At 43.0% G+C, this 104,850-nt stretch overlaps 3 protein-coding genes and 1 long non-coding RNA gene across 23 annotated transcripts; 2 read left to right on the top strand and 2 right to left on the bottom strand.

The window, feature by feature from the left end:
* Window positions 1-2,250: 2,250 nt before the first annotated feature.
* EIF4ENIF1 (eukaryotic translation initiation factor 4E nuclear import factor 1) lies at window positions 2,251-37,402 on the top strand. Of its 5 annotated transcripts, none has more exons than XM_073313538.2 (19): window positions 2,251-2,357; window positions 3,379-3,499; window positions 10,345-10,418; window positions 11,216-11,343; window positions 12,128-12,423; window positions 14,889-15,090; window positions 17,014-17,189; window positions 20,978-21,113; window positions 21,464-21,643; window positions 23,966-24,195; window positions 26,829-26,900; window positions 27,389-27,572; window positions 28,112-28,191; window positions 28,933-29,072; window positions 30,158-30,242; window positions 32,818-32,950; window positions 35,063-35,404; window positions 35,695-35,859; window positions 36,585-37,402. In XM_073313538.2, the coding sequence occupies exons 2-19, from the start codon at window positions 3,407-3,409 to the stop codon at window positions 36,824-36,826; spliced, it is 2,958 nt and encodes a 985-aa protein (XP_073169639.1). In that variant the 5' UTR covers window positions 2,251-2,357; window positions 3,379-3,406; the 3' UTR covers window positions 36,827-37,402. The 5 variants fall into 5 exon arrangements, with proteins under 5 accessions (XP_073169639.1, XP_073169638.1, XP_073169641.1 ...); XM_073313537.2 differs by having other exon boundaries at window positions 17,014-17,210; XM_073313540.2 differs by lacking the exon at window positions 26,829-26,900.
* Window positions 37,403-40,949: 3,547 nt separating this feature from the next.
* Window positions 40,950-50,161, bottom strand: DRG1 (developmentally regulated GTP binding protein 1). Of its 2 annotated transcripts, none has more exons than XM_073313556.2 (9): window positions 50,039-50,161; window positions 47,760-47,883; window positions 46,786-46,961; window positions 45,611-45,680; window positions 44,270-44,439; window positions 43,684-43,814; window positions 43,292-43,459; window positions 42,760-42,882; window positions 40,950-41,337 (listed from the first exon to the last, which is right to left on the bottom strand). In XM_073313556.2, the coding sequence occupies exons 2-9, from the start codon at window positions 47,881-47,883 to the stop codon at window positions 41,238-41,240; spliced, it is 1,062 nt and encodes a 353-aa protein (XP_073169657.1). In that variant the 5' UTR covers window positions 50,039-50,161; the 3' UTR covers window positions 40,950-41,237. The 2 variants fall into 2 exon arrangements, with proteins under 2 accessions (XP_073169657.1, XP_073169656.1); XM_073313555.2 differs by lacking the exon at window positions 50,039-50,161 and adding an exon at window positions 48,237-48,374.
* A 6,074-nt stretch (window positions 50,162-56,235) lies between these two features.
* Window positions 56,236-62,649, bottom strand: LOC140898939 (uncharacterized). The gene is made up of 3 exons (XR_012155146.1): window positions 62,481-62,649; window positions 58,655-58,745; window positions 56,236-56,505 (listed from the first exon to the last, which is right to left on the bottom strand). It is a non-coding gene; the product is annotated as an uncharacterized LOC140898939 (long non-coding RNA).
* Window positions 62,168-104,459, top strand: PATZ1 (POZ/BTB and AT hook containing zinc finger 1). 15 transcript variants are annotated; one of them, XR_013634728.1, is made up of 13 exons: window positions 62,169-63,691; window positions 66,109-66,172; window positions 69,521-69,556; window positions 70,128-70,199; window positions 72,641-72,812; window positions 82,696-82,833; window positions 85,083-86,246; window positions 89,645-89,767; window positions 91,699-91,801; window positions 92,719-92,814; window positions 100,664-100,744; window positions 101,470-101,507; window positions 103,972-104,459. XR_013634728.1 is itself a non-coding variant. In XM_073313549.2 (8 exons), exons 1-8 carry the CDS (start codon window positions 62,424-62,426, stop codon window positions 85,114-85,116), a joined length of 1,842 nt encoding a protein of 613 aa, XP_073169650.1. In that variant the 5' UTR covers window positions 62,168-62,423; the 3' UTR covers window positions 85,117-85,208. The 15 variants fall into 15 exon arrangements, 8 of the variants coding, with proteins under 8 accessions (XP_073169650.1, XP_073169648.1, XP_073169651.1 ...); XR_013634725.1 differs by lacking the exon at window positions 101,470-101,507; XR_013634727.1 differs by lacking the exon at window positions 101,470-101,507 and having other exon boundaries at window positions 103,837-104,459.
* The last annotated feature ends 391 nt before the right edge of the window (window positions 104,460-104,850 follow it).

The following is a 104,850-nucleotide window of genomic DNA, read 5'->3' as shown; positions in this document are numbered from 1 at the left end:
TTTCTCAAAAGAGCCTTACCTTATAGTGGGCCCTTCAAAACACTATACCCTGTAGGGCTCTTGCTTAACCCTCAAGTATGACAGTTGGAGCAGTGCTGAAGAGGTCTTCATCATGCAGTAAGCTAATTAAGGTGGACAAAGAGTGGATCAGCCTGGCAAACTTACTGTACATGGAAGGTATCAAATGGTGGCCATTTTTAAATGCATGTTTAAAGATATCACTGACTTGTAATGTAAGAAATCTTTATATAATATTATTTCATTCTACAATAAAGGTTGATGTCAATGTATTATTTAATATGGACCTTCTGTTTAATTGGAAAATAGTTGAAGATATTGACTTTTGCCCCAATCCTGCAAGTTGCTCCACAAAGGCAGATCCCTGTACTTATGTAGAGTTGACTCAACAGGGCTCCTATTCTGAACAATTTTCACAACTGGGACCCTAAATGGAGTTCTGTGGACCTAGAGGGTCCACTTACCTGGAACTCAATGCAAGATCAAGGTCTCAGATGCTGTTAATTGAATGTTGTCTAAAAAAGTTCTATAAACAGGTGTTGGAAATATATTCTCTATTTCTTGCTAATAGCATAGGTGTACCAGAAGACTGAGAATAAGAAAGATTAAGTAATACAATTCCCTGTTCTTATTTTCCTCCTGTTATGAAGACATACTAAGCTTCACTCATTTGACAAGGGAAATGCCTCATTTTGGATTGATTTAAAGGTTAATTTTTAAAACAGGTCTTTGATGAAAAATGATTTTGCAGTGTGTATATGGGTCCCTGACAGGTGAGTACAGTGCACATGACCCTCTCCCCCCCCCCCACTTACCCCCCAAAAAACACCCCACATACAAACAACAACAAAAATAACCCTGTGCTGGAACTAAGCACTGGCCCTGCCTAAAAACCCATCATTAACAGCACAGTTGGGCTTGTTTTAAAATCACTACCTGGTATAGTTGGTCTAGCAGGGAGTCAGGCTGCACGCTTGACTCCATAGCTATTTTTTTATTTTTTCAGCTCAAAGGGGAACACAGAGCTGAGAAACTTGAGGTGGGACTGGACTGTCCCCTCCAATTTTCAGTCCCTCTTAAAAGCTATGTTTCTGCTTCCTAAGAGAACAGTTGTCCTGCATAGAAAATCCTTGTTCCTCTTCCCTTACCTCTGTCTCTCTGTTCTTAGGCTCCAAGCGCCGCAGGGCAGGGGCCCATCCCTTCTCTTGCGTATGAAAATCACCTAGGACTACTCACACAACATGGGAAATTGTTTACAGGCTCAACAGCATCTTTATAAATACACAACACAAGGACTCAGAGTGGTAGCCGTGTTAGTCTGTATCAGCAAAAACAACAAGGAGTCCTTGTGGCACCTTAGAGACTAACAAATTTATTTGAGCATGAGCTTTCATGGGCTAAAACCCACTTCATCAGATGCATGGAGTAGAAAATACAGAAGCAGGTATATATACATAGTATATGAAAAGATGAGCATTGCCTTATCAAGTGGGGGGTCAGTGCTAACGAGACAATTCAATTAACAGTAGAATACCAAGGGAGGAAAAATCACTTTTGTAGTGGTAATGAGGGTGGCCTGTTTCAAACAGTTGACAGGAAGGTGTGAGTAACAGTAGGGGGAAATTAGTATAGAGAGCTTGAGTTCTTAGTACAAACTCACCCGTATAGGGAATCTGGAAATAAAACATCAGGAAATGATAAATGCAGGAGTCAAAAAAACCCAACCAAACAAAAAAGTCTGTCAGCTTCGGTGCACATGGTCCTTAAACCATGCTCCCGCCCCCGCAGCATGGGCTGGCTGGTGATAGTGCCTGAGGGGTCCTCGCAATTCGTCAAACCATCCGTCTTCTATGGATATGTCTACAAAAAAATCGGTACTAGGCCGTGATTCACTTTTGAAGTTCGCTATAAAGAGGCGAGGAGGCGCCATACGGCGGGAGGCTGTGCTTTTCAGTCAGGCGTTACAGCCGAGAGCTCCCGGGCCGGGGAGCGGGCCGCGCCTGCGCGGTGGCTATTAAAGGGGTGAGCGGTGGGCGCTAGAAAGCCCCGGTTACGGTGGCTGAGGAGAGACAAAGTGCGAGAGTCGGGCAAATCGGGAGAGGGCGCGTGAGCGAGCGAGCTGGAGAAGGGAACGGAGAACAGTGGGGGAGTAGCGGCGGCGCGAGCCGGGGGCGGGCAAGCGGCCGGGCGGGGAGGGAGCCGTGTGTGGCGAGCGCGGCGCGGGGCGCTGCTGGGGGGGAGGGGAGAGAAGCCGGTCACTAGGGCTGAGTAACGCCGCGGGCGGCGGCAAGGCCTTGTGTGGAGCTGAGCCCTCTGGAGGGGACCTCGTCTTCTGCACAGTGAGTATTCTCTTGGCCGGGGCTGGGGCCGCCTACCGCCAGGTGAGGCGTTACCTGCCGCTCGCCACCGGTTTGTTGGTGGCTGGGCCTAGTAAGACCGGGCGGCCCTGGGTCCTCTTTTCTCCGTCCCCATCCCAGACGAGGGCTTCCTATCGCGGTGAGAGTCAGGTCACCCATGGGGCAGGTGGAGAGGGCGGGGGGGCTGCTCTGTCTCGTCTTGCCAGCCATGAGCCTGGGGCCCTCTCTCTGCCTTGTCAGCTGTCTAGGCTTGCCCACAGCCCCTTAGTACGAGGGGCAGCCCCTAATTTTTCCTCTCTATACAATAAGAGCACTGCAAAAAGCAGCAAGAAGTATCTCTGGTGAATATAAGTGGTGTTCACAACAATATTGATGATGATAATATCGGGAAGAGAGGTGGGGTAGGGGTGCTAAGAAAACTGGTCTGTATTTTTGAAATACAGTGTTGGCAACCATACAGAAACAGTGGCACTGGCTCTCTGTGTAGGGCTCTGTTGGCTCTGCAAGCCATGGCTGGGAGGCCCAGGCCCCTCCATGGTATGCCTGTGTGTCTACTGTCCTGCATGCCACAAAATGGGGTGCAAGTGGCTGTCATGGCCAGGTGGCATAGGCATCTAGGACTTCCCTACCTGAGGGAGAGGGCTTCCTATCCAATCTGTCTTTTTCATTTCACGAACTTCCCTTCTGTACTCTGGTTCTGTCCCTGTAATAATCTCTGTGTTAAAGCTGCTTAAGAGCTGGGTCTCTGAATTACAAAGGAGTCTAGGCTCCTATGATTGATTAATATTTGTTCTAGAGCTGTTAGTTAAGATATTTTACAACCAGTTATAGTTTGGAGGCACAAAACAGCCAGCACATCAAACAGTAAAAATATCTTTTGTGGAATGTAATTTCTTATGTTAAATGTAAATTGATGACTGTTCCATGGGCAGTAAGGAAGGTGTACACCATAAAGCCTTCAGCTGTGTTGTCTATTTTATTAACCTAATTCTTTTTTAATCAGGTCCATAGTCAAAGGCTTTCAAGTAGCCATGGATAAGAGAGGGGCTATAGCAGAAATTGAAAATGGGGACACTTTCCTTGACTTGAACAGAATAACAGTAAAATCTCATCGTTACACAAAAGTAAGCTAACCTTTTTCTTTAAAAATTGTATGAATTCAGTGTTTATGAAACACTTAAATGGATTAAGTGATCAATTTCAGGAAAAAAAAAAAGTCCTACTTTCCTCCTCCTCCTGGTCCAGAGTAGGATTTGAAGGTGTGTTATAGCTATATATTAGTTTAAACAAGGAATGCTCTCTTAAATGGACACCATCACCTCACTGTAGTATCTGTGCCCCACAACATGTGCTAAACTGATCAAGTTGAAGCCTATGCTTGCCCTCCACTATGCTTCAAAATGTGTTGGCAAATGTGATGCATAACATGTCTTAAATTCTAGTCTGGTCATGGTCCAAATAGACATCATACCAAACATGGAGGAGAGTCCTTCTAGGAGGAAGGGTAGTATAGTCTCCTTGGAATGTTTAGTTCTCATATGGATAGCTGTATCAAACTTGGCTTGTAAATACATAGATGCCTTGTGCAGTGAATGCAGTTTCAGGTCTTATGAAGTGAGTTCAGTTGTGAAGCAGGGGAAAGCTGAGGCCCTACATAAGACAGGAACAGATATTTAATTTTGGAAGAAACTTTCAAGTATTGACACTGTCTAGATATGGCTTAAGCTTTATAGTTCTCACCATACTCTTATTGGTTCATGCACTTGCAAACTATATCCAATTCTTATATATTGGAGAAACTGGTAGCCCGCTTCTGCTAATGTTGGTATTCTGCATTGGCAGCATTGCTGAAAGTGTTTGCTTCACTGTGGGAAGACATGAGGAAACTCTTTTGTTTACTGTGGTGATTAGGATTTAACCATGTTGGGTGCTGTGCAAACAGATTAAAAAGATTGTAAACTTTCCAGGGCAGGAACAATCTGAATATAAGACAAAGCCCAACAAGTGGGCTTAATAAATAAAAGGATGCAGTTAGAGGAGAATGCAGTTACATAAGCTAGGTAGTATATGATGTGAGTTGATTCCATTACTCTCTTGAAAGTATGTCTCTATTTTAAGAAATAGGCTTTTATTAATCTCTAAGGTTTTTGCAAGTTTGCTCATCTCCGTTAAATGAAAGCCTGGCTTCTTTCAGCATGCCTTCTAACACTGACTCAAAACCTATTTTTATAGATAGATATATATATATATATATATTTAAAAAAAAATTAGGAACTAGCAAGATGTGTACAAAGATCCTTACTTTTTGTAAGACCTGGGCTCCTTTTACCCTCTATCTGTATTGGTTTTACTTGTCTGCAGATCACTGTGCTCTGTTATGTATAATATGTTGTCATTCTTTCCCATGATACAATTAACCTCAAGTGAGGGACTGAATTGTTGGGATGAGGCAGGGTTATTGGTGGCTTTACAGCGGTAATGACTTGTAAACTTCCAAAACAATTTTTTTGAACACGGAGGTGCAATTAAGCTGCTTAATCTTGTGCGTGTCTTCCCCTCAATCTTTAGTTCTGCCAGTGTGCCCAGTCCCCTTTGGTATTAGGTTTCTCAGTAGTTTGAGATGGCCGGTGGTGGTGGGGGTGGGGGGGAATGCAAAGTATAGCAGTTTTCCCTAAGACTGAGTACTGTATGAGGCTTCCTTCAGATTCTGGTAGATGCATATCATTTGTTTGGCCTGAGGTGGCTGATAGTCAACGAGGTACATCTTGCCCAAAAGCTAAATGGGTGCCTCTGTCTTGCTCCCAGTCCCTACTGGCATGGGAAACAAAGATCCAAGCTTTGGTCCTCAATCCTGATGTGTGAGACCTAGACTGCTAATGCCCTGGAGTTTCACTCCTCTGCTTCAGGAGTGTGCTACCACTGCTTCTGTGGTCCCTGAACCAACAATAGTAATGATATATGTCTGTGCCCCTAATTTTGATCAGGATGCAGTTGTTAAACTAATGGCAGGATACTTTTAGTCTCACTCAACTGATACTGCAGTTTTAGTGGCAATTGACATCTGTCCTGAGGTTAACATTTCTTGTAATTTCCTCACTTTGAGGTTTTTTTAAAAGGGTTATCTGTTCTCCTAAGTAAAAGGATTGGTTCTAGGGTTTAGCCAGAGCACCTTAAATGCATATAAAAAAAATGATTCAAGTCACCAGATTCCAAACTAGTCTGAAGCACTGATGGTCCAGAACACCTAGTGGTGGTTTGTGGAGAATGGCTATTTATTCTCCCTGTTTCCAGCTGCTAGGAGCATCGTTCAATGTGATTTTAATATCTACTGTGTAAACAATCACTGCAGGGCTATTACATAATTAGAAAGTGGGAAGGCAGTTGGTCCACACCATGAAAGCTTGCAAACCCTTTGATCTAATTTTTTTCAAAAGGTGACCAGTCTAAGTTTTAGAACTAAAATGTAGCTTTTTAGCAATATTTAACACTTACAATTTGTGTTCCAAGTGCTGTGCAGATACTAATCCTCACCATCACTAACAGAAGTGGAAGTGTTATTCCCACTTCATAAATAAAGTGCATCTCAAAGGCCGCATAGTCAGTCACTGAAAGAGCCTGGTCTAGAACACACATTCTCCTGACTAACAACCCAAGGCTCATTATTATAGCTTATGGTGTCTCATGCTTTGTCTAAACCAGTGAACTAAGTAGCTGCTTTTGAACTTTCCATTTGTAGAGAACTTGGCCAACTTACACTGTTCAGGCCTGGTCTACACTTAAAATTGAATTGTAGATTTTTTATTTTTATTTTTTTGCACTCCTGAGCAACATAACTACGTTGACCTAACCTCTAGTGTAGATGCAGCTAATGCTTCCATTGACCTAGCTACTGTCACTCGGAAGTGGTGTTCCTACACTGATGAAAAAACCCCTTGTGGAGATGCAGCCTGCACCAACAGTACAGGATTATGCAGCATAGTTGTGGTGCTATATAGTTGTACATTGCTATGGATGTTACCCAGTAGGCTAGACAATCTTTGGCTGACATCTGCTCTAGATATCAAGTCCTATATTTTGGATGGTCTTGCTGCACTCAAATCTTCGTTCCTTAGGTAAATAAGGTACAGCTTTTCAGCCCCAGGTGTGTTTTGGTATTTCTAATTTGCTTAAACTTAATAGTGGCTGTCAGATGGCTCAATGCTTTTTTTTTTTAAATCCACTCATCACAAGCCTCAAACTTAGTAAAAAAAAAAAAAAAAAAAAATGGCCATATTGGGTCAGACCAGTGGTCCGTCTAGTATCCAGTCTTCTGCCAGTGGCCCATGTTTCATAGGGAATGAACCGAATAGGGCAATTATCAAGTGATCCATCCCCTGTTGTCCAAGCCCAGCTTCTGGTAGTCAAAGGTTTAGGGACACCAGGGTGTGCAGTTGCATCCCTGACCATCTTGATTAATAGCTATTTATGGAGCTATGCTACATGATCTTATCAAATTATGTTTTTGAACCTAGTTACACTTCTGATCTTCACCACATCTCCTGCATTAAGTTCCCTGGGTTGACTGACTGGATTGTGTGAAGAAGCACTGAATCATTAAATGCTAGGGAGAAGTTTCCTTTTCAGGCTAGCTTGGTGCTGCACGTCCTGGCTATTGCTAGGATCCCTTTATTCTTCTGGCTCCTTCTTGCTCAGTATTATCAGTTTGTCTCCCTGATTCCTGAACGAAAACAACTCGGGAGGGAGTAGGGGTAATCAGAAACCAACACAGTCAGTGCCACAGTGATGTAAATTGCTGTCCAAAGAACTGATGCTGCTCCTTTGTGCTTTAAATGGAGCAAATCAGAAAGATGATGGCTGGTCTTCTAGTTTATCTTAAAGGTAACTTCAGAAAGTATGCTGTAGTAGACGTTTTTTATTTGAATCCTAATAGTAAAGGGGGAAAACTTAAATGTGTGGCATATTTATTCTACCCAATGCTGAATTATGAATAACTATTGTACAATATCCACTTATAGTATAAACACGGTATGCATCCGATGAAGTGAGCTGTAGCTCACGAAAGCTCATGCTCAAATAAATTGGTTAGTCTCTAAGGTGCCACAAGTACTCCTTTTCTTTTTGCGAATACAGACTAACACGGCTGTTACTCTGAAACCAGTATATCTAGAGGGAACTCCGTGCTATTTGGAGCAGGGGGAGGCAAACTTTTTGGCCCTAGGGCCACATTGGGTACAGAAATTGTATGGAGGGCTGGGTAGGGAAGGCTGGGGGAGGCTATGCCTCCCCAAATGGAGAGGCATGGCCTGGCTCCCACCCCCATTCCAGCCTCCCAGAACTCCCACCCAACACTCCCCACCCCTGACTGCCCTCCAGGACTCCTGCATGCTATCCAAACACCTCTGCTGTCTGCCCCCATCCAACCCTCCTTGCTCCCCCCACCCCATGTTACCTGTGGTATGGGGGAAAGGGGGGCTCAGTCCTTTCCCTGTGTTTCTCCTGCTCATTTGGCTGCTCTCCCTGGCAGTTGGGCAGAGCTCACTCCCTGTCTGGGCTTTTCTGCTGGGGACAGGGGCCAAGCATTTGGGGGGAGGGGAGGATTGCAGTTGCTCTACCTCTGTCCCTGGCAGCAGGGTCCAGGCCCCTTGACCACCCCCTTGCTCCTCGCCTTCTTCTCCTCTGCCCCCCCCCCCCCCGGGCCAACTCCTCCTGACTGCGCTGCCCTGGAGCACCAGGTCTGGCCGCGCTATAGCTGTGCTGGCCAGAGCTGCAGCCACACTGCCCAGGTGCTGGGGGGGACTGTGACTGGGAGGGAGGGATCGGGGCTAGCCTCTGCCCCGCTCACCGTGCTGCAGGGTGTTGGGCTGGCTCCTCTGCAAGCCTGTCCTGACCCCACTCCCTGGCAGGAGCTCAGGGCCCAGAGGGAAGGGTCCTGCAGGCTAGATGTGGCCCAAGGGCCAGTTTGCCCCCCTCTGGTTTAGAGGAATGACCAGGTTTAGGTTAAGGGCTTCTGAATTTTACTCACTGCTCTGCCTCCATTTAATCATAACATTGGGATAAAGCTTGTCTGCTTCACAAGAGTGACTAATTGTTTAGTAAATATTTTCACAGCACTTCGAACATCAAATTTTAACATAACTGTAAACCTAGCATGACAATTACTTTCCTGCCTTTTTACAATCACTGATGATACTAATATTTTCCCCAGCAGGTAAATGAGTAAAATTTTGCAAAGCTTTTATAAAAACACTTACTTATGTAGTACTGTACTTGCTGTAGTAACACAAGTTTCACAACATGCTGCAACTAAGAAAATATGGGAGAACCTGGAAACAAATTGTAGCTCCACGTGAAGGAAAGGCATCTCATGTCCACTGTAACCTTGTTTCTGGCTGAGTAAAACCATACCTCTAAGTTTAGATAGTAATCTACCCCTGTGTGACTGGAATAGCTGTTTTCACACATTTCACAACTAAACTTAAACATTGCAGTAATTAAACATTTGAAAAGTAATAGGCTAAAAACTTAACTTTATTTTTAGCTGGTATACAGCAGCATGACACGAAATTTTATGTGGAAGTAATGAATATGCTGGGGAATTGCCCAGTAACTGAATGAGTAAAAATTATTTGTAAATTGACTGGTGATGCACTCAGTCCATCCTTTAGGATTTTTTATCATTAGTTTTCTTTCAGACATTCAATGCTAAAAATCTGAAGGCAAGGATTCTTCATTCACTATTCTCAAATGTGGTTTAGAACAGCTTTGGGATTCCAGAATATGTAGTATTTTAATTCATTGTGACACTCTCTCCCTTTTTTCAGAGTAAACTATCTACTTGCCAATTAGCTTTCAAAAGTTTAACCAGTAAAAAGAGCTCCTCTTGACCTCTCAGGCCATGTCGATCCTATAGCACCCATGTCAGAATAGCCCCATAGTGTTGGATGCGGCTTACACAGTGTATCCTGTATCAGTTCAGGATTTGTGCCATTTTTTAGTGCTTCAGCAGAGGGATATAACTGGCCTCGAATTATTCAAGGATTTGTATCTCCTAAATAAATTTCTGGTCCACTTAAAAATTAAGTCTTAGAGTTTCCTGCAATTAATGAAGTTTCACTACCACTGCTTCTGTCTTCATTAACTTTGAATTTGTATGTTCCAAACTCTAATTTTTTGCATTACCATGGGATGTGACTTATTTGCTCCTAGCATCAATAGCGCATAATTGGTTTTAAAATAGCTCTGAATCCTCTGCTTCAACTCTTCACGTTAAACTCAGTTCTCTGAACAATTTGTTCAGTCAGCATCATAATGGTCAGAAAGGCATGTCCTCTCAAAGGATAAGCAATTTGAAAGAGTTCCCATTGGATTGGCTTGTGGCAACATTGTACAACCTAATTCTTAAATTTCTGACAATCCCTTTCAACAATCTCATTTCACTCAAGCCTGCCCCAGCATCGAGACAAAACAGCTTGTTGTTGCTCTTGATCAAACTGAATCTGTCACCAAACCTAATGTTATCCTTTGTTTGGGAATGCCATCTGTCTAATGTTGCTTTTCTGGAATACTAAGCTATCACTTGTGTCAATAGGCAGAGAACCCTTACTTTCCAGTGAAACTTCTAAGACAGATCTGTATTGATTCTTAATGTATATAATATAACTTAAAGGTTTATGTGAAGAAACAGCACAGCAATTGGTATTTCTACATTGTCTTGCTTCAAATTGACACTAATAGCAAATCCTACAAGTACCCAAAATAGACCTGTTGGTAGAATCTTTCAAGTATTGCAGTAATGGTAGTTGAATTGTACTTTGAACAAAAAACAGATCAATAGTTTGGAAAAACCATTCAGATTAGTTAACTTCATCTATGATATTTAAATAAACCTGTATGCTTTGGAACAAGTTTTTTGCTTTGTTTATATCCTATCCAAGTGAGTCAGAACTAACTTGCATCTTTTCCTTTCTAGGAAGAACTCTTGGATATTAAAGAGCGTCCCCACTCTAAACAGAGGCCTTCATGTCTTTCTGAAAAATATGACAGGTATGTTCTGGTCTTAAAATAAACTTGACTATCTTTAACTGGATAATCTTTTAAAAATTCCACAAGAAAAATCCTTAAAGTACTTTTAAAACTGTTTATCTTAAGTCCCCTACCAAGGCTTGTTTTAAGCTAATGCCTTTTAGAAAATAGATGTAGTGTGGGGTAGTCTGAGCAAAGTATCTTTAGCTCTATAGCTGGTATCTATACTACTCCTGTGTATGTTGACATGGTGCATAAACAATTTTTACCGATTTCTTGGCAACATATAGCATGAGTTGTTATGGCAACTTTGATTTCTCATTTCCTTCACTTTAAGATTGAAGGCACATGAATTTCTGGCTTGAGCAAATCATTCATGCTACAAGAAGAATCTGTATAGTGGTCAGATTAGTGTCTTAACCTGCCTCATAGGCAAATGACAATTGTAATTGGTGTGAAAGGAAGCCCTGTTAACACAACAAGATTGGAAGAGAACAAATCTTATTCTTGGAAGATAAATTGGGGATGGAACTGTCAAGTGTGAACTCGATGTTTCATACAACTTTGCATATCTTGTGTTATCTTTATACTGATATTTGATGAACTCTTCCACATTTTGCTACCTTCATAAAGATATCTAGAATACCATGTAAATGGACCAGTTTGAGGTAGGAAACGTCAGAAACGCAGATCACTAGTCTGAGTGCAACCCTTCTCGCTTAAGTATTACTGTAATGGATTAGTGGCTTAAAGTACATCTTGTCTTTGTTAAAGTGAGCACTTTCTTTAAAAAGGGTTTTGTAATTTTATTTTCCTAGTGACGGAGTGTGGGACCCTGAGAAATGGCATGCATCTCTGTACCCAAGTTCAGGGCGAACCTCACCAGTGGAAGGGTTCAAAAAAGACTTGGATTCAGACCGGACTTCTCTCATGCGCAGGATAGTTGGTGAGTGCACCATTTTTACAATATGGGGTGCTCAATAAGAACCTAGGATAGTAGCAAAATTATTCCCTCATGGTTTACAGTGGTGGTATAAAACTGAGTGAGGGAAGTGTTAGATATAATCCTGAAGGAAAGAGGTCTAAAACTACAACTTCAGCAAAATCTCAGTTGCTTTAGCAACAGTGGGAGTGCTAGTGTAGACTGGCCACTAGTATTCTTATCACTGTGTAATTACCTTGTTCTGTTCCCACCCCCACCCCCCACAAATAAAGCACCAGCTGCTGGTCTATTCTAGTGCTTTTACTAGTGGAAATACACTATTGGATTTCCCTGTAACTGTGTTTGAAGTTAAGGCCTCAAACTTGGCTAGGGCATTAAAGGCAGTAATTCCTCAATGTCTGTCTAAATTAATAAAACCCCTCCATATTCTAGTTTTGCGTTGATCTTTTTGGATATCATTCCATCAATGATAAATTATAATGCTTCACTTATCATGCTTTTTGTGGCAGTACTTTGAGGTTAGATTCAAGCAAGGAACCACTTGAAAATGATTTATGGCTTTATAGACATGAATTAGATATAAACCATTTTAACTTAAACACTTTGTTTCTCTAGGTATGGGGAAGAAACATCCATTTTCAAGTACTTGTAGCTAAAACTGGAGTATATTCCAGTGTTTTACAAATGGGCTCTGTAATGCCACTGGCTACTTGTCCAGCTTTCATGTTAATCTGTTCTCAAAATAACACAGATAACTTCTCTAGAATACTACTCTTGCAATCTGCAGATCCTAGGGAGCGGGTGAAAGAAGATGATTTGGATGTAGTCCTAAGTCCCCAAAGGCGGAGCTTTGGAGGAGGCTGCCATGTGACTGCAGCTGTCAGCTCACGTCGAGCAGGGAGCCCTTTGGAGAAGGAGAATGATGGTGTTCGTGTTGTTGGTGGACGTAGGATTGGAAGTGGAAGAATCATCTCTGCCCGCAATTTTGATAAAGACCACCGGGGTGGTGAAAAGGACATGCGTGATTCTAGAGACACAAGGGACAGAGATCGTGAAAGGGACTACAAAGACAAGCGTTTCAGGGTTTGTTCTCATGACTGTTTTCATAATTTAATGATGGGGTGGTCTCAATCCCTGGTCTTTCAAATGAGATGATCAACTGTGGTGGCTTCTGGTGTTGGATTATCCATCTACTAGATGAGCTTGATTTTAAGCTTCCTTTTTACAGCTGTTAGATGGTGGTAACTTTTATGGCAATAACCTGAGTGAGTGAAACAGACAACTCAGGAATTTTTGGTAGTTCTGGTACCCCAAAAGTTTGACAGTTCTTGCTCCATCAGAGTAGAACCCTGCCTAGTGTATATTGTTATCAGAAAGCTGAGTTAATGTGTCTTGAACAGAATTTTTTCTTGTCTGTAGAAGGTGACATGCTCTCTTGCCATAGTTCTCTTTAAGAAATCCATTTCATAATTTAATTGGAAGCTGTTTCTTACCCACCATTAGGAAGTGACTTGTGCCCTGAAATATGAACGTGTATATATCTTCCAAAACTTGGTTTTAATCCTTAGAGCAACTGTGGATATTAATATAGGTGTCCAGTCCTGTTAAGCTCTTTACCTCCATGGTATCTTAGCCTGTGGAACTCATGCTCATACAAGGAGCCACATATTAACTTCTGAAGAGCCGCATGCAGCTCCGAGCCACAGGTTGGCCATCCCTGAGCTAACTGTTCATTGTGTGGAAAAGCATTTTCTTTTGGCTGTTAAATTTGCTGCCTTTCAGCTTCACTAAATGTTCTTGTGCATTTGATTGAATGTATTCTCCTAAGTAGGATAAAAGATAACTATATGGAATTGTAAAGTATCACAGGAATCTAGATTAGGTCTAGTGCTCATTAGTTTGAGAGAATGTGTTTAATGATTCTGCAATACTAAATTGGGTGATGTTGCAAATACAGCTGACACAAGTAATACAAAGGCCCAGAGCCATGAAAAATGGGCAGAAAACATTCTCCTTGAAAGTGGGGAATACAAACTAACATATCTGGGGAACAAGTTTGCATTGTAATGTGGTAACAAACAGGGTGGATTTAAAAAAACTTTTTTAAATAAACCCAGTTAATTTGAAAAAGGCAACTTAACTTAAGGTTTAAACTTACCAATCATTTTAAGTTAAATAAAAAATAAGCATGGTTGCTGCCAAGCTTTAAAGGAAGTAGAAATGCTGGACTGGTGGAACTTGCTGGGTAAGCATCTGGAACCAGTTTGAAGTGCTAAATCAGCTTTTGATCATAGGAGCTTATGAAGATTCAGAGAACACTTCGAGTTTATTCAGGTAGTTCAGTTGAATGACTAGTTGGCTCCAAGTTATGGCGAGTTGAAAAAGCAGGAAAGCTTGTTGTTTTTTTTTTCCTCTCCCAATCTATGGATAAAATCTGGGTGTCAGAGGATACAATTTACTAATTAGAAAATGTTAAAGGAGATAGTAACCAAAAACAAGCTGTTCAATTTGTTAACTAAAGATCATATTTCCATTGTTTAATAAATCAGTTTTAAATGCAAAACATGTTTGGATAAACTTTTCTTGTGTATCAGCACACTTGAGCTTTGCTTTATAAATTCAATTAAGCATAAAACCAGCATTTTAATTTCCATCCAAATACAGCTTAATACAAATCACCAGGAAAATTCTTTATCTAATAAATAAATGATGTACTGTTTTCTAACACAATAAATGTGGTGTTTAGATACCAAATTTAGTGCAGAAGCTATATATAGTTGCAAATCAGCATATTAATGGTTACCAACCAATGAGAATCAACCTTTCTTTCATAAAGAAACTAATCCTGTTTTTCTGTTCTTTAAAATTGATTTAAATCCAGGTTTCCTGCTTGCTGATTTAAATGGTTGACTTGAATCACTCTGATTCAAATCTAGCAAAAAAGCCACACAATTTTAGGGAGTCGAAGTATGTTGCTGCAAAGTGAATAGCTAGATGAGCTATAGTCACACTACTAGGGCCAGACAAAGTACCTCATTACCAGAAGTATGTTGACAAGAGCAACAAATGATTAGGGGATGGAGAATAAGAACTAAATGTATAACTCATCAAAACATACTAGGGGAATGTTACTGTGTATACTCTTTTTTTTTTTTTTTTTTTGAACATCTGTATAAATACCATGGGGTACAGGTCAGGGAAGAGTTCTAAATAGTTAACCTAAGTAGGAGTATGAGAATTAAGAGTAGGTGATAGGACTTAAGTTCAATTGTATACAGTTTACAAACTAATAGATCTTTTAAGTAGCAGAAGCTCACTGATCTACTTAAAATTGGATAGAGTGCTAAAAAGCATACTGATTCCATTGGCAGGGAGATGCATTAAAAGATCTCATAGGTTCATTCTATCTACAGTTTCTCTAGTCTGCAAACATTTAAAATAGAACTGTTGCTTGTAAACCAACAGGAAGAAAACAAACTCTTGAGAAACATACAAATTACCTTTCTTTTTTCTGATTTCCTTCTCCATGCTATAACTACCAACTTCAGAGGGAATTTGGGGATAGTAAACGTGTCTTTGGGGAACGTAGAAGAAATGATTCCTACACTGAGGAAGAGCCAGAGTGGTTCTCTGCTGGACCTACAAGTCAGTCTGAAACCATTGAGCTCACTGGCTTTGATGATAAAATATTAGAGGAAGATCATAAAGGACGAAAACGAACAAGACGACGCACAACCTCTCTGAAGGAAGGTATGTAACAAGCAAATTGGAATGGCAAGAGGAGTTCTCTTGGACTTAAAGCTGGAAGGCAAACTTTGTCTGGTAATACTAAAAATAGTCATGACAAATTGTAGCCTTACCTATTAAATTATGGACAGGTCATGGGCAATAAACCAAAATTCAGACAGGCCATGACCTGTCCCTGACAAAATGAGGAGGGTCCAGCACCATACATCAGCTGGGGATGGGGGACCCTGGAGAGGGTCTCTGGAACCGTGACCTCCATGGCATCATTGTAGCCTTGCTAATGGGTATATAGATAGGAAAACTAAATCAAATGTAGCAGTCTTGGATTTTTAACTTAGCAGCATTGAGGGCTGCAACTGTATTCACACTTCCCAAAAACCTCAGTCCTTCATTGAGTAATGATAAACTATATGGGTTGGAAAATGTGCATCCTATGACTTGGCTTCTGATCATTCTGAAGGACAGAACTTAAGGCCAGTTCTAACTATCATTTTTGCTGTAAAAATAACATAACCTTCTGGCAAATCTGGGAGTGTCATAATGTGGTGGTGGTCATGAGGTAACTAATGTACAACCTCTCAAGGGGGAGAAGATTGTAAGATTCTTACAGTAATACTTTTGCCTGGTGATCCTTTGGGATAGTATGCATTCTACCACCTGGACTACATCTGGCTTTGCTCTCTAGTCCTTAGATATTGCATTGGTTGAAGAAGCAACCTTGGAAGCATCACACAAATCTGAGAAGGCTGCCATGGTAGTGAGGTTGGAACAGCAGTATTCATTATCCTTTCCTAGCAGGAGCACTGGGCATGCTGCTTTAATAAAGTGTACTTCATAGCAAAATGCCAGGCCCACAGTGGTGGCCTTGTAGAGACCTGAGGACTTCCTAAACATTCCTGAAGTAAATAATAAACTCCTTACGACTCTGTGCTAACTTCTCTAGCAAACCACATAGCCATAATTAACTCAGAGAACTAAACTGTAGACATGACTGAACGGTGGGAGGAAATCATGTCTTCTAACCTTCGATAGAATAGGATTATTGCAGCTCTGAAAGGGACACAGTCAACTTTAAAGATCCATAAGAGATTTTTCTAATTACTATAAACTATATGATACTTATGCATTTGACAGCACTACACACACTACTGCTTCTTCAGAGCACTCCTGTAAGGAATATAAGTCTCAGATGTTGTACAATAGTCTATAAACCAATAACTTTTTTTTGTTTGGTGGATTCTCAGAAAATATTTGAGAGGTTCTTGGTTGTTATCCCAATGATGGGACCATAAGTACCTAAATAGAATATTTATAATCATGGCAGATGCCAGTCCAGATGATGCTTGCCCTTACAGGAATGGCCCTCCCTGGAGGGAGAAAAGCAGCAGGAGCTTATCTTCCCCCACCTCAGACAAGGAGTGGCAGTTGCCAGCATAGTGCAGTGGGCTGAAGAGGCCACACAACTTGTGGACACTTTCAGTAACAAACATCTGGCTGTATTTTTGGCTTTTGTCTATTTCTGTGGAGTAGGCAGGGTAAAGAAGTAGATACACAAGTAGCAATGATGCAGCAGGCTCATGGGGACACCTAAGAGAGACAGCTTGTGGTAATTCAGTAAAGCTGTTTAAAAATAGGATTTGTACCTCATTTATATAGTGATTGAAGTAGGTGAAACCAACTCTAAGATCTTAATGTCAGGGATTCTTGTATCTGTACAAAGCTTACTTTGCACAATGAGTCCCAATTCCTATTTGTGCTCTTTGGGTACTGATTGCAACATAAATTGGGTTAAATTCATGTAGTTAGCAAGATCAAAGTCTGGAACAAAAGCCACATCTGAACCCCAATCCTATGGATTAACCAGTAGATGATAATTCTCTGGTCTCTTAATTGGGAGCAATTAACTACGTACTTTTATTCTCAAAGGAATAGAATGCAATGGTGGAGTGGCAGAAGAGGATGAAGTGCAGTCTGTCCTTGCCCATGAAACTGCAGCAGATCAGGAAGTTCCCAGGGAAGCTGTTCTACAAGAACCAGCTCCAGGAGAGTTTGACTTCAATGAGTTCTTTAACCTGGATAAGAGTGTTCCTGGTTTGGCTTCGGTGAGTGAGGTTTTAGGCCAGGTATGTACGTGTGGCAGAAGCACCATCTTTAGCTACTACTGTCTTTTTCTGAACTAAAATTACTTTTTTTTTGGTTATGGAAAAGTTTCTTGGTCCTTGTAAATACTGATGCTTTAAACAGTGAATATTCAAGATTTGGAGAAACTTTCTCATCCTGATTTTGTCAAATGAAGTATTATACAAGTATTACATATTATAGCCCATTTAGTAAAACATTAAGATGTTGCTTCTAAAATGGCTTTTCCTTCTTGGATTACTATTTCTATCTGAGCTTAAAAGAAGCACTTAATATGTGGCACAACTTAATTCCTTTTTTCTCACCCTTTTGGTAAAGGTTGCATGAGTTAATATTATGGATCTCTTTTCTAGGAGTTCCAGAACACTGTATTTGCAGGGAATGGTTATGGTGGAGCTAAAGATTTCCCATCAACTTTTTTGGTTGGATTTCCTTCAGACACTGTACTTGGGTTAAAAATATAACTCACTGTCTCATTTTTCTAGTCTATTAGAATATATCCATCTTAATCATGGATTCTCAAACACTTCAGAATAAGAGGCAGACAACCTCTGAAAATTTGTACAGTAAAGGAAGAGCCTGTTAAAATCAGCCTTTGAAGATTGATTCAAATTGAATCCAGTTAATGGATTATATAGCAGATGTTGGGTAGTATTATGGATAAACTGACATGGGAATATGTCTCATACTTAGTTGACAAGGCTTATGGGCCAACATGGCTTCATCTTATAAGGAATGTCCAGAGGCACTGTTCCATATAAAATGCAACTAACCAAGCCCCTATGGGAGGTAGAAGGATGGATACCAAAAGTAATAAGTGTCAGATTATAGGCTGAAGGAGTATGAAGCTGTGCCAATAGCATTAGCCTGCCCTGTGGTTCTAGAAAATCTTCACTTAACTAGAACTAGATTCCTTTCTATAAGAAAATCTGGAGTAGTTACTGCATTTTGATAATGGACTGACAAAACAAGTAGAGAGGTTTTGATAGATGCTATGTTGCTGAGGTCCATAAACTGTAATTGGTCACTAAATCAATTTTGAAAGACACAACTTGTGGTGCAAATGGAAGTCAACTGTTAACAGTTTCAATACTGAATCACTTAGAACATAAGAACAGCCATACTGGGTCAGACCAAAGGTCCATCTAGCACAATATCCTGTCTTCTGACAGTGGCCAATGCAAGAACAGAACGGGTAATCATTAAGTGATCCATTCCCTGTCACTCATTCCCAGCTTCTGGCAAACAGGCTAGGGACACCATCCCTTCCCATCCTGGCTAATAGGTCCATTGGTGTACCTATCCTCCATGAATTTATTTAGTTGTTGGGGGTTTATTTGTTTTTAATCCTGTTAGTCTTGGCCTTCACAACAGCCTCTGGCAAAGAGTTCCACAGGTTGACTGCATTGTCTGAATACTTTTGTTTGTTAAAACCTGCTGCCAATTTCATTTGGTAGCCCTCTAGTTCTTGTGTACTGATGGACTTTATTTTGGCTTTTGACAGAGACAGAGGCTGCAGTAACAAGTAGTCTTGGCCTGCGAATCATGGTCCAATATCTTGTCTATAGACTGGCAAAATCCTCTTCCATAACTGTCTCTAGAAAGTCATAAACTGCAACTGGCCCATTTCGTTACAAGTTGCCTTTCCCTCATGTCACTGTGAATGACTAGTTCTTGTGACTTAAGGACAAAATAAGTAATAGGCTGAAATGCTACTTCATAAGAGGCTAGTAGTAGTAGAAATTACACATCCATATTTATCTCTGACCCTCCCAGCATTGAGCCAACTAAACTCCTAGGGAGGAGGAACAATTATTTTTCAATCCCAATTCACTGGTTAGAATTAGATCAGGTAATCTTACAGAAGGATTTGAAAGGGATAGTGAGCAGGTGGTGGTTTTCACTGGGGGGGGAGTAGAAATTTGTTTCCTTGGAAGTGGAATTATTGAAACAAATTATCCTAAATAAGGAAGTGAGTGATTAGGCTGCAAAATGCAAACACTGGGGCTTGAAAATTGAGACCTGGCTTAATGTTTTGTGTGGTGGGAACCAACTTTATTGCTAGATTTCAATATACCTACAGAATATACTTGCCTACTTTACTCTGAAACCGTTACCTACTTTGTTATAAAGGTAACTTTCTAGTATAATGTACAGGAAGGCCTTCAAATGTTCTTAATGGTGCATCAAACTTAACAGAGGACAGGAATTTTAAGTCTATAGGGGTGGTGACAAACCAGATTGTCTGTCTGGTTTGTGAGCTTTCAGGATGATGCCTGTTTTTGTTTTTGTTCAAAGGCAGAAACTTCAGTGGCTGATTCAGTGACCACGTAGAAGGAAAACTAGTATTTCAGTTTTCCAACTACCTAAAAATTTAGTCTTATGCACAATGTTGTGCTCGAAAAGCTATTCCACCTATTAGCAGTTGTCCTGTCCATAGGCTTTCTTGTGACCATTATTTTCCCAGTTGTACCATATAGATGTATATGAAATGGATAAAGATTATACCTTTCTATAGAACTGTTAGACTGTTCAGGTTCTTCCAGCTCAACTTTTTTCAACTTTACATGTATGACCAAATGGAATCAAGATGCCAGCCACAAGTAAATGGTTTCATGCTTGGCTCATCTGACAAAGAATTGAGTTTCTTCTCATCTTGGACTGAATGAAACACCAAGGAAATTAAATCAACAAAGCATTGTCTACACCGTGAATGAGGTCCCACACTGTGAGACAGTAAAGGTTGCTTGGGATAAACTTGATGCTCTTGGGACTCTGGCAGAGTTTTTTGAAAAATTAATTTTATACCAGTCAAATATGCATTAACTTGCAAAATGGAAGTGCTTTAGCTTATATTTAAAAGGTCCCTTGCCACATATCGCTGCTTCTGAACTACTTCTAGCAACCAGTGTAGAACTGACAAAGTGGCTTATACTGACAATAGTGTTGGAATTGTACTTGGCTGTTTAGCTTCTAAAAAGCTTCAGTTGTTAAACTGACCGTCAGTAATCTCCAAGAATGAATGAACTCTCTACTGCTCTCTTCATTAGAGTAAGGTACTTCCTGTTTGCTACTTCTGCAAACAATATTTGACAGAACTGAAGGTGATTGGATAACCAACATGGCAGAACACAGGTGGTAGTATAAGCTTCCATACAGGGTCTTGTCAATATGCCTTTCCTTCTCCTGAAGAACAACTTCTAAGTGTTAGAGTATCTTTCTTCACTGAGGCTTACCTCCTGTTTCTGCAGAAGATACTGTATTTTTATGTGGGCCCCTCTTCACTTGAACTCGTATAACCTGAGTGCTCATCATAGGTCATTGAGCCATGGAGTCAAGTGTTAGCCCTTGGGAGAGTAGTTAATTTTTGGACCAATGACTGAAGATTCTGGCAATTGAATATTAATCTGTCAGCTGTTCTGGTAAAGTGGAATTTGCAATAATGGCTTAATCAGAGTTTCAGAATATAAAATATGGAACAGACTTCATTTTGTACAGATAGAAAATGCATGATTGATTATACCAGCACACTGGTTACACAGAAATATGGTACAACTTCTGGGACGGGGGGAAACAAATGATAGCTTAAAACCTACTTCAAATCCTAAATTCTGGGAGTGTAACATCAGGTCAGCAGCAGCAAAGGAATTTTACAAGTTACACAGTAAGTGTCCCTCATCTTTCAAACCCTCCCATTCTTTCTTCTGTTAAGACTTTTTGTCTAAAACTTTCTCTCTTCCCCATGATATAGATGATAGAAGATGTGCTGGGGGAAGGTTCGATGTCTTCTAGCAGGTTCAGTAGGTGGTTCTCTAATCCTAGTCGTTCTGGAAGTCACTCTAGCAGCCTGAGATCCACACCACATGAAGAACTGGAGAGGCTAGCAGGTAAAATTGTCTAACTTTTGTAGTGTCATTTAATCTCTGTACTCATGTCTCCACATTTTTCCCTATGCATTCTTTCAGTGAGAACGTGGTAGATAAGAATATATGGTAATTAACTTTTCCACAGTTTAATCATTCAAAAAATGTCCTTTTGGAAGCAGCTGGAGTGTACAGCTTTAGTCTCATCTGCAAAAGATCTCATCACTTCTCACTGTATTTTCCAGCTGATCTCAGGCAGGGGGTGAGAGTCATGATTTTCAGTGAAGTATTAAGCTTAGTAGCCAGTATGTAGTCATCTTGAGACATTTAGTTGGTAAATTGATGTGGCAGTGCTCCTGGTTTTGCTGTTTCAGGTCTAGAGCAAGCAATTCTCTCCCCTGGCCAGAACCCTGGAAACTACTTTGCTCCCATTCCATTGGAAGACCATTCTGAAAACAAAGTGGACATCCTTGAGATGCTACAGAAAGCCAAAGTGGACTTAAAACCTCTCCTCTCAAGTCTTTCAGCCAACAAGGAAAAGCTTAGAGAGAGCAGTAAGTGCCTCTTCAGATATTGTGGAGTTCCTGTGGTGGCATTCTGGAAAACCTTTTGCCTTGATCTGGCAAACCTTGATTACTGAGGTTCAGAAGTAGGAAGTACTACAAGTTTACTTACACTTCAGAAAACCCACTGGCCCACAAATCTCAGTTATGATGATTCCATCACTGACTTTTTCCATCCTAATCATAGGATGACATCAGCAGGATTTTCATCATGAACATGCTCATTAGCCTGTGCTACTTTAATACATCAAGATTGTGCAAATCTTGATGTATAAATGAGTTTCCAGCTTTACTGTTCCTGGCATCTAGACTAGTCTTCACATTAGACAGTGGTAAAATGTCAGCATTCCTAAACTTACTTGACACTTGAATTCCTATTATGCAGCTCTTCCTAAAACTTGCACCATGAGTTTTTTGCCAAGTACCTGTATGCTGGATCACAAAGTGATCCTGGGAGTCTCAGTATCTAAAATGGGACCAATGAATTTAAGGTGTATGCGGGCCCAGAGCAGCTTTTTCAGGTATATCTGGTAAAATTTCCCATAAACCATTTCAGGGAACTGTACCAACACTTCTGGCACAATAGTCTAAAAGTTCACTTAAGTCTTCAAAGAATTGTGGCTCATAAACACGTTTTCAGAAGCAGCTCTACTAGGGAAAACAACTCCAGTAGTGTAGGAATGCAACAAGGATTGGAACTGACTTTTATTATTGTATCAATGTTAAACCAATATCTAATTAAGAAGGGAATTGTTTCCTTCCATAGTGCTTCTATTCTACTGAAGTCAGATACAACCTTTTCAATATTAATTATAGTAGATTCAGTGCCAGTTTTAACTAGGCACAGGTTTAAGGGCATGCATACACATTGCCGATTTGCATGCTCATTGGGCCTGTTGCATGTGCATATGCAAACAGAACATAAGTGCACATACTGTTGTGAAACTTGAGGTTTAATTGCCAAATCTTTCAATTGCATTGGCAAGCAGCATGTATTGCCATGTAAACTTTAAATTGCTGTGCTAAGCAAAACTTGAAATGCTGCCTGATATGAGTGATGGAAATATGGAGGAACAGGAATTCATCCAACAAAAGTATTGCAAACACTGCTGACCAGCATCCAGTTTGGGGAGCAGGAAGTGCCTGGTGAACATTGGAGGAAAGCTCTCCCCAATTTGGCTTTCAAATATTGAACTAAATCTGAATGTAGAATTCTGCTCAGACTTCTACCTTTACCACAAAAGCCTTCTAATTGTTACATATTCATCACAGAACAAGGATAAAGACTTCTGTTCACTCTTATGTCAAAGTACCTGACATGGGGATCCCCAATGACAAAATACTAATCAAGCACTTGAGAAATTATTGGTGTTTTCTCTCTGTTGGTTAGTCTCTCCTCCAGCATTCAGCCTTTTTCCCTCATGCCCTGTAGTGCATGTCAGAAGTCCCTCTCCTGTCTCATGGCCATACTTCCAGTAAGTCTTCTACTTTCCAGATCAGCATCTCTTACAGAAACCCATTGGATATTCCTATCTTTTCCTCCCTTAATCTTCAAGGTACCCATATATGTTGCCATCTGTTCACATCCGTGCATAACCAAAGGATGTCAGGCACTGGTATATGGAGAAAATAATGAGCAGTACTTACTGATGCTTGTTCCTTATTTTGTTGGCACTTCTAGAAATCTTTCCCATGACCCACAATGGCTTTAGTTTTCTTTGGGAAACTTAAGCCTGGTTGAAAACGTATGCAGTTCAAATTCCAATCATGTGATTGTCTAAAGTGTGTATATTTCCAGGTATGTATTTTCTCTTCAAACAATAGCCATCACTTATATGGCTGTAAAAGTCTGGTTTCCTGAAGTATAAGATAAATTATAATCTATGCATACTTGTAACACAATAGCAAATGACTTTATTTAAATCTACAATAATCTGTATTAAAAAAAACTCACTAATACATTTGCTGACTGTACTTCCTGCTAAGAATTCACTGTCTGTGAAAACTGCAGAATGAAATGTCTTCCCTTCCTAAACTTCCAAGTCTCAAGATAAAGAAGAACTTAAAAAATTCAGCTAAAATTAAAGATGCTTGTAAAGACTTATGTGCCTAATTGTTCATGGCTCAGGTTATTTTTAATTTGAATGAGAATATTGTAATGTAGCTCAAACAGTGGCTTGAAACCAAAGGTACAGCCAGAACTAGCTTCACATATTCATGACACATCACCAGATCTCCACCCCTTCTATACACTGGTGCATATGCTTGTAAAGTGAGCACCTAGTTTAACTGTCTTCCCCTTCCACTTCTCAGCACATTCAGGAGTTGTACTTTCAGTGGAAGAAGTAGAAGCTGGGCTAAAAGGCCTGAAAATGGACCAGGAGGGGAAAAATGCTGCTCCATTCATGGCACAGCAGATGGAGGAAGCCCTGAATGTGGCTGGCTCCAGACAGCTCAAGAAAGATGGAGATATGTCTGCATTTAATAAATTAGTCAGCAGCATGAAGGCAAGTGGGACTCTACCATCACAGCCCAAGGTCAATGTAAGTAACAAATTCCTGACACTAAAATATAAACAGATCCATGACAAGGTACAGGAAATGAACCGGAAGTGCCTCAGCATGTCTCTGATTTCATATTAACCATTGGTTGGATATGATGGGGTGATGGTAAATATACTGGCCTTGAGAATGAAATTAGTAATATTAAGTGAGATTATTTCTGGGGAGATGTTGGCAACTGGACCCCTTCCATGTAGGGGATCACTGACCAGAAGAGCTATGTGCATGTTTTCCAGTTTAGTCTGTAGCTGAACACCTCCAAAGTTTCTAGTAGTTAAAATTTAATAGTGTTGTCTAATCAGACAGATGCTAGACTTCACAAGTGGACCTCGACTGAAGATTTAGGAAGTCTGCTCAGTCTGACCCCCAAGCTAACGGGCAAAGTTCTAGATCTTGCTTGACAAAAATCACATCTTATTTTACAAAAAATTGGCCATTTTGGTTAGGGGAGAAGGCTTATCTCTGCACTTAGTCTTGCCCAAAAAGTTATGCCTTGAAGGGTTAACTTGTATCTTTCTGTTGAAGGTTTATTTCTGTTGCACATCGCACAAAGCACATGTGTTAATGACCTTATAGAGAACACTACCTAATACTGCTTTTTCCTCTTTGTGTTAGTGGAACTGTTGGAGCAGTTTCCCCAGTAGAAACACTGAGATCAGTTGGGCCTCCTGCACTACTTCAGATGATAGCAGTAATACTTGTAATAGTCAGGTGCTCTGAAACCTCTTGGCTTTAATGAGTATTTGTACAATTGTGTTAATACAGATACAGTGTACAATACTAAGACTGTTAAATTTTAAAATAGCACGTCTTTTTACTTAATGGAGTAAATCATGACTATCTCTAACATGAGGTAGACTGAGAATTATACTAAACTTTAATCTTTCAGAAAACAAATGGGATCTCTGTATCCAGTAGGAAGTATTTGATGCATTATTGTGACTTCAGACTATAAATGCACTTTAAACCAATGGATCTTTAGTTATTGTAAAAATGGTGGCAAAACTTGAATATGGTGTCTTATGTATTTCTGTTTAACTTCAGATTTAGTCAGTTGATTTCTTTGTTTTTAATTTCCAAACTTGCAAACAACCTGGAATTTGAAAGTCAACTTCATGATTTTTCTTAATCACTTGTAAGACTTCTCAGGACAACTCATGCTCTTCACTATACCTATCCAACCTCTAACTTTCTATACAGAACCATATATGAAGGCAAAATTAAGAAAGTGGGGTTTCAGAAGTGTAACTTGAGGTATGAATTTGGCCTGTAGAATTATTGCTGTGAACTTATTTTATAGTCAGGTTTTATCTTGCTAAAATGGCGCAACACATGGCAGAAACTGAGCATAGTTAATCTGGAAGGCACAAAGACACACATACAACTCACTTACTGTCTTTAGACACAGGTCAAAAGAACCACACTGTTGTGATTTTAATAAAATTCAGCTTTTCTCATCTAGTCCAGTGCAATCTCTCTCCAATCTGCAAACACCAGTTTATGCATATCTGGAAGGTTTGGGGTTTATGACTTGTGGGTCTCTAAAGACTCTTGAAACAAACTTTCCATGTAAGTGCAATAGAGGTTTTCATACACTATAAATGCACTCATTTAGTACTGGTCTCTCTGCTGGAATTGGAAGTTTCTCTGGGATAATGGATTGCACAAATTAAGAACTGGAGTATGTGCATGATAGCTGTAGGAAAAAGGAGGGCTTTTCCATGTCCCAGTCTATAAACCCTTTGATTTTTTTTCCAAATGTTGACAATATCAAGGCATGTAGTCTTGTATAGTTACAAAGTTTGTAACTATACATCTATTAAATAGAAATTGCTTATCTGTTAAACTAATGTTGTACCAAAATTAAAAAATTTCAACATAATTGTCACTCACACATATTGGAAAGAGGGATGAGAGGACAAGGTTATTTTGCTATTTTGTATCTTTTGTTTTGCTGGACTACTCATTCAAGCTTCAACATTGTATTTGATCAGAAGCAAACTGGGTGAGTGGGAAGATTTTTTATAGCAAGGTATGTCGGGCATCTTAATTTATTTCATCACTTGGTTAATTTTTACATCCCCCATAGATTACCATGCAAGCATCAAGATAATCAATTTTATGCATCAGAAATGGACTCAAAGTATTCTAGATCAGATCTCACCTCTTTTCATATGGTGGACTGACTCCCCTGTCACCCACAATTTCCTATCATCCTTATGGCAACTATAGCATAACTTAAATTGCATAGGTAGCTAAATTTGTGAAATACTTTAACGGATAAAAGCTAGTGAAGCCTGCACTGACAGCACTTGACAATTTAGAAAATCTGTTGGACCTCAGTCAGACCTACAATCAGCAGTTTTAACTGGGACCCATCTGAGCTGTTTAGCTAGCAGTGCTCATCAGACTTAAATTATGAAATTGTAATTATCAGTGGGATAAGAAGGTGGTTTGACTCTTAATGAAGTATGTACAAGGATCTTTATCACGACATCTTGTGGTGGATGTCCCCTAAGTTATGGGAATGGTGTGGGTTCTGAACCTCCTTATTATAATCAAATCTTTACAAACTACATGCAGATGTGAGAAACTGTTTTTTTTTTTTAACTTAGCAAAGCCTTGAAAGCCACTTGATGTCTCCTTCTGAGATCCCAGGCCAACCTCTCCCAAAGAACATTTTGCAGGTATTTCTTTTTGAGATTGTCACCTTGAAATGCTCCTTTACTCTCTTGTGTGAGAAGCAAAAGATCATCCCAAAATGTGATTTTTTTACACACATTGTGGATTGCAATAGGGATATCAATAGTCAGATTCATTCCCACCAGACAGAAGCAGAAAAAGCATATAGGAGAGATGACATGCTAAGTCATTGACAAGATTGAGAACTAGCTATTCAAAACTTGCCACGACAACTGTCCGGAATATCGGAACAGAATTTTCCAGACAATAGAACTTTTATGAGGGAAAAACACTAAAATTACAGAGATTAGTTTCTTCTGTTAAAGAGAAGCTGGATGGGCCATTAAACTTAACTTGACAGACTTCATGTACACACTTACATTGTATGTGTATAGCTGTCAATGTGGCACAAGTACTACTGTCTGCAGATTGTATGAAAACTATATAAATATGTCAATATTTGACCGCTATTCATTACTTTTTTTTCTCCAAGGAACTTCTTGGTCCACCCATTGCCAGACCTGCTTCATCCAATGTTCTTAGTGGCTTGATAGGTGGCTTGGAACCTGCAGCATCTTTGCTGAGCCAACGAGCACTTTCCCCTCCAATTTCACAGGTGTTTCCAACTCGGGCTGCTTCTGCAGACTACCTCCGTCATAGGATCCCCTCACCAATTGGTAAGAGACTGCTTCTAGCATGCAGAACTTCTTATAGGGAAGAGGAGATGGATTTTCTTTTGAAGCTTCAGTTTTAAAGCTGAATTCAGAGAATCACTTTGGTCAGTAACATCTAACACTTAATGGGTGACTACCTTAAGGGCCATCTGTCTCCTCTGCCTCTTCAAAGAATCCCATCTGCTGCTGATGAAGTCTGAAAACTCCAACTGACTTGGTTGGACCTTGATAGTACTGCAAATTAAAGACTAATTATACTTTATACTGTAGACCACAGTGCTATGAACAAGAAAATACTTTTTCAGGCACTGGCTGGCACAGTCTAGTGCAAAGGGCATAGCTTGCTTCCCAGGGCAGCTGAGACAAATGCCTTGATGCTTTGCACAGATCTGCAAGTAAGCTAGAGTGGTATTGAGGAGCTTCAAAAGCAATCCATCTAACCACCTTTTGAATCAAGGAAGGTAACTGGGGAGAGGGCTGGAGTCAAGGGAGGATAAATGTCTGTTCTAAAACTTGTAGATAAAGTTGTCGTCATTCTATAGGTTTTGGACCAAGTTCTCAGCAATTGCTCAGTGATCCATTTCAGGGGATGCGGAAGTCAATGAGCCCAGTTGCTTCACAGGTTAGATTCAGTGATTTCTGAAACTTAAATATTTATTAATGAGCACCTTTTTTTTAACCATTTCTTGCAGGACCTATTGGGAATGTAGGGGGTTTGAATGATGGAATGCTAATTCTTTCATATTGGCAGTTACCATGAAGATGCTACTTGTAGTTGAATCAGGAGGGGAGGGATAGCTCATTGGTTTGAGCATTTGGCCTGCTAAACCCAGGGTTGTGAGTTCAATCCTTGAGGGGGCCATTTAGGGATCTGGGGCAAATATTGGGGACTGGTCCCACTTTGAGCAGGGGGTTGGACTAGATGACCTCCTGAGGTCCCTTCCAACTCTGATATTCTATGATTCAATCTTTAGTTCTGATGAAGCATGATATTCAGCACCTCACTCTTGCACTCCTGGGGGAGATGTGCTTCAGCCTTGGATCGTGAGAATGCACTTGCCATCATTTCCAGTCTGATAACACTGTTGCTGGGCCCAGTGGGCCTATTCTCAAATGTCTTTAGAACTGTGTGTACTTTTTTGCAACAGTATATTGAGATGAATTGGAGACAGTAACTCAGTGGTGCAAGTTTAACTTTCAGATGAACTTACTAAAATGTCTGCCACTCCTGTTGACTGTGTAGTTGTGAGTACTTTCAACTATTTCAAACCTTTGTATTTCCTTTTATGGAATAGTGCAAGATCTGGGATAAAAAATAAGTTTCACTAAGATTCTAATGCCGCCTCCTCCTCCTTGACTTCAGATGAGTCCACTGGAGATGCAGCAAGCTGCCTTAGAGGGACTAGTTCTACCACATGATTTAGCCATGCAGGCAGCAAATTTCTACCAACCAGGTTTTGGCAAACCACAAATGGACAAAAGCAGAGATGGCTTCAGGAACAGGTGAGATTCTAAACTTGCTTGACTGGAAAACACTTACTTATGATAGTGCATGCCTTTCACCTTTTCTATGCCCTGTTCCTTTTCAGTGGAGTCCATTGCTCATTACCCTTCCTCAATAATGATGTACTTTGGTTTCAAGGCACCTATTCTAGCCTTATTGCCAGGAAGTTATATTGGCTTATGGTGTGATGTAAAGCAGACTAATGTGCCTGACTAGAAAATAGGATTTCAGAACTTATGTCATGGAAGATAAAGAAACAGTCCTAGTAAACATCATCATATGGAAAAACCTGAGCTTTTAATTGCAGCTGACAAGTAAAACACCTTGTTCTCGTGGCTCAGTGGCTAGGCAAGTGTATGCATTGCCATAGGCCAAAGTAATAAAGCTGATCTTGGAATTTGCTTGCTAAGCAATAGAGCTCAAGCATAGCATGAAATATGTATCTTTGTGGGTAAACAGGCCATCCACTTTACATATAACCTCTTTGCTAGGACTTGATAATTCACCTGCTATGTCCACCTTGAAAGCTGGTTGTCTAGCATCTTGGCTGGCTTTCATGGACTGAGGTATATTAAACACCCTTTACAGCAAAGCACTCATCTTGAGTCTACTTCTAATGTAATTAGAACTTGTAGAATGAGAAGCCAAAAAAACTAGAACTACTGGAAGATACATGACATTTTAAGCTTATTCAGAAGCTAATGGCTATAAAGACCAGAACTATAAAATAAGATTGTGTGAAAAATCTTAACTAAACTCCAAAACTACTGGATAGAAAATTGAATCTAGTCCTCCTTTACCCACAAGTGAAAATGGCAATTAGGAAAAATCAGCTGTACAGGCTTTTCTTGAACAGCACAATGACTACTTCATTGTTTTTGAAGCAGGAAATTATTATTTGCACTTAAATGGCAATGTGATCTATAAAGGGTGAAATTTGGAGATACCACATTGATACCTGGGCAGTCACTAATTTTGGTATATCCTAAATTATACCTATTTTTTTAGCATCAAAAAGGTGAAAAGCAGGATTACCAAGACTATAATGCTGCCTTCACCTCTTAACATTCATGTCTGTTCATAGGCAGCAGCGAGTGACGAAGTCTCCAGCACCAGGCCACAGAGGGAATGCATCTTCTCCAGCTCCTAGTGCATCCATCACTAGCATGGTCAGTACTTGCATCAATGTTTCCTTAATATGGAGAGGAAGAGGGTTAACTTTAAAGCAGCATACTACCATTCTTGAAATACCTTGCCATTGATGCTATTCTTGAAATACCTCGTAAATAACTTATGATAGGATTAATGCAGTTTGAGAATAACTAACTACTTGTGGCTTGGATGAGTTCATCTCTATTGGCACACTGGATGACCATATACAATATGGTCATCCAAGTGTTAGTCATTCTACTTCCTTAACCTCATTTGGATTACCTCTTAGATTTGGAACAATGTCCTCAGCCTCTCATTGATTTAATATGAAAATTCAGGCCTTCATGTTAATCCTCGAAATTTAGGTTTTCATGACTCGTGATTTTTAGGTGTCTTAATGTTTGAGTTCCCAACGTGGGACACAGTGTGTGTTGTCCCATCCTGTTCTCTCCCTCTCTCCTTGCCCCCCCCCCCCAAAAAACCAAATACTAAGCACTTGCATTCTATCACATAGGTGGTGGGCAAACTACAGCCCACATCCAGTCCATGGGACCATCCTGCCTGGCCCTGGAGCTCCTGGCTGAGGAGGCTAGCTGCCAGCCCTTTGGGCGGTGTGGCTGCAAGCTGCCAGCCCTCTGGGCGACAGTTGGATAGAGGGTGAGGGGGCAGTTAGGGGCAGGAGGGCCCTGGTGGGGGGGTGAGGGGGCAGAGACCAGGCTGTCTGGGGAGGCACAGCCTCACCAACCTGGCCCTCCATACAGTTTTGGAACCCTAATGTGGCCCTCAGGCCAAAAAGTTTGCCCACTCCTGCTCTATCAGATCATGAGTTAAGAATCTAGAATCTTAACTACTCTTGAATTTGGGCCTTTACTAGAAACATTAAATGGCAATTAATTCAACTGAAATTATGTAGGACTTAAATCTATGAAAGTAGCTTTGTCATCCGTTAATCCACAATTGAACAAAAATAAAGGTTTTGACATTTGAGTTTAAGTAAAATATGCACTACAGTACAGAAAAGTCCCCTCTTGATATAAGGACAATAGTTCCCTAGCTGGTCTGCAGAGCACTTGCTGGTGGCCCATAGCAAGAAGTCTGGCCACCACATTCTGGTTCTTTCAAGCTGCTGCATCAAACAGCTAAAAATACACCTACCTAATAACTGGTTCCATGTAGGCAATTGTTATAGTTGCCACAAAGATGTGTAATTTTGGGAGGGGAAGTGCCTTTCATGAGAATCTAAGGGCCTGTCTACACTGGGAGTTATCCACTGAAAGTGGATTAGAGCTAAACCAGAATAAGTCCCTCTTGTCACCATATGGAGTTACTCAGGAATAGCTACTGTGCTTTAAATTCACACCCTTTCTTAATCTGAATTGCCTGTCAAGTGCAGACAAATCCTTAAGTATACACAATGAGAACCCTTGTTCTAAATCTCTGGGCTCTTCTAGTACAAAGTAAACTCATGCACTTCTGGTAAAATGAGATTCATAAAAAGTAAAAGCAGAAAATAAACCCAGAATAGTGAAGACAAGCAAAACAATCTTGGTTGGGGGCTCAACCACATTAGGCATGACAGGAAATGTTGCCTTTAAGTGCGGAATGTTTATTTGAAGGGAAAATACTGATTACTGGGATGCATGTGACCTTGTGCAGGGTTGCAAAAAAAGTCTCTATTTGCAGACTAACAGATATAATGCCTAATACAGTAACTCCTCACTTAACATTGTAGTTATGTTCCTGAAAAATGCAACTTTAAGCGAATCCAATTTCCCCATAAGAATTAATGTAAATGGGGGGTTAAGTTCCAGGGAAACTGTTTTCACCAGACAAACTCACTTATATATTCACTCAAACAACTTAATACTGTACACAGCGATGATTGTGAAGCTTGGTTGAGGTGGTGAAGTAAGAGGGTTGGATATTTCCCAGGGAATCCCTTGTTCTTAATGTGGCCTCTCACTCTACAAGGCAGCACAAATGAGGGGAGGGGAGACAGCACGGCACAGGCCCACACCCTGTGTGTGGGGGAGAGAGAGATGCACATTGCCCTTTAAGTATGCTGATGGCATTCTAAGTACATTGCCTTTAAAAAGATCAGGAAGTTGAGATAGCAGCTGCAGCCAGCAAGCTCTATCTGTCCTGTCCCCACCCTGCTCTATATGGAGAAGGGGTAAGCAACTGGGGGGGCAGGAGTAGGGGGAGGGGATAGCCCCCCTTCTATCCTCCCCTGCACAGCAAGCAGGAGGCTCCCAGGAGCAGCATATGGCAGTGCAGGGAGGGAGAGCTCAACTGCTGGCAATTGGGTGGCTGCAGCACAGGGAACTTACGGGAGCTGATAAGGGGGCTGCCAGTCTACCCTGGTTCCAAGCCCCCACCAGCTTGCTCCAACAGGCTGCTCTTCCTGCAAGCAGTGGACAAAGCTGCCAAATGACATAAGGGAGCATTGCGCAACTTTAAATGAGCATGTTCCTTAACTGATCAGCAACAAAACAACGTTAACTGGGATGACTTTAAGTGAGAAGTTACTGTACCTTATACTAACTGTTCTGGGTATCATTTGCTCACTGTCAGTTACTCTTTTTTTCACAGCTTTCTCCTTCCTTCACGCCTACCTCAGTGATTCGTAAGATGTATGAAAGCAAAGAAAAAAATAAGGAGGAGACAGTTTCTGGGAAAATAAAAGCCAGTGATAGTAAAGATGAAGGTCAAAGGACACACGAAGGTACTATAATGGCTTTGTTCTTGAAGGCAGATTCACAATTCACAACTTTTTTGATTCTAGCCTTGTGTATTCCTGCTCCTTAAATTAAAGTCTGGTCTCTAAAGTAGTGTTAAGACATTCCCAACTGCCAGGACAGTGTTTATGAAGATGTACTTCAAACTTCCTGTACCTCTTACTAGGAACCTAACTGACCTCTCCCTGAGCAAAATCCACCACTGTGGGCTTTGATAAACTCACTTTTCCTGAAGGTCAGGTCCTCTTGGATACAGTTGCACAGTGGTGTCTAAAAGGATGACCTGAAAAATCGAAATGCTGATGATGGCTTAGACTTGCAAACAGGGTTTTTTGGCTTCTAACCTATTAGAAAAGGGTAGGTTGGTAGGAATTGTGTATTTTCCCATGTTAGACACTTCCATCCTTTTCTTATTTGAGAAGAGTTCTTGGGGATCAGGTGCAATCTAGAACTCTTGAGACTGCCCTTAAATGACTTGCTCTGCCAGCTGAGACTTTATTCAGCAGATACTTGTCACCTTGCTTAAAGGATGTCCCAAGCAGAAGTTAAGAAGAAATGCTCAAAATAGTAACTGGTTGACCCAATAAAAATAGTATGGTAGAAGGGTAAACTGGAACTGAGAGAAATTTATATTGTGAAGATTCTGCAACTGCTTCTGACCAGTCACAAACGAAATAATGGCCCTTTTCTCTACTCCCTTTGACAGTCATTTCAGCTGACTAAATATAGCCTGGTAAAAGATTTCTAACTCCCACAGTGATCCAGAAGCAGTTTTGTTTTGTTTTTGATACCTCAGCTGCACCTTGTAGGATTTTTGTTTTGTAGAACCAGCTTCAAATGCAATGGAAGATTGTGGGGATGAAAGTGGTTATAATGGCATCAAGAGCCAGACAAGATTTCTTTAAGATGAATACCTGGGTAAAACATCTACCCCTCTCACATTGCATTTTAGAATTTAATGTGGCTAGATGTAAATAGCCTTACAGCACCTCTTATTCAGATGTTTCTGCCTCACATGGTTAGATTTCATCCACTGATTAACTTTGTAACTTGACAACAAAATTGAGCTGGGGTTTGGAGTAATTGTTAAGTCAGTAACCTTAAAAATGGCATGAGTATACACTGATGGAGGACTGGGCTTAGAGGTTGCTGCAATGGAGGAGCCTCTGGAGGAGAGGAGAGACCTCTTAAGATCTGAAAAGCTGCAGCTTCGTTCTCTTCACCTTCACTAAACGTTAGTGGACATGGCATCCTCAGTTGACTCTGCCCTTGGTTACCAGGATATTTCCTCCTGTATAACTACTTCTATTCCTCAACACACTTGTTGATCCTTCTTCATTTCTACTTCCTAGCAGTTAAATTTTTATGGATGTTGGCTTACTAGATGAGAAGCTTGTTTTGCCTGTAAATTTTTCATCTTTGGGAAAACTGATAATCCTGTGCATTCTTTTCCCCCTCTAACTCTAGAAATATTCTGTGTGGTTGTGGGTGCCTCAGTCTCCAAGGGGCTAAGGACTGAGTGCTAAAAGTAAGGACTACCTCCAATTTGCATGTGATTAATTCCAGTAGTTAAGACTGGATGTGTCTCCCCAAGAATACAAACTTACTGGCAAAACAATTATCACTTAATCAAACTTAGTTGTATTTCTAAATTATAACCTGTCCAACTGGATTCCAGGCATGCTCCTCTATCAGTAAAGACTGCATCCAATCCTGGAGCTACAAGGGCATTGTTGGTAGGCTCATGTAGCTAATCTGAAGAACCTAGGTTTGAAGGACATCACTGTACTGAGCTAGGTTTTCAGACCTAGCTTGTCAGTGTTTCAGTGTGAATTTAATAAAGCTGAGACACTAACAGTGGATTTTTTAACTCAAATACTGACTTCTCATTGCTTCAACTTTCCTTTGACTTCTGAAGGAATCCAGGACAGAGGAGGCAAGTGGTAGGAAGACACCTGACTAAATTCAGACTCTTGTATATCTTCCAGACTTGAAATTGATAGTCTAGCAAATACCATACCTAGCTTTAAGACATTTCTGCCTTTTGTACATTGCACAACTAGAAATCAGATTTAAGTCCTATTTTAATTTGACTACAGATAACTTACTATCAGCTAGCTTGGTGGAGAATGCAGATCAAGATCCTTCACCTGCTATAGGTACCAAACTAGCTGCATTGCAACGCTCTGCATGTTCTACACCGCTTTCTCAGCCAAACCGTTGCACCAAAGAACAAGACTACAGGCCTAAATCAACTGGCAGAAAGACTCCTACAACAGCCTCCCCTGTACCAGGGTCTCCCTTCCTTCGTCCTGTTCACCAGGTACCCCTTGTTCCCCATGTACCAATTGTACGACCTACTCATCAACTGCATCCAGGATTGGTCCAGAGGATGCTGGCACAGGGGATGCATCCACAACATCTTCCTCTGCTGCAAGCAGGTAATCCTTTTACTTGTACCACTTAACTGCAAGGGTGAAACTTCAAAATAAACTTGTTCTTAGCCTCAAAGAAGCACAGACACCCTTACATAATGCAAGACTAAGACATGTGGTGATTGCTACAAATAGGCTATTTTCCCTATACAACAAACACCTTTCATAAGGCTGACAGTACTCTCTCAAACCAATTACTAAACAAGTGTTCCTTGTAAATAAAGCTCCTTGTTTTATATTTCTGACATTTTAATAAAGCAAAGTAATGAGCTTCTCCAACCTTGTCTCATCAATAGGTATGATTCCTCCAGGGATGGACTTGTCTCACATACAGGGAATATCTACTCCCATCCTCGGCCAGCCTTTTTATCCATTACCAACAGCTGGCCATCACCTCTTAAACCCACGCTCTGGGACACCTCTGCAGCTGGCAATGATGCAACAGCAACTACAGCGATCAGGTAGGTTAAACAAGAGAATCAAAGATAATTATGGCGTTCTAGACCTGACTAGATCTGCACCCTAGGAACTCCTTTGTACTGTCCCATGTTCAATGAATGAACTTAGCTAACTGAAGGCACCTGGTATCTGTATGCTACAGTTAAAACTTTCAAAGTAGGAAACTGTCATCCACAAGAACTAGGCTTCAGGGGAGAATGTAAATTCCCTAGATAGCTTGGGAAGTCGGAACCTTCCTTTCCACTTAACTGTAGCATGATTACTCTCTCCCTGGATCATGGGGGTGACCTTTTTTTGGCCTTTCCTTCAGCTGCTGGAGTGGGTTTTTCACCTCCTAGTGCTTCTGCCATCTACTTGGCTGAGCAGCTGCCTCTCCTCTACCTTTTTCCCTTATTTGGGAGGCCTTGGATAACCCACAACTCTTATTACTCTAATCCTTTGAGATTGACACTCATGCTGATGGTCTTTCAGCTGAGATCTGGATGTGGTTTCCTCTAGTAGTAAATGTACTAATTTGAGTTGCTGCTGCTGCACAGTGGCATCAGTATGATCAACATGCAGTTATTAGGCTAGGGAAATACTGAACTCCATAGTAGTTCACATTTGCCCTGTCCAGTTTCCATATTAGCTGTTCATTCACAATTCCTCTTAGGAAAAAAGGGGTTTCCTGGCCTTAACTCTCTACTTTTTTTCTCTCCCTCCTCCCCCCTTCTCCTACCTCTAATAGTTCTCCACTCTCCAGCTTCTGGAGCACAGGGATCTGCTGTTGGTGTGCAAACCACGCCTCAGAATGTGCCATCTCGGACTGGACTGCCTCATGTACACTCACAGCTTGACCATCACACCAGCCAGAGAAGTGGTTCTCCTATTGGCCTTGCAAAATGGTTTGGTTCAGATGTTTTGCAGCAGCCCCTCCCTTCCATGCCATCCAAAGTCATCAGTGTAGATGAACTGGAATATCGGCAGTGAGCAGTGACCTCTAGGAGGCTGGGTAGCTGTTTCTTTAGACTGGAAAAAGAGTCCTGATAGTATACATTGTGCTTCACCTGTTTGTTTTGGGGCTTTTATTTTTAGCACTCTGTGCAGAACTTCTTTTCAAGAGACTAAAGCACATGGCACCTGTCCTGGTCTCCATGTCTGGGTCAAGACTGAAGGATCCATTATGGCTTGAACCATGAAGCCTGAAGACATTTAGATGCAATACAAAGCCAGTTTAATCCTGGAAATGTCTATTTTTTGTTTTTGTAAAATATGTGAATGAAGTGCTGATAACCTCTGGTGTAGAGGGAGCAGCTAAGGGTTCCTCCTGCAGAAAATTAAATGTATAGACCCTTGTGTACAAACTTGTGTATAAACAATCTTTTGTATATATACCTAGGATAGCTTTTTTGAACCTATACAGCTGTACATAAGAGTAGCTGATAAGTTGAGCTTTAGTTGTGCCTATGGTTTGGATCGCTCCATTGTACATGTGGGACTTTTGTTTAAGATTAAAGTTGCAAATGCCAAGTGTGTGAGTGAACAAGATAAAGCTGATTTCTCTTCTTGCTGTTTCTCTCATGTCTCCCTCTCAGCACATTTCTCCTTGTCTTATGTAATGTGCAGATTCAGTGTAGCTGAAGTTGAAGTAAAAGCCCACAACTTGATCCTTGTACAACAAATGTCTGATTCCTTGTGGTTTTTCCATCAAAGGCAGGAATAGTTTCTTGAAACTGCTTCAAAGAGGAGACGTGGTGCAGTGAGCCAAAAGGGTCAGTCCTTTAGTCTGCAGCCCAAGACTTTGCACACTGCTCCATATTCAGTCAAGGTAAATGCATACTGTATTGGTTGTCATAGTGCTCACAGCAGGGTTGGCTCTGGTCCTCTTGTTAGCTGCACTATTGTTTTAATTTGGATCTTCCAAAGTTAAAGGTCAAAAAATTGAGCCTTTAACTTTCTTCAGCGTCTTAGAACCCTTAATCCTTTACATAACCATAGCTACAGTAACTTGTTCTATGCTAATCTCCAGCTCTATTTGTAGAGGGGAGTCCCAGCACCATGTCCCATCTAGCATGCATCCATTGATGCAGTTACTGTGAAATCTGGATGGTTTTTTCTTCTGCTTTGAGGGGTGAGGGTATTCTGAGCCTATTGTGTATATTTGTTTTTTAAAAATGGGTTTTTTAAAGCCTGTGCTTCATCAGGTAGTGTATGTACTCCCATCTTTCTACTGCATGATTCCTGCATTCACTTTCTCACTTGGAGTCTAGTACTATTGCCTTACCTGCTTATCAGACCTTTCACCTTTTTTTTAAAAGGTGAAAGCAAACTCTAAGTTCTCACCAAGATTTGCTCTTCTCTGAATGCAAAACCAGCAGCAGAAAATCACTTGACTATTCTATAAACTGCCAGCAAGCTGCAGGAGGTTTCAGATAAGTAGACTTTTGTGCAGAAAGAGCAGGTGGGCACCTTTAATGTGGAATCTATTGGGATCACAACTATTTCGTATAAAGTCTCACTGGTTATTACTCATACTCAACAAGGTCAATGATGTAAAACACAATCACCACTCATCTTTGTAAAACTTTTCATAAATTTTTAACTTCCCAATAGCATTCTGTAAATAAAAGTCAATTCTACCAGCTTTCTGCCTCAACTGCTCTTAAACAGAACTGTCCCTTCAGATGACAGCTGCCCTTTTGCTGTGACTTGCTTCTTGCCATGTTATTCCATGGGAGTATTAAGCAAAAATACTCATTTTAAAAAATAACTCTGTAGATAATAGCTATAAACCAGAACCCTAACTTAAGATTTCCAAATGCAGTAACTAGTTCCTTTGTCATGTTTTTCTGACTGCCTTGTGGTTACACTGTAAATGTAAGTTCTGTGAAAATATCTTGTAACAAGATTATTCATTCTGGTCTGAATAATCCACTGGTTCAGGGACATATAAAAGTGGGCCTACTTCAAGCTATCACTAGCTTCAGGAAGTCAAGTGCCAAAGTTTTCCTTGGTCAACTAGCTCAAGCAAAAAACACACCTAGGTTGGTCTTTCCAGCTGCCAAGGCTGGGCTAGCAGATGCTTACTGCTAATATTTTTCCAAACCTCAACTGCTGCAAATTATCTATAGTATGAGAAAAGCTAGCTGGAGCTATTGGCTCTGGGGCATGGGGCCCCTGGCAGTTGCCCTGATTGCTACTGCCTAATGCTAGCCCTGGCTCTTACATGCAGAAACAATTGTGGCACAGGTGGGGTGTGGAGTTTTTATAGCGCAGGGGTGGGGGCTCAAAGGAAGAGGCTGAGAACCCCTGCTATAGAACACAGAAGGCTACTGAATCCTGCAAAGCACCTTAATCTTTGACTTATAAATGGCTGAACTAGTGCTATAGTACAGGGTTGTTTCACCAGGCCACCTCTACTTTTTTGGGGGGAAGAGAAAAGGAGAGAACTTTAAAAAAAACAAAACTTCACTACTGTACTGTGTTGCAAGCCTTAGCCTAGTGATAAAATAAGGAAAGGACTGTAGATTGCCAAAATCCAAAGAACCAATTTCTTCACTAGCAGCAGGTCCTTCACTTGCTCTGAGTCTCTGGCAGCACTGAGGGCTGTACTGCTGAAGACCTGGCCAGACAGGACCATCCTGCAGGCTGGAGGTTTGCCTAAACCTTTAACAACCAGTTCTAAACCAACTTCAAAATTTAACTGGTTCATGCACTCCAGCTCATGACTGACTGTAGGTACTACAACTTTTTTCCAGAGCAGTACAGTAAATTCAAGTAAATACAGCTCATTTGTACAATATAAAAGCTATCACAAACTCCCTTTCTGTGCACTTTCAATGAGGCTTTAGTGTTGGGGCAGAGGGGGGTGGTCACTTACTGTAAACAACCTAAATTCAACAGTACACTTAACTGGAGCTAGAATGTTAATAAATAGTCTTGTACCTATGTAATGCAGCTCTAGACTGAATATGGAAGAGACTAGTAGTCTCATGAATTGCATATGGCATGCTACTAGTCCTTATCTCAGCCAGGAAGAGAAGCTACTGTAATATCCTTCCATGCTATAGGCCTTTATGCAGAGGGAACCTTGTATAATTCATTAGCAAATTACTAGTGAAAGAGGTTATCCCAAATGACTTTCTAGCTAGCTGTTACTGAAGGGATTCTACTACCTTCACCACAAGCATTAGCTTACTTTTAGGTATAAAAGTAAGACAGGCTAAAGCTTCCACCAGCATTCATTATCTCTTGATTATCAAGCCAACGTACAAGAGTTGAGAGATGTTAAATTTGTATCTCTTGGCTAGTTTTATAGCCAAGGAGCACTCACCACTGATTGTTCTTTAACCAGATTAAGTTTGTTTAGCATTAGGTAAATTCCAGCATGCTTTTGCTTCTAGAAAGGCAGCAGTAACAGGTACTGTAGACCACATGAATATTCTACTTCTACATTGCAAAAGTCAGAGTTATACTTCTGAGAAGGAAAAAACTCCTATGACCTTATTGCCTTAGAGGACAGACAGAAGTATTCCATAATCTAAAACTTTTTTTTACCCTAAACATTTAATCTTAATAGCAATTTGTAGATCTCCCTAGAGAAACTAGCAAGGCTTTACATCTTAAAAGGGAAATCAACTTTCAGAAGACTCTCCTGTAATATCAAGTAGCAGAACTTTGGAGAAACACTACAGGAATATCCCTACACCCTGTAATCCAAAATTATCCATTCAATGCTGAACAAAGGGCATCCTGTTACTACCCAAGCAGAACTTAAGTTACCACAAAAGAGCACCAAGAAAGGTAAATTCTTAAGTGGACAAAGTGAAATGTAGACCAATGGCCCTACCAAGCAGCATAATTAAATATTTAATGAGATGATGGGAACATCCCTCAGTCCTCTGTATCATTGAGCAACAGCCAAATATGAGGAATCAGCTGCAGAGCTGCAAGGCATAAACCCTTAAATATTTAAACAAACACCTTTTGTGAAGGCTGGTAGAACCAGGCCTTCCTATTCTGAAAGTAGGGTTCATATGAGTTCTGCATTGGTAAAGAACAATTAGTTTCACTCTTGTATAAATTCCCTTCTTCCTGCCAAAAAGCATACAACTTTCAAAGCTCGCAAGGCTTTATTTTAATCCTTTTACCCTTGTGAAGCATGCAAGTACCCAACACATTAGTTTCACACCATGTCCCCAAAAGAAACTTCTCAGATCTTTATCAGGATTGTGACACTGCCTGACAGTAATCAAACATCCTTCTAGCCTTGGCAGTCTATCACTATAAAGGAAGCAACTGTCAACATAATCTTCCCCCTCCACAGCACTCAAAGCTGAGCATAAGGGAAGAAAGTCACACTGACAAAGTCAGCCCCCATGGCAAGTTAGCAGGAACAATTTTATTTCTTCACAATCTGAATGACATCCTCATCCTCAAGTGTGTGATCTTTGCCAACTTTCTGCGGATTGTGTTTAACAGACGAACCCCAGACCAGTGCACTGAAGGGAAGAGAAAAAAAAAATTAACTTACAAGGCATGGCAGTGCCACATAAACACCCTGCTTACTGTGACAGGCAGGTGCTATTCTGTATATACAGAAGGTAGCTTTCTAAAAAGATATCATTTGAGCAGGTACTCGTATATGGGCAAAAGGTCTTTGTCTCAACTCCACCTGAAGAGTAGAAGCAGCCACAGATATTATTAAGCAAACAAAACAAAACAGTCCCTTGTACAGATAGGTAAAGTACCTATCATGCTGTGGATTAGTTATTTTCAGGCTTTTAAACATATATAATCCCAGGAGAGCATTTTGCAAGTAAGCCAGAGACAGAATAGCACAGAAACATTAAATCTAACCATAGAATCATAGTGTTAGAAGCAGTGTTCCCTCTAATTTTTCCCACACGTGCAGAATGAATTATGTGCACCAATATGGAGGTGATGTGTGACATCACCTTCATATTGGTGCACCTAAAATTCATGTGGTGGGGATGGGGTCAAAGGAGTTTGGGGGTGTACTCAGGACTGGGGCAGGAGGATTGGGGTGGGGGGGGGAGGTGAGGACTCCAGCTGGGGGTGAAGGAGAGTGCTCCAGGAGTACAGCAGGGGGAAGAGAGAACTCTGCCCAGCAGCACCTTGGCTGTGGAGAAGAGGCACCTCTCCCTGCCACAGCAGCTCCAGAGTTGGGGCTGCAGGATAGGCATCTCCCTGCCATCCACAGCAGGTCCAGGCCGGGCTGGTGCCCCAGCTGGTCCAGGGCTGAGCTGGGGCTGGGGAAGGGTCACCCCCATAGGCATAAACTCTGTGGGTGCTTCAGGGCTGGAGCACCCCCAGAAAAAAAAAGTTAGCAGGTGCTGCTCAGCAGCAGCACCCACTGGCAGCCAAGCTCCTTCCGTCCTGTCCCCACTGATCAACTCCTCCCCCTCCCTCCCACCCACCATGAACAGCTGTTTTGTGGCATGTTGGGAGAGGGGGGGAAGAGGGGAGTGCAACAATGGGGCATGTTTGGGAGAGGAAGCAGGGAAGATGCAGGGCGGGGCCTGGAGTGGAGAGGGGGAAAAAAAAAATCAAGCACCCCCAACTAGAGGGGAAGTTGGCGCCTATGGGCACCCCTCCCCTGGCAGGTTCCCTGAGCACCTGCATGGCACTGAACAGGCTGCTGCACAGCTTACAGGGAACTTCGGTTAGAAGTGACCACAAGGGTCATGTTGTCTAACCACTGCCAACAGTAACGGAAGACAAATAGAATTCTATTCCAGTCAGGCTAGAAAGTCAAGTCCTGCAGTTTCCTCAAGTTATAAATATACTGGGGGGAAATAAGTAAAAAAAACTTGGCCCAGTATATACCATTGGAAAGACAATGTGGAGGGGGTTACTGCATTTCTGGCATATGGTAACAGTCTTTTGCAGACAGTACTTACTACTTAAATTCTTTAATAAGATTTTTGTGAATCTTCATACAAAAATCCTCCACTGTGGTTCTGGAGTCAGGAAGCACCACAGGAGAAGTGTAGTCTGGTAACTGTCCTTTAGGTTTGGTGTAGCTGCAATACAGAGTGACCAATCAGCCAATAACAAGCACTACCTCCCTTCCCCCCACTCCCCATCTTCCTTTTAACACAGCAGGGTCTTGTTTCCACACCACCCTAAATCACATCTTGAACAATTATTCTTGAGACTGTAGTGGGAGTCCTGATTTTTTGTAAGTTATCCTTTCACAGCATTTCTTTCATCCTCCTACTAGGAAGTAAGGCAACACAGATCCCAAAGCCGAGGAAACAGCTCTTGTCTGTTATCCCTATTGTACAACAGACAAACTGCATGGCTTCTGATTTACTTATCAAATAAAACAGATTTTTGATGACAACGTTCTGTACCTGCTTGCAAGAAGCCATTATATCTAGAATGGATGAATGAGGACTCCCAGCTAATCCAGCAGCCATGAGAACTCACATTCGCACCAGCCTCAGGTAGTCCCAAATTCTCTCCAACAGATCATCAAAATTCCAGCGGTGGTGAGCAGAGATTGGTACACAATGTGGCACTTTGTAAATGATATCCAGTTCTTCAATGGATATCTGGTCAATTTTATTCAGCACATAAATACATGGGATATAAACTCTGCAAAGAGAAGGAAACAGTGGTATGAGGATGTCAGCAACACCCAAAATTACTTCCTTCTACTCTCATAAGAAAAACCATCTGAGAGTGGGTATGAAACAAGGACTAGTGAAACTGCAATCAATATCTTGGCTTGTATTGGAAATAGACTTTGTAGAATAGCTTTTTTGTAATTTAAATGTAGGCATGCTACCCAGCAGGATTTCCATGCCCTGACACAGTACCTGTTTCCTTCAACAACGTCGATTAAGTCATCAGCAGTGGCATCGCTGCGCAGTGTGACATCAGCATTATGAATTTTATACTCTGCTAAGATGCTCTTCACTGTTTCAGCATCTAGCTCGCTCTGAGGGCACTGTAACAGACACAAGTTAGACAGGGAATGGAGGAGTTTACATTCCGTCAGCTATTACAATTACTGATGCCAACACCTAGCACAAAGTGCCTACTAACCAGAAATTATTAATATATTGCACATCACTGGAGCGGATGCTTTTGGCATAGATGGGTTCTGGCCATTGGAGAGGAACCTCAATTCACAGTAGAATCTTATTGATCCCACTTGTCCCACTAATGGCTGTAGTAAGATGTTTTCAGAAGCAGCACTTCCATTCACTTAGTTACAACAAGTACTGCCTCCAAAAAGGTCATTGCTGCAAGAACAGGCACCCGAGATGCAGAAGAAAGACCCTTTCCTAATCACAGAACCAGTACCTCCAGATTCTCCATTCATGGCAAAAGCATCTTCCTAGAATCAAGCAGCTTTCTGAATCCCTCATCGTAACAGCCTGTTGCAATTTCCATACTTACAGTAGCTGTGAGGTTGATGCCACCTTTATCTTTCTTCTTATAACCAATGTTGGGGGGCTTGCTGTTCAGCCGTATTCCAAAGCCCTCCAGTTCATTCTCAATTATCTTTTTGTGTCCCAGTGGTTTCAGTACATCCAGAACAATCAGAATTAGGTTACAGGTTCGAGCAACTGAGGATCAGAAAATAAAGTTCCTCAAAAGGGTAAATAAACACACCCTTTCAAATACCAGTAGAACAAACAAACAAACAAAAATCCATCAAAGTTGGTGACAAGATGAGATACCATCAGTGGGCTGAACCCTACCTAGGTTGGTAGCAACTACAATTTAGTTACCCTCTGAACTTTGTTCAGAGGTCTACAAGAGCTGAATTTCTAGTCTCAGTCTATTTTCTGGTGTTTACGTCACATAAAAATGGCAATCTTATAGTTCAGAGATTTTAAGGTCAAAAGGGACCATTAAATCATCTAGTCTGAACTTAAACCTACCTAGTTAATACCCTGGATAGCACACTGAAAGGCCAATGATTGAATGGCCCTGGAGAATTAATTATCTTTTTACCTCTAGAAGTAATAATTGAAGTCAGCTGGGGAAGCAATGTGGGGAACACTTACTCCCACTATCCGAGCTGTACTTCCAGTTTAACAGAGAACTTCAATCTTCAGTGCCATTACACTGGCACGTTGGGTGAGCAATAAGTTATTTCATGGCTGAATTTAAGACGAGGCATGATGAAGTTAGTGAAACCCATGAGAACCAATAAGGAATAAGTCATGTCACATTTTTAAAGCATCACTATATTTTCTGGCCTATAATCTATTTGGTTTTCCGTTACCAAGTGTTGGTCAAATAATGTCACCTAATGCAGATGTTTGATTCTTTACGTCAGAGTCTAAGTGGCTGAAATAACCCTGATGTCTATGTTTTGATACCACAACAATAGGCATAGGAAACAAGTGAGAGAGAGAGAAATTAAAAACAGCCTTGTTTAATGTGAAATTGTGTTGGACTCTGAAGCATTAGTGCACTTCAGGGCAGAAGCCATGATGACACAAAACATCTCAGCACTAGGAAAAGCCCAACCTTCAGGCAATCTAGCCATGCAAGTGGAAAATAGCTACGCCTCCACTGACTACAAATTAAATAACTCATTTCATCATAAAAAGAAACCAATGCTTCCACAGCATTAGAAATACTGACAGCACATATCAGGAGTTCCAGGGCTCAGAAAGCCATCTCAGACCCATACAACAATCACTCTGAAACCTGGCCTTTCCACCAGCATGAAAGATAATGGATAAATTGGCGACTGACTGCTTCCTCCAGCCCTGCAATACTCACCTGCAATGACCTGCCGGCCTCTTCCTTTCCCATCTTTAGCTCCCTCAATAATTCCTGGGAGATCAAGAAGCTGTGTGTTTAGAAGAGAGGAAGGAAATCCATTATGTACAGAATGCCTCTCTTCCCACAAAGGAAGAAGACCTCATCCCATTTCTAATATTAACTGAATCTATTGGCAATCTGAGTAAACAATAATAGACAATTATTTCCCCTTTGAATACTACACATAGCTTTCATAGATTCCAAGGCCAAAAGGAACTATTGAGATCACCTAGTCTGACCTCCTGTGTAACATAGGCCCCATAATAATCCCTAGAGCATAGTTTTTAGAAAAAACATCCAGTCTTGATTTAAAAATTGTCAGTGATGGAGAATCCACCACAATCCTTGGTAAACTGTTCCAATAGTTAATTACTTTCACTGTTAAAAATTTACACCTTATTTCCAGTCTGAATTTGTCTAGCTTCAACTTCCAGCCACTGGATCATGTTATGTCTTTCTCTGATAGAATGAAGTGCCCATTATCAAAAATCTGTTCCCCAAGTAGATACTCGGGCATGGTAATCAAGTCACCCCTTAACCTTCTCTTTGCTAAACTAAATAGATTGACCTCCTTATGTCTATCACTACGTGGAATGTTTTTTAATCCTTTATTCATTCTTGTAGCTCTTCTCTGAACTCTCTACAATTTATCAACATCTTTGCTGAATTGTGGACACCAGAAATGGATGCAATATTGCAGCAGCAGTCACACCAGTGCCAAACACAGAAGTAAAAGAACCTCTATACGCCTACTTGAGATTTCCCATTTGTCCATCCAAGGATCACATTAGCCCTTTGGGCCACAGCATCACACTGGGAGCTCATATTCAGCTGATTATCCACCACAACACCCCAAACTTTAATTCCCTTTCTGTACTAGTGGAAGGAAACATGGTGATTTGTGTTATATGAAATGAGGAAGAACTCCCCTGCTGTAGGACTTTCCCACTGAAGCACAGTGAGAAGTACTGACAACTGCTTAAAGTTAAAACTCAAAAAAAGGTTTTTAGACGTGTCTTCTCAAAACATTCCCATATACTACTTTACCTCTAACTTATTAACATCAGACTAGATAGTTCAGCTACAGCCAGAGCCAAGCTATACACCCCTCCTTGTGAGCAAAATGTTCTCACCTGTATCTTTGCTCCTTTGTATCTAATGACTCCAGGCACAGTAGTTAGTGTGGTGAACTCATATGCTGCCACTTCAGAATACACACCAGCAAGGTTACTCAGCAGAGTAGATTTCCCCACTGAGGGGAAACCCACAAACCCAATTCGAGCATCACCAGTCTTTGCAACATCAAAACCTACAACATAATAAAAAAAATTAACAAGAAAATTCAAAGGTCCTCTGATGTTGGAGAGGAGGCCCATTAGTATGACGTATACTTTCCAAGGGAAGGAAATGTAGTCCATGTAGCTTTACTATGGAGGCACAGTCTACCTACTCCTCTCAGAATTGATACTCCATATTCACCGATGTACTTAACATGGACTACACTTTCACATTTAAAAATGAGGGCTACTGCAAGGTGCTCCATTAACTGCCAATCTCAGGTCTCTGCTAATGCAGCCCTTTCACTACATCCTCAATAAATCTACATACCAAATACCTAGAGATTAAAGCAATTTCTGTCTGAGGCTCTGTATCTAACAAAGAAAAAAAACCTCACTTGGTTCCTCGCTGTAGCTGCCACCACTATTCTGAGACTATCGGGGACACGCTTTGCAGCAGTGCCACAGTCCAATTTTACAAAAAGGAGGACTTGGGGCACCTTAGAGACTAACCAATTTATCTGAGCATGAGCTTTCGTGAGCTACAGCTCACTGCATCGGATTCAGTCTCTAAGGTGCCACAAGTCCTCCTTTTCTTTTTGCGAATACAGACTAACAAGTCCAATTTTAGTAGCTCGCTGGAGCGGATCCAGTGAGTCTGTCCACCAGCACCGCGGAGCGCCCTGCCAGCGGCCGTGTGGACAAACCCTAGGAGCAAGTTAGGGCACCCAAAAGTCAACAGACGCCCCTTTGGTTCAGCTACCGCCACACACTGCCCCCGGAAACGGGAAGTGACGCCTCTGGAGCGGCGCCCCCGAGGGGCGACCCACCTTCTCCGGGGCCGCCGCCGCCGCCTCCTTTCGGAGTGATGAGCTCCCGCCGCAGCTTGGCCAGGCGAGCCTTCAGCAGCCCCAAGTGGTGAGCCGTTGCCTTGTTCTTCTGCGTCCGGGCCATCTGCGGAAAGTCACAGCGCGACGCTACTGACCCACCGGGCAGGCAGCCGGCGGGAGGCCAGGGCCCGGCACTTTCTGCCCGCGGAGCCCCCCGCACCCTCCAGCCGCCCGAGTAGGCCGGAGAACCCAGGAGCCCTGATCCCCCATCAGCAGCCTGCGGGGCCGTCACCCCGGCGCGGAGCCTGGCCTCCCGCAGGGAGCACCACGGCCTCCCGGGGCCGGGAGGGGGCAGCAGCCGGGCGCAGCGCCCGGCACCGGGAGACCCGCAGCTGGCCTAGCCAGCCGCCTCCGGCCGCTCCCCGGGGAGCCGGCAGATCGGCCCTCCCCCTCAGCGGGTGGGGGGAGGGGAGGTACCTCAGCCTCTATCTCCGCGATCTTGGCCAATGTCCCGCTCATGTTGGCGACGATCCCCGCCCGCTCGGCGACCAGCCACCCCGGCCCCGCTCCTCAGCCCCAGCACTGCGCAGGCGCACAGCTTCGCGGGAGCCTGGCAGCACTCGCGAGATCCCACCGAGTTCCCACAGCAGGCCAAAGGAGCCGGCCACCGCCGGAACATAGCCCCGCCCACTTACGAGCCAAAGCCACGCCCAAAGTCCTACCCACGCTCCGGCAGATAACTCCGCCTCTCCCCAAAGCCACCGCCCCCAGAGGAGAGCCCCGCCCGCACACGAAACTGCGCCCTAGCCCCTCCCTCTCATAAAACCGCCTCTCCAAGCCGAGGAGGACGAGCCTCAAAGTCACAGAGCTAGTGGGTCTGCGGGCTGAGCGCCATAGCGCCCCCTAGGCGTCAGCACCGCCCTCTGCGCCGCGCAGCCTCCCTAGGCCTCACCTAAGCCTCAAGGCGTGGGATGTGGGTAGCTGGCACGCTGCGCTGTCTGCAGTGTGGTTAGAGTGGGCCACCCTAGAGATGCCCTGGCACAACACTGGAGGGAAGCTGTCCCCCCGCCTGCTCCTATCCTTCGCTCAGTCTCCAACCTCCTACTAGGTGCCTTTGCTTGGCAACCTGCACGGGGAGGGGGGAATGGAAACACGCCAGTCAAAGAGCAACTCTAGTTGCTTCAGAGACATTAAGAGAAAATAAAATATCTTCCAGGGTTTCCTCTTTCCTACCAACTAGGCATGGCTGGAGAGAGGCTGGGGAATCATGATTGCCCACTGCAAGGCAGCGGATGCGCTGCAGAGATTGAACCAGGGATTTCCCAGTATAACTAAAAGCATAGGCGACTACAGCTTGAGCTAAAACTCTAGCTGAGGAGAATGTAACAACTCATGTCCTCTGCAGATTACAGGCCCAGTGGGTTACACAACCTTCAATCAGTAGTCAGGTGCCAGAAAATTATGAGTCTGTGGGAAAACACACTCCTATTTCTATTATGGCTGTTGTTTGTATTACCATAGCACCTAGGGACCCCACTCTTAGTTCTTCCTCCAGCTGCAATTCCAAGGCAATAAAACTATGACAATTTGTATGAGGAAGATTTCAAGGTTGGATGAGAGAGTTTTTAAATGTCTCACTGAAGCACACAGCAAAATCTTCCTTCATAAAAAGATAATGGTTTTAAAACTACAAAAGGAAGACATCTCCCTCCATATGAGTGACATGGTGGATCTGTAAATCTTATCAGTAAACAAAAAGGTGGACTGTGATGAGCAGTGCAGGCTCTCTGGGCCCTTAAAATAGGCCTTCTTGGCTGCATAACCCTCCCCAGTTTCCCAAATAAATCAAAGCAAATGTTGCATGGAGAAAGGGAGCTTGGACCCTGAGGAATCCCCTTCAGAGCTCAAGGTAAGAGGGCAGGGCAGCTGTAGCTAATATGTATATAAAACAGATCAGGTTGGGTAAATAGTGGCTTCTTGGTCCTATTGGGATCCAGGAAGTGCTAAAGTGATCCTGCTAAACGACCTCTCCCTAGCCTAAGGGGAGGATCCACAGGACCTGGAAGCCAAATGATTCTGGAGGACAACTAATAAAGGAAAAGTTACTATCCCTTAAAGGGGAAGCTCTTTACTATAGATACTTGTTTGGTTTATTGTGTATTGAAAATTTAGTTTCTTAAGCAGTCCAAGGAACTGAGGGCTTTACAAAGAGCAGTTACACTAGCTCTTAAAATAAATTTAAAGTACTACCTAAAAGTGGATTCCCACCCACCTCTTACCTAATAAGTATGTTCTGTGGCTCTTGTGGAGAGGCCTGTGGGTCTCTGATATACCACAAGGACTTAGTGCTGCACAAAAACACAGTCCAAACCTTTGGGTGTCTCCCCACAGCTCTGATCACATGATACTTCCTGTCCTGTTTAAAAAAAAAAGTCAATAACCATCCTGAAAACATGATTACTAAGACTAACATAACAACCAACCCTCAGGACCAAATAATTCCTAGTTCTATTACTGGTGTAAAACATACATGTGTAGGTGCTTGTCCAGTTGGTTCTAAACTTAAGGGCACATATTGTATCTGGCTAAAAACTCACCCCCTTTGTAGGTTTTGGTTTAATTAACAAAGATACTAACAATAGCTCTGTTTAAGCTTGTTCCTTAGGCTTAGTTGCTCCTAGGGTTCCTACCTCAAAACTGCTTAGCCTAGACCCTCAGAAAGTAACTCATCTCTCTTATGTCCAGGGGAAATAAGGAGCTACCTGCCTCTGAGCTGGAGGAACCCTCCTAAGCCTTTCCCAATAGGATCAACATCTCCAACAGTAACAGAGCATGGTGTTTCAGGCAAGCACCACCAGCCTGCAACATAACCTTTTACAGTGCAACAAGGCTTATTCAAAGCAGACTAATAATGGGTTACACACGGAGTAATATTTTTTCTCTTTAGTGTGATGCCGGCCTACCAGGAAATATATTTGAATAGTTAAATCCAAAGAAGATATTGGAAGACTGACATGAAAATGGACAGGTGTAAGAATGGCAGTTGGGACATCTCGGAAAGTGACTGTTTAAGAAGTAAATAGTTGGGGATTGGGTAGTTGGGAATGGACATATGGAGGCACAGTTGGTATTAGGCCCTTCAGCGCATTGGCTAGAACTGGCGAACTGGAACAGAGCAGTCAAAAATTCAGAGGATACTACTAGAGCACAGAGACAACATAAGGGGGCCCTTGAAAAGGTGAGAGACTGGGAACAGGCAGGGTGGAATGTTAACAGAAAGCTAGATATCGTGTCAGGAGCACAATTTTAGGGACGTGAGGAAAGAAAAAGGGAAGAAGAAACCAATAGAACCTGGGAGAAAATTAGGAGAGAAAGGGTCAGAAAGACACTGAAAAATCCACCCGAAAGTCTGACTGAGCCCCATATTATCTCCCTGCACTGAGGGGCCATGGAGGATGTGAGTTGCTGCTTTACCTGCCTCTTGTCTTCCTTTTTTTTTTTTTTTTTAATAGAAAAACAAAACTTTTAGCTGAGAAAGTTCTGTTCCCTAAGGCAGTTAGTTCTGATGAATGTAAATGGATTCAGGGTGATATCCCCACTACAGAGGTAATTATGTAACACGATCAACCTCTCAACTCGCCCAGTGCCTAAACATGGGACACAATTAGGGATGAAGACCCAAAATGGGAGACAAAAAATAAACAAAAAGAAAAGGAGTACTTGTGGCACCTTAGAGACTAACCAATTTATTTGAGCATGAGCTTTCGTGAGCTCAGATAAATTGGTTAGTCTCTAAGGTGCCACAAGTACTCCTTTTCTTTTTGCGAATACAGACTAACACGGCTGTTACTCTGAAAAAAATAAACAAGTATCTTTAAGAGTAGTAGAAATTGGATAGTGTAAATAAATTGGTCACAGGATATGAGAGAGACAAGATGAGGGATAACTTTTACTGGACCAGCTTCAGTTGGTGTAAGGGAAAGCTTTCGAGCTCCACCAAGTTCTTCTTCAGATATAGAGAAGGTAATCAGAGGTCAAAACTAAATACAAGGTGGGACAGATTGAACCTCTTATGCTTAACAATGTCTCTTCCACACACAGAAGTTGGTCCAATAAAAGATATTACCTCACCCACCTTGTCTCTCTCATTGTGTAAAATCTCAACTTCTCTAATCAAACTTTATCAATAATATAAGATAATGAAAGCAAGGTATCACAAGATGGTGTAGGTGGGGAGCAAATTTGTATCTGAAATAACAGATGCTCCTCTGTCAAACAGTTGAGAGGTATTACACGGTGTGGTTTCAGTCATGACTGCTAGAATAAGGAACTGCAAGGCATAAAACCACATATTCAGGTACACAACCACAGCCCATTAGGGTCATGAAAGATTAAGGGGGTGTTGTGGAAAAAAAATCAGAGTGGAAGTTAGATGATCTATTTTCTATTCTCAGCTCTACCATTCACTCACTCTACCATTAACACTCTGTGTGATTTTTGGTCAAGTCACTTCCCCTATCTGTGCCTCAGTTTCACTTGCTGTACAACAAAGATAATGCTTACTTGCCCTGCAGCAGTATTGAGCTTAATTCATTAATGCCTGTATGGCACTTTAGATCCTCAGATGTAAGATATTCAGATACCACAGCAATGAGTAGGATAACACCGATAGGTGATATGTATTATATGCACACAAGTTTTACCAAATCTCTGATTATAAACAATCTTATTCTTAATGGGCCAGAGCCCAAGGTCCTTACGCAGGTAAAACTTTTACAGAAGCCAATTGACATTTTTGAGTAAATTAAGTAAGGATCTTAGGATTTTGGGTAACTGATGTAAAATGCAATGATGATTGTATGATTATAAAATTAATAATCCTGTAAATGTCTGTAGTCTCTGCCTTATTTATAGTCGTATGTAAAACTTATTTTTAAAGGAGCATTTTGTGTTAACTAATTTCTTCAGTTATATGACTGTTTTCTATAACTGCAAAGGCAAACCCTTAATGAAAAAGTAGTTTATTCACAATGCTGAAAAATATTCCCTTTAACACAAGGACCACTCTGGAAGCTCACAATGGAGTGTTACAGGGTTCTGTAGTGAACCCAACCATTTAGGTAAGTCTTGAGGCACAAGGCCAAAAGTTGTCTGCCTGCTCAGCCCCATAAGAAATGAATGTGTGCCACTGTAGTTACACACTCTGTCATGTCTCTTATTGAGTTTAATCTTTCATGCCAATTACACTCCGTTAATTATTGATACATTTTCCTACTCAGAAGAGCAGATAATCTTCATGTCTTGACTAGTTAATCTGTAAATGTCAGACATTAAGCACTGTTGCCTACTTAAATTACTATCTAACACATTTTATGAAATGGAGAAGATCTATCTAGAGGTAGCTTGGCTGCCCAGGGATGCCCAATTCTTGGTGTGTTCAGCAGTTAGACACTGGATTAGGAGTCAGAACACCTAGATTACATTCTAGGGTGACCAGGTGTCCGGTTTTTGACTGAAACACCCAGTCGAAAAGGGATGCCAGTGACTCCAGACAGCACCACTGACCAGGCTGTTGACTGTCCAGTTGGTGGCACTGTGCAACGGAGCTGGCAGGCTCTCTGATAGCCTCCACACCGTGCAGCTCCCAGGAAGCAGCCAGCATGTCCCCTCTCTGGATCCTACACATAGGGGCAGCCAGTGGGCTCCACATGCTGCCCCCACCCCAAGCGCCTCCCTCACAGCTCCTATTGGCCGGGAACTGCAGCCAATGGGAGCTCCTGGGGCAGTGCCTGTAGATGGGGCAGCATGCAGACCCGCCTGGCTGCACAGGAACTGGAGTGGCGACATGCCGCTGCTTCCGGGAGCTGCTTGAGGTAAATGCCACCCAGAGCTTGCACCCCTGCCCCCCTCCTGGGCCCCCACCCCAACTCTGATCCCCCTCCTGTCCTCTGAACCCCTCAGCTCCAGCCCTGCCCCAGAATCTGCACTCCGCAGCCAGAGCCCTCACACATCCCCTGCATCCCAACCTCTCATCCCTAACCCAGAGCCCCCACTTGCCCTCCAAACCCCTCGATCCAAGCCTGGAGCATCCTCCTGCACCCCAAACCCCTCATCCCCAGCCCCACCCTAGAGCCTGCACCCGCAGCCAGAGTCTTCACTCCCTCAGCATGCCCCAACTCCTCGCCCCAGCCCTGATCCCCCTCCTGCCCTCTGAACCCCTCAGTCCCAGCCCAGAGCACCCTTCTACACCCCAAACCCCTCATCTCCAGCCCCACCCCAGTCTGCACCCCCAGCCAGAGCCCTCACACATCCCTGTGCCCCAAGCCCCAGCCCAGAGCCTCCTCCTGCACTCTGAACCCCTCATCCCCACCCCAGACCCCACTCCTGCACCCCAAATCCCTCATCCCCAGCCCCACATCAGAGCTCATACCCCCAGCTGGAGCCCTCACCCTCCAACCCCCTGCCCCAGCCCGGAGCCAGCTCCCGCACCCTGAACCTAGGGTGATCAGATGTCCTGATTTTATAGGGACAGTCCCGATATTCAGGGCTCTTTCTTATATAGGCATCTATTATCCCCCACCCCCGTCTCAATTTTTCACCCTTGCTATCTGGTCACCCTACCTGAACCCCTCATTTCTGGCCCCACCCCAGAACCTGCACACCCAGCCAGAGCCCGTACCTCAACCCCCTGCCTCTTCCCAGAGCCCCCTCCCATGCTCCGAATCCCTTGGCTCTACCTGCCAGCCCGGAGCCCCTTCCTGCACCCCAAACCCCCAGCCAGAGCCCTCACCCCCTCTCGCATCCCAACCCACTGCCTCAGCCTGGAGCCCCCTCCCACACTCTGAACTCCTCATTTCTGAATGAGGGTGGGGAGAGTGAGCAATGGGGTGCAGGGGGATGGAGTGAGCAGGGGCAAGGCCTCGGGAGGAGGGGCGGGGCAGGGCAAGTAGAAAGTTGGCAATCCTATTATATTCCCATCTCTGCTACAGGATTCCTGTTTTTAAATCTGGTCACTCTGGGACTAAATGAAGAGATCAGATTTAAAAACTGGTTCCTTCCACTCAGGTAACTGAAAATAGAGCCTTTCCACTCTAGACTGTTTGGAAGCACAGAAAGGAGGGATAAAGTGAGGAAAGAAGGGAGGACGGAACACCGGGAGAAAGAGAATGTTTGTATCTAAGATGGCCACTCATGGTCATGTCAGATCAGATTTTGGGGCATTTGAGAGTAAAAAGGTTTTGCAATCAATGCTCTAGTGCAGCAGTTCTCAAACTTTAGGACTCCGGGGAGGGGGTGTGGGCTCTGGGAGAGAGTTGGGTTCAGGATGGGGTGTGAGGTATGGGCTCTGGGAGGCAGTTTGGGTGCAGGAGTGCATGCGGGCTCTGAGCTGGGAGTTTGGGTGCAGGAGGGGGTGCAGGCTCTGGGAGGGAGTTTGGGTGTGGAAGGGGGCTCAGGGCTCGGGCAGGGGGGTGAGGTACAGGAGGGAGTTTGGGTGCGAGAGGGAGTGGGGTGCGGGCTCTGGGCTGGGAGTTTGGGTGCGGGAGGGGGCTCAGGGCTGGGGCAGAGGGGTGGAGTGTGGGAGGGAGTTTGGATGCGGGCTCTGAGCTGGGCACGGGGTTGGGGTGCGGGAGGTGGTGAGGGGTGCAGCGCTTGCTTCGGACAGCTCCCAAAAGTGATTAGCACATCCCTCTGGCAGTGGCTCTTAGGCAGGGGGCCAAGGGGTCTCTGCACGCTGCCCCTGCCTGCAGGCACCACGGCCAATGGGAGTTGCAGAGTCAGCACTCAGGCTGGGGACAGCGTGCGGAGACCCCCCCTGCTCCCCTCAGCCCTATGCTGGGACATGCTGGGCGCTTCCAGGAGCGGCGCGGAACCAGGTTCCCTATTCCACCCTCTCCCTCCCAGCACCTCCTTCACGCTGGAATGTTCCCCAGTGTGAAGGAGGCACTGGGAGAGAGGGGAAGGAGTTGATCAGTGGTGCCCGTGGACCCCCTGGAGTACCCTTGGGGACCCCAGTTTGAGAAACACTGCTATAAGAAATTTCTATAAGCACCAACATGACTATACATCACTAAAATATATGTCCCAGCAATCTACCTGTCACACATTCACATTAATTTCTGGATACAAAATAAGTAAAATTAAGATTGACAATAAGACACCCACCATTAAGAATACAGGACTTTGAATCCAGGAAAACAAAGTTCTAAGAATATTAATACATTCAAATACCCTCTTTTCAACAAAAGTATTAAGTTTTTCAAACTTCTTTAAGAAAGACCTAATCAAACACTTATTCCTTCCCTTTACCTTAGGAAGCATAATAGGACTGATAAAATTAATGTTTTCCATTCTTATTTTTATTCCATATAGTCCAAATTCTCTGGAATCCAGAAAATGTAGAACCAATTTATCTGTATTACAGTAGCATCTAGAGATTCAACCAAGAAGCAGGGAAGGAAGGAACCAAATTCCAGAGAAGTGTATAGAGTTTAATAAGGAGACTAAAATCAGCCAGCTAAGAAACATGTGCAGTGAAAGCAAGGGCAGGGGATAAATGGAAGATATGGAAAAGAGCAAAAGTAGACAAGCAATTAACATTTTTCAAAAGAACTTTTACCACATTAAAGACAACTAAAATACCTACATATACTCCCAGTTACTTTTCAAGAATAAGGGTCATACTGGGTCAGACCAAAGGTCCATCTAGTCCGGTATCTCATCTTCGGACAGTGGGCAATGCCAGGTGCTTTAGAGGGAATGAACAGAACAGGTAATCCATGTAAACAATTGCTAAAGTTGTCACAGAAATGTTATGCCCTCTTGAATGGGAAGAACTGTTCACATGCTTGTGAATAAGAGGGCTGGTATACCACCAACCACCATCAGTATTAAGATGCAATCCACAATACCACAGAACTTGAGAACCCTTGCTCTTTGGATCAGCATTCCCATGGGATGCCTCCCTGTCAAAAAATAATGAACTCACAGTAACCTGTAAAACTAGGCTGTTAGGGGCCAAGGATTCTCTTAGTTCTCTTTGTGCAGTTCCTAGCACAGTGGGGTCCTGGTGCCACGGTAATATAAATAAAGTGACAATCAGCCTAATAAGTAGGGCCCTACCAAATTCACGGGCCATTTTGGTCAATTTCATGGTCATAGGATTTAAAAAATCATAAATTTAATGATTTCACCTCTTTAAATCTGAAATTTCACAGTGTTGTAATTGTAGGGGTCCTGACCCAAAAAGGAGCTGTGCAAGGGACACAAAATTATTGTGGGGGGGGGGGGGGTTGCTGCGCAGTCTTCGGAGCTGGGCAGCTAGAGAGCGGCGGCTGCTGGCTGTGAGCACAGTTCGGAAGGCAGAGCCACCGCAAGCAGCAGCGCAGAAGTAAGGATGGCCTGGTATTGCCAAACTTACTTCTGTGCCGTTGCTGGTGGGGTGCTGCCTTCAGAGCTGGGCATCCTGCCAACCGCTACTGCTCTCCAGCCGCCCAGCTCTGAAGGAAGCACAGAAGTAAGTGTGGCAATACCATGACCCCCCTAAAATAACCTTGTGACCCCCCTGCATCTCCCTTTTGGGTCAGGACCCCCAATTTGAGAAACACTGGTCTCCCCCGTGAAATCTGTATAGTAGAGGGTAAAAGCACACAAAAGACCAGATTTCATGGGGGAAGATCATTTTTCACAGTCGGTGACATGTTTTTCATGGCCATGAATTTGGTAGGGCCCTACTAATAAGTAATGAATGCTGAATTCATTGCCCATTAGAACAGTGGTATTTGACAGGAGTTAAATTCACTGAAAACTCAGGAAAGATATAATGAGTTACTAAAAGTGAAAATATGTCACCATATAGTAAACTAAATACTTACTATATAGTTCAGTGAAACAGAATTAAAAAGTAAACAAGTCACATGACTACTCATTATTATAAATTACTCAATTGTCTGTTAGGGATTACTCCACTAACATGTTGTAATCCATGTGGAACAATGTCCAACTAACTAACTTAAAGGTTATCATAACTGAATCAACCTCACAAGGTGCAGAGCATTCTCAAAAGCCATGAAAGTTGAGGATGCACAACTCTTTGAGAGGATTAAGCCCTTCGTCACCCAGCAGGACCCAATTCTACCCGCCTTATTTACATTAGTGGGTCCCATTGATTTTAATGGGTACACCTGTGTGAGTAAAGTGACCAGGAATTGGGCCACTGGGAAATGTGCTAAGACTATATTTATTATTAAAAAGCTAATAAAACTCCTGTGTGCTACAATTCAAATAGAAGATATAGCGCTTGATTGGGGACTGGGCACCTAAAGAGAAAAAATCATCAAAAAAAGATGTGGGGACAACATAGGAGCAGGAAGAGAGCAACAGAGAAAAGCTGGATAAAGTGGATGAGAAGAATTTTTTCTGCTGACAAAAAGATATTGAACAAAAAATAAATAACATAATCAAGAAAGAGAGATTTAGGGAGAACATGACAGAGAAAGGTTTCAGAGTAGCAGCCGTGTTAGTCTGTATTCGCAAAAAGAAAAGGAGTACTTGTGGCACCTTGGAGACTAACCAATTTATTTGAGCATAAGCTTTTGTGAGCTATAGCTCACTTCATCGGATGAGCTGTAGCTCATGAAAGCTTATGCTCAAATAAATTGTTTAGTCTCTAAGGTGCCACAAATACTCCTTTTCTTTTAAATGGACTGAGAGATCAACCTGGAAAAGCAAGTGAACTCCCTGCACTGAAGGTGGGTGCTTTAAATATAAAATACCCTTTAAATATAAAACTAGTTATTTGTACTCCAATTAGTACATTATCACCAAACCAGTAATTTGCTGGTTCTGATGAAAGTAATCAAGTTAAAGGATGATAATACTTCAAATAAGGTACTTACACGATGTGGTGTGGGGAGGTAGATTGCAGCCACCAGTTCAAGAATAAAGGACTCAGTCTTCCAAGTCTCAGGCCAATAATGCACAACTTGTCTTAAATATAAATTTTAAGAAATGGAGTTAAATTCTATCAAACATGCCTTATTCAACAGCTAATTTGCTACAATCTAATAGTACATATTGCATCTTAAATGAGGTAGCCTGAAATATATTTAACCTTCCAATGTTGATACAATAAATCTGTCATGGCCAGACACTGTAGTCTCGTATGAACTCTTATAAATATTAAAAATACATAGAAAGCAATGTAAATGGGTCAAGTATCTATTCTACTGTGAGTGGTGAATCCTTTTAATTAAAAGCATATTTATCTAATAAATAAGTGCAAAGCTCACAAAAACAAGTAATGTATGGAGCATTTGTTAACTGATTTAAGTATTAATCATCTATTGATAGCAATATTCTTTTTCTCTCCCCCCACCACCCTCTGAATCTTCAGTCTTTGGGTTTATTCTGGTTTAAACAGCAAGAAAGCAGCTTTGTGGATGATATGCCTTTAATAAAGGGAATAAAATATTGGATTCAGAAAGCTCCAAGACAGTTGGGAAATGACAGTTGATCAGATGGAGGATTGGGTGGGGGGACTATAAGGTAGGGAGGGGAGGGTTGATGGCTTGTGATTGTATATGTTTATGTTTGGGACAGAACAAGCTTGGGATAAAGTTAACTTGAGTAGCAATTAAGTGATCAAGTTAAATAGAGATAGAACATGTATGTATTTTAAATCTATATTAGCATTAAGAATAAACTGCTTTACATTTTACATGAGGGTATTTATGAGTGGTGCTTTAACAGCTGAAGAGACCATAAATATATGAAGGCCAAGGTATTAAGAGTGATAGGGTGAAAATAAAATAGATTAGATCTCAGCCTTAACAGTGCAAGAGTAACCTCTGTCATGTAAAAGAGGTGAAGATACCAGTTAAATTTCTGTGCTGCTCTTGGGATTGCAGAAGGCTGCAGGTGATGATCTTTAACAGGCAAGATACATTAATTAGAATATGAGTATGAAGAATGCTAATCCAGTGCACTATTTAATGGAAAGAATGACTGGCTTCACTTTCCACAAATAACAACACTTTGGAGTTGAATATTTAACTTTCCGAACAAATAACAGGAAGCATGTTTTGGGTGATGCCCCTTTGCCGGAAGAGATGGAATGTTGGAACCAGAAGGTTCCATGGGAGTTGGAGAAAGGTCTTCTGAAGAAAGTGGAGTGTCAGCAGCAGGAATTCAGCTCCCCTCCCCCTTAAGGAGGAGAGACAAAGAAAAGGCAAGGGGGGGACCTTAATAGGAAGCCGGGTGAGAAGAACCGTGTCAGGGAATAGGGAGCTGAATAAAGCAAAAAAGAAAAATAAACCAACAGAACCACAGGGGAAAAGACACAGAACTGACTAAAACTCACCAGAAAAGATAGTGAGTTCCTGATTATCTTTGCACTGTGTGTGTGAAGCCTGTGAATTGCTGCCTGACATGTATACTTAAAATACAAATATTTTTTCCTCACTATATTGAGTACTCTTGTTTCTGTGACTGGCAAACAGATCTGGAGAACAATATTACTAGCATGTAGTATCTATGCAACATGTGAATATTTAAAGTGGATTTGTCACAGTTGAATCCAAATAGTCAAATCGCCTAACTGCATGTGTTTATATGTAATATACACAAACCTTGATCCAGTGGTAAAAAGCTACACTGACAATTCTCTGCCTTCAGTGTAGACAAGCAACTCCCACTGACATCAACAGAAATACAGCACACGGATTGAGGGCACTATATGGCCTTAAGTGTTATTACAATAACTCTGTTTTGGAAGTTGGAAGCTTGGTGTGCTCATTTGCACATCAATACCCAGAATGCTCTTTCAGCTCCACCAGTATTTTATACATGTGCTTTGGTCTGAGCTCTTGGGGGAAAAAAACTGAAAGTTTGGGATGTTCTTGTGTGAACAAAGTTCCATATTTTCCCCAGTATAACATTTTAAGTGAAGAAACCATAATTATCAATTGATCATCTGGGAATGTTTTTAATACCAGATCGAATTCAATTTCACAAGTGTAGAAGAGTACACTTGAAGCCTGTGACTTTTTAAATACTTCCTTAGAACAAAATGTGAACTGAGTGGTGGAAGTAGGGGGAACATGTGCAAATACAAACTGCTGTTGCTTCCCACACCAAGACCGAACAAGTCAAATTTAATCCAGAACTGAATTATTATGAAGCCATTAAAATAGGATTTTATCGTGGAGAGACCCTGAGGGCAGAAGGAAGCCAGTCCAGAGAAAGCCCCTTATTAAACCAAAGTAGTGAGAGCTCAGGGCCTGAGGAACCCAGCCTCACCGTGGAGGGAGCCTTGCATGAACGGATCTTGGGGCTTGCTCAGCTCCACGATCCCAATGGTCAGTACAAAGCTAAACCGGGGCAGTCCCGGTTTCCCCAACATGGAGGGACGCGGGGTTGTGTAATCGGCTGCCTCGTGCAGCTCCCCCCCGCCCCCGGGCAGCGCTTCCCCAATTGTTCGTCTCAGGAGGGATTTTGCCCTGGGTTGGGAGCGAACTCCTGTACTCGTTTTTGTCTCTTCCCCCCCATCCTTGTGCCCAGCTTTCCTGCCCAGGCGGAGAAGGGGGTACAGTGAAGGTCTAAGTGCGTGGGGTGAAGGGGGGGCTGTTCTCCCTGCAGCCCTTGGTCCCTTTAGGATTAGCTTTCCTCAGGCGTGGGGAGAGTAGGTGGGGGCCGCTCTGCAGCGAGTCCAGGAGGGAGGGTTTTGCATTGGACGCTTTGCGCTTGCGGGGGGGTGAGACCGCTGCCCCCCCCGTCCTCTCTCCTGCGGGCGGGGTGGATGGGGGGGGGGCGAGCTGCAGCCTGGTTGTTTGGGGGAGGGGGTGGGTGCAGCCCCCTTCCCCCCATATGCTTCGGGCGGGGGCCTTGCTCCTGGCTCGGCATTGGAGGATCTCAGCTGGGGAGGGGGGAGGCTGCAGCCCCCAGCCCCCGCGGGCGGGGTGGGGGCTGGCCTGCTGGCTCTGGCTGCTCTTGCATTGGCGGATGCAGGGAGGGAGGGGGCAGGAAGCGGGGGGGTGGGGGGAGCCCGAGTGGCTGGAGGGGGGGTCTCTATGAAAAGGGTGGGGGGCGTCAGAACCCCAGAAGAGAGGAAAGTTTCCGGCGCTCCTGGTGCGGGTGCAGCGAGGCAGGCGGGGCCGGGGCCGGGCCCGACGGCGGCGGCGCTTGGTCGGGGAACAGCAGCCGGGGGGCCCCCGCTGGATTTTTGTCGGGGGGGGTGGTATCGCCCCCCTCCTTCTCCTCCCCCCAGGGGTGAAAGTGCAAGAGGAAGTGCAGCCGCTGCCATCTTTCCTCCGCTCCAAACACACAGGGACGGACGGAGCCGGCAGCCCGGAGCCCCCTCCCGCCCTGCCCGCTGCAGCCGCGCCGCGCGCCCCGGCCCGCTGCGGCCTCCGCGCCTCGTGGCGGCCGGGCCCGGGCCGAGCTCGCGCCGCCTCAGCTGCTGCCGCTCGAGCTCCGTGCTGCGCGCGCGCCCCTCCGCCGCCTCAGCCTTTTGTTCCCCCCCCATCCCCTCGCGCTTCGCAGGCAGCGCGCGCCGCCGCCGCCGCCGTCGGGCCCGGACAGCCGCGGGGAGGGGGAGGAAGCGGCGCGCGCCGCCGGGCAGCCTGAGAGCCAGCGCCGCCTGCAGGCCGCCGGGGGCAGCGCAGCCCCATGGAGCGGGTGAGCGAGGCCGCCGCCTGCGGCCCGTCGTCGGGCTGCTACACCTACCAGGTGAGCCGGCACAGCGCCGACATGCTGCACAGCCTCAACCAGCAGCGCAAGAACGGCGGCCGCTTCTGCGACGTGCTGCTGCGGGTGGGCGACGAGAGCTTCCCGGCGCACCGGGCCGTGCTGGCCGCCTGCAGCGAGTACTTCGAGTCGGTCTTCAGCGCGCAGCTGGGCGAGGGGGCCGGCGGGGGCGGCGCGGAAGGGGGCGCCGAGGGGGCCGGCGGCGGCGGGGGCGGCGGGCCGGCCGCGGGCGGGCGGGAGCTGGAGATGCACACCATCAGCTCCAAGGTCTTCGGGGACATCCTGGACTTCGCCTACACCTCGCGCATCGTGGTGCGGCTGGAGAGCTTCCCCGAGCTCATGACGGCCGCCAAGTTCCTCCTCATGCGCTCCGTCATCGACATCTGCCAGGAGGTCATCAAGCAGTCCAACGTGCAGATCCTGGTGCCCCCCGCCCGCCCGGACATCATGCTCTTCCGCCCCAGCGCCGCCGACCTGGGCTTCCCCCTCGACATGACCAACGGGGCCGGCCTGGCGCCCAATGGCAACGGCATCGCCGGCATGCCCGAAGACGAGGCCACGCGGGCCGCCCTCACCGCCGCCCAGTCCTCCTTGCCCGTCCTGCAAGGCGTCGACCGCCTGCCCATGGTGGCGGGACCCTTGTCGCCACCCCTGCTGGCCTCGCCCTTCCAGAACGTGGGCACCAGTGCCCCCACTTTGGGCACCAAGAGGGGCAGGGGGCGTCCCCGCAAAGCAAACCTCTTGGACTCTATGATGTTTGGTACCCCAGGGGGCCTGCGAGAGGCTGGCATCCTTCCTTGTGGCCTCTGTGGGAAAGTGTTTACCGACGCCAATCGTCTGCGGCAGCATGAGGCTCAGCATGGGGTGACCAGCTTACAGTTGGGTTACATAGACATCCCACCGCCAAGGCTTGGTGAAAACGGGGTGCCTGGTCAGGACGATCCTGACGCCCCCCGAAAGAGGAGCAGGACAAGGAAGCAGGTGGCCTGTGAGATCTGTGGCAAGATTTTTCGGGACGTGTACCACCTGAATCGGCACAAGCTGTCGCACTCCGGCGAGAAGCCATATTCTTGTCCAGTGTGTGGGCTACGGTTCAAGCGGAAAGACAGGATGTCCTATCATGTTCGGTCTCACGATGGCTCTGTGGGAAAGCCCTACATCTGCCAGAGTTGTGGAAAAGGCTTCTCCAGGTAAGAGGACACTGGTGTGAATCATAAATGGAAAAGACCCAGAAGGTTATCTAGTCCACCTCTTGAGGACCAGTGTAGAATCCTACGCTGCTAGTTTTAAGTACCCCAAGGAATGGGACTTTCATCACTTTCTTGGGGAGACTATTTTACAGCTCTGTAGAAGAGTTAACTAGTAATTAAATCACAAAATGGGGAGTTGGATGAGTCCTGGGTAACATTCCCAGTTTTGTTGTGATGGTGGGCAAGTTACCCTTCTGTGAAATGGGTATTGAAATAATTGGGTGTTCAGAGGCTTAATTATGGGTTGTGAAGTGATTTGAAGCCCTCCACTGCAAGTTGCTATTGAAGTGCAAACTATTAATAGATCTTAAAATGACTTTTTTCTGATTAACAGTCTACATTTTCATTGTCTTAACTTCATTCATATCTGGGTGATTACACACTAGGATAAATGGAGTGAAGAGTTGATATTTCAAAGTCTGTGGCAACAGCTATCTCTTTAACACATGGTCTTTGTGTCCTTTGTGTTTACAGCATCCTGAAGGGGATCCTGTTTCTACACTGCAGTATACATAAGATCTGTGCATTTAATGTGGCTGATATTTGTTGTCACTTAAGTGAACTCCCACAAACAAGTAGATCTTTGATACTGCCTTAATATGGCTTGTGTGTATCTTGTGGTTTGAGTTCAGGAATGAATTTGAGACTTGGGTCCTTCTCAAGTTCAGTGTTCAATTTGAGGATAGGGTAGATAAGGGAAAAGAGTCAACACCAGCCTTCCTACTTCTACAACATCCCTAGTTAATGGATCTGAGCTCTTTGACTTGCCCTGGCTGGTGAGAAGGAACTGAGATGTTAACCAGTAAGCAGTAGAATTCTGCTTTCAATAAAGATACCCCAGGAATAGAAACTTAAAAACCTTTGACCCTGCTGAATCTGCTCTGGTAATAAGGACAAGGGCTTTTTGCTATACAAACAAACAAAATCAGTGATAAAGATGAGCTCGCCAATAACTGGCAAGTTCAGGAATGTTTTAAGACAAAAAACTTGATACAGAAACAGCGTCAACTTGAAATCTAGTCACCATGAGAAGATAAAGGTATTTTCACGTCCTGTACCTGCCCCTGAGATCCCCTGCCAGTTTTTATTTTCCAATCACACTTTAATAAAAGAAAAATCTCCCTGCTGTTGCTGTACTGAAAGACTTCCACGCCTAAAATAAAGTAACTGACTAATTCTCCAAGGTACTGAAAATTCAGTGTTCCCATTGAGTTCAGAAAACCAGGGCCTAATGTTAAAGGGGGAACAGTGAAAATGTCTGCATGCTTTTGTAAAATAAAAAACTGAAAAATAGAGAATCTTTTTTTTTTCTTAAGTGTTATACAAAAGTGTGTAAACAAAATAAATCAGACAGAAGTGTGACGTTTAACTTTACAGTATGCCTTTAGTTCAAGGATTGATTCAGGGGGCATCCCTGAAGTCCATAGGTATGTACTAGGAGTTTAAACCTCTGATTAGTCTTTCCAGTTTAATAACCCCAGCGCACCTGCCCAGGCATCAGGTTTAACAGCTTAACTGTGGATTTAACTCCGTCTTCAGTCTCCAGAACTGAATTCCACTCAGCTCTCTCTGACTGGCTGAGACTAGAAAGTTGGGGGAGGAGAGTTGGAGAACTAGTTTCCAAGCAGGTTTGGCCTCATACAATGAAAAGCTTTCTTTCCACCCAGAGAAGCACCCACTAGGAAAATCATTAGCTATTCAGGCTTCCCTCCTTCAAAACAAGCTTTACCAATCACTGGGAATGGACTAACTTCTTTCAATAATAATTTGCTCTTCTACAGCATCTTCTAGCTGAGGCCCTCAAAGTACTTTGCAAATGTTAATAATGCCTCACAGCATAGTTGTGAGGGAGGACAGTATTTTTTCCATGTTATATATGAAGAAATTGAGAGACAAAAGTGGAATGTCATGCCAAATTTTCATACTGGGGTGCTTAAAGTTGGTTTTGTAAATCCATATTTGGACACCAAAATCAAAGTGGCCTGACTTTAAAATGCTCAGCACTTCTGACACTGAGATCACTTTGATTTAGGTGTCTAAATATGAATTTAGAAGTCCAACTGTAGGCATCCCAGTATGAAAACTTTGACCTAGATCTCCTGCTTATTCTGATCAGTATTTCCTTGCAGAGGGATGGCAGGATATTGATCAGGGTAGAGCTCTGACTGTTTCTGATCTTTGTCTCCAGAAGTAAAATGTAATGGGTTGTTTGAATGAACTGGAGCCCAGACACACCAGAGAGAACTTTTCTTGGAGTGGATGCAATAGTGGCTTCTATTTTTAATGTTTGTTTTCAAGTATATATGTGTGTGTGTGTGTCTGTATACATATATAAATACATATATATATTTTTTAAGGCCAGACCACTTGAATGGGCACATCAAACAGGTGCACACGTCGGAGAGACCTCATAAGTGTCAGGTAGGAGCAGGGGGATAAATGAGGGTTTATATCTTTTTATTTAAAAAAAAAAAGGCAATGAATGTAATGTGTGCAAAGAATGATCAAACACTGATAGAAATATCATGTATTGTGAACTGAGATAAATATGTTTGTAACTAATCACGGTCAACAAACTGACAGCTGCTTTACATTCCTCTCTCTACCCTCCCCCCACCACTCCCTGTTGCATCTCTTGCTGCTCTGGTCCTCCTGTCTCCCCTCCCCCTCTACCAGATGTTCTTTCTTGCTGCTCTATCCCAGTCCCCACCCTGGAAACCTTACCCTGCTGCTTTGTCCCTAGCTGTCTCAAATGATGCCCTTTTTCTCTTCTGTAGTTCAGTGGCCACTAACAAGAGGCTCAAATTCTGGCTTTAATTTTTTAATATAATTTCAAATACAGTTGATAATTTAACTTCACTTGCCGTGAAGCTCTTTGTAGCACATAGCCTTCAGAACATTGCACTGAGCAAAACTGGAAGCTTTTTTTCAGCAAGGATCTGGGTGACATCAGCACAGTATCCTTTGAAATGCAGTGTAATATCAACTTACATAGTTCTTTATAGTTAAACAATAAGTCTTCCATTAAGGTTTAAAACCAAATCAAGATTGACCTTTTATCATCCATTTGCTGGCCGGGTGGGAGAGTAGTTAACAGGCACCTAGGCAAAACAAAAGGAGTACTTGTGGCACCTTAGAGACTAACCAATTTATTTGAGCATGAGCTTTCGTGAGCTACAGCTCACTTCATCGGATGCATACCGTGAAAACAGTTTCCATTATGACCCCCTGTCTTCAAACACTTTTATGGGAAATTTCTGAAATATTTGCTTCTTGGACTAAAATTTTCCATGTGTGGTGTCTGAAGGAAGGTGAATTTTACAGAAAGTTGGAGCAAAATCCCGTCAGTTTTCTTTGAGGTCCGTGAGGGTGGGGGAGAAATTTTTCCATTCTAAAAAATTCTAACCCCATCCTGTCTGACTGTTGCCTCTTAACCTGCATTTTTCTGTCTCCTGACACATGCCCCTGTTTTTTCTTCCAAATTGTGGGGGATTGTGGGATGTTTTTGCAGTTTAAAGTAATCCAATGAGCAGATTTTCAGAGATATAGAGCGCCTAAAGCAGGGGTGGGCAAACTTTTTGGCCCAAGAGCCACATCTGGAGAGGGAAATTGAATGCAGGGCCATGAATGTAGGGCAGGGGGTTGGCGTGCGGGAGGGGGTGCAGTTGCAGGAAGGGGATCAGGGCAAGAGGTTGGGATGCGGGGTCAGGAGGGGGCTCAGGCCAGGGGGTTGGGGTGCGGGAGGGGGCTCAGGGCAGGGGGTGTGGGATACAGGAGGGGTTCGGGCTCTGGCCCAGTGCCGCTTACCTCGAGGGGTGGCAGCAGAGCGCAGTGGAGATAAGGCAGGCTCCCTGCCTACCCTGGCCCTGCGCCGCTCTCGGAAGCGGTCAGCATGTCCGGCAGTGGCTCCTGGGTTTGGGGTGGGGCAGGCAGTGCTGCCATGCATTGCCCTCGCCTGTGGGTACCATCCGCAAAGCTCCCGTTGGCTGCGGTTCCCCTTTCCTGGCCAATGGGAGCTGCGGGGCCTCCAGGGGCCACAGGGATGTGGTGCCAGTCGCTTCCAGGAGTGGCGTGGGGCCAGGGCAGGCAGGGAGCCTGCCTTAGCCCCGCTGCACCACGGGGCTGGCAATCCCTGAGCCGGGTTGAAAGCCCTGACGGGCCAGTTATGGCCTGCGGGCCGTAGTTTGTCCTCCCCTGACCTAAAGGCTCCTATTGACCTCATTGGGAGTTGTAGGAGCTCAGCACCTTTGAAAATCAGGCCATAGGGCCTTCAAGCCAATTAAACACCTTAAACCTATCTAAAGTCTTAAATTGGCTTAAGTTTCTTAAGATGATAAAAGGCTATAGATCAGGTTAAATCAGAAGAATTCCCAAACCACAATTATTGTAAAAACAAGGTGACTAGTTGTATGTAGTGAGGACGCCTTAAAGATTTTTTTTAAATGCACACTTAACTGTGTGTGTATAAATATCTATATATAATATAATATGGACATGTGTACTTAGCCTACAATGCTAGCAGAAACTCATCATTTTTTGGCCAGCTCGTGTGAAGCTTACAGAAAGTATGCAGTTTACTAGTAACACTGATAATCACTAATTGTCCTTTGCTAAATGATACCTGTTAGGAAACAGAGAAATTTTCTTTCATTTAGGAGTATTAAATGTAAACAACTAAATTCGTGCAAATCTAAGGGTGCATTGAGCACTCAAAAGTCAAGAAAAACAAAAGTTAAGGTTCAACACACAACCTTAACTCTGCCCTTTACATATATGCATTACATGAGCACAGTTTCTTAGAATAATCTCCTATCTCTAGAATTGTAGAAAATGCCGCAAGATATTATATAAGAAAATGGTATAATTAATGGTTATTAGGATAGTGACAGAATTAAGACTGCAAGTTCAACAATAGCTTGTGCTTGACTTTTGACTGCTTAATTGTTCGAACTTAATGTGGCCATAATATTTAATATAAATAAGATGTAGAATATTTGTTGAAGACCTATCTGTCTTTGCAAAAACTACTTGGCAGCATCCTGTCAGAATTGCAACGTTTCTCTGCATACACACCACAGAAAGGATATCATTCTGGAAAACAGTGCTGTAAATTTGTTTCAAATCTAAAATATATACTATATACTAATGTGCCTTTCATTCTAGTTATCTCTTGAGAAATAACTTTCCCTCCCATAGAATTATCTTTCCTAGTCACCAAGTTTGGGCACGGAGGAGCAAAATAGCTCAATATTGGTATGTTGCTTCTCCACACCCCACCACCATTTTTCCTTGATTTCACTCGAAAATCAGTGAAGCTGATTTAGCTCCCCCTAGTGGCAGTTAGAGCTCCTTTGAGAATTCTGTTATGTACAAGTGACAAGGATCCTTGAACCATCGTAATTACAAAAGAGAAGTATTGTTTTGGCAAAGAGAAAAATGTTTTCAGGCTCCTCTATTTTAAAGACGTTCTTCAGAACGGTGCTGTACAATCTGTCACTTACCTGAGTCCCTACGTGCATCTCTGCATACCCGTGAGGTGCCAAAGTGGTATCACAGCACTGTGGATTCTGAGCCATCAACACAAACATAACTTCAGGGCAGCTGAAATGAATCTGTGGTGAGGAGGAGATGGCCATGTGCTAAATGCCACGTATACAGGTCACTGTTAGAATTAGTCCGCACACAACACTGCACCTACCTCACTTAAAAAGAGAGCTTGTCTCTGCAGACAAGCACCTGATTCCACCTTTTCCCTTCCTCTTCAAACAGACTCCGAATGGGGAAGGACGCTCTCTACAGAGCCAGGTAATCTGAGAAATCCAATAAGTTGCTTTGGTGTCCAAGGCAGACACCAAATGGAACTCTGGATACTTTTTCTCCCTGGTAACATTTTAATTTTTTTAATCTGTCAATTAAGTGCTTGGCATGGGAGAAGGGCTAAGTCAGTTTGTGGCCATAATGGGATAGTTCAGGTTGTTGCCCTAGGGGCCTGACATGGGATTGAGGTGCTTTACCTGCTGGGTTGATTACTTTGTAGGGATTGGTACTAACGTCAGGCTGCAGGGTGGGAGGAATGATGGTTTGAAAGTAATGTGGACGGAACTATCGGGGAAAGATGGGGGAGAGAGATCAGAGGTTCATTATTTCTCAGGGAAGAAGGCACAGCTGACAGTCCTAGTTAACATCTGGCAATTTAAATAAACAAGGAAAATACAAGTTGTTAAAAATCAAGCTACATTTATTTGAAAAATACAAATAAAAACTATTTATTGAAATTTACCTAAAATTGGCATTCCAAATCCAGTGCTTTTCCCCTTGATTTCAATGCAGAATGAGTTTCTTCCTGTCCTAATTTCTCTTACTTCCTGCCTATTAGCAGGAAAATGGCAGCCATCCTGGAATAAGCTCAGAGACATCCACAGCCATAGAAAAGTTGAAACTTCAAGAGGTATTTCTTAAACAATGTTATTTTAAACTTTTTTATATATTCTTTTTTGGTCTATTTATCTACCTATGCAATGTTTGATAGGAAAGCACTGGACTTTTCCTTTATTATTAATAACCTTAATAATAAATACTTCGCACTCATTTAGCACTTTACATCTTTAAAGCCTTTTACAAACATTAACTAATATTAACTGTAAGAGGTTTTCTCCAAACCTGGTCCTGTCTCCCTTGTATGATTCAGCTAAACTGGTTCGTGCTTTCTCAACTGGACCCTTATTTTTGTTTTTTAGACTTTTTTTTTTTTTTTTTTTTTTTTTGCATGTCTGATCAGTACATAGCTTATCCAGGAATGGACTCTGTAAAAATTGGCAGCAAGACTGATTACCAAACAGAAATACGGTTGTATTACTCCCACCCTAAGCTTTCCACTTGATATGTTCAACGTAGGATAGATAATAGTTTTAATTTTAACATATGAGGATTTGTGTCTGTGTCATAGAACTGATGCCCAGATATTCCGAATGCATTTATACACAAGCTTGCTGTCACTTGATATTGAATTATTGGTGATGGAGCTTTTGACTTTCATGCTCCGCTGCTCAGGAACACACGTTAACTTTACTTCCAACAGGTTGATTTGTTGTTGGAACAGTCCTTACTTAAAGACTTATTTGTTTCCAGTAGCATTTTGCTAAATGAAAGCTACATCTATTTTGCTCAGCGCTGTGTCCTGAGAGTTCATATGAGGAGAAATCTCTTTCTCTTTCATGTTAAAGAAATTACTTTTTTTCCCTTCATCATTTGTGACTTACAAGTTTTTCTCTAGTGAGGTCAGCGAAATTCCATATATCACAGCAATCCATGTCTGTATCACTGTTTTTTTTTTAACTATATTAGGGACTGATCCTGCAAGGTACTGAGTGTTCTGTTTGTTGCAGAGTACCCTCAACTTCCATTGAAATAAAGTACTTAGCACCTCACAAGATTGACCCTTTAGGGCCTGATCCAAAGCCTACTGAAGCCAGCGGGTGCCTTTCAAATAACTTCAGTGGGCTTAGGATCAGGCACTTAGTGACAGCTATGTAAAATTCTACAGATGAACTTCTATTGTATTGACGGTTTCATTTATTTTTAAGCTACTGTGTTGTAATCGCAGTGCAGTAGTTACGTTGTTATCCTAACAAAATCTACTTTACAGTGAAACAGCTGCCTAAAAAGTAAACCACTACTTCTGAAAAGCCAAAAAATCATTCCCTAGATCACTTACTGGATTTATATAATCTCCTAGGGAGCTGTGATATAAACCATGTGTCTCAATATTTCACCTAAAGGGTGCTGTGGTACAAGCCAGTCACGGCGCAACCTTGAATTTTGTTGCTTTCATCCAATTGGACTGGTCGCTCTGATATTTCTGGTTTTCTCTGTCCTCCATATGTGAGCAATGTGTTCAGATTGCATTTTTTTCTATAACATGTTGGTAAAGATTTGATTGCTTTCATGTATGCTAATGATATGATCAGCCTTGCAAAACTGTCAAAAACATACTAGCCCAAGCACAAAATCTGCTTACCTACATTCTGCGATTATGATGATGATGCGGGTGGGGATGGATGTCTCACTCACCTGTCAAATTATTCTCCTGGTGTGAATGGGCAAGTAGAATTTTGCAAGGTTGACATGTATAGTTATAATTATTGTTGTTTTACCCTAAGTTCATCTTGTTACGTAATAGTAACTGGAGTATGCTACCATAACAGGGATCAAGTTATCCACTGTAAACAGATTACACAGTGCCATTCTGAGGTCTCTCTGGACTATGGATGCCAACATGGTTCTCCTTCTGTAGTGCCCTCTGTGATCCTGTCAATCCAACCTTACTTTCTGGTCTCTGATGCTTTGTTTATACATCATTGGGGAAACCATAGAGACTAAAGTCAAATTGATGAGATCACAAAGTGAATGCAGGAAGGAAATAGAGGGATTGACATGAGCCTGGCTTATGTGACTATGATATCACCATAAAATGAGCTAGGATAGACTCTAATGTGACTGGAGTGGAATTTTCAAGAAGGACAATGGCAAATCTATTTACGTTACTAAATATAACTTGTGAAGTTTTAGTAACACAGATTTCAATGAGGAGCTGAGACGTTTCAGACCTGTTTTTCTACTCACATTTTACAGACTATATTGTTTCAAAGCTTCTTTCTTTATGTCAAGTCCTAATCCTGGTGCCTGCTCCTTTTTGAGCAGTAACATTGCATCCTTTGCAGTGTGATGGTAACCTGGATTGCCTGTTTGGGGAAAATTAACTCATGATTGTCACTTGTGTCCATATGCAGGGTTTGAGAGTCTTACGGTGGGGGTCACGTAGTGTAGATATGGTTATATGAACACTTGCAGTAGATTTGGTGACTCACACTGTTCTCCTTCTACCTGCAGACCTGTAATGCTTCCTTTGCCACTCGTGACCGACTGCGCTCACACCTAGCATGCCATGAAGACAAAGTTCCATGCCAGGTGTGTGGAAAGTACTTGCGGGCAGCATACATGGCAGATCATTTGAAGAAACACAGTGAAGGACCAAGCAACTTCTGCACTATCTGTAACCGAGGTAATGATGAGCTGTCTCTTTATTTCAGGGGAATAGTGCAAGGCAGAGACAGCACTAAGCTCTGTAATGCTGTCTGCAGCAGGAAGAGATCATACCATAGCTTCCCTTGTTGTTTTCCTCAATGAACAATAAACATCATGAAATTGATGAAAGTATTGGCCTGGCCTTTGGACATGACTAGGTGTTTAATATTCCTTCTCGGATGAAGTTTAAATTAAATGCAGAGCCTAGCATTTTTGGATGGATCTACAATTTTTTGCCAAAATCCCCTCCCACATCCCTCCAAAGTAACCAGTTCCTGCTTGCCATGACACTATTCACTGTGCACCTGCTCACTGTCACAGGGCTGGACTAATTACCCTGGGGAAGGTCTGGGAGAAGATCTTCGGTTTCATTTTACATAAGTCTATGTGATATCCTGATTCCCTCTTAGCCTCCTGCACCAGAAGTGGAGCTCAGCTGCTCTCTCATTTGAACCCTAGCAATTGTTTTGTGCTGGGTTACATTTACAAGGTTGGCTTTGTAAGAAAAAGAGCCAGAAACAGACTTTCATTTATAAAACAAACAAAGCTAAACTTCTTCATTACATATGTACTTTCCACAAATTGAGGAGCAAGGCCTGCAGATTTAGGTAGCATGGGACCTGAAGGTAGGCTATGGATAAACAAGACAAAGTTTCTGGAAGAAAGAAGGTTTCAGAGTAGGAGCCGTGTTAGTCTGTATCCGCAAAAAGAAAAGGAGGACTTGTGGCACCTTAGGGACTAACAAATTTAGTAGCTCATGAAAGCTTATGCTCAAATAAATTTGTTAGTCTCTAAGGTGCCACAAGTACTCCTTTTCTTTTTGTGGAAGAAAGAAGCTAAAGGGTAATGGAGTCTTAAGACCAGGCTGACTGACTGATATGAGACTCTTAAAACACTGAAGTAAAGATGCTACTTCAGAACAATGCTGTAGATTGCAAAAGAGACATGCGGCTGGTGCCAGGTGAGCAAAAATACACTTGTGCGTGTCTGCACACTTCTGTTAGCAGCGGTGGAATAACAACTGGTTTTCAGGGAGGGTGAAAAGATACCTACTAGAGGATTTCCTCGAATAGTCCATCTATGTAGGAAGCATCAAAGTTAGTGATTAGGAAAGGGTTCAGAGATAGTAAAAGAGAGCAAAAGGATTCCCAGAATGAAGAGGTAGGATATAGAGGGACTCCTGACACACAAGGAAAGGACTGATCCAGGTATTATATCAAAAGCACTGTATTTTCTGGTCTCCAGAGACATTTGGCTCCTACTTCACATATCTAGCTATACACTGGTTTATTGCTTGCACAGAACCCTGACCAACACTTCGCTAATTTTTGAAGTGTACCTGCTAGTAATTTATAACAATTATTACAGGTAAGGGATATTTCTGCATGGAATGAACTTGGTGTTGGACAAAGTAAAACCTGTTAGGTTGTTGAATGGATTGGTTTCATGTTGGGGAACACTTTTGGTGTGTTGGAGGTGGCCATTGTCAGTTATGGGTCTGTCTTTTGGGTTTGTTGAAGGGGTCTATTTTTAGTTCCATTTTCCAATTGAAGGGAGCTGATATCTATTGAGAGAATATAGTTACATAGTTGAAAGGTTGGGGACAGAGTGCAGGATAGGAACACTTGGGTGGTTAGAGTAGATAAAGATGAGTAGTGAGCGACTTATTAAATTATGAAAGAGCCATTGTCCACAGTGGAATTGGGTCCTTAAAGTGAATTAAGCTTTTGCATGGAAACACCAGTTTGCTAGGAAATCCTCGGGGTTCTTAAATTCCATGGATTTGGATATTAAAATGAATATAGGCCTCCTTCAAGGGAGAGCCTGACTTCTGAAAAACTTTCCTTGAACTTATCCTGACAACTCTTGCACTGAGATTCAGAAGCCCCTGATCCAAGCTCTCTCTTCAGCTATGTCCTCAGTCAAACCTGATGGATAGCACATTGAAAATTCATTCATGTTAACTGGAACTGGAATATTTCTTGGATTTGAGAACCTGGGATTCACCCTAGCAGCCACTGGATGTCACTGCTGCTCCTCAAAAATTCAACCAGGAAAACAAAGGCATTGGTTTGGCCATCAAACAATACAGTGATTAATAAAGGCTATTTAAACGATACAGTTTTAAGCAGAAATCTAAATAAAATGTAAGTTCTGGGAGGAGGGGGTGTGTGTGGAAAGGTGGAGGGGTCTGATGAGCATCCAAGATAGCAGACAGCTTTTAAAAGTGCTGCTTTTTTTCTACACTTCACTGTCTTCAAATGCTTTGTCAGAGAGAGAGACATTAGGCTGTTGTGAACTTAAATTTCTACCAGCACCTTCAAATAATAGTTAATCTGTTAAAGACTGGCCATCTGCAGCTAAAATTCAAGGAAGTAAGCTTATTAATCTTTTTAAGTACAGACTGAACTTGTTGAGCAATTGTGGCATCATATGGTAAGAACTCAGTGGGATACTTACTGCTTAAAATTGACATGGATAAGAAGTTTGAAAGCCCTAGTTCAAGATGTCTGATGACAGTCAGTAGACAATGTGAACTGTTCTGTCTAGAAGTCCTATAAACTGCAGACCAGCGAGAAATCATAGAATATCAGGGTTGGAAGGGACCTCAGGAGGTCATCTAGTCCAACCCCCTGCTCAAAGCAGGACCAATCCCCAACTTTTGCCCCAGATCCCTAAATGGCCCCCTCAAGGATTGAACTCACAACCCTGGGTTTAGCAGACCAATGCTCATGAAATACACTGGAAAATTTCATACTAAAAAGCCATGATAGAGGTTCATGTCAACAGAATCTGTGGAAGTTTTTCTTCCTCCCTGGAGGTGATTGTGCTAAGAATAGTTTATTTTGATCTTCCCCTTTAAATGCGTTTTGGTGCACTGCTTCCTTGGAATGGTAACTTAAGTAATGCTGGCTTTGGTAACTGTAGAGCAAGAAGAAAAGATTTTTAAAAATTTTTAAATGAATCTGGGGCCAGATTCTGGCCAAGCTTGGGCAGCCGAGGAGGAAGAAAGCAAGGACTCTTGGGCAGATGAGGAAGAGGTTCTTGTGTGTACACATATATATTAGTGTTAAAGTGAGGATGGAAAATATGGGCTTAATTTGTTGTTTTATTCTGACAGACTGAGAGGTTTTCTATGGAAAGCTAGTGATGTGCATCTTGCTGTCCTAAAGGTATTGGGGACTCTTCCTGGAACTTGGAAGGAACAGTCACAGATCTGTTACACACAGACACCTAGGGCATCTTTATCTTTCCTGGTTTTAAATTTTTGTTTTCTTTTACAGTGGAAAGATATGGTCTTCAAAAATCACCACCTCCAAGTCAGTTCAAGGAGATTTGTATAATTAGGGTGTTAATGCTTAGAATGATTATTAACATCCATAATTAATCTTGTTTACCCTGGGCAGATGTACTTTCTGGGAAGGGGTTTCTGTAAAGGAGTTGTGCAACAGAGGAACTGTAATACCTTAGAAATCTAAGTACTTAGAAAACAGTTTTCAAAAATCTATCACTGTCAGTATCTCTGTTTAGTGACTGGAACTCCTCTCTCTCTCTCTGAGGGGGCAGCCATTTTGCTGATACTTGTCAACAGGGGCTCCATTTGATGACACAGAGTAGGGTTTAGATGGTTTTGCCAAAAGGTAGTATTGGACACTGAGATTTAAAAGTTGCTGTGAGGAAAGTTCTGTAAGTTCATTTTTAATATTGGTTTGTTTAACTGAACAGTTAATACATCGACTTTAACTTAATTTTAATAAACTTATTTTTAATCAAAATATTCTTTATAAAGGCAAATTAATTTTATTTACTTAATCAAACTGTCAACTGCTGCTTCCTGTCTAATTGTTACATATTTTCTCTTATTCTATTCTAAGATCCTTAGAAATGTTATGTACTGGTTTAGGTTGGGTTTAGGCTCAAAGGAAGCTAGAGGAGGTAAGCATCCAACACCCTTAGACTCCTTTGACAATCTTAGCATTATTCTTTTTAATAAGATATGGTGATCAGAAAGTGCAACATAAGACAGACACTTCCTGTTAAGTACATGTCCAGTTTCCATGCCACAGGCATCAAATGAGTCAACTAATGCCACAGGTTCTGCTCCTGGTGGACTCACCTTCTATGTAAGGTGTGGTGTTCAGACTGAGAATACGTTGTAATTATTTTGATAGAAGGATGAATTCCTGCCATTCTTCCTGCTGGGCGTAAAGTGATTGGTAAAGGCCAGGGGCTGGAGGCATTTGCCTGCTGATCTAGCTATATCCAGTTTAGACTCTATGAACAGGGTGCATCCTGCATTTCTTCTTGGGAAGAGTTCATTACAGACCAAACACTTCTGTTTGGTAGGAGGTAGGCTATTTCCTTCCTGTTCCTGTGCATGTTTGAAAGGCTTAAAATGCTAAGAAGAAGCAGGATCTGCTCCCTGGAGCTGTGAAATGTGTATGTGGATAGGGCAGTAGATGAGAAGGGGTTGGGTATTTTTTTTGTTTTGGTTTGGTTTTTTAAGACTCTCTTTAAATCTCACCATGGTTTGTTTTCAAGAAGGGTTTAAGAAGTGATGGATTATCCCTTGGGAATCGTCTACCTCTCTTGCTAGGATAGACACGTACCTATTTATAATTCTGGCCTTATGTAAATCTTGGACTGTGATCTTTCTCAAGATCTGATTATGCTAAAAATCTCACTTTATCTTAGCTGCCCATGAAGTAGCTTTTATTCATACTGCTTTGGTAGAAGTTGCTGGTTCACCCCTTCATCTACCAAGTGCATAAAAGAAATCAAGGTACTTTTCAGGAAACTTTCACTATATAAACTTTCATTGTATAAAAAAAAAAGTGTTTCCTGCAGGTGAAATCACAGAACTTCCCAAAGACTACCATGTTATGATTGTTCCCAATCTAGATCCTTTCTTTTTTGTGAACTGCAGTGAAACATAAGAACATAAGAATGGCCCTACTGGGTCAGACCAAAGGTCCATCTAGCCCAATATCTTGTCTTCCGACAGTGGCCAGTGCCAGGTGCCCCAGAGGGAATGAACAGAACAGGTAATCATCAAGTGATCCATCCCCTGTCGCTCATTCCCAGCTTCTGGCAAACAGAGGCTAGATACACCATTCCTGCCCATCCTGGCTAATAGCCGTTGATGGACCTATCCTCCATGAATTTATCTAGTTCTTTTTTTAACCCTGTTATGGTCTTGGCTTTCACAACATCCTCTGGCAAGGAGTTCCACAGGTAGACTGTGAGTTGTGTGAAGAAATACTCCCTTTTACTTGTTTTGAACCTGCTGCCTATTAATTTTTATTTGGTGACCCCTAGTTCTTGTGTTATGAGAAGTAGTAAACAACACTTCCTTATCTACTTTCTCTGCACCAGTCATTTTATAGACCTCAATTATATCTCCCCTTAGCCGTCTCTTTTCCAAGCTGAAAAGTCCCAGTCTTATTAATCTCTCCTCATACGGAAGCCTTTCCATACCCCTAATAATTTTTATTGCCCTTTTCTGAACCTTTTCCAATTTCAGTATCTCTTTTTTTGAGATGGGGTGACCACATCTGCATACAGTATTCAAGATGTGAGCATACCATGGATTTATATAGAGGCAACATGATATTTTCTGTCCAATTATCTAGCCCTTTCTTAATTATTCCCAGCACTCTGTTAGCTTTTTTGACTGCTGATGCACATTGAGTGGATGTTTTCAGAGAACTATCCACGGTGACTCCAAGATCTCTTTCTTGAGTGGTAACAGCTAATTTAGACCCCATCATTTTATATATATAGTTGGGATTATGCTTTCCAATGTGCATTACTTTGCATTTATCAACATTAAATTTCATCTGCCATTTTGTTGACCAGTTGCCCAGTTTTGAGAGATCCTTTTGTAGCTCTTTGCAGTCTGCCTGGGTCTTACTATCTTTAGTAATTTTGTATCATCTGCAAATTTTGCCACTTCACTGTTTACCCCTTTCTCCAGATCATTAATGAATATGTTGAATAGGACTGGTCTCAGAACAGACCCCTGGGGAATACCACTATTTACCTCTCTCCATTCTGAAAACTGACCATTTATACCTACCCTTTGTTTCCTATCTTTTAACTAGTTACCAATCCATGAGAGCACCTTCCCTCTAATCCCTTGGCAGCTTACTTTGCATAAGAGCTTTTGGTGAGGGAGCTTGTCAAAGGCTTTCTGAAAATCTAACTACACTATATCCAGTGGTTCCCCTTAGTCCACCTGCTTGTTGACCCCCTCAAAGAATTCTAGTAGATTGGTGAGGCATGATTTCCCTTTACTAAAACCATGTTGACTCTTCCTCAACAAATTATGTTCATCTGTATGTCTGACAATATTGTTCTTTATTATAGTTTCAACCAGTTTGCCCGGTACTGAAGTCAGGCTTACAGGCCTGTAATTGCCGGGATCACCTCTGGAGCCCTTTTTAAGAATTGGCGTCACATTAGCTATCCTCCAGTCATTTGGTACAGAAGCTGATTTAAAGGGTAGGTTACAGACTACAGTTAGTAGTTCTGCAATTTCACATATTGAGTTCTTTCAGAACTCTTGGGTGAATACCATCTGGTCCTGGTGACTTATTGCTGTTCAATTTATTAATTTGTTCCAAAACCTCCTCTAATGACACCTCAATCTGGGACAGTTCCTCAGATCTGTCACCTAAAAAGTATGGCTCAGGTTTGGGAATCTCCCTCATGTCCTCAGCTGTGAAGACCGATGCAAAGAAGTCATTTAGTTTCTCTGCAATGGCCTTATCGTCCTTGAGTGCTCCTTTAGCACCTTGATTATCCAGTAGCCCCACTGGTTGTTTAGCACGCTTCCTGCTTCTGATGTACTTAAAAAAATATTTGCTATTACTTTTTGAATCTTTGGCTAACTTCCTCAAATACTTTTTTGGCCTTCCTAATTGCATTTTTACACTTCATTTGCCAGTGTTTATGCTCCTTTCTATTTTCCTCACTAGGATTTAACTTCCACTTTTTAAAGGATGCCTTTTTGCCTCTCATTGCTTCTTTTACTTTGTTGTTTAGCCACTGTGGTTCCTTTTTGGTTCTCTTACTATGTTTTTTAATTTGGGGTATACATTTAAGTTGAACCTCTATTATGGTGTCTTTAAAAAGTTTCTATGCAGCTTGCAGAGATTTCACTTTTGGCACTGTACCCTTTAATTTCTGTTTAACTAACCTCCTCATTTTTGTGTAGTTCCCCTTTCTGAAATTAAATGCTACATTGTTGGGCCGCTGTGGTGTTTTTCCTGCCACAGGGAAATTAAATTTAATTATATTATGGTCACTATTACCAAGCAGTCCAGCTATATTCACCTCTTGGACCAGATCCTGTGCTCCACTTAGGACTGAATCAAGAATTGCCTCTCCTCTGGTGAGTTCCAGGACCAGCTGCTCCAAGAAGCAATCATTTAAGGTGTCAAGAAACTTTATCTCTGCATCCTGTCCTGAGGTGACATGTGCCTAGTCAATATGGGGATAATTGAAATCCCCCATTATTATTAGTGATTTTTTTAATTTTAATAGCCTATTTTAATTTTTAATCTCCCTGAGCATTTCACAGTCACTTTCACCATCCTGGTCAGGTGGTCGGTAATATATCCCTACCACTACAGTCTTCTTCTTATTAGAACATAGAATCTCTGTGGATAGAAATTTCATGGTACATTTTGATTCATTTATGATTTTTACCTCGTCTGATTCTACGCTTTCTTTCACATATAATGCCACTCCCCCAGCAGCACGGCCTGTTCAGTCTTTCCGATATATTTTTACCCTGGTATTACTGATTCCCATTGATTAAGTTTCTGTGATGCCTATTATATCAATAACCTCATTTAATACGAGGCACTCTAGTTCACCGATTTTATTATTTAGACTTTTAGCATTGGTATATAAGCACTTTGTCTCCTTTTAGTGTCTGCCATTACACGAAACACAGACTTTAAAACAGTACTTAACACAGAAATCTCTGGCAAGTTGAAAATAAGTTCCTACTTCATAATCCTCTTTCACAGTTTGGTTCTGAGTTTGCTATATTTGCAGCATCCACATACTTCTGGCGCACTTACTGTGAAATAAGGGAAGAAGGTTTCTATTCCTAAGTAGCTTGCAGCCTAGTTGGAAGTGTAACCATCACATCTGTATGATATGTCCATTTCACTCACAACCCAACTTTGATTCTTTCTTCATTTGCTGTGAATTTTAGCAGAGGAAGGATTATATTTTCATTGTCAATGCGATGTACTCAGTATCGCACTTTGAGTCCTTGGAGAAATCTTATTTCAGAGGAATATATCCTTCCCTTCAGTGCTTTTGACAACTGATTTGGCCAAGACACCACTGCTCTGGTTTTTTAAAAGTGAATATTTTTGCTAGGTCACTGTTGTGGTTTTCTTGTTGGATCCACAATGCTGTCTTCATATTCTGATTCTTGGCAGCTCAGCTGCTCTCAGGAGACAGTCCTTGTTCCACCCCAGGGATAAAAGCAGCCTGTCCGCTTCCTTTTTCTTCTCCAGTGGGTTGCTATGGGCATTCTGTAATTGGGCTTGTAACTAAATCCTCTGAGATCGTTAAGGATTTATGATGCATTATTCTTTCTGAACTTCGGGTTCTAGTGAAAGTCTCTGCATAGTAAGAGCCATTCTGTAGGACAGGTATGGGGATTTTTACTGTGAAACAGAGTTCAGTTTAAAGTCAATACCTGGAGTAAATTACTTTGTTTTGCCTATTAAGGCCCTTGTTTATGCTAGAAAGTTGTGCCACTATAGTTAAAGTGGGACAACCCTCCTACTTTGGATGCATTTATATCAGCGTATTAAGGTGCTTTATACCACAATAGGCTATCCCTGTATGGGAAGGGGAATAAGCTGTACCTATATAAGGTACCTTTATACCGATATAACTGCATCCACACAAGAGTTTGTACTGGTATAACTATATTGGTTTAAAAAAAAACCCCAAACACCTCACCAAACCAACATAATTATACCAGTACATTTTTCAAGTGTAGACCAGGCCTATGTTAGTGGCCAAAATGTAAATCTCATTCTCTTTTCTGTACATTTGGGGGTTTTGGGTTTTGTTTTTTGTTTTTAACAAGCAAAAAGAAGAGTAAGTTTCTGCTCATGTGACTGTACCGGTGGAGCTTGTGCCCCATTGTGATTCTTACAGGGAAAGGTTTCTAATATGAAAGTACCACAATGACATCAGTTATTGATAAGTACCACAATAAGTCTTTATTGATAAGGTTGAAAGATTCCTCAAATATCTGGCCTCTTTATCATCCAGTTATGGGCCTCATGATCCTCAGAGTAATTGCCACAACTTCTAAAAGCTAATGAAAGAGTGCTAACAAAAATATTTTAGATAAATGATCACATTACAGGGAAAGGTGAAACAGATGAACCCCAAAACATGAGCCCTTCTTAAAACCGTAGGAAAGTGGCAAGGAATTACTGGCAGGTTCTAAATAACAGTTATGTTTGTAATTTCTCTTAATATGTTCTCTTATAATATACTCGGCATAAGCAGAAAGTTTCAGGACTTTGCTTTTGCAAGGCTGAAGGATTCTAGGGTGTCATCTTCTTTGCAGTAACATTTTGTATACACACTCATACGCAAGTTTTGTTCTCCCCACAGAATCGGTAAATCCTCTGTGGAAAGCTCTATTTCACATTTATCCTTAGTTAGATCTAACATAAGGGTCCTACTTCAGCAAGTTAGTTTGAGTCTCTTACGGGTGACTAGGGGGGAGAGAGAGAAGGATAAAAGGAACAGGGAAGGCAGATGTGTGTCTTTGCTGGTGGCAGGATCTCATCTCCTTTTATCTTGTTTAGGTTTCTCCTCTGCCTCCTACTTAAAGGTCCATGTTAAAACCCACCACGGTGTTCCCCTTCCCCAGGTCTCCAGGCACCAGGAGCCCATCCCGAATGGGGGAGCAGCGTTCCACTGCGTCAGGACCTATGGCATCAAAGGCAAGCGACTCCCTGCTCTGCACTTTGCTTCTTTGCACAGGACTTTGTGTTGTGGGGGGCTGGGTTGGGCATGGGAAAGGGGAGGAGGGAAAGACTGGGTAGTCCGAAGGAGAAGCTTAGCAAGAAGTGGAGAGGTTACATAGAGCTAATTTCTATCGTTTGTGCAAGGATCTCTCTGGGTACCTTACTGGGGAAAGTAGTAGAAATACTTCAACTTTTGGTAGCTTCCTTAACTTTACAGATGGAAAAGACCTGTTAGGTCATCCAGCTCCTCTTCCTGTGAGCAGATTGTGCTTGAATCTTACCTGAGGGTTGTGAGTTGGGAAGGATAAACTTATAGCTCAGTCTAGAATCTGGTACTGCCAAGATTCCCCAGTTGCTCTTGAGATGATCCAAGACTGATTACAACCCCTGTATAGCCCAATTTCTGATTCCTGTGGAGGGAAAGTCCTGAAGATGCTTGTCTGATAGGAGTCATGACAGTCCATTTATTTCAGCTCAAAGAGGTGAGGAGCCACATAGATATTTTTAGTTAAACTTTTTTTTGCCTCTCTTACACTGTGGTTGAGAAGAAGGATAAAGATATTGACTGCTTCTTTTTAGATGTCACTAATATTTAGTTTTGCTTTTGCTTAAAGTAAGTTATCTTTTTCAGAGTGGTTAAAATTATTTAATTTGTAAATATCCTCTGTAAAATTAGTTATTAATATGTGCACAGTAATTTCCTTTTTGCCTCTCAGTTTTGGACCATCTGTATCCTTGGTTGAAGCTGGAACAGCAGAAAACCTCTCTCTGATATCGGAAACCATGGCTGTCCCAAAAAATTGGGGTTACTTTTGCCCTGGAGATCAGAACAGAGCTGAGTTAAGCATACCCTGTGCTCTGTCTTGTGCTGATGGGATGTCACAGTTGTGTAGCTTTCTTTCTATGGGAGTCCTCACAGAGTTGCTCCAGAAGCTCCTTGGTTCTAGGTTGTGTGCTGATTTAAAAAGTGCTTCTCCCTAGTGGGATCTTGATTTCATGCATGTCCTGTTTTGATTGCTAATGCTGATTCCACAGAAAGCCTGTCTTATGAAACATGGCCTTTCAGGGTTAGGAGTAGAATTAAGTTTGTATTCTGAGATTTGTTTGGGGAGTATGTCTGGGTTTGCCATGCTTATACAGATGTCATGAGAGAGGATCATAGAAAAGCTTTCTTGGTACATTGCCAGAATAGGATGGGGGAACACCCCAAACATACCAGTGACACGGCTAGGGTATGTGTTGAAGTAACTGAGAATAATGCACTTTATTCTGAGGAGCCTCTTGAGACTATATAGAACTGCATCTCCAGGAGCAGAGCAACCCCTACTCCCATGCTGTGATATTGGTGATGGAATAGTTCCAGGTTTCTTCACCTCTTGCCCTAAACGGTTGTGCACTGTGATTCCACCTAGAAGTGCCTGCTTCATTTCAATGCTGGGTGAAGTGACTCCAGCATCTAAACATGCATAATAATATCTCCAGTAGAACCTCAGAGTTACGAACATCTTGGGAATGGAGGTTGTTTGTAACTCTGAAATGTTCGTAACTGAACAAAACGTTCTAGTTCTTTCAAAAGTTTACAACTGAACATTGACTTAATACAGCTTTGAAACTTCACTATGCAGAAGAAAAATGCTGCTTTTAACCATCTTAATTTAAATGAAACAAGCACAGGGACAGTTTCCTTATCTTGTCAAATCTTTTTGTAAACTTTTCCTTTATTTTTTTAGTAGTTTACATTTAACAGAATACTGTACATGGTGGGGTTTTTTGGTTTGTTTGTTTTTTTGGTCTGCTGCTGCTGCCTGATTCCATGCTTCCAGCTTCAAATAGGTGTGTGGTTGACCCGTCAGTTCGTAACTCTGGTGTTCATAATTCTGAGGTTCTACTGTACATTTATATAGTGTCTTACATCTCAAAGGGGGCATCATAAGGGCACTATATAAGTATAAGAGGATATTCTGGATACCTCCACTATCACTACAAATCTGTAATATAAACTCGGGGTGCTGGGAGATGGAGCATGTCCAGGCTCTGCAGAAGAGAGACCTAAAGGGGCACAGTGCTTCATTACATGGAGGAGTATATCTAGTAGGTCTGTAGCATTCTGTCATTTTGGGTAATAGTGAATCAGCTGGTGACTACACCTTTTACTTAAAAGCATTTTAGAATAGCACTCTTGGGAGATAAGGTTCTGAAAACTTGTCTTGTTGTTTTTTCCATAGAAGGCCAGAAATGCTCACATTCGGACCCGATTGAGAGTTCTGATTCCTACGGCGACCTCTCTGATGCCAGTGACCTCAAGACTCCTGAGAAACAGAGTGCCAATGGGTCCTTCTCCTGCGATATGGCAGTCACCAAAAACAAAATGGAGCCAGAGGGAGAGAAGAAGTACCCCTGCCCTGAATGTGGCAGCTTTTTCAGATCCAAGTCTTACCTGAACAAACATATACAGAAAGTTCACGTCAGAGCCCTTGGGGGCCCATTGGGGGACCTGGGTCCTGCTCTAGGGTCCCCCTTTTCACCCCAACAGAACATGTCTCTTCTGGAGTCATTTGGGTTTCAGATCGTCCAGTCAGCATTTGCATCATCCCTGGTGGATCCAGAGGTCGACCAGCAACCAATGGGGCCAGAGGGGAAATGAGACCAGTTTAACCTTAACAAAGCAGCCGTCTGGTTATACCTATAAGACGCTGTGAATGAGAGAAGAAATAATGAAATTTGGTTCTATAGTTGAGAAATTTGTATTCATTTTAGTTCCCCTCCCTGTCTACCCTCCTTAAACCTTCTTTAGGGAAAAGAAGGCTTCTTGCCTGATAACCTGCAGAAAATCTGCATGACCCTGAATGAGAGATGTGACCTAAAACACAACATGGAGTGCCAGAGCTCCAGTGTGGTCTTTTAGAATAAATAAAAGCCACCAATGGTGGTCAGAATTGTAAACAGCCCTAGTGATCCAAACATGTGGGGAACTAGGTTTTTATGCCTTTGCCCTCTTTCCCCTCCAACCCCCCCCCCCCCCAAAAAAAACCCCACAGTAAGTTTTTTACACACACCCATTACTGACTGCTCATAATATAAACAAAAGCCCTGTGGTACCTAGCAGGTAACGGTGCAGATGTCCTTTTAAAAATTGATTTTTGAGAAGGCAAAAGAATTTGGACCCCTTCTGCCATTTGTGAGGCTGTGAGTGCTGCAGCAGGAACTAACCTGCTGAGGAAAATCACCATTCAAAACAGGTTGTTTTTGTTAAATTTTAACCATTAAACTTGCTGTCAGGTTTTTAATTCTCTATTATTATTATTTTAGGACCTGTTGTAGTGAATTGCTACTGAAAAGCCAGACTAAGGCGATATACAGAGCGCTCTTAAAGCAGCAGTCACGTTAGGGTTAGTATTAATTTTTTTTAGATGTATCATAATTAATAACTTGGCTAGTTAATTGTTTTAAGTCTATCGAAGAAATAGTTTTATCCAAAAAAAAACAAAAAAGGAAGAAAATACCTGTGTGGTCTGGTTGGTTGGTGCTCATTCGATGTGTGGGTACCTAGAAGATGAACATGGTCAGCAATCGGGTAAACTATCTGTACCACTGACTTGTTTAGTGTGAATAAACCCAGGGTTCACAGAGTGATTTTGAATTAATCAGATTGGACTGTATTAAAGAAGTTAGTATGTTACTTTACATCCCCTTGTTTTGTCTGGTTTTTGAGCAATTTAGCCACCTCTCTGAAAGGTGTGCAGTTGAGATCCAGGAAATGGGACACTAGTCCTTCTCTGTGACATACTCTTCATGACCTGGACCTCTTGGTTCCAACGCAGCACTCCTGATTCCCCTTTACTCAGGTTTTCACACAGCAATCCTATTTTCTTTTCTTCTTCTAGAGAAGAAATGTTTCCACCCTCAAAGGGAGGGATCTAAATCCGAGCACACCTCAGAAGAAAAAGCTGATATAAAATGTTATGGAGTTGAGCTCTAGAGCATTGGATGCTGTGTTATAGATGAACACAGATGCCTATGTAGAGAGGCTGAATATCCCTTTGTAGTCTTCCCATAATTTAACTTTGATGAACTTTTTATGTACCAAAAACCGAGTGTCTGGATGATTTAGTGAACTCAGTGCTGCATTAGGAGTCAGGAATCTCCTGAGTTCTAATCATGGTTCTGCCACTGGTGCTCAAGATCTTATAGTACAAGTCACTGAACCTCTGCCTTAACTCCCCATCTGCAAAATAAAGATTCTTTACGTCACAATAGTGTTGCAAGGATTAACCTAACAAAGGTTTATACAATGCTTTGGAAATGCAAGATGCTTACGTATGTGCTGAGTATTACTAGATCTGCCAAACTATGGAGCCTGAGACCCACATCAAATTTGCATACAGTGGTGACGATAGCTGCCTCCATCTTTAATGCAGCACTGTGCTGGATCAAGATGGAGCATTGCATGTTGGGACCTGACTCTCTGTGGGTTGCACCTTTGTGTTAAAGATGAGCACAACCGTGAGCTGCTTCATAAAATTGTCTGTGCTATGCTTAATTGCTCCTAATCTAAACTCTGTAGCTATAGTGTAGCTGAAATAAGACATTTTCTTGCTATTTTTCACCTGTGCCATTGCCAAAAAGCCTCATGGGTGGGGTTTCTTCGTGATTTTGAGCGCCCTCCCCCCCGCCACCAAAAAGACCCCAAAATCATGACTTCACTCATGCAGAAAGTTGTTATTTTTTGTACTGTGAACAGTATTGAGTATTCTAAACCAAAAGACAGATATTCTGTGGCCCATTTTGTACAATGCAAGCCCCACCCAAACAGGTGAGCTGCTGTCACACACTGTTGATATGAAATTGACAAGTTGCTGCTAGTTTGGGGGGCAGATTGTTCTCCTGTCCTCCCAAAAAAAACCACACAAACAAACAAGCAAAAAACCCTTTCAGAATAGATCAGTCTTCATTTAAAAACAACAACAATTTTAAAACCAACTGGCTCAGGCTGAGAGTTGTTTTTATTATTGATGTATTGATCTCTAGAGTTTACCTTATTTTACATTTTCTGACCAGTAGAGAAATAAGATTTTGGCAAGGTAATAAAACATCTTAAAATCTTACTAATCAGGCTTTGATCAAACAACTCTTGTGAGCTGCCAGGGGTTTCACCAGGAGCATGTCAAGATATAGCAGGCTTTCCAGTCAGCAGAGGGGTAAGCCAGGATCAGAGATTGGCAACTCCAGTCATCCTCACTCTTATTGATTATCCACATTGGAGGACATGGGAGGAAGTAGGCAGGAAAATGTTGATGAAGGATGTAAACTGGGTAGTGTGTTTGGCAAGAACTTTGTTGCCAATTTGGGAATGAGCTTGCTGCTAGACTTGAGCTGGAGGAGAAAGGCCAGTTAAGAAAAGTCAACATAGCATATGTATCTCCATTTATTGTTTCCATGAATACTCCGAGAGGGCACTCTGTTCACAATAGGCAGAAGCCTGGGGAGAAGTTCAGACAGTGGGCCAAATTCATTCAAATTTCACTGGAGTTACGGCTGGGATGAATTTTGGCCGGTTGCATCAAAACTTCATTTTGAGTGCTGCAGAACTGGACTTGATGTGATAAAAGGTGCAGAGCTTCTATTAAAAAAGGAGCATTCTAAAAGCATCACCATGCATTCTTCTTATCAAAGGGCCAGTTTGTTTACCTGCCACGTCCACAGGGTTCGGCTGATGGCAGCTCCCACTGGCTGTGGTTCACTGTCCCAGGCCAATGGGGGCTGCGGGAAGCAACGTGGGCCGAGGGATGTGCTGGCTGCCCTTCCCTCAGCACCCATTGGCCTGGAGCGGCGAACCACAGCCAGTGGGAGTTGCAATCGGCCGAACCCGCAGACATGGCAGGTAAACAAACCGGCCCCTGCTGGGCCGCGGCCAAAGGTTGCTGATCCATGTTCTAACTGGTCCCAATGTGCATGGGAGAGATTTACACTGACGTGGTGGCTGGAGTGGGCTTGTTAACAATGTAGAAACCAAGCAGCTTGCCAAGAATATTTTATGGTTCCTTGCGTCTTCTGGGGCAAATTGTTAATTTCAGATGGGGTGTGGTTTTTTGTTGTTGTGACGTTGCTGGTTTAGAACAATTCTGCATGCTTTTGTACTTGGGAAGTATGTACTTCTAATAAAACTGAAAAGATCTAGACAGAAAAATCACCAGATGAGTGTTTCTGCATGATCTTGCAGTGAACACAGCTGCACTCTGGGCAGCGTTACCCAATTTTTTCTATTTCCCTTCGAGACACTGAGTGCCCATATTTGTGTAAACAGAAACTCTCCTTTAGAAAGAGCTTCCCTTTCCTTCCCACCTAATTTGGTGAGGCTACAATCCTGTTTTTGAGATTTCACAATTCCTTCCCGAGAGACCGGGACTGAGATGCCACATACACAGGCATTAGGAGGAGGCTAACGAAAGGAAAACATTCAGTTATATATATCTTGGTAATCAAAGTGAAATATTTGTATTACAGTAGCACCTCCAGCCTCCTAACAGATTGAGAGTGCATTCAAATGTAGTAGACAGTCCATGCCCCAAAGATTTATATAGCAAAGATAGACACAGGGTGAGAGAGAGGGCGCATTATCACCATTTTAAAGGTGGGTAACAGGCATGGATTAAGGATCTAATTCAGCAATGCACATAGAGTCTAAGTGGCAGGTTTCCAATGAAGTGAGCTGTAGCTCACGAAAGCTTATGCTCAAATAAATTTGTTAGTCTCTAAGGTGTTATAAGTCCTCCTTTTCTTTTTTTAGAGTCTAAGTGATTTGCCCAAGGTCACACAGGAAGTCCTTGGCAGAACTAGAAATTAAACCTGGGTCTCTCAAGTCCCAGTCCAGTGCCTTAACAACAAGAAAAAAATACATGGGATAAAACAGGTAGAGCAAAACAGATGTTTTATTTTCTCAAAGCATAGCAATAGGACTTTAAGGTGGTGAGGACTTTGTCTTCATACCAGTCTTTGGTATAATTGTAAATGCCTGGTCATGGTACTAGACCTCTTTTCTGAGTGCCAATGGCTTAGGAAATGTGTTTTCTTTCCCCACTGTTTCCTACAGTTGTCACTCCCTGAACTGAATATCCTTAATAATGAATTACTTGAAATAGAGGACTTATGTGACTGAATAATCTAACTCTTCAGCTGATTGGATTAATAGCAGGAAAACTAAGATTTTGTAGGGTCTGTCGTAACTTTTTAATGTCTTGTTTTATCCTTAAACCTCAGTTCTTAAAATGTAATATCTGAACTTACGCCGTTGCCTGTCTTAAGTCTGGAGGGTGACGCAACCTGCAGCTTTAATACAAAAAGAGAAAGTACTTGTGATGCCAAAGTACATTTCAAAAGAACTACTGTCCGACCTTGAAAGAATGAGTAAAACGCTCTGGGTTTCACTACATATAAAATGAGTCAAGCCAAAACAGGAGAAGTTACAGATTCACCCCTCCTCCCTCCCCCCCCCCCCCCCAAAAAGCAAAAACAAAAAACAATTAAACAGAAAAGGCTTCCTTTTATTACCCCATAAAAATAAAATTACATGTTTTCAATTGTTCAGGCTGACAAAATATGAGAGAAGTGCCAAACTAGACTGTGGAGTGTATTGGCCTTATCAGTATGATGAATCCCTTCACATCAGTTAAGCAGGCTCTGTACCATTTACCTTTTGCCTAGGCGCTGTGCTGAATTTTGATTTTGAGTGAAGCAATATTGAATCTCTGAGCCTGTAGACCCAGTTCTATCCCAGAGAGGAGGAGGAACAAATCAGCAAGGGGCTGGCATGGGAGGAGGAGTGATAATAAAGCTTAGATGAAAACTAGAGTTGTCTGGACATCCTCTCCTGGGCCCTGCCTTTTTCCATTTCAGCAAACCTCCCTTTTAAAAGCAAGGCCCCACTAGGCCCGTGTGAATGATCCATAGGACTTGGTTTTCACAGCAATCTGCTAGTTCAGGGGTTCTCAAACTTCATTGCACCGCGACCCCCTTCTGACAACAAAAATTGCTTCGTGACCCCAGGAGGGGGACTGAAGCCTGAGCCCACCTAAGCCCCACTGCCCCCGTGCGGGGCCAAAGCCCAATCCCCACTGCTCCGGGCAGGGGGGCCAAAGCTGAAGCTTAAGGGCTCCAGGACCAGGCCCGGGGCCTGCAACCTGAGTCCTGCCACCCAGGGCTGACGCCCTCAGGCTTTGGCTTTGGTCCTGGGCAACAAGTCTAAGTCTGCCCTGGTGACCATATATAAAGGACCATCTTGGGGTCCTGACCCACAGTTTGAGAACTGCTGTGCTAGTCCATGTTCTTCTAAGAAGAAATGTGATCAGTATTCAAAGCATGGGACTGGGAGGCTGGAGATCCTGAATTGTAAACCTGGCTCTCCCGTTGATTTGCACTGTGGTAATTCAGGCTCTGAAGCTGTGGAATGCTGACCACCTTCAACTCCCATTAATACCACTGAGAGTGAAGGAGGCTTAGCACCTGGGAGGATCAACTCTTTACCCTCTTCCTAGATTTCATTCCTCTTCCATAAAACAGGGCATAGTAACCATACTTCATTGGTGTGTTGTGGAGACTGATCAGTTAATGGGCCAAATTTTGCTCTCTTTCATCTGTTCAGCACCATGGACTGCAGATGTAATGGATAAAAAGTTGGACAAACATAAATGTGCAGTATTTAAAAGCTGTCTGGCATTACTGATGTGGTCTTTGGATACAGCTGAATGTACTTTTTCCTGGGTGGCCTTTGCAGTTTTGCAGACCTAGAAGTGCTCTGAGAGTTGTTCACTACAGGAAATAATTGGTGCCTAATTGACATTCCAGTGACTCCCTTGTGCGAAATGGGCTGGAGGGCCTTTCATGAAGACACTGGCTGATGTATAAACTTCTAAGCTACCTGCAATCGTGTAGTAAACGCACACCTCTGGTAGGTGCTTTGTATGACAAATTGGTGTCTCATTCTTGCTAATTGCTTTATGGCTGCTTTATCTACAGACAGGTACCTTCTCCAGGCAGCTTTTATGTGGTCTCCCCAGAATTGTCAGGCTTAATCCATGCCTGCTAACTGTTAGAACCCAAGGGCATGGATTGGGAGATAGACTGCAATGGTAAGGCAGAGTGGGAAAGTTGCTGCAATTAATGCTGATACAGGGTATATTAAGAAGAAAAGACTTCTCAGAAGTCCAAAACATTGAATGACTGATGTATGGCATGTGAAAGGTAAATCAGGAAAGCTGGTATGTTTCTTCTGATGCGGTAACATATGGAAGGGAGGGAGCAGAGAAGCTTGCCACTGGCTCTGAAGAGCCCCAATCCTGCTGCCATTGAATTTCACCACTGTCTTCAATGGAAGCAGGAGGTGAGGCTTTGATAAGGATGGGTGACTCTCTCCCTACTTGAATTAAATTTCTTGCCTAGTTATAGGTCTACCTCTGTTGAAACTGAGCCACTTCAGCCGTCTTAGGGACCCATTTGTATCAAGCAATTACTTTTACTTTTGCTATTTTTTTCTATTGTGTGTATTTTTTGTATGTTCTATTGGAAGTTGAGGCCTCTGTACAAGGGGTACAGACTGATTTTAAATAGTAATAAACCAAAACAGAATTAACCCTGCAGGGTGCATGCATTTATTTTCTGGAGCCTGACTATAGAAGCCCAGGGTGCAGGGAGAGACAGCCTGTAAGTTTCATAGTTCTGAATTTCCCTCTTTGCAGGGACAGCTCCTGCCAGCCTTACAAGGGCTTCTCTTGCTGCCACCACAGGATTGTGTGAGGATAGGCTTATTTTGAACACACAAAATCCTTTCTCTGTGCCTGATTGATTAGATTTCTCTAACTCCTTCAGGAGAAGGTGACCCAGCAACAAGTGTCTGTGTGAAAGAGCAGCTGCAATCCATTGGCCATCCCCACTGAATACCAGGAGGAGAATGAAGATGAAAGGGTACTTTTAAAATAAACATGCTTTTATTTAAGAAATAGCCCTGTAGCCTGCCCATGCCAAGTGTTAGCTCACTAATCAAGTGCACTGCATTCTAACCCAGTGTCTTTATTTTGTAAGAAATAGTGTGGTGAGGCAAAGTAACACTGCCTGTCCCACTGAGAAAAGGCCTTTCTGGATCCTTGTGGTCTTCCTCATACAGCAGCTTGGGACCCTCACTTCACAACCAGAGTTGCTGTTGAAGATGGCAAACTCTTTGACAGGGTTACTGGCCTAGTGGATGGGTGGGAAGCAGTAGACGTGATATGTCTTGATTTTTAATAAGATTTTTGACACAGTCCTGTGCAATATTCTCATAAGCAATGTAGGGAAATGTGGTCTAAATTACATTACAATAAGGTGGGTGCACAACTGGTTGAAACACCATACTCAGAGAGCAGTTATCAATGGTTAGCTATCAAACTGGGAGGATGTATCTAATGGGGGTCCCTTGGATCAGGCCTAGGTCCAATATTCAGCATTTTCATTAATGACTTGGATACTGGAGTGGAGAATGTACTTACAAAATTTGCGGATGACACAAAGCTGGGAGGGGTTGCGAGCACTTTGGAAGACAGGATTAAGAATTTAACACTACTGTGACAAATTGGAGAACTCGTCTCAAGTCAACAAGATGAAATTCAATAAACACAAGTGCAAAGTACTTCACTTGGGAGGAAAAAATCAAATGTACAACTTCAAAATGGGGACTACTTGCCTGGGTGATAGTGCTGCTGAAAAGCATCTGGGCGTTCTAGTGAAACACAAATTGAATATGAGTCACCAATGTGACGCGTTTGCAAAAGAGTCTAATATTCTGGGGTGTATTAACAGGACTGTTGTATGTAAGACTTGGGAAGTAATAGTCCTGCTCTATTCGGCACTGGTGAGGCCTCAGCTGGAGTACTGTGTTCAGTTCTGGGTGCCCCACTCTAGGAAGGACATAGATAAATTGGAGACAGTCCAGAGGAGGAGAACAACAGCAACGATAAAATGTTTAGAAAACCTGACCTATGAGTAAAGGTTTAAAAAAAAAAAAAAAGTGGGCGTGTTTACTATTGGGGGCCCTGATAAATATACGAAGGGCTGTTTAAAAAAAGGGTGGTGAGCAACTGTTCTCCATGTCCACTAGAGCTGGGAGAAGAACAAATGAGCTCAATCTGCAGCAAGGGAAACGTAGGTTAGAAATTAGAAAAAACTTCCTAACTAGAAAAGCTGTGAAGCATTAGAACAGGCTTCCACGGGAGGCTGTGGAATCCCCATCACTGAAGATTTTTAAGAACAGATTAGACAAATACCTGTCAGGGATGGTCTAGGTTTACTCAGTCCTGCCTCAGCACAGGGGCCTGGACTTCATGCCTTTCTGAGGTCCCTTCCAGCCCTACGTTTCTATGATTCAATGAAACTCAAAACCGGAATTGCAGGGCGGGGGGGGGGCTCTCATTCTTCCCGGGGCTGGCTTCTGCACATTTGCAGTGGCTGCAGAGAGGTTTTACATATTGTAGGAGTTATAAAATGTGCTGTCTCCACATGTCTGTGACGTGCACAGTTGAGGAAAACCAGAGACATTTGCCTTTCTGCAAGGACAAGACTAGGGCAGCAGAGAGGCAACAGCCGTGGGGGATGAAGCTGGGAGGGGCTGCCAGGGAAGACTGCGGCTGCAGCTCAGATGGTGGCACCCCAAGTGCAGCAATGCGTTCAGCTCCCTGTTGATCCCAGTCCATGCCTGCTGCTCCTCATGTCGGCCCTGCTGCCTGGGCTGTCCCTGGCTGCTGCCCTGGACTTGCACGGCAGCCACTGCTTTAACTCCACCATGTCTCTGGCAGTGCTGCCAGTGTGTGGGCAAGGAGCTCCGCTGGAAAGGCCTGAGGGGCAAACTGGTGGGTGCAGGGATTGCTGGGGGGGTCAGCTGGGGGTGGTGCATTTGGAGGGGCAAGTGAGGGGGGAGGACAGCAGTGTGGTGCAAGGTTAGGCCAAGGCTCCAGGTGCAGGGCTGAGGTGGGGTGGCAGTGATAATATATTTTGCCTTTGTTGCAAGATCTTTACTTTTAATTTCAAATCCAAACTGGCAAGCAATGGCATCTGAAACTGGAAATATGTATCTGCCACTCTCAGCAGTCATGAAAAATCTCTTGATCACATTTCGTCATTCAGATGTGGAATGGACTGCAGGAGAGATTAAACTGTAATAGCTGATCAAAATAATCAGTATTTACTTAGTGTATAAACAGAACACTGGCATGATGTTCTGCATAGACTTGTCGCTCTTACTTGGACACTTGCTGTTCAGAATTTGGCTCTTGGGGGCCATTCAGACAGGCTGTAGGAACCAGATAATGGAAACTTCCTAAAACTTTTGGAGTTGATGATCCTGTCTGATGGCATTATGAAAGACGTCAAATAGTCCCGTCTTCATTACGTTGGAAAAAAAACATTTCGAATAAGCTAACTGACTTTTTGGCATCAGAAATCAGAGGCAAAATCTTATCCATGGTGAAGGAATCAAAATATTCCTTAGTTGTCCTTGATTGCACACTGGATAATAGCCAAGTGGTAATATGGCTGTGATTGTAAGATTTATTTCCACAAGATCTGGAAAACAGGGTGTTAATGTTAAAATACAGGAACGCTTCTTAGTATTTGTGAAACTGGATGATTCAAGTGGTGCAGGCATGACAGAAGTTCTTCTCCAGAAGTTAAATAAAATGGGACTGCCTCTTGCAGATGTGAGAGGGCAACACTGTGACAATAGAGCTAACCTGAAAGGAAAGTCTAGTGGAGTACAGAGACAGATGCGTGAGTTTCTCTTGAACAGTTTTGTGCCCTGTAGCACCCATTCTATCAGCCTGGTACTGAGCAATGCTGCTGGCTATTGTACTGAAGGAGTGAACCTTTTGGGGGTCATTCAGGCTATTTTCATTTATTTTCAATCCATTTGTCAATGGGATATTGCTGTGAAACACATTGGACACTCTGGTATTACTTGGTATTGGTATTTCTGGTATTACTGGTATTACTTGGTATTGCTCGGCAGCTCTCCAACACGAGTTTCTACAAGCCATTACCCTCTGATCCCACTGAGAGTTACCAAAAGCAACTACAGCATTTGCTCAAGAAACTTCCTGAAGAAGCACAAGATCAAATCCGCACAGACACACCCCTGGAACCCCGACCTGGGATATTCTATCTACTACCCAAGATCCATAAACCTGGAAATCCTGGGCGCCCCATCATCTCAGGCATTGGCACCCTGACAGCAGGATTGTCTGGCTATGTAGACTCCCTCCTCAGGCCTTACGCTACCAGCACTCCCAGCTACCTTCGAGACACCACTGACTTCCTGAGGAAACTTCAATCCATCGGTGATCTTCCTGATAACACCATCCTGGCCACTATGGATGTAGAAGCCCTCTACACCAACATTCCACACAAAGATGGACTTCAAGCCGTCAAGAACACTATCCCCGATACTGTCACGGCTAACCTGGTAGCTGAACTTTGTGACTTTGTCCTTACCCATAACTACTTCACATTTGGGGACAATGTATACCTTCAGATCAGCGGCACTGCTATGGGTACCCGCATGGCCCCACAGTATGCCAACATTTTTATGGCTGATTTAGAACAACGCTTCCTCAGCTCTCGTCCCCTAAAGCCCCTACTCTACTTGCGCTATATTGATGACATCTTCATCATCTGGACCCATGGAAAAGAAGCCCTTGAGGAATTCCACCATGATTTCAACAATTTCCATCCCACCACCAACCTCAGCCTGGTCCAGTCCACACAAGAAATCCACTTCCTGGACACTACAGTGCTAATAAACAATGGTCACATAAACACCACCCTATACCGGAAACCTACTGACCGCTATTCCTACCTGCATGCCTCCAGCTTTCACCCTGACCACACCACACGATCCATCGTCTACAGCCAAGCTCTGCGATACAACCGCATTTGCTCCAACCCCTCAGACAGAGACAAACACCTACAAGATCTCTGTCAAGCTTTCTTACAACTACAATACCCACCTGCAGAAGTAAAGAAACAGATTGATAGAGCCAGAAGAGTTCCCAGAAGTTACCTACTACAGGACAGGCCTAACAAAGAAAATAACAGAATGCCGCTAGCCGTCACCTTCAGCCCCCAACTAAAACCCCTCCAATGCATTATTAAGGATCTACAACCTATCCTAAAGGATGACCCAACACTCTCACAAATCTTGGGAGACAGGCCAGTCCTTGCCTACAGACAGCCCCGCAACCTGAAGCAAATACTCACCAACAACCACATACCACACAACAGAACCACTAACCCAGGAACTTATCCTTGCAACAAAGCCCGTTGCCAATTGTGCCCACATATCTATTCAGGGGACACCATCACAGGGCCTAATAACATCAGCCACACTATCAGAGGCTCGTTCACCTGCACATCCACCAATGTGATATATGCCATCATGTGCCAGCAATGCCCCTCTGCCATGTACATTGGTCAAACTGGACAGTCTCTACGTAAAAGAATAAATGGACACAAATCAGATGTCAAGAATTATAACATTTATAAACCAGTCGGAGAACACTTCAATCTCTCTGGTCACGCTATCTTAAAACAAAAAAACTTCAAATCCAGACTCCAGCGAGAAACTGCTGAATTGGAATTCATTTGCAAATTGGATACTATTAATTTAGGCTTAAATAGAGACTGGGAGTGGCTAAGTCATTATGCAAGGTAGCCTGTTTCCTCTTGTTTTTTCCTACCCCCCCCCCCCAGATGTTCTGGTTTAACTTGGATTTAAACTTGAAGAGTGGTCAGTTTGGATGAGCTATTACCAGCAGGAGAGTGAGTTTGTGTGTGTATGGGGGTGGGGGGGATGTGAGAAAACCTGGATTTGTGCAGGAAATAGCCCAACTTGATTGTCATGCACGTTGTGTAGAGAGTTGTCACTTTGGATGGGCTATCACCAGCAGGAGAGTGAATTTGTGTGGGGGGGTGGAGGGTGAGAAAACCTGGATTTGTGCTGGAAATGGCCCACCTGATGATCACTTTAGATAAGCTATTACCAGCAGGACAGTGGGGTGGGAGTAGGTATTGTTTCATATTCTCTGTGTATATATAAAGCCTGCTGCAGTTTCCACGATATGCATCCGATGAAGTGAGTTGTAGCTCACGAAAGCTCATGCTCAGATAAATTGGTTAGTCTCTAAGGTGCCACAAGTACTCCTTTTCTTTTTGCGAATACAGACTAACACGGCTGTTACTCTGAAATCTGGTATTACAGTGAAACAACTGCCTGAAAGAAGAATGGAAAGCAGAGTTGAAGCAGTAAGAGCCATGAAGTATTAAGCTGGAGAAGTGTATGATGCATTGCTATCCGTAGCTGATAATGCAACACCGGTTGGTACCTCTGGAACCAAATCTCATGCAGAAGCACCAACCATTGCTGGACAAATGCTTACTTTCACATTTCTGTGCAGCTTTGTGGTGTGGCATTGTATATTGTCTGAAGTTAACAGAGCAAGGAAGACTTTACAAGCGGTAGAATTTTACCTGCATCAAGTAATCAAACAACTAGCAATTCTACGAGATTCCTTGCAAAACTATTGTTCAGATTAAAATTTTGCATCTGTACCTGCTGCTGCTTGATAATTAGCAGAATCACTTGGCATTTAAGGAAGGCTGCAGAAGAGATCCAAGTCTGAAGTCGAAGGAAAAAAATTTGGCTGACTACTAGGCTTGCAATGAACGAGGTGTCACTAGAGAAGTGAAACGGTTAGTGTTACATTTGGGTTGGTTAATCAAAAAGGGCACCAGGGGAGGCCTAAGCGCTCCCCAGGACCCAGACACACAGCACCAGCCTTTAAAATGTGAGGCAAGTAACTCCAATATAAGAAGACGCTAAACAGCAGACGAGGAGGAGGAAATATGAGAACAATTCCTTTTAAAAAAAAAAAAGTGAGTGAGAGAGAGAGGAGAAAAAAAAAGTGAAAAGCATTTCTAACCTTTAGTTTCATTGTTGGGAAGATCCCTAAGTGGCGAGCTAACGGGGTGTATGTGGGATGTAGGAAAAACTGGATCTAAAAAATTAACATTCATAAATCTTGAGCTCTTGACTTCAAGGCCTGTGCTTTCACCCCTTATATCGCAGTGCCTCCCTACTAAAACCATGCTGCCTTCCTCACAGAGGCATTTCTCCTCCACCCTTAAAGAGACATGCTCTGTTTTTCCAGCAGTAGTGTGAGGCGTAGCCTAGGCTGGCAAATCACCCCCTCCTCAGACAGCTGTGCCTTGCGCCTAATAACACAGCTAGGGTTTGGTGATATCCTGCCATGACACAGACCAAGTAAAAACAACAGGTTATGTAATCCAAGCAGTTTTTGTTATTTCAGTGTGCCTGGCCCAGAAACCAGGAAGGGGGAGTTCTGACAAGGACAACAGTAATCTAAGTTGAGTCTGTTACAAAATAGTCAGACCAGCATGAATACAAATAACTCTGGGTTGCTTGCTTGCTTTAGTGATAAGGAGTGGTACCGATTAGTATCACAGTAAAATGCTTTACAAATTATCACAAAAGAGGCCACAATAGAAAGATGTTGTTGCTGTCTGAAGGGTTCCATCATGCTGTGGGTTGTGTCCTGACACCATATGTAGCCAGCAAGAGCTGAAGGCATTCAGCACTGACCCCTTTGTGATGGAAGAATATAACTCCCCCTTCAAGCCCTGCAGTCACCCACAGAGGCTATTTTGTCCTCCTCTGAACCGCAGGACCCAGATTACACTACTAGAGCCTCTACCCTTTCATTATATACCATGCAGAAAACTCATCAGCGAAGGCACTCTGAATAAGCAGAGCAAACTCTCTGAACCTGTCCAAACCAGTTCAGATATCACACCAGGTTGTTTTGCTCCTGCTGACTTCCTTGTTAGTCCTGGAGGCTCTGCTGGCACTAACTTGGCAGTAGCTCGTGCTCTCAGATTGGAGGGGGAGGGGAGAGTCTTTTCTTTAACATGCCAGCAGGGAGATCCAGTAATGGAGTCAGAACTTTCACTCCCTCTCTCCCCTCTGACCTGTAATAAGGGTGACCAGACAGCAAGTGTGAAAAATCGGGATGGGGGTGGGGGGGTAATAGGAGCCTATATAAGAAAAAGACCCAGAAATTGGGACTGTCCCTGTAAAATTGGGACATCTGGTCACCCTACCCGTAATGCATGCTTTCTCTCTCTGTCTTGTAATTCTGCTGCTGCACATTGGCCCACAACTTCATAAACTCCATGTTTAGTCGGAGTCCCCTTGTCCCAGTCCTTGTGATTGACTCCTACTCATCATTTTTGAAAGCCAGAAATAACGTACTGAAATTTGTTTCTGTCCCCTGGAGCATCTTGTAAGGATGACTTTGTTAGGTGACAAACCATTACATTGTTTTATGATCGAGCTGGGAGTAGGAATGGTTTGCAGAATTATCTCTATTTTATTGGAGTGTAAGTACTTAATAACACTTAGTATACTTGTTGCCTTCTGTCTTCTGGGCCCTTTACAAACATTGCTTCATTCTCACAGCACCCTGTGTGGCAGGTAAGCTTAACTTATTCTCATACAATTATAGGACTGGACGGGACCTTGAGAGGTCTTCTCATCCAGTCCCCTGCACTTGAGGTAGGACTAAGTATTATCTAGACCATCTGTGTCAGGTGTTTATCTAACCTGCTCTTAAAAATCTCTAATGACAGATTCCACAACCTTCCTAGGCAATTTATTCCAGTGCTTAACTACCCTGGAATATTTCTTTTCTTTAAACTTTAAGTTTTTCCACAGGTGAAGAAGTAGAACAAAGAAAACCAAAGGGACAGCCTGGAAGGAGAAGACATCTGTGACAGTTTGGTCTGCTACTATAAGGTAAATGCCATAATATCAGCCTGTACAGACACTGTCTGCATTTGGGGATACAGGTATATCAATGGAAGGCAGTATTGTGTAGTGGTTAAAGCACCAAACTGAGCACAAGACACAGCTGTGAACAGAACCTAGATCAGTGATTCACAATGCAAACTTGAGAAAATCACATAGCCTCTCTCTCTCTCCCCATTTCCCGATCTGTAAAATGGCATACCTAGGTACTTCTGTGAAGTGCTTTAAGATCCTTGACTGAGAAGTGCCATGGATATAGCACAGAGATATCCATCCAGTAATCAGTGGAACGGCTCCTTTCAAATAAAGTCTCTAGAAAATAACAGAAACTCTCAACTGTAAGAACAGAACAAATAGATTCAACCCATTCCTAATGAGCAGGCACAGCCTTTAATTCCCTTGTGCCCCCACCCGGTGTGCCATGGCATCTCATTAGACTTTGCTCTGTCAAATTGCAGGACCTAAATCTGCTCTGGCACCCCAGAAAAACTGGAGATAAAAGGAAAAAAGAAATGTGTACAAGTCAGACAGGTGGAAAAGGCTATTTTGCTTTCCTAGTAATGTGAGGGCTTTTGAGTCCCTCATAGACTCCCTGATTCGACTGGAAGTTCATAAAGCTTTGAGCGAACTTAGTTGTGTGGGATAAGAAGCACAGCTCATACCCTGATATAACAGGAGGCAGGATTGGGAAAATTTGAGTTTTGTTTCCACAGATGCTCCCCAGCCCTGCAGTTCCTGGATCAGTTTGAGGGTAAGGAGTTGCCTCTTGTGTAGTTGGCTATGAAGCTTTACTTTGTCTCATAGGATGAGCTAAAATAAATCAGTTTGATTTAACAACGGTTTCACCCTCTGCAAACAGCTATGGCTAAATTCTACCCTTGGATCCCTATATGTACTTCCCATCAGCTTTAGTCTGGGCAGAATTTTGCCCCTAAAATCTTTTTTGAAGACTCATAAGAGACAGAGGGCCTGATCTCACAGCCTTAGTCAAAACTTCCACAGACTCTAAGTGCTGCCAGAAATAAGACCTTAGAATCTGGCTCAGCAAGAGTCTGTGCCCACAGTAAAACATAAAGCATTTAAACAGAGCAGACATTTCAGCTAGTGGGAACCAGTACTTACACAGCTTCCTTCACCAATGATGTCAAAGTCCTTTAAAGGTGGGTGAGTAGTAATATACCCATTTTACAAGTGATGAAACTGAAGCCCCAGGAAGCTTAACTTGACCAAGATCATGTGCAGAACCAGTAGAATATACACTTGCTGGATGCACAGTCACCCATTAGCCATTAGGCCATGTAGCCTTCTGGTGCAAAAATACTTTTCACTCTTTTAGCGGCTTTCATGTGATGATTTTAAAACATTTTATAAGCACTGATCTTCTCAACATCCCTCTAAGGTAGGAAATCATGATTATCTACCCCGATTTTTCTAGAAAGTGAAAATGAAGCACAGAGGAGAGAGTGGAATGCCGAAGGTCTTACACAAGGTCTGTGGCACAGCCAGAAATAGTACCTTGTATTCAGTCTTGTGCCTTAACCACAAGCCCATCCTTCCTCCCTAGACCTTTTTAGAGACTTTCTACCATCCAGAAGGGCTGAATATTTTAGCTGATTGTTTTTCATTTGTCTAAAATAGGAAACAACAGTCTGTCAATCTAGGCACTTATATGGTTACCCTCATCACAGTATCTGAGTGCCTCCTACCTATTTAAAAATAGAAACAACTATTTTAAACCTATTGTCCGAAATTGCTACCAAAGGTTGCATTATTTTGATAGAATGCCTGCAATGGAACCAACACTAACAGTATTTTTCAGGGAGTTTTCACCTCTTATTCTGCTGTGAACATTTCTCCAGAAAGCTAGGACCAGAGCCACAGATTCTAAATGATGTGGGATTAAATAAAGAAAAGCAGAGAAGCTACAGGAATTGATGTCCTTGAGGTGAAAGCATAGCCTGTATGTTAGTGAGTGCCACTACGTTTAGTGACACCGTTTGGGATCTCCTGCTTACTATGGCAAGCTCAGAGGAACCCAAGTTAGGAAATAAGGGTGTACCTTGGTAGTTACAGGTGAATAGGGAGCTCTTCATTGGCCATCTCCCCCTGTGTAAATTTATAAAAGAGAGAAATTCCCCTTCAGATCCAGACTAAAGAGGGCAGGATTAGGAGCCTTGGGAAAACCAAAGATGTCATAAATATAGAGGCCAAGGATCCAGATTGGTAGAGATTGGAAGGAATCACACGAGTGTGTAAAATTGGGCCTGTAACCCATCCTGTAGGTGAAAATAGGGAAGCTGCATTTGTGAGACAAATGATTTTTTTCTCCCTCTTTGAGCTGTTAGAGTAAGGTAAATATTTTTGGTAATAACAAGCTATTGTAGCTATAAACACCTTCATCAACTCCAGCAGCTCAGGTTTGTTTCCAATATACAAATTAATTGCACATGATTAAGCTCAGGGTCTTGTCTAAAAGGTGCCAACCTGGGTCTATCTCTACCACATTGCGCAGACATGTTCTTTCACTGATATCAAGGCTGTAGGAAGAAGCTGAGACAGGCAAACACATGCACCCTGCTTTCAATACTACAGATGAACCCTACCAGGTTTCCTGCCAACTCTTCTGCAAAAATATTTTTATTTCTACTTTGCAAGTATCCTTCCCTCAGATACCACAGCACTGCTGTATCGGACCTGAATAGAATAACATCCACCTTTCTTCACTCTAGAATATTTTTCTTCAAACCCCCACTTCCATGGCACTACTCCTGTGGGACCCTTCTGTGGCTATCATCGCACAGATACCAATCAATCCACTAGACTAGCAAAAACCATCTAATGGCGTTGTTTCATAACATGCGTTGTCACACAGGAAATCAAAAAGAAAAGGAGGACTTGTGGCACCTTAGAGACTAACCAATTTATTTGAGCATGAGCTTTCGTGAGCTACAGCTCACTTCATTGGATGCATTCAGTGGAAAACCTGATGAAGTGAGCTGTAGCTCATGAAAGCTTATGCTCAAATAAATTGGTTAGTCTCTAAGGTGCCACAAGTCCTCCTGTTCTTTTTGCGAATACAGACTAACACGGCTGCTACTCTGAGACAGGAAATCAAGTTTACCTAACTCCCTCCCTGGGTGCCTAGTGGAACAGAGGGATTCATTGCTGAAGGTGGGACCGGGAAGGCCCTGCCATTACCATCGTGTCTTTTGCAGACAGATCAGCGAGCACCACTGCTGGACTCCCAAGAACATTCTCTCCAGCTCTCTTGGAACATGAATCTTGCATAATATACAAAGTTTGGATGGAGGGGTTGAAACGAGACTACCTTAAAGGGGGGCAAGTTCACTTCAGGCTCTGCCTCTCTCTCCATCTCTGAATGGTGTGTGTATTCCTTGGTGTGTCTGTGGGCCTGGGGATGAGTGTCCCCGAAGAGATTGCAGCAGAGGGTGAGAGTGCTGTGAGGGGGGCCGCAGACCAGAAGCGCACCCCCTGCCCCGAGGCAGTGGGCCGAAGGAGTTGAACCGGCTCCACGACGCCTGTGTGCGCGCAACAGCGAGGGAAGGGTTAAGTGCGATTTAACTCCGGCTATAACTGGTTCCTGGGCGCCCCTCGCCGATCCCAGAGTCGTGCCAAACCCCGGGAGGTCCGTGAAAGCCCCGGTGGCCGGAGCTTGGCCTTAGAGCGTCTATGTCACCGTTTATATGACTGAATCCTGGAGACTCCCAGACCCAGGGGCCGGGAGCGGCAGACCCCGAGGTGCCCGCTGCCCTCCGCCACGCTCTCTGCTGCGGCTGTCTCTCTCTCGCAGCCTGCCGAGGCTCTGGAGAGGAGGAGCCTGCGCTGCAGCGAGTGCAGGGAGCTCCAGCCGGGGCTGTTTACCACAAGAGAAAACAAGGGCAGATCTGCCAGCTGCAAAGCCGGGGCCGAGGCGAAAGCGGAGCGAGATCGCCGAGACTTCCCCGGCTAATTGTTCTTCAGCCTTTGCTTGGGCACGGGCGGGACCGAGGATGCTGGACTGGGGGCAAGCTTTGCTTCTCAGCACCGCGCTGCTGACTGCAGCGTCCGCCGCCGAAGGTGAGCGCGAAAGCCCC

This window comes from Lepidochelys kempii, chromosome 15 (assembly GCF_965140285.1).
Source record: "Lepidochelys kempii isolate rLepKem1 chromosome 15, rLepKem1.hap1, whole genome shotgun sequence".
In the NCBI taxonomy this organism is placed as follows: Eukaryota; Metazoa; Chordata; order Testudines; family Cheloniidae; genus Lepidochelys; species Lepidochelys kempii.
Note: the sequence above shows the minus strand (reverse complement) of the source record. Positions and strands in the feature narration are given on the sequence as shown.

Coding starts and splice junctions, on each gene's coding strand:
- EIF4ENIF1 (XM_073313537.2), top strand. CDS start 3,407: ATGGATAAGAGAGGGGCTATAGCAGAAATTGAAAATGGGGACACTTTC. Junction 3,500..10,344: donor AATCTCATCGTTACACAAAA/GTAAGCTAACCT, acceptor TTTCCTTTCTAG/GAAGAACTCTTGGATATTAA. Junction 35,860..36,584: donor ACAGCAACTACAGCGATCAG/GTAGGTTAAACA, acceptor TACCTCTAATAG/TTCTCCACTCTCCAGCTTCT.
- DRG1 (XM_073313555.2), bottom strand. CDS start 48,278: ATGAGCGGGACATTGGCCAAGATCGCGGAGATAGAGGCTGAG. Junction 46,962..47,759: donor CGGCGGCGGCCCCGGAGAAG/GTGGGTCGCCCC, acceptor ATTATGTTGTAG/GTTTTGATGTTGCAAAGACT. Junction 44,440..45,610: donor AGGCCGGCAGGTCATTGCAG/GTGAGTATTGCA, acceptor TCTGATCCTCAG/TTGCTCGAACCTGTAACCTA.
- PATZ1 (XM_073313542.2), top strand. CDS start 62,424: ATGGAGCGGGTGAGCGAGGCCGCCGCCTGCGGCCCGTCGTCGGGCTGC. Junction 69,557..70,127: donor GACGCTCTCTACAGAGCCAG/GTAATCTGAGAA, acceptor CCTGCCTATTAG/CAGGAAAATGGCAGCCATCC. Junction 72,813..82,695: donor CTGCACTATCTGTAACCGAG/GTAATGATGAGC, acceptor TATCTTGTTTAG/GTTTCTCCTCTGCCTCCTAC.